The 144,179-nt window shown below is 40.9% G+C and overlaps 5 protein-coding genes and 1 long non-coding RNA gene across 16 annotated transcripts; 4 read left to right on the top strand and 2 right to left on the bottom strand.

Moving 5' to 3' along the window:
- The first annotated feature begins 47,842 nt into the window (after positions 1 to 47,842).
- Positions 47,843 to 71,954, top strand: LOC125747265 (immunoglobulin-like and fibronectin type III domain-containing protein 1). 8 transcript variants are annotated; one of them, XM_049022264.1, is made up of 18 exons: positions 47,845 to 48,013; positions 54,237 to 54,321; positions 56,283 to 56,312; positions 59,152 to 59,271; positions 62,701 to 63,060; positions 63,187 to 63,372; positions 63,951 to 64,075; positions 64,165 to 64,306; positions 64,564 to 64,857; positions 65,378 to 65,677; positions 65,760 to 65,939; positions 67,040 to 67,168; positions 68,107 to 68,415; positions 69,443 to 69,528; positions 69,849 to 70,041; positions 70,563 to 70,859; positions 71,078 to 71,404; positions 71,520 to 71,954. In XM_049022264.1, exons 2-18 carry the CDS (start codon positions 54,276 to 54,278, stop codon positions 71,522 to 71,524), a joined length of 3,129 nt encoding a protein of 1,042 aa, XP_048878221.1. In that variant the 5' UTR covers positions 47,845 to 48,013; positions 54,237 to 54,275; the 3' UTR covers positions 71,525 to 71,954. The 8 variants fall into 8 exon arrangements, 7 of the variants coding, with proteins under 7 accessions (XP_048878222.1, XP_048878221.1, XP_048878217.1 ...); XM_049022260.1 differs by having other exon boundaries at positions 63,124 to 63,372; XM_049022262.1 differs by having other exon boundaries at positions 62,701 to 63,069; positions 63,160 to 63,372.
- LOC125747289 (uncharacterized) lies at positions 48,859 to 53,252 on the bottom strand. Its single transcript, XR_007399279.1, has 3 exons — positions 53,016 to 53,252; positions 49,726 to 49,881; positions 48,859 to 49,431 (listed from the first exon to the last, which is right to left on the bottom strand). It is a non-coding gene; the product is annotated as an uncharacterized LOC125747289 (long non-coding RNA).
- Positions 71,955 to 77,410: 5,456 nt separating the features above from the next.
- igfn1.3 (immunoglobulin like and fibronectin type III domain containing 1, tandem duplicate 3) lies at positions 77,411 to 93,337 on the top strand. The gene is made up of 23 exons (XM_049022257.1): positions 77,411 to 77,438; positions 78,043 to 78,165; positions 78,985 to 79,124; positions 79,818 to 79,917; positions 80,189 to 80,230; positions 80,327 to 80,372; positions 81,196 to 81,379; positions 81,613 to 81,726; positions 81,904 to 82,066; positions 82,276 to 82,548; positions 82,774 to 83,622; positions 83,816 to 83,940; positions 84,261 to 84,402; positions 85,374 to 85,667; positions 85,775 to 86,071; positions 87,088 to 87,267; positions 87,593 to 87,721; positions 88,068 to 88,376; positions 88,601 to 88,686; positions 89,100 to 89,292; positions 90,691 to 90,987; positions 91,793 to 92,119; positions 92,792 to 93,337. Exons 2-23 carry the CDS (start codon positions 78,078 to 78,080, stop codon positions 92,794 to 92,796), a joined length of 4,383 nt encoding a protein of 1,460 aa, XP_048878214.1. The 5' UTR covers positions 77,411 to 77,438; positions 78,043 to 78,077; the 3' UTR covers positions 92,797 to 93,337.
- Positions 93,338 to 102,549: 9,212 nt separating this feature from the next.
- On the top strand, positions 102,550 to 127,142 carry LOC125747262 (immunoglobulin-like and fibronectin type III domain-containing protein 1). Of its 4 annotated transcripts, XM_049022255.1 has the most exons (25): positions 102,550 to 102,628; positions 106,804 to 106,864; positions 107,166 to 107,192; positions 107,921 to 108,043; positions 109,132 to 109,271; positions 110,065 to 110,164; positions 112,910 to 112,952; positions 113,183 to 113,372; positions 114,274 to 114,387; positions 114,642 to 114,819; positions 114,945 to 115,217; positions 116,340 to 116,588; positions 116,676 to 116,888; positions 117,726 to 117,850; positions 117,958 to 118,099; positions 119,346 to 119,639; positions 120,896 to 121,195; positions 121,839 to 122,018; positions 122,501 to 122,629; positions 122,763 to 123,071; positions 123,204 to 123,289; positions 123,487 to 123,679; positions 123,869 to 124,165; positions 125,594 to 125,920; positions 126,569 to 127,142. In XM_049022255.1, the coding sequence occupies exons 2-25, from the start codon at positions 106,831 to 106,833 to the stop codon at positions 126,625 to 126,627; spliced, it is 4,125 nt and encodes a 1,374-aa protein (XP_048878212.1). In that variant the 5' UTR covers positions 102,550 to 102,628; positions 106,804 to 106,830; the 3' UTR covers positions 126,628 to 127,142. The 4 variants fall into 4 exon arrangements, with proteins under 4 accessions (XP_048878212.1, XP_048878210.1, XP_048878211.1 ...); XM_049022253.1 differs by having other exon boundaries at positions 116,340 to 116,888; XM_049022254.1 differs by having other exon boundaries at positions 116,340 to 116,888; positions 126,565 to 127,142.
- A 591-nt stretch (positions 127,143 to 127,733) lies between these two features.
- LOC125747274 (pepsin A-like) lies at positions 127,734 to 133,809 on the bottom strand. Its single transcript, XM_049022280.1, has 9 exons — positions 133,745 to 133,809; positions 133,350 to 133,497; positions 132,329 to 132,446; positions 131,785 to 131,903; positions 129,637 to 129,833; positions 129,446 to 129,562; positions 128,713 to 128,857; positions 128,533 to 128,631; positions 127,734 to 127,871 (listed from the first exon to the last, which is right to left on the bottom strand). Exons 1-9 carry the CDS (start codon positions 133,801 to 133,803, stop codon positions 127,734 to 127,736), a joined length of 1,140 nt encoding a protein of 379 aa, XP_048878237.1. The 5' UTR covers positions 133,804 to 133,809.
- A 3,644-nt stretch (positions 133,810 to 137,453) lies between these two features.
- LOC125747280 (pepsin A-like) lies at positions 137,454 to 143,272 on the top strand. The gene is made up of 9 exons (XM_049022287.1): positions 137,454 to 137,512; positions 137,759 to 137,906; positions 138,815 to 138,932; positions 139,358 to 139,476; positions 141,426 to 141,622; positions 141,697 to 141,813; positions 142,386 to 142,530; positions 142,612 to 142,710; positions 143,135 to 143,272. The coding sequence occupies exons 1-9, from the start codon at positions 137,454 to 137,456 to the stop codon at positions 143,270 to 143,272; spliced, it is 1,140 nt and encodes a 379-aa protein (XP_048878244.1).
- Positions 143,273 to 144,179: the final 907 nt, after the last annotated feature.

Raw genomic sequence — 144,179 nt, 5'->3', positions numbered from 1 at the left:
AGTAGCGATCGATTTTTTTTTTTACAGGCTAGTAGAATGATTAAGACAGCAAAGGTGGTTTCCATAAAAGAGATGTTGAGAGACACGTCAATGTCTTAAATAAAAATGACGGATTCTCTAATGGGCCGGCTCGAGCTTCATACAGCAGCCCCTGGGCTTTTCCAGTGAAGTGGTGTCAGAAGTGCAGTGTGATGAGTTGCTGTTTCCCAGGTGCATATGAGACTTTGAGGCAACTAGCAATGCGGAGCCCAGCCTCCCTGAAGGCAGAAAGAAACATCTGAACTGGATGCTACTTCCCAGGCAAGGTCCTCCCTGTGTGGAGGGGCACGAATAGCCCTAATTGGTGGATTATGAAGTCACACTTCAGCTGCAGGCACACAGATACCAGGATGCATTCCAATTAATGTCTGTTTGTGACCATAAGGTGACCTGATTTGTGTTACAAACAGTTTTAAGAATGAAGCAATTAAGGGCAGGTTAGTGTGAAAATTCCGACACATGATTTTCTAGACTTCAGTTATGAGATACATAAAGGTCAGTCCGTAATTCACTTTTATGTGTGCGCCTTCGCGCTGCAGATATTGTGCTGGGCAGCTTGTGTTCATACTACATATGGCTGTAGATGGATGGTTGCGGTCGATGCATGCATACAGCAGTGATATTCCACAAACCAGGAGAAGGCGGATGTAGTGTAGTGAAACTGGTAAACTTACCAACTTTACCAACAGTTTGAAGTTGCAGGTTTGGGATTGGGCATTGTTAGTAGCATACCATGGTATTTTGAAATCCTTTTCACAAAAAATACCCCCCAACCCCCCCGCTCTTCATATTTTATTGCCAAGATCTCAAAATTCCACCTTATACAGTCTAGTCAATATGAAAAATTATATGCAGGTAGTTCTGACCCTCCTCATACAGTGCTGACCATAATTACAACCACAACAACAACTATACTTCCTCTGCTCCTTCGCTGTTGACCACCGATCTATGAATGTCCACGCTGCCACCTGCTGGAAATACCTAATCAATTATCTTGCACATGCGCAGTCGATACGTACGGACGTGCATGGTTTCCGTTTCTGGGCTTCTTGTGCACCGACGGCTGCCGTCCACAGCCTCAGATCACTTACCCTCATCCATAACCAAAAGCACACGCGGAAAAGTGAAGTATGAACTCGTCTTAATAAGCAAAACGCCTACAGATGAATGAGGCCAGCAAGGTGTTGTGTTCGATTTCCACTCCCCGTATGTCTTTAGTTGGCATATGTTCCCAGCACCCTCTCATAAACCAAAAGCATGTTTTTAGCTGCTGATATCTGAGTCTCGTGACAAAATGTCATCCCATCCAGGGACCTCCTCTCTGCCTCTTGAGATAGACCTCAGGCTTACTGTGACCCTGCATGTCGGATGAACTGCGGGAAGTATGTCGCATGAACTAGATCAGCATAAATCATCTGGCACGACTCGGGAAAGCCTTATACGATGAACATAGTTATACCGTGAAAAAAATTATTGGCTTCTTTGACTTATAGAGCTCAATATCAATGCAGATAATTCATGAAAGTTCATGGCCAGAAACAGCTGGTGTGGCGCAGCAAGTGGAATGGACCATCAGGAAATGTAGCATTATGAAATAAGCATCATTCATGTAGAATGCTGTCAAAAGCTGCAGTATTTCAATAAGTATTTACATATCTTAATGGCAAATTATTTAAATGATTGTACCAAAATGTTACATAATTATTTTGAGGAGCTACGTGAAGCACATGCCTGCAAGTATATTACGTCCATATTTTTGTGCTTATTTAGAGGAAGGATTGATATCTAATGTTACACTGCTTTACTTCCGCATTTAAATTTAGGATTTTAAAAACATCAACTTGCTATCATTGGCCTTTTTACAGCCCATTCCAGACCTTTTTACAAACTCTACATAAGATACATGAAGTGAAACAAAGTCTAGTCAGGGTTAGAAAGGATGTGATCTTTGGCTAATCTGCTTGCCCCTGACTCATGATCTGCTCCAAAAAACATACTGTATGAGCACAGAACCAGGACAACTTCAGCTTTTTAAATATGCTTGTTTTCCGTGCTTAATATTCTGTCAATGGGCCATATTTGATTTTCTTTATTTCTTCATTTTTAACTTTTATCATAGATTTTCATTATGGTAGAAAATTATCTATGGCAGTGTGACTCACAAGGCCCAGATATTTGCATTTGCTTGTACTGGTTGAATCATTGTGCTTGACTTTCTCCTGAGAATGTCTGCTGTTCTCCAGTTAAGGACGCCCTTGCAGCCTAATCTTATTAGCTTCAACTTATCGAGTTGGGTATTTAAATATTTTGAATCAAAAATTGTCCCAATAGAACAATTACATGTTTCCCCTGCTAAAAGTTCTAGTGAAGTTGCCATAAAACAAGATTAAGTCGGTAATCCTCCTATCCACTAAAACAATGACAATTATCTTTCAGGAGTGACAATTCAGGCAGGCTCGGCAATTTAGTTCTTAAAGTAATTAACATCTCACTGTAATAAGATCTGCTGGAATGGAAACTGTCATCCCATCCAAGGGGTCCTTCCGCTTCACACCCCGGCAGTAGGCTTCACGCCCTCTATAAGCCTGTTCAGGATAAGCGGCTGGGACATGGATGGATGGATGGATTAATAAAGCCGTGCATCTGATGACATCCCATCCAAGGTGCTATCCTGGCCTTTTGCTTCGTGCTTCCTGGGATGGGATCCAAGGTATTCATGGCACATACATTGGACAGGCACCTTGCAGCCCACATGTGCTGAAAGGTCACATGTGCCAGGAGCCATGACGGCTCGAGTCGCACTCTTCAACCAATCAGGGATCTACCTCACTAGTTTAGCAATAAATTACCCATGAACATAGCAAAAGTCCTCTGAAATATTAAAGCAGCTCCCGCCTGTAATGGTGCAGGCAGAATGAAATAAACCGCACCACAATTTCGCTGACTGCATCATTTTATCCTTTGAGATGGAAAGCAGAGACGGTATTTCATTGCATTACATGACTATATCATACATTTCCTCATAATTAGTCCATGGATCCTCACCAGTTTATATTACTTGCATAACTGAGATATAAAAATACTCATAATATGTTCTTTTCTGTAATATTTGTGTTTCTTCTCATTTCAGGAATTGGCATATTAAAAATGATGCCTGATAAGATGAAGATTGGATTCATAAATGCAGATTATGAAGCGGGAAGGATGTTAAGATTACAGGTTGCTATTTATTATACTGTTCGGCAGTCCAACTTGAAGGAAACATTACAAATATACAGTTTCTTAAAAAAACTTTGTATATTATATATAATAATAATGCACCTTGGCCCTAAAAACTCGAATTTAACCATTTACAGAATAACTATTGCATTATGTGTGTAAAGGCTCCTGTTAAGCGTGTTATCTGGAGCGGATAGAAAAACAAATCAGGACATATTTAATGGTGCTTGAATTCTAAAGACTTGCTCCAGGCCAAGAGAGTCGCATGACACTGAGATGAACTGGGCTGAATTTCTGGAAAAGAAGATCCCACAAATATGCTCTTGCATCTCTGTGCAGGAGACACTACTGCTCTCTAAGTCGCCGTACCCTGATAGCGAATTCCTAAAGTCATGGATAGGATCTGGTGGAACTGAGGTTACATTTAATCATTGTTACCTCAAGTTTTTTTTTTTTCAGGCAATTTCCCGTTATAATGATGATAACAATGGCAGTGTCATAATGGAGCATCCACCGTGAAATCAACAATAACCCATTAGCTCACAAAAATGACTCCCCATTTTAAATCCACTGGAAATGTCTATGCGCTAAGCCTGGCCTGCCTAGCTACAACATACGGCAGGCTTTAGGATTACTTCAGAGTTTCCAGTGACAGATTGAGGGTTGGTCGATATTAAAAACCTCTCCACCCCACCAAGACTCCATTATATTGCACCCCCAAGAAGCAGTGAGCAGAATACTAATAACATATTCATATCAATAGCAGATCAATGTTATTTTTAATAATATTAATAACAGATGAATGGCACTTTGCAACGTGTAGGTTTATCATACTGCTCAAGTGACCATGAGATGGAGGACTTTGGGGAGAAAATGTATGGGTGGGCGTGGGGGGGGGGAGGTTTCTCCTCCTGGAGGTCAGTACTGCCAGCCCCCCTGAGCAGCCTTGGGATAAATACCAGAACTTTACAGCTGCCCTTGTTTCCGATGGTGTAATGATGCACAGCCAGGTGCACCATGGTAACAGTGCAAGCTCATTGCTATGTTCGCCTTTACCGTAAATTTTTATGCATTCTTTATGCATCCATAGGACATTCAGTGCACCTTCATAATGCATTCATAGAACATTTATAAGCAGCATGTAAGTATACCTTAACATCCTAACATATCTTAACAGCTTTGATATACAGTAATGACAAACACTATGCGATTATATGATATTAATGCTTGTTAGTTGTTTATTAGTATCATATAATATTTGTTATTGATTGTTTAATATTGTATATTAAAGCTGATAAGGCATGTTAACAGGAATGGGGTACTGGGGCCTGGTGGGGACTAGGGGGGACCTCGTCAGCGAGCACCTGCTAGTCGGGCCGTTCCATGGGTCCAGTCAGGCACAGCCCAAATGAGCCATGTGGTATTGTTCTCTTGTAAGTCTAGCACCTGCAGCAGGAGCCATAAGGGTCTTGTGCATTGTGAATTGGGTAACAGTTCAAGGCAGAAGCCATGGTGGACTGATCCCTGGCTATGGAAACTGACTTGGAACATGTGAACATGGAATGTGACTACTCTGGTGGAAAAGGAGCCAGGGCTGCTGCGGGAAGTAGAGAGTTACCATCTATATATAGTTAGGCTCATCTCAACGCACAGCACAGACTCTGGAACCAAACTCCTGGAGAGGAGCTGAACTCTATTCCGCTCTGGAGAGGCCCTGGTTAAGAAGTATCAAGCAAATATGGGTTTACTCATAGCCATACTCATTGGTGCTTGTACATTGGGGTTCAGCCCAGTGAACAAGAAGGTTGTCTCCCTTTCACTTTGAGTTGGGGGACGGACTCTGACTGTTGTCTGCTCTTATGCATGGAACACCAGTTCAGAGTATCTGGCCTTCCTGGTGGCCCTGGATGGGTGTTGCGGGGAGCCTACTCTGGGGATTCCTTTGTTCTGCCGTGGAACTTTAATGATCTAGTGGGTAATGGCAGTGGAATCTGCAAGTGTGTGATTGTGAGGAACAGCCTGCCTGATTTGAATCCATTCACTTGGGCTAATGGGCTTCTCTGCTAACCACAATTTGTCCATAAAGAATGACATGTTTGAGAATGAAGGTTTTCAGTCATCTTTCATCATCTTGAGGCTGTCTCACCAACTGAGAAGCTCCAGTAGAGAAAAAAAATAGACAATCACCTTAGACAATCATCTCCAATCTACACAAAGGCTGCTCCCTACAAATATTCAGCATTATGTGTTCTTGGGAGAGACTTGCCTTCTACCATCAAAGTCTAAGAAGTTCTGACATTATCTGACACTCTGAAATCAGAAGCATATAAAGCTAATGAATCCTACAGTTTTCATATCTGCCCTAACAGCAAATCGGTTTTTGTGGGTTCTGGTAAACCATTCATGTTTAGGTCCTGCTGCACATCCAGGATGGCAGTAAATTTTGAAATCAAACAAATAAAAAATGATTGGTTACATTTAAATGTGTTTAGTGACACTTTGATCCGCAATTCATCGGCATGCTTGTCCAGTGCAAGGTTGGGATGAGAATGGGGGACAACTGGGGATGCCAGTCTACTGCAGAGCAACATATGGCGTCGCAAATAATGAATTTAGAGACACCCAATGTTTTTGGGTAGGAGGCAAGTGCAACTTCAGGGTTAGCGGTTTGACTCCTGACATCTGTGTGTGGAGTTTGCCTTTGACTGTTCTTTTAGTGGCGTATGGCGTTCTGCTGTGAATGACAGTTTCTTCCCAGAGACATGCAGTTAGGTCAATAGGTGGCACTAAATTGCCAAAAATGCAGCCCATTCAAGGTGCTCCTGCCTTGTGTCAAGTGATCCAGGCCCTTCGTACTCTGCATAAGTATTATGAAAATGGGTTTAATGTTGTCCGTAACCACAAGGGCCATAGTTTTAGCGCATTTAGCCATGTTGCTCTCTTCAGAATCAATTTCTTTTTTATTTTAAAAAACCTTTGAATTCAGCTCTTTCAAGGCAGGTAAGAGGCCACTAGCAGTGCGGGACTGATTCTGTAGCTACCATATGGACCAAATGTAGACCGTGACGGCTCTTGCGTCGCGCTGACATTTCTTCACCCCCTTCGTTTTTTCGCACCAATGCCTCGGCAAGAATTACCACTTTGCCTAAAGCGAGGCGCGGTTCGCCAAAATGTAATGAATCACTTTGCTGGAACTGATATGCCACCAACATGGACACTCCTTTCGATTTCCTCCCGAGTCCAATGAGACACTATTATTTATATTCTCCATTCTCACAATTGAAATGTATTGATTGGTTGGTTGCTGCTTAACCAATAGCTGTATTGTATATAATATGATTGCACCTTCAGGAAGACAGTGCTGCAGCAGACAGGCTGATTTTATGAACTTTGACAGCCAACAGATTTGCAGCTAGAAAATAATCACAATTACAGGTGCTGCACTCATTACTAACACCTTCTCCCCAATAACTATGTTATTTTCTAAGATATATGGAGACTGTAAATAGAAATCAATACGTTAATTACTGAAACTGATGGATTTAAAAATCAGGTCTGAAAGGGAAAAAGAGATGAATATCTCTTAATTTTGTAACATGCAGACCTTGCAGTCCATGCATTTTCCATAACCCCTTAACTGACAAAAGGTTAATAATCACTCAATGAAAAAAGTAAAGAGCCCAAAAAGAAGTCACATGTCCTTAGAAATCCCTGCAAACATAGAGAGCCCATGCAGATTCGGCACATTTAGAGGAAGTGTACCCATAAGCCCCTAGGGCTGAGGCCTAGTATGAGACATAATGTTCTTTCCACCAATGTACATTTTAATGCTTTTGGGAGTTATCTAACAGGATCAACAGGATCAATTATTATGTATTACCACAAACTGTATTACTGATTACATATTATATACTCATAATACTATAATAAAAGGTGACCTGCTCACACTGTTCCTAACTGGTAGCTGAGTTCTCCAGATGTTTATATATATATTTGTTATTTTCCTATTATTGCTGTCATGCTGTTACAGTATATCATTCAAACTGACTTCACATATTGCAGTGTACTTTATTCCTTACCAGTCACAGAATCGTGCTTAATTAAAGAATGAAGCTGTTTGACTCCATTTAACAGCAGGAAAATCAGCGGGGTGATAGAGAAGATGGTTGCTTTGGGGGAGTACGTCACATACTGTAGCAGTCGCAGTTATAAACTTTGTACCCATTGTTGGCTCAGGTCCCTGAAATGCCCTTGTCTAGTATCACTTACTTAGGGTATGGAAATTTCAGATCGCTTTGTATCAGACAAGCATGCAAATGTAATACATGAACAAACATTACCATGCTGGTTTGCTTTAAATGTACACAAGTCTACTCATGCATTTGTTTGATATTTTGGCCTATAATATATAGCATTATATCTGTATTGTATAAGCAGTTATGGCAGGTGGGTGGATGGATAGATGGATGGCACGGTTCTGTTTTGGCAAATTCACAGATGATAGAAGTATATGGTGGACAGAGTGAAGATTAAATGCATTACAGAGACAAAGACAGCAGATCAGCAGTTAAGAGGCTTCTGCGATGCTCCAGTATAGGATTTCCAGATAAATCACACTGTGGCCTGAACAGGACCAGACAGCAGGGAGTCCTGAGCTGCCTTCATGCCAGCTGGAAGGCCTTGTCTCCGCCGGGAGGTTGCCCAAACCTCACTCCCTCTGCCTGGTCCGATTACCAAACTTCTTGGGTCCCTGACCTCCATCAAACCTTCCCTTTTCCAAGAAATAGATTTCTGCCAACAGGACTGATGTGGTACATTACACTGATGGGGATATGTTCTGCAGTCTCTCTACGGAAAGTGTAACTTTAATGGGTAGCGGCGCGTGGGCGTTTCTAGTAGACGTGCGTTTAGAAAAACAAGGCAGGCAATCTTAGGAGTGATTGCCGATTGAAGTGAATTTCCTGCCCCATCTTGCTGCTGCCTCTGCCACGTGAGAGTCGAAGCTCCACTTTCCAGGAAAGAACCCAGGACTGTAAGCGGGGCCAAAAAAACATGCATCTAAAACCAACAGCCAGTGCTGTTCTGGGCTTGTGTGGCACGTCGCAGGAGACTTTAATCATCCATAACCCTTCTGAATGAATGGAGGTTCAGTGAAGCGCACTAGCTGAAATGTCATGCTTCCGTCATGTCCGCTGCTGGACTCCCACATCTCTGTCTGTGCTTTTAAGCATGTGAGACCCAGCGTCACCATCAGGTTGGCTGGACACCCTTTTCTGCAAACATGTATGTCATAGACGAATACTTCTGAGCCTCCCTGACAGCTGTATCCCTGTGGATTTTTATAAACTTCATATTTATCATTTTTTGCTTCTCCCTGAGACTCCATTTTCCCACTTTCCTCGGTTACTTCTTCTACATAAAAAATCCATTTTTAAACTGCACGACTGTCTCAACCTTCCATAATAATGCGCAGCGAGTCTATTATATCTATATAAGCTGATAACAGAACACCAAGCACTGTCATGCTCAGCAAGGAGGGTGTTGTGCTGACACTGCAAAGGTCACGGGTTCAAATCCTTCAATATGCACATGAATTGTAACCTTCTCTCCATGGCAGCTTCCTTTGAACTAAGAACACCTGCTAAATGAATTAAATGGCAGTGTCACTCGTCACATCCTTAACACCCACACCATGCTCTTTATTGCTATGTTTGTAACTAAAAGTAAAAATCTGTCTTTATCGGCAGTTCCCATTATTTTGTTCACTTCCTGTAGTATATTCAATACATTGAATTACCAACATTTTCCTCATCTAAAGCTGTTAAAGCAAAACATTTCAAAAGTCATAGAGATTAAAAATGTATAGTTTTTGATGATTTTAGGTGTTGTAATTACAGACAAGAAAGTACAATTAACTGATTTACAAATTACAACCCTAGTTTAATATTTCTACCTGTAAATGACTAGAGCAGCAGCTTTTGTTGGATAGCCAGCTGAAATTAATTTTTCTCAAATATTATTCCCGAGGTCTGAATTGACCAAAGCTGAGTATAGTAACATTTTCTATGTAACTTCTGTGACATTCATTTTCGGTTCATTCACCTTGACTGACTAACAGTGAACTACAGTGCAAATATCCATTTGTGAACCAAGCAAATGTTTTCTTTTTTTTTAAAGGCACAGGGGATGAAATTAAACAGCTGACTGACCCTCAACTGTATCATAAAGACAGTGTCTTGTCCTGTGAGTATTCAGTCATCAGCATGTTATTGCTGGTGAATTCTAATGATCACTGAAGGGTCATTAGCATCCTAAGCCTTTTCGGCTGGGGCTGACATTGAAGTTATTTGTCATTTGCCAGGAATCTCCTTACCTGAAACTGCGACTGCAGACAAGAAGTTCACATGTCGACTGATGTTTTTTTCGCAGCCTGAAATGTAACAGTGCCTGTATTTCAGGATCCAATGGAATTTTCAATTTTAGTCTAAACGTGTTCTGATCAAACAAATCATGTCTGAAATGTTTGCTTGTTTACAGCTTCTATTTCTCCTACCCGTTAACCAAGCTTGTTGGAAAATAAGAACAAAGGAACCTATAGTCTATCGATTGTACAGTCAATTCACTCCTTACTAAGCAATCTTGGTCCATATATTAATATTGCATGGGTTAGAGCATGTAGTAGAATTTTAAGAGGGAACGAACACAGTGTCCTACACAGTGACCTGCAGAGAAAAGCTTAATGTTTGCCCAGATCGCACCATATTATCATAGGCCAAAGAGCTGGGTGGTATTGGAGGTTGGAGGTTGATGCTCTTGTTGAAACCTGATGCAAAGCAAATCAAATCCTTAGTGTGCTTCAGTGGATCAAGACCGTGCGTCTTCATGAGCCGAAGGCCCAGGGTCCAATCCGTGGGCGTCAGAGTGTTCCACTGCTGGGCCCCCGAACGGCACCCTTCACATGAGTCGCTCCAGTGGCACTGCACACTGGCCAGCTTTCTGCAGTGAACCCCAGACCTGGTCTCACCTGTCTGTGTGTCTGTGGAGAGATAGATGGACAGTTAATTGCCACAGGGGGGTGAATCAGGTCTCATTTTTCTGGTTCCTCGTACATTTGTTTTACTCAGTCCAAGCTGCTTTTTGTTAGTATACAAAATTACATACAGAATTAATATTTTTACGATGATTAAAAGAGAGAAGAGTGCAGGAAAGCACGACAAGTTTTCATTGACTCAACATGAACTTGTCAACTGTTTCTACATAGAACAGATTCAGCTTTTCTATGCTTATTATATATCTATGCTGCATCCGAAATGATACTTACTAGACATGGAATTATTACTGTACTAAAACCAACTTTGATCCATCTGCTGCAACATTGTATGTCGAAATTCTTGTACCTGACTTGTATTCGGAATGATAATGTGGACACAGAAGGATAAAAACAATTGAAGGATTAACAGATTTACATCCCCGACTGAAAAGTATGATACTGCATGTCACATGATTCAGTCTTTTTTTCTTACTTTTTTTGTGCCAAGATAAGCCATGTGTATTAATATTGTCTAAAGTGACATCCTGACTTCACATCCTAATCGATATGTCAGGAATTTAAGCCGACTGGATAAATGCTATTATTACTGTTCACTTTTTATTTACTTTTGTGCATGTTTTTGAGCTCTCCAAGCTGCATTCCTCACTACAGGTCTTGAATGCACAGTGACATAAAGCTTTCGGAGCACAGCGAGGGAAATTGGGATGTACGGCCATGACAGGCACGATGCCACCGTCTTTACAGCGGAAAGCCATCAACTAACTGCAGCAATGGGGTGGAAACGTTCTATTTGCTCTTCGACATCTTTCACCAGGCACCACAAAGGTGCAAAAAAGCCTGTTACTGACTAAGAGGCAAGACCACTCATGTGTCATCAGCAGATTCCTGAATGCCTGTGCTTTGGCTGTGAGGCTGAATGCGGTTTAATACGTCGTCCTCCTTCCGGTTGTCTTTTTCTTGTCACGAGCGATATATCCTCGGGGTGATGGCGGGAGGCGATTCAGGAGATAATGATTTATTTACAGGCATTTGTCTTCCTAGCTACACCGTCCCGTTATGCCAGTATATGAAGAGCTAAACACGCTATATGAGGCGAGATCATCCATCTGAGATCGGTCGCTGATAGGGGGTTAACTCATTTTACAAGGTATGGCAGCCATTTTCAATAGGTTGTAGCACAGTAACCCCCACATGATGTGAAAGGCAAGAACACTCCAGAGTATTTAAACACACTTAAAGAAGCATAAATTACTTAGATGAATACCTTTCAAATATGCCCAATAAATGGTTGTTATTCTAATTGGCTCTTTAAATAAATTAACTTAACGTTGCATTGTACTTCTTAGAAGGAATCCTTGAATGTTTGGAGGGGGTTGAAGCACGTGCAGTGCCATATCAGAGCCTGAGCACACTGTGGCCCTGGGTGATTAGGGAGCAGAGGGGGAGGTTGGGGTGTGGGGGGGGGGGGGGGGGGAGGGGGGGTGTGTGGTAACCGGCGCTTGCTCACTCATTGGTGAGGACTGAAGCATGCGGCTTTGTTAAAACATAATGACCTTCTCTGTTTCTCTGCCGTCCCTCCGGGGGTCCAGTTAGGCAGGCTCTGCGCAGCTAATAAAGAAACCATTGGCCAGTATAATTACCGTTTTTAAGAAATATGTTTTATTTTTTTTCACAACCCGGCCTCTTTAATCACGGCTATGGTGTACTGGCCAATTATTACACATGACTTATGTCTACCAGCTTAAGATAGGCAGGCTATGGAGCTGGGAGAGGGAGGGTTAGAGCAACTGGGGGGGTGGCCTTAGCAGGGGGGTGTCCTGATCAATTAGGGCTCCAGCCTGGTTTCTCTGTGGTTCCTCATGGCCGAACGTGATAGATGAAGGGTGACGTGCGGGATAGAAATGGGTTTGCTGTATGACAAAATTGGGAGGGGGGGGGCTGTGGTACGGTCGCAGGAATAATCATGAAGTGGCGTAAGGAGACGTTGGGTACATACAGCGCTCACGGAAAATCTTCAGAGGATTGCTTAATTCCATAAAACGTGGTAAAACATAGAACCAGAAAGAGTGCATCTAGACCACCAGCGTCTCGTGATTAGAAGTCAAGACGGTCAAGTCGGAAGGAAATCAGGACCTTGTCAACAAAGAGCAGTGCAGTGAAGTAAACAGCAGGTGTGCCAGTATGTTCACTCTAGCAGCGTGTTTCACTTTGAATGGTGCGATCACAACTGAAACTCTGAAAGTGTGTTGGCCATTTTGGTTCTGAATGGGCAGTTGGCATGTTCTGTCAGAATTCCCTCTGGGTACTTTTATTTCCACCCACAGTGCAAAAAACATGCACTGAGTGAATTGGAAAGTTGTCCATTGTATGAGTATGTGCCATCCAGGCTGTCCTCTAGAATGGTCTCCATGTATTGGAAAATCAGACTGGGAATATGGATGGATCAGTCACCTGGGAGTAAGGAATACCACACGATGACTATAATACCCTGAAAGCATTTGACTGAGCATCTTGGAGGAAAAAAAAACAGATGGTTGCAGTTCGATACCATGTTTTACTCAATGTGGGTGGGGCAATACTCATTTGCCTACTCACAAAGTCATTTTAGAGTCTGAATGCTGCATGATTTGAAAACAACTCTCTCTCAGGTCATGTGCATGCATTAGTAATTTACTCCTAAGCGCCGTTTCTCTGTGTGAAGGAACTTGTCTATGCAGAGAGGGAGGCTGTCTGCATTATTCATGGACATTTACACTATAAGCAGCTCGTTCACAAGTAATATGCTAACATTTTTTGCCATAACCAAAAGGAGGCAAACCTCGGCCAGGCTGCTAATCAGGCAGCCAGAAGCTGTTGTCTCCTGACGTTCTTCAGAGGGGATCCAAGCTGGCCAAACGTGTAGTGGACAGGAGATGGACACGTTCTTCAGAGGGGATCCAAGCTGGCCAAACGTGTAGTGGACAGGAGATGGACACGTTCTTCAGAGGGGATCCAAGCTGGCCAAATGTGTAGTGGACAGGAGATGGACATGTTCTTCAGAGGGGATCCAAGCTGGCCAAACGTGTAGTGGACAGGAGATGGACACGTTCTTCAGAGGGGATCCAAGCTGGCCAAACGTGTAGTGGACAGGAGATGGACACATTCTTCAGAGGGGATCCAAGCTGGCCAAACGTGTGGTGGACAGAAGGGAATCTTTTCTTTTTCTTCACACACTGTTAACCATTGGATCTCCACCATTGTAGTGATGAGATGTTGTGTGAATGGTGAGAGAACAATGTTGGGCACTGCTTTGCAATAAGGCTCCCTTTTGCCATGTGGTAGCAACTCATTAAGAAAAAGAAGTGATACTGTATGTTGCAAAATACTAATAGTAATTGCATCTTTTTTCCATTGCAGTTTATATATTTATCAGATATTTTTTATCCAAAATCTCAAAACAGAGTCAGACATTTCTGGAAACCCCTGGGGTTAAGGGCTGTGTACAGGGGCCCAACAGTAAAGTCAGTCACCCAGGCTGGTGGAGCAACTCACAGGACCACTCACCAGCCCGAACCAGCTGCAGCTTTAGTCCGCAATGAAGACACTGAGTGTTTATCTTTCAGAAAGACTTCTTGTAATTACTAGTTAACTCTTTTGTGACTCATGCTGCACTCATGTGTCTATAAGATTGTTTTCCAAGCAACTTTGTGGCTGCCAGTTCAGAGACTGGATGGTCAGGCAGCGTGCTTGGAGTCCCACAGATAGTCCACATTTTTGTTCCCTCCCACCACCCTGGTCCCCAGGACCATCTGGGGGTCCCTGAGGACCAAGTAGAGAAATGCTGCCTTATGAAATATGACTGACGTCCTCATCTTCCCAGGATGTATGTGCCTGTACCCATCCAGTAGGGGGTGCTCATGCACACACACACACACACACACACACAAAGAGAGAACACACTGGAGAACGTCCCTGCATCTCCATACACATTGTAGGGAGGTGGGGTTGTATGTAAATGCTTGCATTTGTCGTTCATTTCCTGTGTGTCCCTTACATTCCAGGCCTCCATTTGCAATACTTGTTACCCTCCCGGGGTTGTGCTGTATACACATGCAAGCTTTTAATATCTCATAGTGCCATGACTGATTATTTGCAACTGCTGTATTTCCTTATGTCTCCCAGAATAACAAAAAAGATGTACCCTCCCCCCAAATGAAATACATATTTAAAATGAATTAATGCCACATATAACTGATTTCCTGCATAAGAATAACGGCGAATCCCGAGGCAGCCTGAGAATATTATACATTCATAGTAATCACTGGAGTGTAGTGTTACGCCCCACTCACAATAGCTCATATGACACGGGGGGGGGGGGGGGGGGTCACCAGCAGCCGTAGTACGGAGCGTGAGCAGACCCCATTTACTCATATTGATTTGCTGTAAATTCTCTTCATTCCCAACAATATGTATATTCTTGCGTGTTCCAATTGGTTTCGCCCACAGTAGCTCCCCAGACCCCAGGCTGACCGTTAGACCCAAGATCCATAATCTCTTCCCTTTCAAGTGAATCCCCATAAGGCTTAGACACCTCTGACTTGATTCTCCTTTTGGTGAAGCCCGCTCCTTGATCCAGCTGGCCTTTACCACAGCCCATTTAATTCCATCCATCTCATTTTCTCAATAAACTTGCATCCAAGTTCCTGTGCTGCATGCTTGTGTTCTCCATCATGACCACAAATCTCATGGAGACCCCAGAGTAATTAGACCGTGTCAGACATTGGTATTGGGCTTTGTATTATTTCTTTGTTCCCTTGTTTGTTTGTTTTTGTCAGAACTATGCAGGAATGACTCAAACTTGCCATTTGTTGAGTCAAGGACACAAAAGGACCAAGACGGAATAAAGGTTTGGAGACTTAATTATCATGAGAATGACAGCGTTCCTCATGTTTATGACAGTCTTTTATGTGAAAGTCACAGAAAACCCACAGTGAATCAGGCCAAGGAGCCCTCTTTGCGGTGATGTTCTGTGCTCCGTGCAAAGGACAGATTGCAAAGAAATGTGCTTCAGGATTGTAAGCTCTTATCTCTTGGTGATAACATGGACTCTCGCATTTTGGGAAACATCAAGTTGGTTTCTCTCATTATAAAAACCACAGCAGAATCTGCAGACCGCAAAGCTGCTCTAACCTTTCACACTGCCAGGAATAAAAAAACATCATGTTTGAGGTGACAGCTTAAATAGTGGGGGCTCATCAGCCCCAGAACAGTGTGCGGGGAACCTAAAACATGCATTTCCAAGAAGAACACTTTTAGGTTACTAAGCCAGCCGATGGAAGGCAGAATAGGAATAAGTGTGTAAATCGTGCAACATTTTCCCTGCTTTTTCACCTTTGCAAATGCACTACATAGAAAGAAAATGGATATTTAGTTGTTGGTGTTGCATGGTTGTCATTAGCTAGGCCCATACACACATTAACAGTGATTTTTAAAATACCTTAGTAATGACATATTTGACCACAGGAGCTGCCATTCAGTTAAATATAAGCTGTACACCTCATGGGTTAATGGTTAAATGCACAAGCTTTTGGGATGCAGTCCCAGGATGGACCGTTCGGTTGTACCTTCGATGAAGGTGCATAAGCTTATTAAATTCAGAAAAATGCATGTAATGGTAAATATGCCTTGAAATTAGATGTTGGAATCTCTTTAAAATCTAAACCCCCAGATCTCTCTCTTTTTATTTTTTCAGGCTTCTTATGTGTTGTAATAACTGAGCTGCTGGCACAGAGAGCTTTATGAATACATTTTCTGCTTGTATTTGAAATAAAAAGGCTTTGCGTTTCAGCCGATTGCCCTTAATCCACGAACCCCCAGCACACAGGCTGAGCTGCTGGTCTTAACGAGCTAAATGAAATCACTGAATTACAGAGGGGCCCCAAAGACGGATTCATGGGTCCATTGGAACAGGAACGTAGAGCTTAATAATCCCTCTGCCAATGAGTGATTGCCTGTGACATGAAGTGCATCCTTTTTGATGTTGATTTAGCCTGCTAATTACAAACCCGTATATATATCCATTTTCCTTACTTTTCCAGCAATCTGGTGCATATCCCAGAAAGCACTGGGCAAGGGGCAATCCTTCACATGGCACACACACACACACACACACACAGACACACACACGCAGGTTTGCAATTACATCTTTGTGGGGACTCTCCATTCATTTCTATGGGTAAAACCCCAACCCCAACATGATGCCCCTAACTCCCACCCAGCCCAAACCTTCACCATAAGTAACAAAAAAAAAACACAAGAATTGTGGCATTTTTACTTTTTTGATTCTATTCACAGATCTTTGTGGGGACCTGAAAGATGGTCCCGACAACACAAAAAACAGGTTTTTATTACATTGTGGGGGACATTTGGTCCCCCACAATGTAATATAAGCCTAATCCACACACACACATGCACACAGAGCAAGCGGTTTATGAACTGCATGGGAGAATCACCAAAACCCAAAACTGCAGCCATGCAGGGCTGTAGTAGCGACCCGTGGGCAAACGCTGGGGCACAAGTATAAGATATGCAGTTTGACTCAAATACTGAACATGTCCTGCTGTTATAAAAATGAAATGAACTGAAAAGACCCTCAGCTGTGGCCAAACAAAGTACAGACCAATATTTTAGTGCATTTGCTCAGTCTTGTCGACTGAATGGGAAACTAGTGACAGTGATGACACCTAGTGAGCACTGATCAAACTGCCGCCTTGTAGTCACAGGCAATGAGAAGTTACACTTAATTCAAATAATAATCATAATAATAATAATAATCAAAGAAGAATCATAGTAATAAAAATACAATTCAAATAAGGTATGTCATATCTGAAAATTTAGTTGCTATAATCTATCTATTTATCTAAACATTTTCCAACATTCAGCCCAGTACAGGGACACAGAGAGCATAAAACATAAGATTTTAATAATTTCCACCAACACAGCAAACAGAGACTTTGTTGGGGGGGGCGGGGGGGGTGACAGAAGTGACCAGGGTATCTAATTTGCTCTGTTTACTAAAACAATAAGCCACACATCTGGCTGCTAAAGACTTACACAGAGTGAGGAGTTTAAGTGTCAGCAGCATGGTGTTACCGTACAGCGGACTTGGGATTCTGAGCCGGGGGTGTGAATCACAGCCCTGTGGCTACGAGGCTAAGACGTTAAAATAAAAAGTGTGAGTTAATAAATATGGCGACTGACAGTGTCTCTCACAAGGCAATTCTTGGGGTAGGTGACATTTTTATGGGATAGTGGGACACTCAAGAGAGACTCTCAGGAAGGGAAAGATCCCATGAAGGGTTAGACATAACAGAAAAGAGCAGGGACCACTTACTGTACTCCGATTCTTTTTATCTGAAAAGCCATCTGATTAAGAAACGCATTAAGAAACTGCTCTGTCACGACGACACATATGGTTCAAAGGCAGAGGATACATTTTGTTGTTGTGCAATGTGTGCTGTGGTGTGTCAATAATCACTAAATTCTTAAAAAAAAATTCTAATATGATTTTATAATCATTTGACCTTTTCTTTCACATTCATTCCTTATGATGGATTTTTTATAACAAGGAGTTTATGGATATGTTCACAACATCAATTAATGACGTCCAGCTCTGAAGACATATCAAAATACAGTAGATTGAGATAAGCTTTTATTCTGAAGGTTTTGAGGGGTAAGAAAATGAACATAAAATCCAGAATAAAGGGGCATGACGACGTACAGGGGCACCGCCAAGCAGTAATGTCACCAAACAGTTCCTGCTTCAGGGCTTTGGGTCCTGCCACTGCTCTGAGTGCTTGGAGGTTCCTCCTACTATTCAAACCCATACTGTTAGGCTTTGCAAAAAACTGGGGCAGCACTATGGCATACTGGTGCCTCACACCTCCAGGCCCAGTGTTTAGGTCTTCGCCATGATTCGATGTGTATGGAGTTTGCATGTTCCTTGTGGGGTTTCGTGCGATGGACTGGCATCGTGTCCAGGGTCTGCCATGCGATGGACTGGCATCCTGTCCAGGGTCTCCCCTGCGATGGACTGGCATCCTGTCCAGGGTCTGCCCTGCGATGGACTGGCATCCTGTCCAGGGTCTCCCCTGCGATGGACTGGCATCCTGTCCAGGGTCTCCCCTGCGATGGACTGGCATCCTGTCCAGGGTCTCCCCTGCGATGGACTGGCATCGTGTCCAGGGTCTCCCCTGCGATGGACTGGCATCCTGTCCAGGGTCTCCCCTGCGATGGACTGGCATCCTGTCCAGGGTCTCCCCTGCGATGGACTGGCATCCTGTCCAGGGTCTCCCCTGCGATGGACTGGCATCCTGTCCAGGTACTCCCCTGTGATGATGCTCTACACCAACTTCATATGAAGGTAATATGTGTAAAGCTACTGCCACTAAAGCCACCTGCTGCTTCTCAGTTAATCTGGGAGTTCATAAAACTGAAAGAAGTTATTACTTGTTAGTCAAAGCATTTACATTTGTGAATATTCTGTCGATTTCTTTGACTGACATGATTTTAGTTTTATAACCCAAACCTAACTTAAGGGATCTGAGTAATGCTCCATACATATTTTAAATATGTTAATCCTTAAATAATGAAAGAAAAACGTTAATATGGGAATTTAGAGAGACAAAAAAAAATAAAAAATCTCAGAGACGTTGTGTAAAGACAAATTGAGATGCATTAAGCTGTCACTTGGGGCTCCGTTACATGCGGTTGCCATGGAAATGCGAGTCTGGCTTGTGAGCTCTTAGCTGATCTCTTCTTTAAAAATCATGAAAAAATAATTACACTTTATGCACACCATTTGTGTCTGCAGGCATGTGCGTGTATTCAGCTACATTCCATATTTGCGTGCGGTGAACGGACAAATAAATACACAGACAGGTCAAATCATCCCACTGTCTCAAAGATATAAACTATGTTGTTAAATTATTAACTTACATTTCTATGCCTAATGTCAAGAAATTGGAAACCAAAATTGACAAAATGATCATTAATTTATTTAATGCCTTAATAAGAAGGAGAGTATGGATCATACAGTTTAATTCTGATTTTACACATACTTCAGTTCACCTTGTAGCATTTTGTACATTTCAGGCGTAAATCGTAAAAAAGCTGCAACGGAACACTTGAGGGCACACAAATACCTGTTTGTAACTCAGTTACTACTGAGGTACAAATCAGGGACAAATATAGTGGCTACATAGGATAAAAGATGCGTCATGATTCATTAATGAACAAACATAACAGTATTTCACTTGTTATTCATTATTTGTTCCTTCAATAGTTCCTTAGTAATTCCTTAAATAATTCACTATGATTACAGAATTAACAGATAGGTAACAAATATAGTACTTGCTTGAGATAAAAGATAACGAACAAACATAAGATAAATTTGTAACTAACCCTTCTTTTATGGTTAATTAATACATAGGTAAGGGCGGCATGGTGGTGTAGTGGTTAGCACTGTTGCCTCACACCTCTGGGACCCAGGTTCAAGTCTCCACCTGGGTCACATGTTTGTGGAGTTTGCATGTTCTCCCCATGTCGTCGTGGGGTTTCCTCCGGGTACTCCGGTTTCCCCCCACAGCCCAAAAACATGCTGAGGCTAATTGGAGTTGCTAAATTGCCTGTGGAGTGATGATGATAACTGCAAGCAAATTTTTGAAGTGGGAAAACTGTTAAAAAACTTTTTAATCGTAAGTATCTACCCAGAACTGTTAATCCGGTACAGGGACCACAGAGCTGATATGTAAACCACAGGAAATGAGACAGGAGAACACTGGATGAGATTCCAGTCTATCACACATACAGTCACACAATATGGGGGATTCAAAGAAATCAGTTCACCTAACCACATGTTTTTGGCCTGTGGTGGGAGGGGCAACCGGAATCAGTAAACATTCAGCGCTGAAAATGTGTAACTGCATCATTTTCTGTAATCAGTTGTGTGAATAGCAGGACATATGCAGAGTAAAAACTCTATCATGTAAAGGTCATTTGGAGATACATGACAGATATTGTGATGATTATAATATTTACTGAAAATGATAACTATTGCCAGATATCAGTCTACGGGGACTAACAAGTGACAACTGTGAATCTAATGCAAGGTATAAATCAAGGAGGACGTTGCCAGAAAGCCATCAGCCAGTGGTGGCAGTGGTGGCTTAATGGTTAGGGAAGCACACTTGTAATTGAAAGATTGCTGGTTTGAATCGCTGCACCACTGAGGTACACTGAACAAGGTACTACCCCCAAGCACTGCTCCCCCAGCACTGAAATAGCTGCCCCCCTCTGCTATGTCATAATGCCACATATGGGTTAAATGCAAAGAACACATTTCATTGTTGTCTGACCACTGATCACCTAAACATACAGAATGATAACAACTGTAAAGCTGCAAGCCCATTGCAGTGTATCTCAACCCTGTGCTTGGGCACCTGCAGAAGGTCCCCTGTTGTAGACCCTCCCAGCTCCTTGTCAGACTGTCCACATCCAAACTCCCTACTGGGAGCAGGGAGGGAACAAATCATGGACTGTCTGGGGGTCACTGAGGCCCGGGTTGAGAAACTTCCATATAGATTGACCATTTCATCCAATAAAAAAATTTTGGGACCCAGAGGAAATCCACAGGACTGCAAGAGGATCATGTGGGGGTGAGATTACCCACAGTGATATGTACTGTGCCATCGTCCCACTTCATGGAAAATATTTCACACTGAATAATCCACAAAAACACTCTATAATCATAATGTACAACCAGTGTGCACCACCAGGAAACATAATACACAGGAATCCCCTTAATTGTTAATAAATGTGGAGTCCAGCATTCACATGTTGGGAAAGACAGATTCTCAATATGCAGAAGCCTTAGCAAACCTCCTTATGTCATGGACACAACTGTGACGGTGAGAAGTGAGTAATCGCACACAGCCCCAACTCAACAGCTATGCAGACACAGCCATGTCTCTCCCTCCCTCTGCCAAGTCCTCCACCAGTCTGAAGCAAAGGGGCCCGGATTCATTATTTTTATTTGTCTCTGAGAAAATGACATAGTCACAGAACGTATCAGGATCAAAACCATGCTCTGGGTAAAAGCGTAGCCAGCGAAAGGGTCTGCAGAGGGTCCACAGATATCTGCAGCTGACAGGGAACAGAAAATATAAACTACAAAACCTTGGTGGAGACAAAGAAAAACAAAGTGTTGCAATTTTGATGAAAAATTACTTTTTGTTCAATTGTTCATTTGTGTGAGTATGGTAGTCCTGCATAGAAAAACATCTGTAGGCTTATATTGTCCATAATTAAAGGCTTTAGTTCTGGGGGGGGCATATACACAGTTTTTTGTCACATATTTCTGAAGTTCCTACATGATTTTGTGTTTTATCCCCAGCACAGGAGTTAATGAGTAGGACAGCAAGTTCTTAACTGGATTCTATTACTGACAAATTAGAAGGATTGGGTCTCAGATCAGGTCAGGTTGGGGAGCATGAGCTGGTGCAGCGTGTCACCGCACCCATCACGTGGATCCCAGCTGACTACCCCCCAGGCAGACATATGGTCCAGTCCCACCCTCTGGAAATGGCCATCGATCTGCCACAGCCAGGTGTTACATGGGTGTCCCCTTGGCCTGGTCCAGCCACTCAGGCCCTCAGCAATGAGGATCCTGTGAGCCGGATCATCCTCAGGGAAACATGCCACATGGCCGTACTGCCGTAACTGATGCTCCCTCACAATGCAGGTCATGTGCCACATTTGGGCTCCTCTAGCAACCACTCATTCGACACAAAGTCAAACCAGCGGTACCCAAAAATTCTCTGAAGAGACACAGTACCGAAGGAATCCAGTCTTCATCTCAGCTCACAGGATAGTGTCCATGTCTCACAGACATACAGCAAGACAGAGAGAATAAGGACTCTAAAAACTTGAACCTTTGTCGTCTCGCAAAAATAGCAGGAGCGCCACACACCTCTTTCCAGTGACCTCATGACCCCCCCATACTCTCCCAATCCACCTACTGACTTCAGAGGACGAGTTACCAGAGACATGAATGTCGCTGTCAAGGTAAGTGAATCTCTTGATGAGGTCGACATTCTCCCCACAGACAGACACACTACTGACGTCAGTGCCTAAGAAGTTATTAAAGGTCTGGATCTTGGTCTTTTTCCAGGAGACTCACAATCCCAGACACTCAGACTCCAAGCTCAGTCTCTCGAGAGCCCTGATAAGGACTACAACCCCATTTACCAGTCATTTGGGATGATGCCTGACTCCCAAATTGAAGCAAAGATTGTCTGCAATGCCAGGAGGACAGCCTTACCATCAGTCTAGAGAAGTTCACCCCGGATTCCACAGATCCCTGCGGCCTACCCTACCCCCAGCTGATTCACCACCCGTGTGAAAGGGTGTATCACCACCTCAGTGAGATAGGGTGGTTCACAACTGATTGGAGGATCAGCCTCGAGAACTGTGGACCCAGAGATGTTCAACGTCCTAGCCGAAGGATCAACTTTAAACAACTGCTCAATCTAGCCAGCCCCACAGGTCACAACTGCAATGTCATCCGTAAGGACTGATCCATCACCCTCCCTGACTGCAAGTCTCCGAGGAGCAGATTCAGATATGCGTAATGCTTCGATTCCTCTGTAAGCAGGACATGGGTCACTAGACCACAGATGGTGTGTCACCTGCTCACAGATTCATCTAACAAATGCCTCCTTATCTGCCCTCAGAGCCTCACAGCCAACCTCCTCGGCTTCCAGAACAGATTGGAGTTGCCACCAAGTCGGGTGCTGCGACCCCTCTCGATAATATCTAGGGTGAAACACCTGCAAGATGAAACACCTCCTTCTGAGAACACTGGCAATACCAACACAACCTTCAGGGTCTTATAACAGAAGGTCTCCCACATCACATTAGAGTCAGCAGTCGCACCGAAGTCCATCCATCCATCCATTTTCCAAACCTCTTATCCTACTGGGTCGCGGGGGGTCCGGAGCCTATCCTGGAAGCAATGGGCACGAGGCAGGGAACAACCCTGGATAGGGGGCCAGCCCATCGCAGGGCACACTCACGCACCAGTCACTCACACATACACACCCATGGGCAATTTAGCAACTCCAATTAGCCTCAGCATGTTTTTGGACTGTGGGGGGAAACCGGAGTACCCGGAGGAAACCCCACGACGACACGGGGAGAACATGCAAACTCGCACCGAAGTCTGCAAGTTAAAATAATTTTTAACTCACACAAACTGCGTGCAAACTCTTCAGAAATACTTTGATCTCGGAGTCTGGCTAAGTACCACCACATTCTCCTAGTAGGTGGTAGCCTACTGGATCTAAGCTGAATCTTCAGCAACAAGAAGTATGTGGTCAGAATTCACAAACTGGGCACTTTTGTTCACCCTGCATTTCTGCAGGAGCTTCCAGCTTCTGCCCATGAGGATGAGAACAACCTCAAATATTGGAGTTCAATGATGTGGCTCAGGGTGTCAGAACCAGGAACCAGTGACTCACAACCCCTGACCTTTCTTACAGTCAGGGAACATCGAGCCACTCTCACCCTGGTCTTCAGACCCATGGGGACAGGCACAATCCTCATAGCCAGACCTGTCAGTACCAGTGGTCACACTGAAGTCACCCATGACCAAAGGAGTGTCACCTCGTGGGCACCCATCAACCACCGAGCAAAGTTGCGATTAAAATGTTTCCCTCAACAAGACATCACTCAGTCCAAGCATACACTGAAACAACAGACAAGACACTTAAGGAGTGCTTTAGCCAGAGGTTCATAATACGCTCATTGAAAGGAGTGACATCAGACACTATCGGAAGGAGATGAAGCAGAACAGCAACAGCTACTCCCTGAGTATGGGAGCCATCAGACTAACCAGACCAAAAGTAAGTATACCCACCTACAGAGATCTGGCCACTCCCTGGTCTGCATACCTCAGAGAGTGCTGGCACTGAAATGCGGAGTTTACAAAGCTCACCCAACAGCAGAGGAAGACAGTCATCTTGCCAGAGAGACAAGACATTCCACGCACCTACCCGGATGGGCCGCCTCAAACTGAGACCCAAGTGTTGCCATGCAGCAGGCGACGCCTCAGTACCACACCAGCCCCAATCCAAAATGGCCCTGACCCTATTAGCTCTCTGACCGTTTCTACTCTTCTGAGGATGAGGCTCTCAAAGGCATTCCCCCATCGCCTTCATGGTGCGTGCAGCCTTCCTGTGGGTGGCTGCAGCAGAGCGGCTCCATCAGAAAGCAGCAGGCTATCGTGTTTGTTTAGATCAAGCTCTTCCCTGCAAGTTGGAGTCTGTGAAAGATATATAAGTAACTTCCTGCCCAACCTGAGCCAAGCTTCTTGTTTCCTTGAGGCATAGACACCCACGAGTTAAACAGTTATTCAGTTCCACCTATGCTGATTTAAGCTTCTGTTAACTATTTGTAGCTTAGCTGGCAATAGCCGCACAGTCCTTGCTTATTACTTCCATAAAACATGTAACATAATGTTATAGTTCTGGAATTCCCGTGCTTCTGTTTGCAACATTCAGAGAAAAGTTTGTCCTTTCAAAAAAAAAAAAACACCTGTCTAATTTAGGGGTGTGTTTCCAGGGAAAGGAAATATACATTTTGATAGAACATAAAGATTTCTGTTCTCATAAATTCTCATAAAATATTCATAAAATGAAGCAAGAAAGGCAGCTTTAACTTCGTAGTTTTGCACTGCGTGTTTGTTTCATCTTTTATGGTTTTCACCATAAATATCTTTACATCTGCATTAGTCATTAACAAATACTGGTAATATAAATGAATCCCGTTGATGTGTATCTTATTTTCTCCTTCCATTCTGCTTTCCCACGGAAGGACAGATGTGAGAGGCGATCCCAGGAAGCACCCTGGACGCAACATCTGTCTGCGCTGTGGGAGTCATTTAGTGCTATGAACTAGGGTGAAGTGAGCACAGGGAACATATCCAAATTCCACCCACAGCGCTACTGGTAGGACTTAAACCCCCAATGAGAGGGGGGTGAAACTGCACTGCTGTCTGCTAAGCCCCCTCTCTGTGTACATAGTCCTTTCAGATTTAGTCAGTTTCAGATCTCCGATATTCAATGGAATTATTCTCAAACACCTTACATTTCAGTTGTAGTTTTATGTCTGGTCACACTTCAGCTTGGGTTTAATCTGCGTTGCAACGGAAACAGACGTGAGCAGGTATGGGTGTCCTTGACTATACGGATCCATGTGGGGAAAAAAGTAAATGAATAAATAAACAGGCTTTTATTGACTCCCAGGGTCAAGAATTGAGTCTGTTGAGCAGTGAGCTAATTGTGTCTCTAGGATATAAATCCAGACCCCTATCAGTCCACCCAGACAACAGTATTGTCATGAGAATTAAGCTCAGGCACCATGTTAACATTAACTCTACCTCTGACTTAAGCCTACACTTCTTAAATTTTCTTTGTTTTAACAATTTCGGATTTCCATTTAGTTTTATTTACAAGTGATTAAGTTGCCCAGTAGTAATACCCTCAGCTTTTCTTCAAACATATGGTCAAATAACTAGCAAAATTCTCCAGTTGGCCATTATAGTTAACTTCTGTTAGTTGGTATATAACAAAAATATGTGTATAATTCCAGTATGCATAATTACACTACTGTAATTAACTCTTTATCATATGCTTATGTCTTGCCTAAAATACACGAAGTATTAAGTTATATACTGTTATGAATAATTATATACTATTCATTAGTGATGTACAAAATGACGCCTCATACTTGAGCCCACTAGATAGTGCTCTTGGTTTGCTTTGGAGCACGTTTTGTGCCTTTTTTTTGAACCGACAGCACCATCTAGTGGGGTCAAAAAGTACAGCAAATGGTTCATGAGGTGTCATTTTGACCGGCATAGTATTCATACACCTCACTAACATACCATTTCTCTTGTAAGGTGTTTGTAGGTTTTCATTTCATTCCTGCATTGTCAAATATTTCTAGCACCGTACCCTGCAGTAGCTTTATGTGTTATGATTTGTTATTTACATGAAAAAACTTTTATATTATTTATTGCCAGGTGGAATAATCCTTAGTCTAAGGTGGGAAGGATAGGACAGAAGCTGGGCTAGACTTAGAGCAGTACTCCAGCCTATCTAGCTCTCTGACTGACGGACTCCGTGCATGATGGGATAGGGCCAAGGTCAAAATGATAAACTGCTGCGCCCCCAAACTGCCCTTACTATCACTGCAGTTTCATTATAAATTCTTTTCTACTAATTGAGGAACAGACCTAAAGAGATATTTCAGCTTTATTTCCAAAAACCCATAATGCTATTATTAAGACACAGAAATGCAGGCAAATGCCCTCTAGCCAAAAAAAAAAAAAAAACCAAGATAAACGCAGACTAAGCAGAAACTGGTTCACTGGCCCAATTCAACACCAACCTGGGTCATCTACGGCATAAAGCCAAGGTGCTGAAGATACTGTACTGACAAAGAGGCCATAAGGATGTGATGACGCATACTGTAACCACCTGACACAGTATGCCCCTGCAATGTGCTGGACGTACTGTACGCAAGAGCTCAATAACATGTACTTTTTCAGTACAGTAATCAGCGGCCCTTGCAGTACTTGCTGTGAGATACACAAACAAACAAACAAGCAAACTGTCATGCCCGGCTCGTCCGCTCCTCGTGTGTGACACGCCCCCTGCTTACCTACGTGTGCTTCCCTGATCGTACCCAGCTGTGTCCATTTACTTTCAATCAGTCCTGTCTATTTTAGTCCTTGTCTTACCAGAGTTCAATGTCTGTCATTGATGTTAGTCAGCGTCAGATGTTTTCAGTCCTGAGTCTCCCCATTAAACCCCCGTATTCCCTGAATCCTGCCTGTTTGCCTGCTTTCCGCTTGCTTGCCGACCTGTGCGATTACCCGCGTCCAGCGAGATCGTGACACAAACAAACAAACAAGTAAATTGATAAATGGTAACACTTTATTTCAGGGAGGCACAATTGCTTAGTAGTAACTCAATTACTACTGAAGTACAAATCATGAACAAATATAGTAGCTACCTGAGATAAGATATGATTCATTACACGTTATTCATTGTTGTCATCATTAGCTCCTTTAGTAGTTCACAAAGGTTTACAGAATTAACAGATGTAGTAATAAATATAGTGATTGCTAGAGATACGAGAAGATGGCACAATTCATTAATGATGAATTAACATTAGATCATTATGTAACAAACTTAGTTTGTGGCTAATTAATACATAAGCAATAGCATAACAGTACATTAAAAGTACACATTTACCAGATGGATATATAAATAATATAGCAGGTCCCTGAGATTCTGTACTCAGCACTTTCCAATGTAAAATACTCTACAGACTTGTTTCGAGTTGATGACCAAGCTCTGTCAAGCTCTGAGACAACCTCAGATATCAACTAACTGTGTATTTGTGGTCACGCCATGCTGGGTGAGAGGACTGGTTTGCAGTTTGACACAGACTCTTCAAGACCGTCAGACAAGTCTAGGAAATTGCACGTAATAAATAGAAAAATGTATCGGCAATACTCCAAATTAGAGATATTGCAACAGCACAGACCAAGAGCATGCAAACTAAAACAGGTTTTGTACTGTACATACAATAAAGCAAAACTCAACAGCAATTTTTCTTTCGGCAGAAACTACACCTTAAATGTAATCTTGGGGGGCCTGCTTGGAATCTGAACATCACCCCCTACCCCTGTTGTATGTGCGTAGATAACGTAGTGTGCGTAGATTACTTAATGTATTAATTAACCAGAAACTGTAATAGGTACGTACTGATCCCATGTTCATTTATCACCAATTAATTAATTAATCATTAATGAAACGGTTTATTTCATGCACTTTATTTGTTCATGATTTATAATTGAGTAGTAACTGAGTTACTAAGTTACTTGTGCCCCCTCAAGTGTTACCAAAAAATCTTTTCACTTCAACTCACACAACACGTACATACATGCTGCCCTACTGACCTTATCATTCCATATTACCTGTAGCCTGGGAGCTGATGATGATGTCAGTCTGAGTGCTCTGTGATGGGCTACCATGCTGGGAATCTTGTCCTGATCCCCATTGTGTGAAATACGCCCTGGATACCTGCACCCCTAAATGGATCAGCAGTCAAAAACAGATACATATAGTGGATTCTAGAGCTCAAATGCCAAACAACATCAGATGCCTTTAACTTCCTGTCTGATGACAAACATAGGAAATATGTTTCATAAGTGAGAGTTCAATTATTTTAACTGAAATTGTATTAGCAAGCAGCAAGCCAATATTCAAAGAGGTCCGATCTGTAATCTTGCAGATTCCGCTATGCTTCCCTATCCCCCATATATATGTGTTTTCCTGAAAGAGATTCATAGCTAATGCACCTCTGCAGTAAGCACAGGAATCATAGCTAAACACAGAACGTTTTTGTTTTAACATTTTCCTGAATATAAATGAGACGTAGGGCTTTACAGGTGTTGCAAAGTGGCCCCTTAACATAAATCGAAAAGGACCACAGCACCACCTTTTGGCAAATGCAGAAAAAAACTATAATAAAAAAAAAACATTAGACAAATCCTTATTAGAAGGATCATAACATTGCTGATCCAATCATAATCCCCAGTGGGGGGGCCTTCATGTACCTGATAGAGGTCTCACTCTAAATATAAAAAGCTTCATGGATATTTTACAAGCCCAACATTTGCCAGAATGAGATCAGCTGTTAAGGAGATAACTGGAGGAGAGATATCACAGCCCTTGGCAGGCCGCAGCTGTCAGAAATGTACCCCACCCCACAGCTTGGACCACCACCTGAAGCAGTGTGTGACAGCTGCTGCACTTTCAGCAGGAGGAGTGTTACTCTGGCAAATATAACTCAGAGAGGAACAATGCTGAGGAGGAACGCCAGCTTTGTGTGCTTGATATGCTTCTGGTACAGCCAGAGAAGTCGTTGACCTCATGATGGACTGGGATCAGTTTAGCTTTCTGCACAAAATTTGTTCTCGAACAAAAGGACACGGCCGTGGAGGACATTTTGGCATGTTTGAGAGCTCCCCAGTAACACTGCTCTCAGCGCATCATGCACATTATGTTTTCATGAAACAGCCATCTTAGTTTGTCCCGCTGTTAGAGTCACAGAGCTTCAGACCCATTCTCAATAAAATTCCTGTCCTGTCTCCCTAATCCACATTATGTGGTTCTCACCACCATCTTGGCCAGGCGTGTTACAATCAGACAGAATATATCTCACAGCTTGCAAGCACAGAACTCTTCAAATTTCGGTAAAATGGTATTTAGTGAGTTTAATGCCAACTATTTTGAAAAGGAACTTGGCGGCAAAGCTGTTTTTCCTGATTATGAGTCGTTAACAAAAGCTCAAATAAATGCGCAATTCCTGTGCTACCAAGTATAACAATTCATGAACCGTTTGCAGTATTTTTTGACCCCTCTAGATGGTGCTGTCTCTTCAATTAAGGGCTCTAAGCATGTCCCAAAGCAAGCAAAGAGTGTCATCAAATGGGATTAAAAATTATTGCAAATGGTTCATGAGGCATCGTTTCGGCCATCACTACTTATTTCTATGCGATCTGAGACAAAGCAGCAGCAATCAGCTGAAACGCACATGAGCCTCACAGACACATGTCAGCGCACCCAACTACCCGCCCTGGCCCCTTAGCTAATTCTGTGGTCCGCCCAACATGCACAGGGCCAAGGGTACCTACCCTCTGTGTCACTGTATATGTTCTCACTGTGTTGATGCAGGTACTCCAGATTCCTCCTCCGGTCCAGTAACATGGAACTAAGCTAACTGACATGTCTGAATTGCCTGTAGTGTTTACGTGCCTATGGATCTCAGAGAAAAAACATCTATTTGTCTTCCATAAGTGCTTAGGTTTGCAGTGAGCCGGGAGAGTATTCCAGAAAGCACCAAGCAGGGGATGCCCTAGACGGCATGCCAGTCCATCACAGCGCGTAAACACAAAGCGGCTAATTAAGGAATGCCAATTAACCTAATTGCCCGTCTATGGACTGCTGGAAACGGCCCATTCAAACAGAGGGAGAGTATTCAAGCAAGACACACGGAGAAGAGGGGTCGGAATTGAACCCCAGCCTTGGAGGTGCGAGGTTGCAGCACTACCCAATTCACCTACAGTAATAATTACGCTCATCTTCTTCTGCTCTTTGGGTGAACAATCCCATTCTTTACAGCTAAAATAACAGAAATAATATTATCCTACCAATATAATACCAAGGTTGGAGTCTGACTGTTTCAAGGTGTGGACAGGTGTCTTTCACACAGATAACGAGTTCAAACAGGTGCCGTTAATACAGGTAACGAGTGGAGGATAGAAGAGCTTCTTAAAGAAGACGTAACAGGTCTGTGAGAGCCGGAATTCTTGCTTGTTCGTAGGTGCTAAATACTTATCTTCTGCACCATTATACAAATAAATACTTTAAAAATCAAAAAATGTGATTGCCTGGATTTTTTTACATTCCGTCTCTCACAGTTGCAGTGTACCTGTGATGAAAATTACAGACCCCTCTCATCTTTTTAAGTGGGACAACTGGCATAATATTAAGCCAAATACGTTTTTGCCCCACTGTATGTATTAATTAACCACAAACGTCAACCACAAATAAAAGTCTTAGTTACATACTGATCTCATGTTTGTTCATCATTAAAGGGATGTGAAGCAGCGTTTATCTCAACTAGTGTCTATATTTTTTTATGATTTGTACTTAAGTAGTAGTGGTTACAACTAAGTATTTGTTCCTCTTCAAGTAAACTGTTGCTTTATATTATATTACATTATGTTTTAAAAATACCAGCCAAACAGAGGATGATGGCGATATGCACGCTTATCATTGACACAGCCTTTGAAAACCACGATTCCTTGCTGGCCCGTCTTTCTTCTCGGAGAGCTACGTGCCAGTATCTCCTTCAAACCTTGGCTGCTGGGCAGAGGAGCCCTGCTGCCGACTGATTGATTGCCCGTGTGATACAGCCAGATCGACATCATGCTATCTGTCTGACACTGAAATGCCATCTCCAATTTCACACTATTACATATTAGCAGATTCCAAAGGGTATAATTAAGGCCAGTATGGTTTTAATTAAACCTTCTAAGCAATACATGTCATTAAGTATAGAATTCAGACGAACTCAGCTGCTTGCCTTTCATTGTAAAATATGCATTGAAGGTGAGGATAAAACATGGTTGATACTAGTTGATCATTGGTAAAATTATAGAAAATTATACAAAAATGACCTCAGGGTATTTTCAAAGCCTACATATTCAGCTGTTTTTTTCTTTAAAGTTAATAGAAAAAAGATGGGACAGCAAACCAAAGATGCTCACATCCATATGGTACATGAAAGGAGATCCTACTGCCTTTATTTGCATAATGTATTTGCTCTTGCAAGTAAACGGCACTTAAGCATTTGATATGACAATAACATACAATGCTCTCTAGCCACATTTAACATGCTGTCATGGCGTCTGCTTGCTGACTTATTGTGAGTTTGGCTGGGCCTGGAGTATAGGCTCCTTCATCGCTTTTGTCATTTTCAGCAGTCGATGGTACGCCTAAGGCCAACACCCACTGGGCACTGGGCAATAGACGTTCCTGCAACAGCAATGCATTCTGGGATTTTCGGAATGCACACTGACAGAGATGCATGCACTCCTGATTTTTCTTTCAGGTGCAAAGATGCCATACTGTATCTGCAGCAAACCAATACAGATATTTTCCGTCATGGAAGGCAATTCTTGGTATATGACAAACTGAGAAACATGCTCTGATATGTTTCTGGGGGGAGGGAGCTGGGTGAGATTTTGAGGCAACAATGAAGTGCTAAGGAGGGACGCCAAACACACGGCTCTCATGTCAGGGTAGTGGAGAAGCCCCCCGGGTTAATGGCAGTGGGTGGCGTGACAGGGCAAAGGATGGGGGGGGGGTATTACTGGGCATTCTGACAGGCAGGCTGTTCCCCTGCTGATTCAGCCCAAATTTTAAAGAATGAGCAGCCAATCCATCAGTCTCTACAATCCTTCACTGCTTGTAATCAAATTATTCCCGAATTAGCATGGGGCCAAGTGGTATGAATTGGACAAAGGTCATGAGAATAAAATGAAGGAGGTCAAGCTGTGTGCCTCAGCTTTAGGCTGCAATTTTGGCCGAAGAGCTCGAAGAGATTAAATGTCACTGAAGGCATGTAGGGGGCATTGGGGGCGCGATTAATAAAACTGTAGTTTAGAAAGGCATCAGAGAGGGAAATATCTGTCAAAAAGAAGAGGACATGGCACTATTCCCATCTCCTGTTGCAGGACCTCGACAGAAAATGAAACCGACCGACTAAGGCTGTAAATAGATTTGTTTCCCTGCCACATGCTGTTCACAGCTTCGCTCTGACCAACCATGTGAGGCCAAATACCAGAGAGGGCACCCACACCCCCAACCCCCCCCCCCCCCCGATCCCCTGATCACTCCACCATCTGGAGATCTGACTCCGAAGAATCTGGATTGTCATTTTTTGAAGTGGGAATCGAAGGTGACTTCATTCCAAAATACCAGCCATAGCTGTAGCAAATGTGCAAGCATGAAATAATTACTGTAGCATAGAGGTTCAACACTTATATTTAATATTTTCATCCTCAAAACCAACATTATTATTTTCATCTTTCACAGTTTAATTATCACCATCGGATATATTACTGCAAACTTAGCCCTTAATCTAGTACGGAGTCACAGTAAGCCTGTCACGGAGTACACAAACATACTTTGTGTAAGTTGGATACGTTAACTTATCTGAAAATATTGAGCTATGGAGGAAAAGCAATAAACATATGAGGAAAACATGGGACACTAACACCTAAGGTGAAGCTCCACAAATCCGCCCAGCCACCATGCACATTCCTTGCTTTTTAATGCTGTGTATCTACAGTTTAAGGTTATTGTCAGACTCAGTAAGTCTTTTGTTATCTTTTATGAAGCCTAATTCTTAAGTTTCGAGGTTGCAAGATGTGACTCTGAAGGCTTTAACCAGAAGGTTGCTGGTTCAAATCCTCTGCCTGGCACGGTAATTTCAATGCCCTTTTCCCCAATTTTTCCAGGGGCCTTTTAAGGTACTGAAAAACAGACATAATCGGCATCTATTTTAAACTTTAATGCTTTTTTGAGACTTTGTTGGTAAGTCCTGGTTCTTCAGAGGCAGCAGGGATGAGGCACAATATTTCAGGTTTAAGAGCTTTATTTATTCAATACAATCCTAAATCTAATCTCTTCCTCCTCACAGGAGTCCTTCCCCATTTCCCTTATCGTCCAGGTGTCATCCTGGCCTAGACCCTCATTAATCGTCTCATAAGCTATTCTGATTGTTAGCATTCCAAGCTAAGAGCAGAAGGCTAACAGCCTGGACGTCATGACCCAGGTTTACACAAATGAAGCCGCTTCAGGAAAAGTAAGAGTATATAAGTTATAAAACTGTAAGTCACAAAATAGATTATATACCATTATAAACCATACATTCCAGGGTGTTACAGAGCAAATGAACCCTATAAGAGCAATACTAGCAACGACTCTCACTCATTCTCTTACATCTACTTATTACTTTCATAAGTGACACTGTAAGCAACATCCTTTGAGACCTGCTGCTTGACATGGCTATTTTGCATTTGTTTTCCTTTCATTTGCAAGGTTTTTTTTCCTAAAACAATTCGCTGAGAACACCTGTCTAATATCATGGTTTGTAGGCTCCCTTCTGTCATGTCTTGCCATGCTAAGAACAATAAGCCTGACTCATTAAAGCATTCCCTTGCAGTGCAGCTTATTCTGAAATGAATAACATGCTTAATTGAGCTGAGGGACGAGTGCATCGCTTCATGTCACATCTGCTACTGTAGCCGCCTGGGCGGTACCTGACAAAACTCAGATGATAACCCACAAAATAATTAGCATATGCATTGTTGTCAGCACAGCTCACAGGGCATCTGGGCCTCATCCTTTATGGTTGTATTATGTTAAGATACTAAAGGTACTAATATGTAAGGTGGGGATTGTATATCATAAGAATAAGCCATGCTAACAAATGTATGGATTTCTCAAAATTATAAATAAGGATAAAATAAAAACAATAGCGTGCATTCATCCAAACATCCATAGCTACTTATGCAGGATGGGGTCTTAGTGTGCATGGAAGCCATCTTAAGAAGCACAGGGCACAAGGCAGAGCACTCCTGGAACCTAACTCCAGACAGAACAGATAGATAGATAGATAGATAGATAGATAGATAGATAGATAGATAGATAGATAGATAGATAGATAGATAGATAGATAGATAGATGGATGGATGGATGGATGGATGGATGGATGGATGGATGATGGATGGATGAATGTGCGGTAATGTGAAAATAATGGTGCATAGTTCTAGAAGCAAAAAATGTTGCAGAAGTGACAGATCATTCATCCATTATGCTATGGAGGCCAGCTACATAAATCACTGCTGAAAATGTCAAAATGCCAGAACGAGGTGCTTGATAATAATGGTAATCTTTCACCTTCTTTTCATTCATTGCATGGGATGAACACAGAATGCACTTGGCCAAAAATATCATGCATTCAACAACTGTCCATTCATCTGTCTTCCAAAGCTGCTTACCCAGTTCAGCATCGCCGTGAGCTTGAAGCCTACCACAGGAAACAGTGGGTGCAATCAGCAGGCACACTCAGCTAATAATGAAGTGACGCTTCTACATCATATGAATTAAAATCTTAGTTTTTAATGTGCAAGCAGTAGAGAAATGGTTAGGCAGTTTTGAAAGACTAAGTGTTTTTTTTCCTACCGGGGAGGCACTTATAAACGATGTAAAGAGCCTTTGTTGCTTGGATGTCAAAGACCAGGCTTCAGCCTTGACTGCAGCTGCATGTAGGAGCCAGTAGAGATTAATGAAAAATAACTAATCTGTGTTTTCAGGAAGGTAGCAATCATGCAGCTAGTATGTGCAGCATGAAAGGGTCTAGAACAGGGCTTCTCAAAGTGTGCAAATTAAGCCAGACACAGTTGGAAATGCACTTTATGAATCAATGTGATTAATGTAGTAAAGAAGCTATGAAACTGCAGTCTCAACTGATTTTCCAATGAAACAAAAATTATTTTAAAACAATCACTCAAAATGATATAATGCATCCAACTTAAAGTGGTCAAAAAATTGTATACAACCACACTTTCCGTTTCTGACATTTGCCCTCCCATATTCATATCTTCCGCCTCCCTTTCAGCCATGACATGTATCATTTACGCCCACTCAGCCCATCCCATAAGCTTAAAGAAGATATAAAGAAGTTAATTACGTAATAACCTTATCTAAATTATAGAATATTTACATTCAGATATTTACTTTGTCATTTATATCGATCCTGTGTGAAAAATACCACGGATATGCCTACGACACCCTGTCAGGCGTAAATGCCCTGCAGTCGCCACTTACAAGCTCATTTCCTCTAAACATGGAGGAGCAGAGAAGCTCAGACTGCAGCCTTTGTTTTGTCTGACAAGCAGCACGATGCCAACACGCACCTGCACACCAGTAACAGACGCCACTTGCTCACGTTCTCTTCCTCTGTTGCCTCCTTCTTGTCATTTCTTCAGCTTCTCCTGTCATTCCAAATAAACTGCGGCACATGAAGTTAAAAGACATCCCGTACAACCTTTCATATTTACTGCGTATAATATCATTGTATCTAAAAGCTTAATTCTTCACTAGAGCAAATGGTGTCTGTACAAAGCGTACAGCTCCAGAAATCCACACCAAGTTGCTTTTTATGCATGCAAGTAAGTGCCAAACAAATCAAGATTCAAGATTCTTTAACTGTCACATACACATACATAGTTATACAAAGTAAAATAGGTAGTGAAAAGCATCCTGAAACGCTCTTTTGTAGCCTGTGCAAGTTAAAAATCCAATTATGCTACAGTTAAAGTGCATAAAGCTAAAACGCAAGCAGAGAAGTATGTTCAAAATAAACGGTAACACAGACATAAGAAAGTGACCAGTGTGACAGTGCGGATATGGTGAGGGGTACGAGAGCACAGTGTACATCAGGGTGTGAGGTGCAGTGGCATGTCCAGGTTCAGAAGCTTTATGGCCTGGGGGTACAAGAGCACAGTGTATATCAGGGTGTGAGGTGCAGTGGCATGTCCAGGTTCAGAAGCCTTATGGCCTGGGGGTACAAGAGCACAGTGTACATCAGGGTGTAAGGTGCAGTGTCATGTCCAGGTTCAGAAGCCTTATGGCCTGGGGGTACAAGAGTACAGTGTACATCAGGGTGTGAGGTGCAGTGGCATGTCCAGGTTCAGAACCCTTATGGCCTGGGGGTACAAGAGCACAGTGTACATCAGGGTGTGCGGTGCAGTGGCATGTCCAGGTTCAGAAGCCTTATGGCCTGGGGGCACAAGAGCACAGTGTACATCAGGGTGTGAGGTGCAGTGGCATGTCCAGGTTCAGAAGCCTTATGGCCTGGGGGTACAAGAGCACAGTGTACATCAGGGTGTGCGGTGCAGTGGCATGTCCAGGTTCAGAAGCCTTATGGCCTGGGGGTACAAGAGCACAATGTACATCAGGGTGTGCGGTGCAGTGGCATGTCCAGGTTCAGAAGCCTTATGGCCTGGGGGTACAAGAGCACAATGTACATCAGGGTGTGCGGTGCAGTGGCATGTCCAGGTTCAGAAGCCTTATGGCCTGGGGGTACAAGAGCACAATGTACATCAGGGTGTGCTGTGCAGTGGCATGTCCAGGTTCAGAAGCCTTATGGCCTGGGGGTAGAAACTCCTCCTAAGCCTCTCAGTCCTGACCATGTCTTCCCGAGTCTCTTTCCTGATTTCAGAAGCTGAAACAGGCTGTTGTTGGGCTCGGATGTGTCCTTCATGATCCTGAAGGCCCTGCTCCTAAATCTCTCATGTAGTACATGGCAGAAAAATTTGAGTAACTACACAGTGGTCGCAGTCGAGGACGGTTTTCAGTAAGCAGCTGTATGAGGGGTGGAATACTCTATACAGCACCAATCAAATGTATGGACATACCTGCTGAAAATCATTTGTTCTTAAACAAAATAATGACCCTCCGTATCCCTCTTATATTAATATTAATTAGTGTATATTAATTCATGTTTTTATTATATAACTTTATTTATTATATATTTATAACTATATTATATATAGTTATAAAATGTTCAGGTGGACTGTGGATGTATTCCATCAATGCAGGGGTGTAGATGTGCGTAAAGCCAAATTCTGTAACTTTGAGTATAAAGATGAAGCCTTATGAAGAGATAAACATGCAGCAACGGGAACACCAGTTGTAGGTGTAAAAAGAAAAAAAAATGTTCAGTAAATACAACCATCCTTCTGTATATCTTTTTTTTTTACTTCCTATGCTCCCAATTTATAAAAGTTGCTTATTCCGTGCTGTTTAGCCAATCATGGAATATTCCTTTGTTGGCTTTATTTGGGAAATTCAATCTAAATGTCTCCTACAAAATACTGCTGAAGACAGGACAGCCATACACTGGTAATTGCAGCTACAATTGTAGCAAATAGTGTGTCCATCAACAGAGGTGAGGGGTAGGGTTAAAGGCAGGCAGTGTGTGGCTGAGATGAGCTCAGCTGTTGGGGGGGGGGGGGGGTCAGCGGTGGGGGTAATGGGCTTCTGGGGACAGCTGTGTCATCCACCCATGCCTAAGAGTTTTGCACAGTTACATACATACATACATACATACATACATACATACATACATACATACAGGCAATTTAGCAAGTCCAATTAGCCTCAGAACGCCTTTGGACTGTGGGGGGAAACCGGAGAACATGCAAACTGTGACCCAGGCTCGAACCCCAGTCCCAGAGGTGTGAGGTAACAGTGCTAACCACTGCACCACCATGCTGCCCCCCAGCTATATCTTATTATAGCTATTATTATTATACATTTTATGCAGCTCCTTTCAAAGACTGAAATGTCCCCTAGGCACCCAGAGACTTGAAATGAGGAGTGTTGATTATCATAAATGGTGCAATATGTGGATAAGGCATGTAAGATGGGATGCAGAATAGAATGTTAAATTAAAATAATATATCCCACTTGACAAAATACATGTGGTTTGGTTGATTATACCATTTATATATTGTTGAAATTGATGTTCCTTTGACAAATGAATACCTCATTAATCAATTAAAAGTCTAATTGACTAATGGCTTGCTATTTGTTCCCAGCCTGGAAAAAGAAATTAACTGAAATATTAATAATATGATTTATGTTATACATTAAGTTTAGCTTGTTCAGGGAGCGTAAATCAACCAAATAACTTAATAGGATATAAAAAATGGAAAATGAAAATGTACTGAAGTACATTAAAGTATATATATATATATATATATATATATATATATATATATATATATATATATATATATATATACACACACACACACACACACGCACACACGCACGCACGCACACACACACACACACACAGTACTGTGCAAGTCTTAGGCAGGCAAAGAAAATGTTTAGATTATCCTCGTGTTGGTGTAAATCTATGATATTATGCCTGTCAAAGTGTGTCAGCTTAGCCATTTCAGAACCTCTGCTAAAATCATCCTAGTATGTGCAGTGACCATCCAGTGCAGCCATGTATTTTTTGACTTGGCCACTAGCACACCTTATACAGCTAGTCAATCTGTCACTGACGTTTTAAACCAATATATTTAATTATTTAACTGAGCTGATGGTGAAATTTAACAAAATCATGGAACGGCTGAGGTGCCCCTGAGGAGAAGTTTGGGAACTGAAGCGGTGTTCATCTAGCCATCCAACTAGATATCAGTAACTTTTTAGAAAACAGAAGAAATTATTGCTAATTTTTATTACTCTTAATTTGCAAATGTTCTAATGTTAAATTGTGTTTTTTTGTTCTACACTTGCTACCCAGATAAACAGTTTTAAACATTTCTTTGGACTGCCTACATACATACATACATGCATAAACACCTGTACACTGTATACCAACTCATGAGTTCTCCAGTTTGCAGTGTCTCTCACACACAGGAGGGGAGAAGTTCAAAGAGGTTTTAGTCTGTAAGGATTTTCCCAGCCAGTTTCCTGACTTGGGATGAGCATAGGTCCTGGGGGGTCGGCAGGTAAACACCAATGATATTTTTTGCAGACCTGATATCTAATCAGCCAATTATGTAACGACAGCTCATTGTGGGATTCTGGAGGTCAGGTCACTTGTGTTCGGAGGGTCATCGGTTACAGTCCCAGGGTCCGCAGAGTGATTTCATCATTAGGGTCTTTGCAGGGCCCTTAACAGCGAATTGCTCGAGGGACTAACTAACCGTTCTTTGTCAAAAAAAATGTGTGTTACCTTGAATTAACAGTCAGGTTATCAGCCTAATGATCAGAATGTCATCTACGGTGCTGAAAGTCTTGGGACACTTCCTTAATTCAGAGATAATGCTGAAAAAACTACTGGTTTCATAACAAAAGCCCATTGACAAGCAATTCTTAACATACTTGCACATCCCTTTCGCACAGATGTTTTCTTTTTATTAAGTGTCAAAAAAATTTTGATTCATTCATTTCTTGCCAAATTTATTGCCGTATTTGATGTTTTAGTAATTAATGTTTTAGTTTAAAACATCCGGTTGTTTCAAATGTGACATGTACTGTACAGTATATAAACAAATGAATAAAGTAATGATTTTTGTTAGAAAACGAACAGCATTGAGTAAGACTTTCTGTGAGCACTGTAAGTGTCTGTGATATGGTCGTTGTTGCTGCCAAATGGGGGGAGGGGATTCCTGGAATTTTCACAAACAATCTGTGTGCAAAAAACAAAAAACATCAAGTGAGTGGCAGTTCTGTGGGCAGAATCACCTTGGTGATGAGATCACTCAGAGGAGAACAGCTGGCCAGTACAGGAAAGCTACAGTAACTGAAATAGCCACGTTTCACAGTAGCGGTGAGCAGAAGAGCATCTCAGAAGGAGCGACATGCCGATTCCTCAGGTGGGTGGGCCAAAACAAGAAGACCACATCATGTTCCACTCCTGTCAGCTAAGAGCTCGGCCTGGAAGCTACAGTGGACACAGGCTCAGTGAAACTGGACAGCTGAAGACTGGAAAAATATCAACCTGGTCTGACAAATCTCAAATACTGCTGTGGCAGGTAGATTGTAGGGTCAGAATATGGCTGAGACAGCATGGATCCAACGTTCATTGTGTCAACAGTTCTGGCTGCTTTTGTTATAATGATGGGGGAATGTTTTCTTGGTACAAATGCCCCCCCCCATAACAACAACGGATTATTTAAATGGCACGGCTTATATATGCGCCTCTTCTGTGTCCATTGTCAAATGGGTATTATTGCAGGATTATGTGCCTTATCACAAAGCACTCAAGTCATCTCAAGCTGGTTCCATGAACATGACGATGAGTTCAGCGCGTTCCAGTGGCCTCCCCAGTCACCAGATCCAGTAGAGCACCTTTGGGATCTGGGGGAACTGGAGAATCACAGCAGGAATGTCAATGTCATGTCAATATGCACCAGCCTGTCTAAGGAACGTTTCCAGCATCTAGTGGTCAATGCCAGTGAGAATCTGGGCCGTTCTGAGAACAAAGGGGGTTTGATAAACTACAGTACAAGAAAAAATATATCTGTCCAGCTCAGGATATTATGCTCTGATTAGTTTGACAAAATTCTTTACATGTGACCAGATCTTAGCAGGCACATTTGAGTGCATATTTTTCTGCCTGGCTAAGACAAGTTACTGTATGTTCTGGTATTTAATTTTCCCTCTAGTGACACTTGTGATTTGCTGGATTTTCATTGTTCCTTTGACACACACAAACGGGAGCATCCATCATTTCCAACACTGCATTTCAGCATCTTCTCCTCCCTCAAAAAATGTTCCACCATGATGCCCATGTTCCCCAGCTGGTGGAACATGGCCTCTGTGTTGGGAATGTCTCCTCCATGGTGGACGATTATGTCAGTTAATCTTCTTAGGATATCCCAAACACCATCTGGACCCCCGTTTCCATTTTTATTAGTTACATTTATAACTGAATAATAATAATAATAATCAATAATAATAATAATAAATAGAGATAAATGGAGAGTGGGACTGTATCACGTGTTGTGGTGGGGCGGTTTATTATGGTGTTCCTAATACAATGCCCCGTCAGTGTAGATACCCATATCCCCCCCCCCCCCTTTCTAATGTAAACATTCTACATAAAAATTATGTTCCAGTGGTAAAGAACATCGTGGAAAGCATGCTTTACCAGTGTGTCGTATAATTTACAATCTGAAGCAGCAGATGGCAGCAAAGAGCTTTTGATTAAACATTTCAATAGTCATAATCCTTCATGTTTAAGAAAAAAAGCCTCGATATAGTATATTTCATCTATCTAGAAGCAAAATTATATTTGACAATCAGAGATGATGTCAAAAGATTGACTAGGGTGACACCATTTTTACACCATTTTATGCTAGGTCACCAGCTAAGAATCTGTCGCTATTTTATACAAGAAGATGGGGAGAATGTGCAAACTCTGCCCACAGAGGCATGGACCCTGGACTCCAGGGGTGTGAGGCCCATGCTGACCATGGTACCATCACCTCAGGTGCAACCCAAGAATTTAGCAAGTGCAGTTAACAGGAGAAGGTACTGTGTTTTATTGTTAGGGAAACTGTGGAACATATTAAAAATGCTTTATTGCTGCGTAACATTCTGCAATCTCTGTAAGCGTGTTTATTTGGGAGAAGATATTGGCTAAAGTGGTGCACAAGCAAGGATCGAGAGCGGAGTCATCCAGAGTTCACAGGTGAGAATGTTCACCACTATGGTGAGGCAGACGGGGATAAGCCTCTACTCACTGTCCAGACTCATCACTCCAGGTGAACCAGATGAAGAATGACTTTTTTGGCCATTCAACGTTTTCCAGTATTCAACAGACACCTGCCTCTGCAGTAATAATACAGGGTTTAATCACTGCATCCTGACAGATAATCCATCGCTATGAAGTTCTCACGGGCAGCTCGTCTTACGGGCCTGTTTTGACTTTTTCTTATACACATTCATAAATAGATTAACCACCACAGGTTGTGTAAAACGACCAAACCAGGCAGCCTTCATCAGTCATCCCTGAGATCCCATCTGCTTGCAGTGGCAGACAAAGTTACGGGGAACACTGGATCTACCCATGTTTGTTATACCTAATTCACAATGGGACCGACTGTTTAATTCTTACCTTCAGAACATTCTTTCAGTATTCCAATACGCTAATATATATATATATATATATATATATATATATATATATATATATATATATATATATATATATATATATACACACACACATAAAATCTGAGGGATGTTCCACAAAGCAGGATTTCTCAGTTAGCTTGGTTAACTTAAGCTAGAAGTCATAATAGTCCAATAACAGTTTAGGTAAGGAGCATTCCTATTAGACAGTCATGACTTCTATCTTAAGTTAACCAAGCTAACTGAGAAATCCTGGAACACCCCCAGGATCACCATGACAACTAAAAACACATTAACAAAGTGATTCACAGGGTTACCAAATGGCAAGTATTACGTTTAACAAACAGCTGCTTTTGTCAGGAAAGTTAATCATCTTTAAGGAGTGAAATTTACTAGTGGCTAAAATTGTGGAAATACTTCCAATTTCTAGAGATTTTATTCCATTTACTCCAGCCACCTATGTAATCATCCAGTGTATGATAATTGTAAATATTCTTTCATTGTTTACAAACCAGATAAACAGCTTTAAACATTTCTTTGGACTGCCTAAGACTTTTGCACCGTACTGTATATGCTCAGGAATGAACCGTTTTAATGACAATATTGGGTTCACGATTCCATTTGTTTCATTGTCTTAATTAATTGCCTTCAATTATCAATTATTCAACTATACCCTTCTTTAAGAGGGCATGATGGAGGAGACACAAACATCTGAAATTAGGTGATGTTTTAATACTTCAGTTTACTTGTGCATCATCAATCACACTAAACTCACTTTTGTTGTTACACTCATGCCCAATCCTGCATCCTTTTGTCACCTTTCCCAAAATCCGATGACCATTTTTATTTTTCTCTGTTTCAATGGTTCTGAAGTCAAAATGGCTGCATTCCATTTTAAATCCCAGTACATAAATATAGCCTGTCTTCCTTGCACCCATTCCTGTGTCATGTGGTTCTGTTCGCTGCTAATAAAGTGGGCTTTGGGTCGAAAATAACTGTTGATTTATACACTGTCATGGGCAATATTCAGGAAAGGCTCTCTCAGTATGGCTATCTAATGAGATAATAAATTAAGGGGAGAGATCTCATGCAGTACCGCTGCTCTAAAATAGTGTTTCCCAACCCAGTCCTCGGGGAACCCCAGACAGTCCATGTTTTTGGTTCCTCTCAGCGCACCTGTACCAGGTATTCAGTGTTCCTGATTGGCTGGGAACTGGAAGGGAGCAAAAACGTGGACTGTCCAGAGTTCCCTGAGGACTGGGTTGGGAAACACTGCTCTAAAATGACTTGGGACAGAATTTCATATTGACTATCTGCAATGGCCTGGCATCCCATCCAGGCTGTTCACCAGCATTGTGCACTCTGCTGCCTGGGGTAGCCTCTGGACCTCTCCCCCCAAAAACGCTGACCAGGATAAGTGGTTATAAGAGGTCTGGATGGACCTATTAGCTGTATTTTGCTGTTTACAGGGCCCCATTTACACCAACAAAATTCAAACATTTCCATTCTTTCCCAATGAGTAAATATTGCATTCCTACTCCACTTTTTCAAATTCACATTTTCTCCCAAAAAGAAATCACCTAATGCTTATATATTACTGCCTATTTATAAATTGAGAGACTGCCGTGTGCAATTCAAGCAATTTTATAATGATCATAATATGATTCATAATTGTAATTTAAAACTTATTATTAATTTGACAGCTGTGCAATGCAATGTGCGCCACGGACGCTGATTAGAGCAATTTTGAGAGACATCCTATCAGTGTGGTGCTTGTTGTTAATTGTGTGTGATGATGAACATGGCTGATGATAAAGGACAGAAGTGGATGGTGTAGATGGCTGCAGATTGCAAAGTCAAGCTCAATAAACAGGCACATGGTCATTTTGCACAAGTCTGACTGACCTGGGGCAAAAAGTCAATGCGCAAAGGTGGGGGGGGTCACAAGTTTCAGCTGGTTGGTATATAAGCATTTATTTGGAGTAAAGCAGAGCTGTTAAAGAAACAATAGGAAGATATGGAGAACTTGGGGATTGATTGAAGAACCTGAACAGAAACCAAAGGATGGATGGCAAAGTAAATAGGAATGTATGAGTACTGGACTCCAGAGGGACACGCAGGAAAAGGGGAACAATAGTGACTTATAATCAGCTACATTACATAGTCAAAAGTATGTGGACACCAGCTTCTCCAACATCTCATTCCAAAAACAAAGGTATTAATATTAAGTTGGCCTGCCCTTTACTGTAATAAAGGCTTCATTCCGTTAGATGTTGGAACATTGCTGGAGTTGCTGCCATTCAGGTTGGGTATTGATGCTGCATGATCATGAGCCCTACAGGCATCCATATATGAATCATATAAAACATCTCAATCACTTCTCCGGAGACATGCTGTTATGTCAAATACTTAGTGCTGCTTCTCTTATGTGCTGTAATGATTTAAGGGGAAATAAATTGTACAACAAAGAGATTTCACTGAATTGCATATGAGAGAAAGCAGTTTGGCTATTTGTTTTGGGCTGAGGGCCTGCTGACGAGACTGACGCAGGACAGCAGTGAAAAACATTCATTCATCCACAGAGCCATGGAAGTATGAGGCTCCAATGATACAATGAACAGTATAACTGAAATCATGATAAAAAGCTTCATAAAAAAAATTATATTTAAATATCCAAAGATAACAGTTAGATTATGGTGGCAGGCAAAGTTTTATAATACAATCTACTTCTATAATTTTTATAATTCCATAAAAAAAATTCTATAATTTACAAAATGCGCAATTTCTATCGATGCAAACACACAATTGACATTATTGTAATTGGGGACTATTAGAGCATCACTGTCTGATGGGGAAGAAATGAGAAAAGATTACATAACCACTATTTCATTTAAACTATGACGAATTATAATAATATATAAATAATATAGGGGGCGGCATGGTGGTGCAGTGGTTAGCACTGTTGCCTCACACCTCTGGGACCTGGGTTCAAGTCTCTGCCTGGGTCACATGTGTGTGTGGAGTTTGCATGTTCTCCCCATGTCATTGTGGGGTTTCCTCCAGGTACTCCGGTTTCCCCCCAGAGTCCAAAGACATGCTGAGGCTAATCAGAGTTCCTAAATTGCCCGTAGGAGTGCATGCGTGAGTGAATGGTGTGTGAGTGTGCCCTGCGATGGGCTGCCCCCCCCATCCTGGGTTGTTCCCTGCCTCGTGCCCATTGCTTCCAGGATAGGCTCTGGACCCCCCGTACCCCAGTAGGATAAGCAGTTTGGAAAATGGATGGATGGATGAAGCACATAGTATTTGAAGTCTATATCTCATAGGCAGCACTCAGTCTTTTGATTTTGGCAGTTGGCGCAGATGCCTATGAGTTGCGTTGGTGCATGTGATTCACTTTCCATCAGGATCTGCACGTCTGCTTCCTGACGTGACACTGTCATCCCCTCTACAGCAGTCCTCACTCATTTTTAATTAAAATACAAGATTGTGCCTTTCAAATGCCAGTTTAAAAAACTGCCATAATTCAAGAATTATCCTTCAAGAATAAAAAAATAATGCGTGAAATATTGTCAGGAAAGAAAGATTTTAACCAAGGATTACAATGATGGATTGTTTAATTCCTTGTTCTGACTGTTAAATATGAATATGTATAGCATGTTCAAAGTAAAGAAATATGCTGTAGTGTATGTATGATTTTGTGTATTTCCTAAGTACCATCATGAAACACAAGCTACTATACTTGTTACATCATTTTTCACCTGGAAGACTTACGTCTCACCGAGTAACGTCCAATGGTAAGATCCGAAACAAACAGACTGCGCATGCCAGCACAGAGGTTTAACTAAATGTGTGTGAGATTGTATCTTACATTATACTATATATTTGACCTCAGTCCTATAATGATCGTATTACATCCAGACTGACTTACGTTCTCACTTCCAGAATGTGACCCAGATGCAAGTCAATGGATTCCTGTATTACCAAACAGTAGGAAGATTTATGTGTCATTAATAGCACCTGTTCTAAAACAAAACATGTTTATTCATCTAAGGTAAGCTGTAAAACACAAAAGACACAAATAGACGCAAAAAAACTCCTTGTTTACAGGAACAACACCTAGGCCCTACAGGAACTAGAAATGGAATATTTTGTTTGGAGTCCCCACATTGGATATCCTGTTTATTATGCATATGTAAATTGCCGTTTGATACCTTAAGTTTTTGTCATTTGGGAACAATGCAGATCTTTATAATAACATTCATTCTTGCAAACAGAAATCTACCAGGAAGCTTTGTGGGTCTCACTGCTGCTTCACACGTCCAGGGTGGAGGTTCAAATCCTCCGCCCTTGGTGCTGCGTTATCTCAGCCTTACGCCCTATGGTGTCTACGATGCCCTCCGTAAACAGAATGAGCAGCTGGAAGACGGATTAACACCAGTCTATCCCTTGTCTGTGCAGGAAAATCAGCTGTCTAAGGCGTTATTAATAGACTCTGTTGTAGAATTTAGCTCACCATTCAAACCAACATTTATCTTCAAATGAATATAATTCGGGGCGGCATGGTGGTGCAGTGGTTAGCACTGTTGCCTCACACCTCTGGGACCCGGGTTCAAGTCTCCACCTGGGTTACATGTGTGTAGAGTTTGCATGTTCTCCCCATGTCGTCGTGGGGTTTCCTCCGGGTACTCCGGTTTCCCTCCACAGTCCACAAACATGGCTAATTGGAGTTGCTAAATTGCCCGTAGGTGTACATGTGTGAGTGAATGGTGTGTGAGTGTGCCCTGCGATGGGCTGGCCCCCCATCCTGGGTTGTTCCCTGCCTCGTGCTCATTGCTTCCGGGATAGACTCCGGACTCCCCACGACCCAGTAGGATAAGCGGTTTGGAAAATGGATGGATGGATGGATGAATATAATTCTAAAAAAACATACAGTAGGTAGAGGAAAACATGAAACCCTGCCCATTTTTCTCTGAGTCAGCCATAGTTCAGCACCTGGATATCCACATTTAGGTGACGTCATTATTCTGCAGCCACCTGTACACAGTTGCCGTATCTGAGGTGATGTAACAAAGAGGATCCCTCAATAGTTTCACTGCTGAGTTCCGTGACCCAAATCAGAAGCATCCAAAACTCCTTGGCAGTCGCCACATCTGAGCATGAGGGAACAGCCTCCAGCACAAGGACGCAGGTCACTGCACGTATTTATTACTGGCAGATAACGGAGGCAGCACTCGCATATCAGAGTGGGCTACCACACTGCTACAGGGGAACTCAGCTGAAAACACTGAGCACAGTAAGTTATCCTGTGTTCTCTGTCAAACACAAATTTATGGGAGAGGGCTTGCTTCAGCTTAAAAATACCTACTTAGATATTTTTAGGTATAAGGGCCTCCACATCAGTGTTATCGGTTATCGGTTTTATTTCTTGGCTAACCTTTGTGTGTCACTGGTTTTAGAATGTCTCCATGTTCTTGCCTGTCTGTGGCTGCTATTCTTCCTCCTATGCTTGCTTCTGAGTGTCTGTGGGTATTTACCCGAATCAGCAGCTACTCTACGCATTTTACAAGCGAGGGATCGTTTTCTCTTGTCATGCACGCAGCCTAAGCGGTTGTCAGCACCATCCCATTACAGCAGTCTGAACAGCAGTGGAAAGGAAATATTATTACACATACCTCTGAACCAAGATCAACCGAGTTGTAGAATATGCCCCAATGGCATTTCAGGCTGACATGTGAGTGGTATAAATGGTGTTTTGTTACTCTGGAGTTAGTAGTTGCATGTAAAATCGGCTTAAAAGAATATTTGGTTCCCAAGGTTGAATTTCAAGTCTTCAAAGACACCACAGTGAACGGGGGCAGGCAGTCGAGTGTCATGAAGTTACTGGAGTTAGGAGAAGGTGACATTTAGCTATACTTAAAGGCATCCGGATGGAATTTAAGACGGTCCAAAGGAAAACAAAAAAGATTTATCTTCAACTAAATGTGGAATGAGGAATCCAGACTGCATGTGCTTCTAATTATTTGACCTGCTCTGCACAGGTTTTTTTTAACCAAATCCAATGTTAATTTTTTTAAAAAAGCTGTTTATAAACATAATAATTAAAATAAAAATGAATTTTGAAAGTGGACATAATTCTTTATTTCTTCTGAATGTTAAAAACCCTGCTAACAATATGAAAGGTGTGAGACTCTTTTCTATTAATAAAGACCAAAGAATTTGCATTGATCTCATATTAATATACAATAAAAACACACTACGTATTATTAAGCATGTGATGGTGCATTTTAGAAACGTCTATGAAATAACGTATCTGAATCCCACTACTTATAAATGCAGAAAAGCTAAACTGAATTAATGCGAAACACATGTACACTTAATTATCAGAGATGTTCAGTGACTCTTAATCGCAAATGATTATTTTTTAGATGTATGTCTTCACATCTCTGAAATGATTTGAAAGAGAAGATGCAACAATCTGGAAGTGACTCTATTGGTACCACTGACACAGGTTACATGCATTGAGAACACATTGGAATGTTTAAGACTTATCCATGGATAGTATGTCAGCTCCTTAGGCAGAATGTCCTTACAGAAGTGTTACAGAAGTCCCTCTGCCACCTGCCAAGTGCTGGATCTGACCTTGTCCCAGTCGACAAACGTCAACATGCATGCAGAATTAATTCCCAGTGTCTTCTCTTCTGCGGGAGATTTCTGCAACTCAGATAAATGAGACATTAAACTGGGGCAAAATTGGGGAACAGGAAGTATTGTAATGTGACATGTAAAGTCTATTCAGATATTCAGCGCTACATTGAATTGATATTTGGCTTTTACTGTGCTCCATTCAAGTACACCACAGTATTTATACATAATACTCGATTTTTATTTTGAAAACGTTTGAGAATCGGAATGATACTGAAAAATGATCCTCTTAATAACTTAAACCTATCAACTAACATTCTCTTCAATACGTCAGTTACATTATGTCATAGTCCAGATATTTACTTCAGAAAAAATATGTTTCCATTTGAGCTTTAACAAATGTCCGCATGGTCCTCACGTCAAGACGGAGCTGGCATTAGTATGCTGTGATGGAATGCAGTGTGATCCAGTTTCCCGGGGACACTTCAGTGTTTACTTTTCTGCAGCTTTGGTGCTGATCTGAAAAACACATGTAGAAAATGTATGGCGGTACCATGATACGAGCTGCCAGCTGACTACTAAACTGGGAATTGCTCTGCTTGACGGCGTCCTGGGCTTCAAGTAACGTTTAACCAAATTTAGCTGAGGGTTCAAAACTCACACGGTGCACATTTTCATCCGTAACATCAAAGAGTGTAACAAAGTGGTTTTCACAGGATCTCGGGATCTCTGGTGGTACGGGCTTCACATTGTCCAAACCTAGGCCATGGTCCCAGGGAAGCTGGGGAAACCAAACCTGAAATGCCTCAAGGTCCATCTGTTCTGGGAACATTTCAACAAGTCCTCGAGCCTCGACCCTGTTCTGTCATCGTCGCTGATCCCTTAGCTGGCCCCCTGCATATCATAAATGCCTTCTGCCCTTATCTGTCATTTGAATAGCTCCTTTATTAGGTTCTTGCTCCAATGCTAACGTGCAAATTGTTACTGGTCATTCATTGGAATCTCTTTTGCGCCTAGTTGGCTCCTTACCAGCTGCATGCTTGTAATGTAGTATCTGCCTCATCTGTACGTCACTTAGGACAAAAGTGTCTGCTAAACAGGGGCGCCGTAAAGGGGGCGAAGTTAGCACAAGTGACAGGGGCCCTAAAAATAGGCACATAACTGGATTGGTCAGAGTTGAGTTGCCAATTTGATAACCTGTAATTTTGGGGGCCCAAAATCTGTGCTGGAACTCTGCTGCTACATAAATAAATGTCACTATCTAATGAGCTATAAATAAACAAATTAGCATTGCTTAATGAGGTCAGAGGTCAAGAGGCAGCTTATTATAAACAGGCCTGCTTCAGAACAGATCTTTTGCTAATTATTACTGCAGCCTAAATACAGTTTTTCATGTTACTGTAGGTGTCTGAAATAATTGAATAAATTAAATTCTTTTTTTTTTACTTTGCTTCAAATATGATTCAAAGTTAATTATGGTGGTGCATCATTTAATGATATGTGGGTCCCAATTATGCTTAAAAAAGAAAAACAATATGCATAATTCCAGTATTGAATGTGTTGACAAAATTTGACTGAATCCTTAAGGTAAATAGATAGCAGAATTTATGAAGGAAAATACATAGATAAAAAATACTCAAAAGAAGTAGCAAAAATATCCTTCAAAAAATGTAAGGTATTACTGTAACATGACGGAACATATTTTAGCCTAAGACCAACTGTTGTGGTGGCGAGTCATACTGTACATTTCCACACCGTGTTTGTCAAATTCTGCAGGGGTGAGTTTCCAGCAGCCTTCTTAACGCTACGTGGTTCATAAAGTCATATGTTAAAAGATAGATATTCCGAATGACAGCGTTAAGAAGACGTCGGGAAATTCACATAAATATATAAAATAAAAATATATTGTAATCAAGGAAGTCACTGTTGATGCTTGGTAAAGCACCTCAATGCTGACTGTGTTTATAATTTATTTGTACATTTTTCACTTGACCCTATTTTCCCTTCAAGCCCAGACTTAATCCGAGGCTTTAAGGGAACTGCATGTCATAGTATTTTTATCCTTTAAGAGAAAATTTATACTGGATATTGCACTGAAACCAGCATCTCCCGCAACTGCTTATGGAAGGCAGGGCTGTGCTGGGCCTGGGGGGCTACCCCTGTATCCCCCATGGTACAACACAGCAAGCCCTAACTGAGGTATTACGGGGGCTCCGCGGGTATCGCTCATGGCACATTTACATTTACATTTACATTTACAGGATTTGGCAGACGCCCTTAGCCAGAGCGACTTACATAAGTGCTTTGAGACTCTGCAATGAATTTCCGATGCTAGCTCAATAAGGACCCAAGCTATGAATACTATCTCTGAGAACTCCATTGAGTAGTGCAGAATTTTTTTTTTTTTTTTTTTTTTTAAACACACCACACAACACAGCAAACCCTAACTGAGGTTCTACGGGGGCTCAGTGGGTATCGCTCATGGCACAACACAGCAAACCCTAACTGAGGTTCTACGGGGGCTCAGCGGGTATCGCTCATGGCACAACACAGCAAACCCTAACTGAGGTTCTACGGGGGCTCAGCGGGTATCGCTCATGGCACAACACAGCAAACCCTAACTGAGGTTCTACGGGGGCTCAGTGGGTATCGCTGTTTCCTCACACCACCAGCTTCGAGAAGGATCCTTTGCTCTGTGTGAGCAGTTTGCATGTTCTCCTCATGTTGCAGGGTTTTCCTCCACTGGTTTTCAAAGACATGCAGTTAGATTGACTGGTGTCTCTAAATTGCCCATGGAGCATGATTGTGTGTATGTGCCATCTGACTGGCATCCTGCGCTGTTAGAGAAAAGAGTACAGCCCTGGTACAAACAACATTAATGTAGCCCCAATACAAAAATATTCCTTATTGTCCATTTATGTACCTTAAAAGGTACATTTACCTTATAGTTGGGGTATAACTTGCAGACCCGTAAGGGCACTGTCCTAGTAACAAGTAATTGTAGATGAAAAGTGGAAATTAGCACTTTTTTCTGAGTGTGTATCCCAGCCTTGTGCGCTAAGCTGTCCGGGATAGGCTCCAGACACCCTGTGATCCCGACCAGAATAAAGCGATACAATGTACATAGATAGAATTCACAAAACTGCATTTTTTTACGGTATGACACAAGTTCATACAAAGAAAACACAAAGACCAAGCAAACTCCACACAAGCAAGGCCGGGAGTCAAAGTGCCCCACAGGGCAATAGAACAATTACAACAAGCAAGACAGATATAAAGTGATTTATCCAAAAGGGTAGAATCTTAGGTAACTGTAAAACATACAATATTAGTGCAACTGAGTGTCAGTGATAGAGCTATAATCTTAAAAAAATGCATATTTGTATCATATACAAAAACATACTAAAACAGCAATCTGGAGTTACTGTAATAGGCACCATGTTATCAAATGAATGACAAAAAATAACAAAAACTAGTACAGAATAATGTAATACACGTGCAGAAAATCAACAGCTGTATGTATGACTAATATATAAAAATAGAGAACTAGAAAGTACAGTATGACATAAAAAGACATCATTTGCACAAGTAAAGGCTACTAAAAGTACAATTAAATTAAATTTAAGAAACATGCAAAACTGTTTTGTACTCACTTTAGTGTGTCCATATTATTTAAGTCCCTGGTGCGCCTTGACAGAAGCGTTTCCCAGAATACACCTTGGGTTCCGCCTTCCTCTGCTGTCAGCCAATACCAATGGCGGGGCTGTTAAATACTATATACATAAAATAGGCATGGGGCTATTGTTAGGTCAAAATTCATCATGGGAAGTAGACGATGGGTTTTGCAAGGTCCATGACTTTAGTTGTGCAGAAAACTAAAAACAGTAGCCACCGCTGATTTGCTAAGCAGCTACTCAGCTTTCTAATGCATGGAATTCCAAAACCCACAAGCAGCTTCGAGTCACACCAGCTGAAGCTGTGCGTCAGAGCATTGATTTGTCTATTTTTTGTTCAGCAGGAAACTCTTAGGGATTGATCATTGCTGTATTTATGCTATCTTTTGAATGACAACAAATGCTATTACAATTACACTTGATCTTGACATTTAATACTACACTTTATGGTGCTAGTTGCTCAATTGTCATCACACTAAATACATTAGCAAGCAGTTTTATAGGGATCACAAAAAATAAATACTAAGGACTGGTTAGGTTTTTTTAGCAACATGAAACTTCCACCAAGGTGACCCCATCTCAAGCATCTCCATTGGTGCGTAAAGCACTTCGCAACTTATTCATTCATCCCACACCTCAAAAACCACAAGGTTTACCAAAAAAAATGTCTGCTTCAGATTCCTTGGAGGGATATATAGCCTTCATCCAGACCTCAGGAAAATGGTCAACAGAAAAATGACACCTCATGTTGAATTTTTATAAGCTATTTATGCAGTGTGAGATGAGAGTAAGTCTGCAGCCTCTCCCAGGAAGCAGAGGGCATGAGGGAGGACACCCCCCAGATATGTGTCTATTTCCAGGAGGCAGTTACACACCCTGGGGAGTTTTATGCCAATTTGCCAAAGGGCGGAATCTACCCTGGGGTACGAGTCACTGAGGGACTGGCCCTTATACAAATGAAACTGGCAACAAATTAGTCAGTTACACAAAAAACAATCCTGTCATATACAATCATGACAAAATAAATGGCTATCCAACAGTTATTCTATGGGCGCATGTGAGTGGTCAGTTCAACTTTGATTCTTTGAGTCACATATAATAATCAATGTGCCTCGTTTCCCATCATGCCCAGTTTCTGCCCCAAGCTTCTAAGCCTCCCCACTCAGAGGTTTTACCTTGTTCCATGGTTCTCATTTGCAGACTCATCATTGAAAGTGCAGAGCTTGCGGAACCGCCAAGATGATGAGGAAAGCAAGGATGGCAGACGAAACTGCCACGGGGCAGGGTAAGCACGACGTAATCCAGAAACTCTCTCAACAGGGCCGTATCACCGGATCCTCACTGCAAAAAGGGGAATCACAGACAAGCAAAGTAACAAGGCAAATACGTAAAGGATGTCAGGCACTCCATTATGAAAAACCTTGCTATGATGAAAATATATTACATGAGGTTAAGTACTATGTATGGTGGTGTATTTAATTTTTTTCAGCGACAGGCGGTCATTGTTTGGTGATAAATTACTAAAGACGAATCAGTTTGTTTGGACATACACTGTAATATAGGCGATGAAACAAAAAATAAATGGAAGGGCTAATGAGGGGCAGGGCACTGCAAGAGGAAATGCAGTTTGGAAACAAATCAATTCAAAGCCACTTCAGAAAACAGCGGAAAAAAAACACTAATTTCAAAGGCAGTTCAGAAGTTCTGAAAAGCAAAGAACAGCTGGGTAAGGCTTAAGCGAATTGTGAAAAATTCAACCGAAAGAAAATAAGTCAGCCCAATGAGGCTGTCATCATCAAGCAAGTACTGCGGGTGCTATCATGCAGTATAATAGCACAAAAAGACTCTAAATGAATGAATAAAGAGCATTCTGCCCAGGGAAGTATGTGACTGATTACTCAAAGACACAGAGGCGAGTGGCCTTCAAGATGTTGTAACATATTTAAACTGGTTCTAACACCAGACACCAAATGACTGACATGGGCGTTAGTCTTTGGGTGGTCTGTCCATAAATAACACAAGATAGCCCAATACTCACTTGCCTACAGAAGTACTGTAAAATCAATACACAAAAAGTGGTACTCGGAATCCATCCATCCATTTTCCAAACCGCTTATCCTATTGGGTCACGGGGGGTCCGGAGCCTATCCTGGAAGCAATGGGCACGAGGCAGGGAACAACCCAGGATGGGGGGCTAGCCCATCGCAGGGCACACTCACACACCATTTTACTCACACATGCACACCTATGGGCAATTTAGAGACTCCGATTGGCCTCAGCATGTTTTTGGGCCGTGGTGGGAAACCGGAGTACCTGGAGGAAACCCCACGACGACATGGGAAGAACATGCAAACTTCACACACATGTGACCCAGGCGGAGACTCGAACCCGGGTCCCAGAGGTGTGAGGCAACAGTGCTAACCACTGCACCACCATGCCGCCCCCAGTACTTGGAATATGAGAGGTTATAATGATGCCAAAACGAGAAGAGCGAGAAGGGGAGGAGAAGAACACTCATAATATTGCAACAATTAATATATCAAATGGATACAATGAGAGGGGCGGCATGATGGTGCAGTGGTTAGCACTGTTGCCTCACACCTCTGGGACCCGGGTTCGAGTCTCCGCCTGGGTCACATGTGTGTGAAGTTTGCATGTTCTCCCCATGTCGTTGTGGGGTTTCCTTCGGGTACTCCGGTTTCCCCCCACAGTCTAAAAACATGCTGAGGCTAATTGGAGTTGCTAAATTGCCCGTGGGTGAATGGTGTGTGTGTGAGTGTGCCCTGCAATAGGCTGGCCCCCCATCCTGGGTTGTTCCCTGCCTCGTGCCCATTGCTTCTGGAATAAGCTCCAGAGCTGCTGTGAAGGTGGTTTTCCAAGCAGACACACCACACATGCTACCACTTTAGTGGGAGACAGCGGAGGAATCATGTGATCACACCTAGCTAGGGCCTTCAGTACTCTATAAAAAGACACATTTGCCTACGTTTTGCTGCTCCTTTGCCCACATACTAATGCTTTCCGATATACAGTATTGCTCCATGATCTGGCTCAGACTGTTCATGTTCACTTACTTGTTCGGTTTGGGGGTAATTAGGAGTAAGAATCTCTCTCTGTTTTTCCCGTCCCTCATATGCCATGAGAAACCCCGTTGGTGTGGTCTGCCACATCCATCCTTTTGCTGGAATTAACTCTCTCACCTGCTTCCCTCCACGTCCTGTGTGTCCCGCCCTCGTAAACGGCCAGGTTTCGTTAGACTGCCCATCACCGAAGAAGGTAGGTGAGAGATACTCATCATCAAAAGCATGACCCAGAACATTACAGTACCAGAACTCTTCTATTTGATCTCCGTTACTCGAATACATATTAATATCCCTGTCACAGATTGCATGCAGATAATCTTTGTTGTTTTTGGTTTGTATTGAAATATGTTTTTCTTTTTCATATTACTGTGCTGAAGTCAAAGAAAATGACGTCTAAATGACCTTCATGTCGTTGTAAAACTATGATGCCTGTCAATGTGTGTCCACTTAGCCATTCCAGAACCTCCAACAAAATCACCCCAATATTTTAGCAACCATCCAATACACCCACGTATTTTTTACCTCGTATGGCTAATCAATATTTCACCGACTTTTTTTTAGCTAATCAGATTAATTAATTAATTGAGCTGGTGGTGAAATTTAACAAACACATGGATTTGCTAATGTGCTCCAGAGGAGAGTTTTAAAGTGAGGCAGTGTTCTGCTAGCAATCAAGCATGATATGACTTTTGGGAGAACAGAAGTAGTTCTTGTTAGTTTCAATTGAGTGACTCTATATTTCCATTGGTTTCAATGGTAAATTATACAGTTCTATATGTATACTATCTTGTTGGTTCACCTCCTGCAAGATGAAAGGTGAGGGTTAGGTGTAGTGCCATTTGGACAACAAAAGTTATAGGAAAGGACCCAGACGGATTTTGGCAATGGACTCCAGCTTTGGGAATCTTACCTTTAGCAGGGAAGCTTGTGCAGGAGAATGACAAGTATTAGCTAGCTGAGATTTTCAATTTGAGACCAGTCTGCACACGCATTTTCATGTATGTGAGAGATTTTTTACTTTGTGAACAGTCTGTAGTGTTTGTAAATTATGCCAACGCTTTTGATGTAGCTAATTTTAGGTTTATAATGGAAAAATATCGATTTGCTGTAAGATTACTTGTGTGAGCCTGAATGCCAGATGCATGAGAGCTGGCACCTCTGTAGCTGGTGCCAGTACAGTAATGGTCATGGTGAAAAGCCCAGGGCCCCCTGGTGGACACTTGTGGTTAGGGTAGCTGTAAAGCTGAATAAGGAGGCTTCAGGTTAGTGCATTTCCTGCGGGCTTCATGAAAAGCTGGAGTGCCTGGAAGGCTGCCTGATATGGAGGACGAGAGCTGACAGACACAGTGTTTGCATGATGTTGCGCTTCTGGCGTTATATAACCAGGGCCTCCAGGTTTAATGTGGAGCAGGGATGAGAACCTGCACCCCGAAATCTATGGTGGGCTCTCAGAAAAGTGTCGATCGCTCCTTTAAATTTGGGGGGGAGTCTTCCTTTCGTGAAGGAGTTTAAATGGCTTGAGATCTTCTTCACGAGTGATAGTAATAGGGCTGATTAGTTTGGTGGCTGCAGTTTTGAGGGTTACTGTACAGGTCCCGGGTCAGATCCATACCTATCATGATGAGGTGCAGGGCTCACTCTCAGAAACAGGGTCCAGAGGAACCTTGAAATAGAATCGCTCCTTCTGATGGAGAGCAGCCAGTGGAGGAGGTTTGGGGATCTTATAAGGATGCAACTTGGTCAGTTCCCAAGGGAGTCGTTTCAGACATATGCCACTCTGCACACCCTGCACGTCCGCTGACAGCTTGCTGTTATTTTTTTGGGTCAAGTCATACAGTACCAAGCTATGCAAATCGTGCAATACCTAGTCGAAATATAAGGATGTTTTGTATTATAGTCACTATCATTATTATTGTTAATGTGAACTAAACACATTTTGTATTTCATTTATTGAAATTATTATCCATTCAAATCGTTATAGGTATTTATAATAAAGTGGTTCCCTGGGTAATGTTCCAGACTAGTGTTTCCCAGTCCGATCCTTGGGCACCCACAGACGGTCCACATTTTTGCTCACTCCTAGCTCCCGGCAAACGCTGACTGTCTGCGGTCTAAACTCACATCTCCAGGGTCCCTGGTTTACATCCTGCCTCAGCTCTGCATATGAGAAGTTTGCTTATTCATACCATGTTTATGAGGCAGTTCCTGCTATTAGGTGAATCCGTGTCCCTGAATTGCTATTAGTGAGACTGTAACCCCTGAAGGCTCCTGCCTTCCTGCAGAAAAATAAAATTCTTTACATTTACAGTAGGGTTATGATATTTTAACCATTAAGGCAAATCCTTTGCTAACATGTTAAGTGCAATGTAATTTGAATTTACAATACTTACAATTACAGTTTTCAATGTAATTTGAATTTACAATACTTACAATTACAATTTTCAATGTAATTAGAATTTAAATACTTGACAATAAAGCCACAGAAATAGCACGACACACCACCATGCCTTCTAGCCTACAAATATAGAAGTTTCTCATACCTCGTTTATACAATAGCTATTCATCGTACAAACAGAGTTTGACATTATGGAAGATATGAAAGGTGAAACAGAACAGTCAGAATATATACAGTACTGTGCAAAAGTCTTACGCAGCCATAGAAAATGATGTTTAAATGATTTTTTACTTGTTTAACTACAGTATTATACCTGTAACAATGTGTTAGTTTAGCCATTTCAAAGCCTCTGTAAAAACCACTCCAGTGTTTTCAGCGACCATCCAACGCACCCATATGTTTGTTGACTTGACCATTAGCATACCTCATATAGCTAATCAATATCTCATTGAATTTTTTTAAACTAATTAAGGGCTGTTCATCTCGCCGTCCAACTAGGCATCAGTAACTTTTTGGAGAACAGAAGAAATTATTGCTAGTTTTTATTGTATTACTCTTAATTTCCACATATTCTAATGCTAAACTGTGTTATTTACTCTGGTTCACTTACTACCCAGAAAAATAACTTTGTCATCAGGCATCAAAAGGACATCAATAGTCCCCGGGGTGATGTTCACTCAATACATGGAAGAACATCTGGAGGGGAAGAGTACACCTGACTTCAGCTGTAAACCCATCCCTTTAATCGTCCAGGAAGGTATGCCCCCCACCCCTGGTACCACGTCCTTGCGAATGATACACCTACCACTTGATTGGAGAGTATTTTTGACTCATCCAGTGTTACATTTTAAGATGTCATATGCAACCATAAAATATTATTCCAGAAAATATTATTCCAACTAAATAAAGGGAAATATGTTTAAAACTAGTTTTAAAATTGTTAAAATGTCATCTGGGAACTTCCGAGTGCCACTTACAAACATCATTAAAAGTGAACTAGAGCACAAAATTCAGCACGAAAGTTATTCCAATCCCTACAATAAGCAGCTAATTGTCTATGACCTTATTGAGTTAATCACACCAATGGCTACAGAGAGTGTGCATAACCGTAAGGCCATCCTCAGAGCAGAACCACATTTCAGTAAATCAGTTGCCTAATTAATACAAACAAAATGCATGGCCCTTTGCCTTGGTGTGCTTTTGAAACGTGGGTTTGTTTAGTAAACAATGCCCATTAAGTTAACAGACTTAAAAACAGTTCAAGGTGACAGAAAACAAAACACAGGGAAAATAAATGCTATCTTATTATTTGTAATCATAAATGGTATCAAAAAGGCTTTAAGAGCAGTCACCAGTGAATGCACAAACATTCACCCGTATCTCACCTCAAAAGCACGGTACCAGGTAATATCCTGAGTAAGATAAGGATGTGACTGATATTTACACCCCGGTGAAGTGATTTACTAACCTTAACAGAACAGGTGATCACTGTCGTAAACCAAGGAGCGTGGAGAGACCTCGCATATCGCCAGGGATCGCTTTTCCGACAGGATATTAAATGAAGCACATAATTTATAATTATGACAGCTAACCCCGACCAGGACACGCGGTTAGAATATGGATGGATGTATCGGAGGATGGATGGATTGACATGTGCCTGTGTTCAGCCATCGTGCCATATTTGGGCTTGGAGAAAGATGAGGAACCTCATGGCGAGTCAAAAGAGCTCCACAGACAGACCAGCGGCATGAAATAGCTCTGATTAAAAGGACCTTTCAAATATTTTTAAAGCCAGTATTCTTATGAACCTATTTTAATTACTCATATCACTACATTCACTTTCTGCTGAATTAGGATGTCATATGTCATGTCGTCGGACTGCTAATCGCATGCAAACACACAAAAAAGTCACAAATACACAAATGGATTTTCATTAAGAAATGACTTGTTACTCACATTAATACAGACAATGAATCTAAAGGCAGTGAAAAACATTTTCACACAAATTAGTATCAGGTGTTGTTTTCTTAATCATGTATTGACAACCAGGCTACATTTGTTATCCTAAAAAAGAGGTAAACTGGATGCCTACAAAACAGTTGTGATTGCCAGTAGGTGGGCTGTTGACGGTACTACGACAATACAAAGGGGGAAAAAAAGATGTATCTAAATCAAACAAAGTAAAATAGAAGAACCTTGGAACTTGATCAACTCCGACATCGGATGGGTTGGTTGATTTTTTTTCAGCTTCTACTAGACCGACATCTCCTGCTAAAACTTATACGGATCGAGACGCGTGATCCTACAGTATATATTTCTGGGCATAAAAGAAAGTGAAGTATTTATGTTTTCATGGACAAAATATAACTGGAGTTTGTCTCCCGGTAGACAAAATGCAACAAGGCATTACTTGATTTCGTTATTAAATAATGCGTTTTACGGCATACAATGTATTCTCTGCACGAAAACGAGCGCTTGACACATGGCGCCCCAAGAGCAGCAAAAATTTCATTGCAGGACATTCCAACGTGAGAATAAAACGCGATTAGCTAAATTCTATGTGTATCCGAAGTACCTGCGAGACGCTTACGAATTTATAGTAAGTCTTAAGCATATTTAGCATATTTAACCTGATCCCACAAGATGAATAACTTACAGTATGCGCACAAGATAAAAAATAAAATCACCTTATGGAACTTCAGGGCTTCCGTATTACAGTACAGTGTATATACAGTAATCATGGCTGCTAAGAAAGTGAGCAGTGATAGCAGCAAACCAAAGAGCAAAGCAGTGAGAGTAACTGTAGAAATTAAAAAGGAAATTATAACGAGAATTTAAGGCGTGTGTCTGCTCTCGCTTCGGAATGTGGGATTGTTATTTATGTTTATTGCTTTTGTATGTATGCTTTTTATGTGTATATTAGTTTTATATTGATCTTTAATGTTTTTTATCATTAGTTAGGTAGATCAAATACTATGATCAAATACTATAGGTAATCATTTAGGGGTCTGGACCGGATTAAATTCATTTACATTATTTTTTATGGGGCAATTAGACTTGGATGTTGACCAAATCGCAACTCTACAAGCCTTCAGGAAAAAATTAAGTTTATGTTCCAAGGTAGAACTGTAATTATTTAAACTATATTCCAAAGTGTTTTTAAAACTGTACCAAGTGCTATGAAAAAAGTGCTGTTTAAACATTGAAAAAATACAAATAAATTTTGGAAATTGATGTAATTCTTAGTTATTTGTTGAAATCGTTTAAAACCATCCATCCGTCCATTTTCCAGACTGCTTATCCTACTGGGTAGTGGGGGGCCTGGAGCCTATCCTGGAAACTATGGGCATGAGGCAGGGAACAACCCAGGACGGGGGGCCAGCCTATCACAGGGCACACTCATTTAATCACGCAGGCAATTTAGTAACTCCAATTAGCCTCAGCATGTCTTTGTACTGTGGGGGTAAACCGGAGTACCCGGAAGAAACCCCACGACGACATGGAGAGAACATGCAAACTCCACACACATATAACCCAGGCAGAGACTCAAACCCAGGTCCCTCTGGGGTGAGACAACAGTGCTAACCATTGCACCACCATGTCACTTGTTTAAAACCCTGCTAAGAATATCAAAGGTGAAAGGCTGCTATCCATTAATATGCCCAAATGAATTTGCATTGAGTTAATTTTAATATCCATCCATTAATTTTCCAGACCGCTTATCCTACTGGGTCGGGGTTAATTTTTATATATAATAATACAAATATGTATCACTTTGCACATTATGATGCACTCAATCTTTCGAGATCTCTATAAAATGCATTATTAATGTATCTCATTCCTATGGTTTATAAATGCAACAGAACTATTTTTTTAACAAACACTTGAAAAATAAACATATACAGTTAAATATACTCTGAACAGCAAATTCCACTATCTGGGACTGTTTGCTTACTAAAAATGGTGAAAGTTATTCACCGGAAATCTGACTGTATCTGAACTTTATTATTAGAGCCGTCATAATAAAACGTTTGGAAGCTTATAACCTCACAATAGAGCTACGTTTTTGTTTCTTGGCATCACGTTTAAGGGGCATGATACTGGTATATTTCAAGAACACATTAACTTAAACCTTCACGCGAAGTGTAACGAAATACTCTTCTCCTGTTTATTTACTCTGCTTCAGCTGATAAAGATGCGAGTTCTGGAAAGAAGACTCCTAGGGAAGGCAAATGGTTTGCTGGGAGCGGAATGGACTTAGAGAAAATCCCAAATGAAGAGCAAGAAAAACTGATAAGGGACATGGAAGGGATGAAGGATATGGCTCAGAAGGCCCAATCGGAATGGGAGGAAGGATTCGGTCCTAGTCCGGGTGGGGCTTTAATGAGTGGTAAAGTCGGTGGGATTATTGTCGCAGCAGGTGGTGCTGGTGGAGTCAAAGGGGGGAAAGGAGGTAAAGGTGGAGGTACTGGTGGAGCTGGAAAGGCTGGTGGAAAGGGTGGAGGGGCTGCTGGAGCAGGTGGGGCTAGTGGTGCTGGTGGAGCAGGTGGTGCTGGTGGAGCAGGTGGGGCTGGTGGAGCCGGTGATGCTGGTGGGGCTGGTGGAGCAGGTGGGGCTGGTGGAGCCGGTGATGCTAGTGGAGCAGGTGGGGCTGGTGATGCTGGTGGAGCAGGTGGGGCTGGTGGAGCCGGTGATGCTGGTGGAGCAGGTGGGGCTGGAGGAGGCGATGGGGGTGATGCAGGAAAGGACACTCCTGGAGAGGGAACTGGTGGACAGGGCTCGGGAGAAGGTGGGGCTGGAGATGATGCTGCAGGTGACCAAGAAAAGAAGAAAAGCAAAGAACCAGAGAAACCTGCAGGTAAGATGACGGCTTTAGAGAGTCTTTAAGTTCTTCACATTACTAGAGGCTGCATTCCTCATACTCCTAGAATTTCCATGTTATTATGCCAATGTAAACTCCGGCACTGGCCTCTAAGATTCATCTTATTCCCAAATAACTGGCATAGGAACGATTTCCAATGTAGGAGGGATAGATGACAATAGTAATATTTTCAAAGGTAAACTGCAACTCAAATGAACATACATGGAGGCAGAAATTTCTATCTCACGCTAAAGACGACGGAGCAGAATAAAGTGAGAGAATATCGTGTGGATCAAGGTGTTTCGCTGTCACAGCTGTACTTAGACACAGACGCACAGCGAGTACATCCACACATATGGCTCCAAATGGCTCTGAATACTAAATTCTTCTTTGATATTTGTGCTTCATTCATCTATAAATGGCAGTTGGTTCACAGAATACAAAAATGCAACATGAAAATGCCACGTAAAAAATTATACATTTTATATAATCTGGGTCGGTAATTCAAGTTGAATGTACTAACAAATTGGAAACATTTACGGGGTTGTTACTAACAGTGGTGACGTCCCCCACAGAACCTGAACTGCATATCACCACTGGCCTGGAGGACGTGCGAGCCGTCCTGGGAGAATCAGCAAAAATGGTCTGCAAAGTGAACCTTGAGGCCTGCAAAGGAGTCTGGTACAAAGACGGAAAAGAGGTAAGGGGTCAGGGAATCCAGTAGATTCTCTGTATAGTTTGAACAAAGCTTAAGTGCTACATTTCCCATGTCTCTGTGCTCCTGGCCAGATCACTTCCTCAGCGGGGGTGACCATTTCTAAGGACGGCACTTCCCACGTGCTGAAAATCCAGAAGGTCACAGAAGAATTGGGTGGAAAGTATCGCTTTGAGGCTGAAGGGCGGAAAACGGAGGCCACGCTTATTGTGGAAGGTCTGAAAAAGTTTTTGGAAAAGTTTTCACATTTATCCTTAAAAAGTTTTGTTTCAAAAATGTAATATGACTTTGATACAAATATTGAAATTATTTAGCTAGTTTGCAATAAAAAGGAATGTAGGTTAACACAGTATCTTCAGAAGAAGGTGATAGATCCTGGAGGCCTCAATCCTGTTGTACTAGGGGGTCAAGAGTCTTAGCATACATGGTTATAAACCTTACACCAGCTTAGCCTTTTCCTCCTTGTGGTTTAGACCCACCCAAGTTTGACATGAAAGAACTGGCTACGTTCACCACGCCGGTCACAGTGAAAAGCGGCCAACATGCCACATTCAAGGTCCCTTTCACGGGCCGTGAGCCATTTAAAATTAAGTGGTACAAGGAGGGAGAAGAGCTGAGCAATGACATCAACGTCAAGATCGAGACGGCACCTGGGCACTCCCGGCTGCTCCTCAGCAAACTGCACCGTAAAGACACTGGGGAAATCAAGATAAAGGTCAAGAACGACTGTGGTGCCGTAGAAGCCTATAGCAAGCTCACTGTCCTTGGTAAGCAGGAATGCTTCCTCCTGAGCATACACAAGCATACAAAAACACACCACACCAACAATGGAGCAGGTTGTTTAACTAGTTTTCTTCATTCTTCCAGTATATTTTTTGTGTTATATAACAACCACATAACTAATAATATTCCTAAAGTAATTTTCATAACACTTTACTTAAAGCTCTCATCTATAATACAATATAGATTTCTGCATAATGCATTATAATGCCCGGTATATGGTATAAAGAGGGCATTATAGAAGAGTGCTTCATAAAGCATTCATAATGCGTGATGAGTATGGCCATAATGGGATATGCCTTTTTATAAATATGTGTAGATATGTTTATGATGCTTAATGAATGCATTATAATGTGTTATGAACGTGTTCATAATTTCTTATAGACATGGCATTCATAGAAAGTATTACTGTAATTTCTTCAAACAGGGCAGTGATACATACAGTACACCACACCCTATTTTGCAGATATATAGTGATATATACACCAAACCTGGCCTCTGTTGCAGATAAGCCTACTCAACCTCAAGGACCCCTGGAGGTTATCGAAAGTTCTGCCAAATGCATTGAAATCAAGTGGAGACCCCCAAAGGACGATGGCGGCTCTCCAATTATCAATTACAACATGGAGCGGCAGCAGTTGGGACGCAACACCTGGAAGAAAATTGGAAACGTCCCGGCCAACCCCCCAGTGTACAAGGACAATGATGTGGACCATGGCAGGAAATACTGCTACCGCATCAGGGCGATATCATCGGAGGGTACCAGTGACGATTATGAGACAGAGGATGTCCAGGCAGGCACCAAGGGTGAGTTAAATTCATGGAAGCAGGCAAGCTATAGAAAGCAACTAAATATGTAAGAATAATTCTAAATATATGTGTATTTTAGCATATCCTGGTTCACCTGTAACACCCAAGGTGGTCAGCGCTTTTAAGGACTGCATCAATCTGACCTGGGCTCCCCCTTCCAACACTGGTGGAAGCACCATTCTGGGTTACAACCTGGAGAAACGCAAGAAGGGCAGCAACCTGTGGATCCAGGTTAACCCCGAAGGAGAGCCGATTCAAGGTGTGACTTTCACTTGACTGACTTGACACAGTTACTACTTGGCTTTCGTTGGTATTACGTGGCATTGTTTTCTTATGAACGTCACTGTAAGCAGAGAAACGCATGAGTAGTTAAGATGCTGCCCTCTTGTACTATTCTTACCTGAAATCATGTAGGAGCTACTGCTCTGTAGAACTTGGCAGACACAGCCATCACAGAGAGACGAGGCAGCTTTGCTCAAATGGGGGCGCTCTTTCATTCTGAGCCCTTAAACGGACCGAACACAACCATCAAGAACTGACTCACCTACACCCCAGTGTGCTGGCTCTCCCCACTGTTCCAACAACACACTATGGGAACACACACATGCTACATACAACACATACTACTAAACACTACACAAGACAATAACAACACAATATGCACTAATTATACACAACTATTTACATTATTTACATGGCTGGCACCGGCCCAGCATGCTGCACTGGCTGATGGGTACCCCTAGTGCTAAAATATGTTTATTCCGATCTATGTAATACCGAGTAGTGATGATGATGTCAGGCTTGGGCAGGTCATGTGACAAATACCATATGCTTATTTGTTTCACCAATGCCCTGCTCTTTATCAGTACTCCTTTATTTTCTCCCACCCCCAATACATGCACCCAAAACCTGCAGCCATTTTTTGTCACACGCCAACCTGTTTGGTTTTCTTGCCCAAGTTTGTTTACCTGTTTTTGTTTTCTTGCCAAAATATGTCTGAATTGGGTTCCCATCCCCCTTAGGCTATATCACTAGTAACCTTGTTCATTCTACTGCCTAGAGAAGCTACTCATACATAAACATATATATAGTGCTAATTGTGGTTAATGTCCCTCTTTGACAGATGGTGGTAACAGGCTAAGCATGTAATCTATTAATATTTTAATTTTACACAGGAAATGTATACATTCACAAGTTTGAAAGAAAGATTAGACATAGCATTGCGTTTATGAGTAGTTTTTAATTTAATCTGAGTACAGATATGCGGTGTGAATTCTCATTAGTGCAGTAAGCTATGTGAAGTTAAATTAAAATGATGGCTTTCGCGTGACCATGTTTCCTGTCCCTTTTTACCCTCAGCAAGAAAGTACGCGGTGACAGACGTAGTTGTAGGGATTGCGTATGAATTCCGGGTATCAGCAGTCAATGTTTCCGGGTCGGGTGAACCAAGTACCCCAACTGAGTGGGTGATTGCAAGAGACCCCAAAAGTAAGTCACACAGCGATGAAAACGGAACGACTGTATTTACACACTGCATAATAAATTTGAAAAATGTTTTGTGATGAATTCAAGAAATTGAATGGATGGAACTATGACAATATTTTGTGACGCTTTACATTAAGTGCACCTTCATAATGCATTCATAAAACATTCACTGGAGCTTCATAATGCATTCATAAACAGCATGCAAGTACATCTTAACATCCTTTAACAGCTTTAATATGTGTTAATAGCAAACATTACATGATTATACAATTGTAATGTTTGTTATTATTATATCCATCCATCCCATCCATTTTCCAAACCGCTTATCCTATTGGGTCGCGGGGGGTCCGGAGCCTATCCCGGAATCAATGGGCACGAGGCAGGGAACAACCCAGGATGGGGGGCCAGCCCATCGCAGGGCACACTCACACACCATTCACTCACACATGCACACCTATGGGCAATTCAGCAACTCCAATTAGCCTCAGCATGTTTTTGGACTGTGGGGGGAAACCGGAGTACCCGGAGGAAACCCCACGACGACACGGGGAGAACATGCAAACTCCGCACACATGTGACCCAGGCGGAGACTCGAACCCGGGTCCCAGAGGTGTGAGGCGACAGTGCTAACCACTGCACCACCATGCCGCCCCATGTTATTATTATATAATGTTTGTTATTCATGTATACTGTATTAGAGCTGCTAAGGGATGTTAGGATGTTAAGGTATACATACATGATGTTTATGAATGTTTTATGAATACATAATGAATATATTATGAAGGTGTACTGAACAATTTATGAATGCAATATAAAAGCATTATGAAGGTGCAGTTAATGTAAAGCGTTACCCAATAATAAAAGAGTTTAGTACAGCGAGACCTTATATCAAGCACTCATTCTGTGACGAAACAGTCTTTAACACTGCAATGTTTGTCCAGAGCCCCCAGGGAAAGTTGTTGACCTGAAGGTGATCGACTCGACATACAACAGTCTGTCCCTTGCTTGGAATAAACCCAAGGTGGAACCCGGGATGAATGATGAGGCCAAGGGATACTTTGTGGAGATCAGGCCCGCGGAGAGCATGGAGTGGGCTCGCTGTAACACCAATCCCATCACCGCAGTCACGTTCACCGTGAAAGGCATGAAGTCCATGGCCATGTACTGGGTGAGGGTGATCGCCACCAACGAAGGGGGGTTGGGTGAGCCCCAAGAACTGAACAACTACATCCTGGCCATGCCCCCACCTGGTGAGTGAAATGTGTACATGGTAACATTGTTTAATGTATGAATAACAGTATTATATCACGTCATAAATAATTTAAATAGATTCTGCAAATTTCAATATAATCTGCACTTTGCAGAGAGACGAGGTTGCAATCATTTCACACGTCCCTTTTCCGGAGAAGATGCATAGATGGAAGACAGAAACCAGGGTTGCCCACTGTCCGCCTCTAGCTGATAATGGGGGTGGCAGAAGTGGCATACAGTGTTATTTTGTTTTTAAACAAAATAATACATTTTGTTAATGAACTCCGCAGAGGCGACAGTCCATATGCAAAAGATGCTACAAGGGAAAAACACGTCTAACTAGGCGAGGCAGCAGTCTCTCCCTGATTTATATAATGCCGTGTTTCCGCAATCCGGTCCTCAAAGACATTCCATGGTTTTGCTTCTTCCTGGCTCCCAGTAGGGAAGGAAAACATGGACTGTCTGGGAGTCCCCAGGGACCGGGCTGGGAAACACTGACATAAGGAGTTTACAGATCATCACGTGCATGATGACAGATATAGGAAAGATGACAGTGATGTCATTTAGTGGTTATTACGTTCCATGTTTCTGCTTATCTGTCTGCCCCCCTCACAAGAGTTCATTCATATTTCGTTCCCATAAAAGAGAAGTAGACCAGGCTAAATGACAAACAGAGGTTTTGCTACAGCTGAAGCAAAATGAATATCAAAGTCCACATGTAAAATGGATTTTAATTAATCTCATGCATATTTCACTGACAATGTTGTAAATTAAATGGGAATGTTCTACAGTATTGATTTGGGATTTATATCGAGGTACTGAAGCTGGTATCACAGTTAAAATTTTTCATATTTATCCAATTTTAGTGCATTGTAGATTTAGTCTGGTTGTACCATTACTGCTTTAATAAGAGCCAGTACCATTGTCAGGTATCATTTTAGCTGGAGCATGAGCTTTTCAATGGGGTTAATTAAAATATGCCAAATCCAAATGGATGCATCCCAAACTGAAAAATCTGTTTCCCAGTGAGGCCACGATTCATAGATTCCAAACTGAAAAGCTTCTGGATTGTCCGAGCTGGGAATTCTGCACGGATCAACATTAATTTTGAGGTAAGAGTTTACCTCAGATATCTAAACCAATATCTAGATGTAGATCAGCATATATTCACTGTAGGTGTGCCATTCCACCGTAGGCCACACACTCATACTCTTCATATTTAAGCTAAATCCACCTATTTTCCGTAACCTCATACCCAATACACGGCCATGATGACTTAAGTTGTATATTTTAAGCTGAAGAGTGAATGAAACCTTCATCAAAGTTTTAAAACTTTAAAAATGATATAATGCCACTATATTCACTTTGTTTTTGAATTTTCTCTTTTGCCATTGGTTATCGCTCCTCGCTTGTGGTTGGATGTGCTCTTCAGGCCTCTCCATGGCCGGAAATAACTTGGCTGAAGGATGGCTTTCCCATTCCCAAACGGGTGACGGTGACCAACGCAGAGGGGGCGTCCCAGCTCCTCATTCCCTCCTCAGAGCGCTCCGACTCTGGAGTGTACGCCATCATAGTCAAGAATCTGGTCGGCCAGGAAACCTTCAGCGTAGAGATCAGAGTTACAGGTAATACCAACACCTTGTGCTACCTTTGAGTCATAAAAAATGCAAAGTATTCCTGAGAGCTTTTCTCTGATTCGGCTGAGATTTGAAGTCAGTTCGGCTGCTCAATGATTTCAAAATGACCAAATGATGACTTTTGTATTTGATCATAAACATCCATCCATGCATCTATCCATCCATCCATCATCTATAGCTTCATCATCCAACAAAGGGCTGCACTGATGCAGGAATCTATCCCAGGAACCACAGGGCATGATGCAAGGGACAGCCTGGACAGGATGCCAGTCCATACCAGGGCACAAACTCAAGCACACAATCACAGACTAGGTAGAAACACATTTCACCTCTTTTGGGTGAAGCCATTGCAAACACAGGGAAACTATGCAAACTCCATGCACACAAAGAGACGGCTGGAATTCAAACCTCATCTCTGCTGATATGAGACCCCACTTCTACATCCACAGACACTGTGCTGCCCTCATAATTTTTCAACATTGCTGCGTCTATACTGTATGTATTTTCAGATGAACCAAAGCCACCTGGTCCTGTGGAACTAGAAGAAAATGTCCCCAGCACGGTGACCTTGTCCTGGGAACCCTCTCCAGATGAGAAGCGCGATGACCGGCTGCACTACGTGGTGAACCAACGAGACTCCATCAAGCGGACCTGGCACACAGTGGGCGACCGCATATTCAACAACAAGTTCACCGCCTGCAACATTCTGCCCGGGAGAGAGTACCACTTCCGTGTATACGCCAAGAACGACATGGGGATGTCCGACCCTGTCGAATCAGTAGCTTGGGAGATCTTCCGGAAGAAAGGTGCATGAACGAGTCTACTTTCTTAAGAAGAACTGTCCATTCCAAGACACTCTGAATCACCTTGTGAAACACATTTAGAAGTAGAACTGTTGAAAAGTTCAAATTTTTTTATTGGACAATACTGTCCAATAAATTTTATGTAAAAAATACACAAAGTATAAAAATACATTAGAACTGGAGCTAAATATTCCTTCTTATGTTTTCCTTCATTCCCCCAGAAAAGTTTACAATTAATATCCCAGAGTCTAAGCAATGTAACTTAGAGAAGGCGCCCAAATTCCTGGTTCCGCTGAAGATGCACTCGGCTCCCCAAGGCTACGAGTGCTACATGAGCTGCGCGGTGAAGGGTAACCCGGAGCCTCGGGTCATCTGGTACCGTGACAACGTGAGCATCAACAGCAACGCCAACTATTACATCACCAACACCTGCGGCGTCTGCTCCATGCTGATCATCAGGGTCGAGGCCAAGGACACTGGCGAGTACAAGATCATCGCAGATAATAAACTGGGCAGGGCCGAGAGCTCCACCATCCTCAATGTTAGAGGTACGGTTGGTGACCTTGTTTTAAAAATCTCGTGACACAACCGCAACTCAGAAGTCTAGATTTTTTATTCGGAGAATGGAAAACTGTTTGCTAACGGTAATTACTTTTTTTACAGAATGAAGCAGGGGAAGGTCAGGCTGATGAAGCAATCACATGACATTGGTCTTACCTTCTAGAATTCCTCTCATGTTTTATTAAAATTTACTTTAAAATTGCTAATGTGTGCTTATAAATGTGAACTAATTTACTTTTAGGTGTCCACTAAAATGCCTGTTGACCAGTGTCTAATTTCAGCATGTCTTCTCTGTGAAACAGTGCGAAGCCTCTATTCACTAAACTTTCAATTAGAAAATTCTGCCTATTGTACTATTGCTGAGGCATTAGCACTAGGTGTGAAAGGTGGTAGCATCCTGATATTCTCAGTGTCAAAAACAGCTCACACAGGCCCAACGACAGTGTGCAACAAAAATGGACATAATCAAAAATTTTTTAATGCATTAAAAACATTATACTACCTAGAATCATTTATGCTATAACTAATGACATGCATGTTTGTGTCGCAGCGCTGGGCTCAGAGTTCAGGGGAACCACCCCTTAAGACACCGACTACGCCACCCTGGGAATTGCGCCCAGGGAAATAGTTCCTAAGCTAAATGAAACTCCAAGAGAAAGGTACTCAGGTCCGTTATACACGGCAGCAAGAGACGTGGCTCCACTTACAATCTTTTATTATAACAAAATTAAAAACACCATCCACACGACGAGATAAAACCTCGGGGCTGGTCCACACAGGGTAGGAGGTTAAACAGACAAAACAGCAGATGGCATCCTGAAACAAAACACTACAACTCCCATGCATACACACAATACAACATGCCACCACAAAGTTCCCCTCCTCCCTAATGGCATCCCAACCCCAAAGAATCTTAAAACACACAAGATAAAAATCCCTCACATTCAATACAAAAAAAAAAGGAGAGAAAACAAGAGCAGAGGCAAAGAGGCAAAGCAGCAGCAACTGCAGGACAGGCAATCCAGACCGCAGCTGTAAAAGCAGGCAGAGCAGCAATGCTTAATGGCGTAGTGATCTCCAACCAGCCGGATAAACTCCCTCCACGTTGCCTGCAAAGGATGGCGCCAGGCAAAACAATTTTAACAAATTAAAACCCACAATCACGAACCTAGATCGAACTTACGGGCGATTTTACACAAGCCCATTACAAGTCGCCAGCCCCACCATTTACCCGCAGCAACGTGCACCCACCGGTTGAGTACAAGTGAGCCGAAACAGAATGGAATAAAACGTACCCGCTGCCACCTACCAAACAGCCGCCTCCAATAAATCCGTCGTATGCAGATCTTTACCACGAAGTCAGGTAACCGGAAGAACCTTGCCAGCGCTCGACCCCCAGCCAACCACCGCCACTTTTATAGGGCGCTACCACGAATCACAACACAAATCGGCCCGCCCACCCAAAGGCACAGGTACTTAAAATAGTCATACTGCCACAATCGAAAGATTTTTTTTGGTGTATTGGAGCTAAAATGCATGAAAGTTTTTGACAACAGATATATGGACGAAGAAGCTCAGAGCTCTGCAAAAGAGCTGTGAAAAATGACTGCTTCTACATTGTTGACTAAATAAATAACATTTTGATATGAAACAGTCTGTGATTTAAAAATGGATATGTAGTGTAATGCTGACGGGTGTTCTTGTGTTTACAAAGAAAGCAACTGATAATTGTTTTGGCAATTTTGTGCTATTCAAAATGTATTTTTTTCTTTATGTGCCAGGCATTGAAGACTGAAACATAATATATTAATTTTGAAAAGGACTTTTGATTGTCAAGTATGTGTTAAGCACTTCTGCTTTGTACAAATAAATATAAATGCATGTGATACTGAACAGTAATGCATGGAAAATAAGTGTTGTTATATAAATGTTTAAATCAAGACGATTGTACATTAACATATACATGTTAATTTTCACAATTGTCAAGATCTGTCAACGAAATTTATCGTCAACAACATTTATTTCTGCAATTGTCACAACTGTCGCAAAAATATTTGTAGTATCAAAAAGACAACTCTGTATTTGTTTAGTTTTATACATTATGCATTATACTTTATTACATTATACTGAAAAAGCATGTGGTGTGCATGCTATGTTTTAAAATTGTGGAAGCTCTTATTAAATGTTGCACAATTGCACTTTTTTCAGTGCATTTCCAATGAGATATTTTCATGAATTCTGAGAATGCAGAAGAACATAATCCCAGGCTGAGTGAGAAGCTGCCAGCGAGATAATGGTCCATTACCCCAACAAGAACCCGTCACATCTGCATGTAACACCTCCTTCAGCTGACCAGGGTCCATTTTGATATTTCCCAATATATGTTTTATTAACATTGTGTAAATATTAAGGTGAATTTAACATGATACAGTTCTCACATGCCAAAGATTAATATGGGTGTGGATCACCATGTCCGTTCATCATGATCAAACAGTGATGCATATATCATATATACCTTTTACATAATACATGTCCGTCCTTAACAGCAGTGAAGACATGGGGAGGAGTCAAAGCCTCCTAACCAACAGAGTCTCTCTGGTCACTGTGCTCCAACTCAGCAGGAGGTCTAACATTAACAGAAGTCTGGTCTGAGTGCAAGAACTGTGCAAAAACAAGATAAGGCGCTATATTGCTGCTCGATTGCGATTACATACAGTTCTGATACCACAGCCAACACAGGAGCTACTGGACGGGAGGCTGGGAAGTGTGTGAAAGTAAGTAAATCTCTTACATCCTTCTTCACATCCAGGGCAATGGAAGGACTCCTCTGTTGGTTTTTGCGGAAAAGTTCATTCTTTTGATCTGTGATTCCATTGATCTTTGTGTGTTATTCACATGGGGTCGTCCAGTGTGGGTATAGGAAAATAATTATGACAAGGAGAAAAAATTAAAAGAATATCTTCTGAATGCAAAAGAGCAGTTCTTGTGGAGAGAAACACAGCTTATGAATTATGTGGGAAAAGTAACAAACTTCCAGTGATGTTGTCCTCCCAAACCAGACGCCCTTTTCTTGAACTTTGGATAAACACACCTGCTGCTTTTCAATAATTTATAATCAGCTCAAAATACTACATTAAAAAACAGCATTGGATTATGCTTAGCAGCTGAATGCAGTAAGAATTTTTCATAAAATGAAAGTGTGTTAACTGCTCATACAATGCAAAATTATATTAAATTGCTTTATTATTTCACATAAATAATTATCTGAAATATAGGTTATAATGGTACATAATAAGTCAAGGTCAAGATGGTAAGTAACCAGGATTTCAGACCCCATGTCCATACAGACAGCTAGCTAATTCAGACAGCTAACTAATTCCTCATGGAAGAATAAGAAAAACATGACCCACAACATTGTGTTTTTGTGATCCTGCATTTAAATATGCTACTATTGAAAACCTACTGAAAGTCATTTCTTTTTCAAAAAAGGTTTTCAACCCTAAACACACCTTGAAGTTATGTAGGCAGTATTATTTTGTAAACATGGGAAGAGATCGACCCCTTGAAGTTATGTAGTAAGTATTATCTTGTGAAAAAGGACACAAAATAGAGTGCTGTGACAGGCGATCTGGTCCCCACAATCCCCCCACCTAGTGCTGTGACAGATGATCTGGTTCCCACAATCCCCCCACCTAGACCATAAAGACGGTGTTTGAAATGGGCAAAGATCAGTACTCTTGTTTTTCTGTGTTGGTACATAAGAAATATTCCCGGTATTCAGAAGATAAAGACAAAGAGGTGTTTAGAGTACCGGCCCACTTAAAGCACCATTTGTACAGCTGGTACGGGATGAGTTGGATCAAAGAGTAAAAGTAAGGTAGCCAACTAGTGCCCAAAACTTTTGGAAACACCTTCAGGACTATTGGAGAAGCTACATCTGGAAGCCGGTTGAAAGAATGGCAAGAGTCTGCAATGCTGTCATCAAAGCAAAAGGGGGCTGTTTTGAGGGTCTAAAATTTGAGAAAAACTTGAGATGTTGACCATTCTCTTGTTGTTGCAGTATTTAATATGCATTGCTTCATAGTTTGAACCCCAACCCTAAGCACACCTTGAAGTTATCTTGAAGTAAGATGAATAACAGGTGAAAGAGAGACAGATACATTGAGAGCAGATGTGTCTGGGCTCTTCAGTGGTACTGTGTGTAACAGATGACTTACATACCATCCATCCATCTTTAGACTGCTTTTGCTGGATGAGGTCATGGAGACCTGGAATCTACTCCATGTTGAACGATGCAGGGGTAGACCCCCGGATTGCATGCAAGTCCATCACTGGGAACATGCAGTCATACCCTAATATGGGCGAACTTGAGATACCATTGAGTCTAAGTGCATGTCTTTGGACTATGGCAGCAAAGCAGGACCCCCCAAACCTGGAGATGTGAGGCAAAAGTGCTGCCTACTGATCCACTGCACCTCCCTGCTTACATAGCAGTGTGCCTTTAAATCTACTAACATCATCAAGTTTTGCGGTCACTTAAGAGTCATCACAGTATGTGTAACTGGAGGACCAAAGGAGTGATAAAAAACCTAAACATAAAATGCTACAGAGCTAAAAAGAGCCCAAGTAGCAGCAGGATATTCACACGACACGTCTCAAATCTCACAGGGCCATCCGGCCACGCTGTGCGTCAGCTTACAGCGCGTGATTTCGCAATCAAGTAAACAGCATCGTTAGCAGCTTCAGTTCAATTCGCATTAATATACATTTCTCCCAGATCTTGAAAATATTAAAACTGCGTGTTTAATTGCTGCTTTTCAGTTGCTTATAAATCAGCCACACCTCCCTCCACAAACGCACACTCACATGCCATAATTCATGATTTGTAGCTCAACCCCTGTGACATGTAGATCGCATACCATGCGTTGCATGTGAGACACTGAGAAGGCCTGTCACATTCTGCTGCATTCTGTTACAAATGCTCAGTGAGCATTAGTCAGACCTCATAACTGCAACATTACCACACATCTCCAGGATTTTGAAGACAATTTTTTTAAATATCACAAAATGTGCTGGTCCACTTGGTATATGTCCAACAAACGTCACGGAGTTAGCATGACAAAAGAAACTAGACTGGTTCTTAAAAATCTGTGTTCATAAAGCATGTGTAATATATCCATATACAAATCTGCTCCGAATTATAGAGAAACATTATAAAACTGGAAAAAAAAATTTTGATGCACATATTTGAACTACACTTAGATTATTCCAGAAATCACTGAAATGACCACACTTCTCATTCAGCTGTTAAAGGCGTAATTCAAATGGGAGCCAAGATTCTGAGCTTGCAGTGGAGACCTTACTTTCTTTTGAAAACCTTAACACAGTCATTTATTCCTGGTGAAAAATAGCAGTGATTTTGTGGCTGTTATACCAAGGGAAGCCTTTAATCGGGTTGGCATTTTCACACTCTTGAAAACTCAATCCAGGAAGTTTGACAAGAGACCTGTGACCCCTAACACTGACAGGGGCTAGTGTGAGAAGTTGTACAGAAGAGTTTTTCCTTGTTGGTAGTCATACATCTATTAGGTTGTTAAACCTCAAACTCACACACAATGGTCAGTGTTCATATACTTTCGATATTCAATAAATGTATTCATATTTAACACCATAATTTTATTCATATGAAATGGTCATATAAAATGAACAGAGCAATTTTTATGTTTTCAATGTTAATCTAAAAGTAAAAACTCTATATATTGTAAACTCCGAATATACAGAGGAAATATATATAGTCATAAATTTATTTAGTATTTAGTAACATATGTTGTGTAACTGAAGCATGCTAACCAGCTGGGCCAATTTTACATAGATATTTTAGCGGTGGTAAATAAACTGGCAGATATTTCATAATGTTTTTTTTTTTTTATGTACAGGTAACTGCCTGAATCTGCAGAGCTTCTAAATATATCAAGATGATAAAGGCATCAAAAGTGACTGACAGAAGTGCCTCAGGGCAGGGTAAGCATTATGAAAGCCTGACCTCCTCTTTTGCTTTCTTTACCCTGTGAGGAAGTCTGCTATCAGTCACCCATTTAGGTTACGATGCATGACACTTCCTGCTGTTAATTTAACATGATGAAAGTGAAATAGCTTTTTGCCACAATAATTGTGCTTTGCAACTAGCTGTATCAGTAATTTAATTTCACCCTCCTTATCATAAATTGACTCTGTCTTAAATTATTGCATTTTGTTGATTTCAAACAACATTATCGAGTTTTAAGAAAGCGCAAAGCTCTCAATACACTTAGACATTATGCAGAAAAAGTATCACAAACCTTTTCTTTTTTGTGCTACTGGTAGGGTGTAACGTAAATGAAAGTCCCACATTAACTCATATTTGCTGGAAAAATAACTGGAGGACATCTAGATATTGAATAGGTGACATCGGACAATAGTCATGGATTAAATGAGCTTATACACTAGCCATGCTCATGAAGCCCACTGCGAACTCCAGCATAGCTAGATAAGTGCTAATAGGCTAAGCTAGGTTGTTGGTCCATGGTCATGTTCAGTCTTACATGTTCAGTCCGCACATTCGTTCTCTTTCTCCTGGCTTCTACAGTGGCCATTAAAAAGCGATCCAGTGTCCCAGGGGTCATGATCACTCAGTTTGTGGAGGAACTTCCCAAGGGATCGAGCACGCCTGACTTCATCCGCAAACCGATTGCTTTGACTATACAAGAAGGTACATTTTCAAAAGCGTCTGCTAGTTTGAAAACACCAGACTATGCGAAGAGCTTAAGGGATTTATGTAAAATAATACAGAAGAGAAAACGTTTAAATATTGAAATTCTAAGCAACATCATCGATCCACCAGCTTCCCCAAGTACAAGGATGGTGTGGGAGTTACTTAGCATATTGGCACTGGCATCAAAATTCAAGATATTATTGGTCCGATGCAGCCATCGGCGTGGGGGGGGATTTCATGTAGTCTGAACATTTGGGATAAGTTGTGCCCCCCTATTGGTTCTAAACGGAACACAGTATTTTATTTTATGATACACGACGACCCCATGAAAAACGAGATGGCGGCCAACTCTACTTAGAACAGGTCTCAGAGTACCACCCATATGTAATTTATAAAATGTATTCTGCAAGATTTCAGGTTTTATTTTGATACATCAGTTCCATCACTTACTGTACAGGAGATTCTGCTGCAGGCCACAAGGTTGACAGGGTGCCAGTCTCTTATATAATGTGCTATCTGTACTGTATGTTCTTTGACTATAAAACAGCCAACAGCCTTTCATCTTCAATCACTTCTTATCTAGTACAGAGTCACAGTGAGCCTATTCCATGAAGCACTGAATACATGTCAGGGCCACTAGTTGGGACGCCAGTCTGTTGCACAGCTCACCCACACACATATTATGAGAAATTCAGAGACATGACTGTTCCCATGTTATTATAACCCCTAGTTTAGCAGTATGAGCCAACGGTGCTAACTAATGCATCCAAGCCAAAGTGCTACCCTTAAAACAACACAATGTTGACATATTTTAAGGTAAACTGGCCATCTTCAAGGCAATTGTGACAGGGATTCCAACACCAACGGTCACATGGGCAAGAAACAATGGAGATATCAGCGATCCTGGGAGATATCAGATGAAATACTGTCCCATTTCTGGTGAACACAAACTAGAGGTAAATGCAACCTGTTTGAAACGTGCATATCAAACCATATCACTAAAACTGCAAGTGTAATCTTGGTCTTTAGTTTCTGGTACTTTGATGACTTTTTTAAGCAGCCGTTCCTCTTTCGATCTCTTATCCGGGCCTCCCCAACAGAGCACAGCACAAAGCAGGGATATTCTAGCATGTGATACACTTCCTTCTCTAAAAGGGGCAATTCACCCCAAAACTGAAAAAAGATACGTTTTAGAAAAGAAAATAGTTCCTACATTAAACTGCTCACCTCAAAGTCTGCGGATGATCTTGAGGTACCAGGTCATGATTTCAGGTAGGATACATGCTGCTGAATTTTTCACATGTATTTTTTGTGCTTTAATCACCACAGAAAGAATGCCATTCATTTCTTTTCCGGTATCTTCAAAACTAGGCAACTCCAAGCAGAACAATTTATATAGATAGCTAACTCTCGAGTCCTCCAAAACATACCTTATTTCAGTTTTGGAATGAACTGCCCCTTTAATTAAATATAAAGCTAAATAACTAACTCAGACATATTGCTAAACATTGTGACATTAAAGCCGAACATGATCTGTCGATAAATCTGCTGGTTTATAACCAGAACCAAACTAGCATTTCTAAAGCATAAGAGGAAGCAGACGAACAATGTAAAGAAAAATGAAGTGAAATTCTTCTCTGTCTCTCCAGATGCCCAACGTATCAGCACTGGAAGAAGACGTCTACAAATGCTTTGCCTGTAATGAGTTTGGAAAGGCTGTCGTCACGGCCACTCTGAACGTCATTGAAGGTAATGAAGAAACGAGAGCCACTGGCCAAGGGTCATTCTGCAGAAGCAAATCAAAGCAGACTGGAATAATGTTACTGCTGCAAAATCATGTATCAGTGATACATATTACTGAATGAGAAATGCATGTAGATCACTGCAGGGAAGAGACTCATACACTGTAGGTGATACAGAGACACCGATTAATCTGTTTTCAGCTACACTGGCGTCAAATATTTCAATTATTTTATGCAATCAATGATAAGGTATCACTGTCATGTACATTTTCTTTCAGTTGGATTCAACAAGAGTAAGGCACTGCAGCAGTCAAGAACTGGTCAGTACATAAGAGGACAGACAGACATACATACATAAGAACCATATTATGCATTAGAAAGTGAAAGTGATTAATACGCATAGTTGTATTTCTCAGCTTTAAGGGAGAAAACACTGGATTTCAAGAACCTCCTGAAAACCCGGTAAGCAGGGCCGTCGGTGGGGGTGCCACTGCTCCGATATAAAGACTTTTTGCAGCTGATGTCTATAAGAAAATTTGCCTGGCCTGATGTTGAAGCCATTACTCTTAACGTTAATTGTCAGATGTGTAAGCAGTAATTCACTGTCTGGCTCTGGGGATCCGCAACATTGTTGTTCAAAGAAATGCTGGAGCTTTTTCACAGTTCATATTTAGCATAATTTGAAACTGAAGCTCATGTTTGCCACCCAAATGGCATTCAGTTGTGGCCATGGAACGAGAAGCCTGGTCTGACCTGCTGGCCCTGTGATCCTCCCTGGAGAAGTGTCTGAGAATGGATGGATGGATGGATGGATGGTGTCATTGCAAAATTACCATTTAGATGGCTGACTGCCATATGTCATTTTGCTACAGTGACAGCCCATAATGTTAGTTTTCATTACTATTAATGTTGGAAACAATAGGCAGTGGTGGCTTGATGGTTAGGGAAGTGGACGTGTAATTGAAAGATTGCAGGTATGAATCCCCGACCAGCAAGGCACCACTGAGGTACACTGAGCAAGGCACCGCCCCCAAGCACTGCTCCCCGGGCGCTGAATTAGCTGCCCCCTGCTATGTCACGATGTCACATATGGGTTAAATGCAGAGGACACATTTCATTGTTGTGCACTGTGTGCTGTGGTGTGTCAACAATGACCACTGATCACTTATAGTTATAATAATACATTACCTATGTCTAAGATATAGATCTAAAGTAAATATTATAATAGGGGGAGAGCAGGAAGAAGTGGAGAGATGTAACTTAAAGCTTTCTGCTTTTTTTCTAGTACTGAACGAGAAAAACCAGAAAGGAAACAGGGAGAGCCAGATGAAAAGGTCTGGGAAATTTTACTGAGTGCGGACAAGAAAGACTACGAACGTATCTGCATAGAATACGGCATTACGGACTTCCGGGGCATGCTGAAAAGGCTGAATGAGCTGAAGAGGGAGAGGGAAGAGGAGCAGGCCCAGGTATGCAAGCTGGTCATGGCCTTTCTTTACATCATTTACATACAAACAATCGTTTTTGACTTTGACAGTTTCCTGGGAGAGACTATGAATTCATAATAGCACTGAAAGGAAGGAGGAGTGACAGACAGAGGGTAAGAGAGGGAGATATCATAAAACACTGCTTCTAACCCCTGTTTCTTGTTCTCCTTCTCATTGACTACTTCTTCTGCTAACCTGGGACCGGCCCCTGCCAGTTTGTTGAGCACCTGAGCAACCTAAAGCATATTGAAGTTAAAGCTAATGGCTGTGCAGAGTTTGAAATAACAATGGACATGAAGGACCCCAACAGCCGGATTTTCTTATATAAGGTGCCAGATTCTGTATACGACATACATTACAATTTGCTATATAACCACTATCACAATCTTATTGTGGCATTATAATATGACATCGTGTCAATGGCAGGGAAAAGCAGCAATAAGGCACAGTCATCTTCAGATGTTTGTGTGCTGTGCTGTAATACGACGGTTTGTCACATTCTTTAGAATGGAGAGATGATGGAGTTCGGCGATGACACAAGCTCGAAACACAGTCTAAAAAAAGTGGGAAAGAAGTATGTGTTCAGTGTTAAAGATCTTGACCCAGATGATGCTGGCTTATACCAGGTGGATGTTGAGGGTGTCAATATATTTTCAACCGAATTCAAAGGTGAGATCAATAAAAACCTACATACCTTAGTTTAACGCAATTACTTGAATTATATTCCATAGGGAGCCTTACATTTCCTTCAAACCTTTTGTGCATAAACATAGAAACCCTATTGTTTATTAAATTTACAAATTGTATGTAATCTCAAGATTAAAATGACTTAGTACTATATCTACTATTCAGTAACATGCCCTATGCTATTATTTCAGCACCCCCGGTGGAATTCCTGGTTAAAATTCAGGAAGTAACGGCCCTGGAGAGAGAGGATGCTGTGTTTGAATGTCTTTTATCCCAACCCTTTCCAAAGATTACATGGGTAGGAAAGAATGCAACGCTGCAATCTGGAGATAAGTATGACATCACTGTGTCTGAGGACATGCTCATCCACAGACTGGTGGTGAAGGACTGCATGCAGGTGGACAAAGGGATCTATGCAGCCATTGCTGGCATTAAATCCTGCAATGCTTGGCTTATAGTTGAAGGTAAGCTAAAACATCAAGACCTCCCTCAAGTTTGCCTTCAGTCATCAGTGCTCTATCCGCGTCCGTCTTTCCTAACAGACTAATGGTCTAATTTTTAGCCAAGACTATGTTGAAATATATGCTGAATTAAACCTTTGCCAGCACGCGTGCATGATTTTCTTTGTAAGTCGAGTGAAGTTCTATTCTTGATATCTTTGCTCTCTGTTAATCATATTGCTGATGCAGCGGAAAAGGATGCAGGCGCGCAGGGAAGAAAGAAAGCCCGAAAGTCAACCCAAGCCGGAGGTGCTGGCGTTGACCTGGAGAAGATGGCCAGGAAGCAGCAGGCCAAGCTGCAAACGGGAAGAGAAGAGATCTTAGGGTCACTGCAAAAAGCCAAAGAGGAGAAGGAGGCATCTGCTCAGGAAGGTGAAGGCGATGGGGTGGTTGGTTTGGCTGGGCGTAAGGAGTCCACGGTGAAAACGTCATCACCTTCAGCTCCAACTGGACAAACAGGACAAAGTGGAGAAACAGGACAAACTGGGAAATTAGGACAAACTGGAGAAACAGGACAAACTGGAACAACAGGACGAAGTGGAGCAACAGGAGAAACTGGGAAATTAGGACAAACTGGAGAAACAGGACAAACTGGAACAACAGGACAAAGTGGAGCAATGGGACAAACTGGACAAACTGGAAAAACAGGACAAAGTGGAGCAATGGGACAAACTGGACAAACTGGAACAACAGGACAAAGTGGAAAAACAGGTCAAACTAGAGTAACAAGTCAAAGTGAAGAAACAGGACAAAGAGATTCTTCATCTCTTAAAAGCCAAAGTCAACTATCTTCACCTCTAGAAGGCCATATTCAAGTCACTGCTGTGGATGAGTCTAGTGGGATCAGTTCTCCTGCTTGTGAAGCTGACGTTGTTGATAAGTCTGCTGGGAGTAAGCAGGACACAAAATCCACTGGGCAGAAGCCTGCGGAAGCAGTCGAGGCTGAGCTTGTTGGAGACGCACTTGATGCAGAGACACTGCTCAGCCAAAATACGAAGCGTAGCAGAGCGGGCCCACTTGTTCCAGAGACACTCGTAGGTATGTAAGCCAAAAAAAGCTAAAATTATAACTAACAATTATTTAATGGATGGTATGAGATTAAGGACATGAAAAGGTGTTCCATCTGTGACTCATCATTTAACAATTTTAGCATTTCATTATTTTACAGGATATATTTGCAAACCAGAGCCAAGAAATACAGTAATGACAGTTAATATCTTTCATTCTTCAGAAAAAGGAGTTCACTTCATCTGTGGTCTGTCAGACGTCAGTGCCATTCTAGGCCAGTCTGCAGAGATGGTCTGTAAGCTGAGCAATGAAAACTATGATGGTGTCTGGTACAAAGATGGAAAACAGGTGAATAATTCCAGACAGGTCACATGTACGCAGATTTTACTCAATCACACTTTTATATTGCTATTGTTAACTTAATAACAATAATAATAATAATAATAATAATAGGTGAGTATAATTATCAATTTATTAGGCTAATAATGATGGATTGGAATGAATACTTGTAAATATGTGCCAACTCTTATTCAGACATTATTAACGTAGATGCTGCCAGATAGAGTAGAAGGTAAGTTTGCACTTTTTGAAAGGCCAAAATAACATGAACATTTCCTGTGCTTTCTTTTGATGAAGCCTTCTTTCTATGATTTTCTGTGCCTCATTAGTTGACGTCCAATGATGCCATGACCATTACTAAAGAAAAGACGTGGCACAAGTTAACAATAAAGAACTGCCAAGAGGAATGCAATGGAAAATACCGCTTTGAAGCCGATGGACATAAGACAGAAGCACAGCTTGTTGTAAAAGGTTCCAAGCCGAAATCCACAAAAGACATCCAATAATCAATACTCTTTATTTATAAACTGAAAATGGCCTTAAAATAGAGAAACAAAAAATGCATCAGTGCATTGTGATAAATCAATAAATCAATGCATCAAACGTCAGAATCGATGTTGGGGGAAAAATAAACATCCTACTTCTGGACGGTGTTCTCTCATGCTCACGTACTGCAGGTAGACAAGCAAACCAGCAGTGCCAACACGCAAATTTCCGAAACGTCTGGGTCAAGTGAAGGCTCAGTAATATTCCTAAAGGAAGTGATACCTAATGACCTTTGACCTACAATGCTTTTGTAAAACTCACTGAACACTTTCTCTTAACTCTGTAATTATAGAGTTAGCACTAGAGCTAAAGACACAAGTACTGAAATAAATTATATGGTTGCATTGGACAATCAACCATTTTCTATAGTGGAAGACAACAGATTTCATTGAGTCATTTACCACTTAGAAGAGGTCGGTCTGAAAGTACAGTAAAGATTAACATTCTAAGATTCTATTTTCTTGTATTGCATTAAGAGCACGTAATTAAGCTCCCACGTTAGCATTTGTTACATTTTTTCAGTGAAGTTAAAAAAAGGCTTGAATTTTGGAAATCAAGATAATCGAATAATCAATTAATCAAAGGGAATTGTGATAGGAAATTAAAGATTTCCAATGCATCAAATCATTCCCTTAATAATTGCAATCAAATTGAAGCGCCTTGTGGCTGATGATTTCATTTTGTAATTACATTTTGAGAAATATTATTAAAAATGTTTCAACTGATGCCAGATATTTACAGTGTAAAGAGAAAAAACAGTGAGGAGTCTGGATTACAGTGAGGATTACTGTGTACGTAATGGACAATGCGTGATTAGTTAATCTACACCGTGGATACAGATCAGAACATTTAAAAATGTAAAGTTCTACTAATTACATGGCTTGTTTATATTCCAGACCCACCCAGGTTTGACCTGGATGAACTGGGTAACTTCTCAGAGCCGGTAGTTATAAAAGTTGGCCAAAACGCAACCTTCAAGATTGCTTTTGTGGGCCGGGAACCAATGAAGGTGCAATGGTACAAAGATGGCGAAGAACTTGTGGACGACACCAGCATCAAAGTGGAAAAGGCTTCTGATCACAGCCGCCTACTACTCGGAAGGTGCCAGCGTAAGGACTCTGGAGAAATCAAGATCAAGGTCAGAAATGAGTTTGGAACTGCCGAGGCTTGCACCAGTCTCATTGTTCTGGGTATGTTTCATGATGAAACTACATTGTCATCTCATAACTGAATAATTGCAACCTAACAAGTCCATAACGAAAACGTCTTACTCATAATTCCACATGTGCCATGTCAGACAAGCCAAAACCACCTCAAGCTCCAGTGGAGATTATTGAAAGTTCAGCGAAATGCATTGAAATCAAGTGGAGGCATCCAAAGGACGATGGCGGCTCTCCAGTGACTAACTACGTCTTGGAACGGCAGCAGTTGGGACGCAACTCCTGGAAAAAACTTGGAGAGATACCGAGAAACCCGACGTACAGAGACACTGACGTGACCCACGGGAGAAAATACTGCTACCGTATCTGGGCCCAGACAGCAGAAGGCCTCAGTGACATGTTAGAGACTGACGACATCATGGCTGGAAACAAGGGTGAGCTAGAGTCTTGTGTGTGTGGACTAATTCTGACTTTACTATATAAGGTAGTGTGTATGCAGTACAATTGTTTATCAGAATTTGTTTTTTGACTATTAGAGTCTTGTTAAATAATGCTACATATACATTTCTTGTTAAGGAAGACAGGAATATATCCTTATTGTAAAATTCAGATGACTATGCACTTGTAGTGGGCAATATGGCGATATATTATCGTAACCAGTCGCAGCTGTATCCACAATACATATTTCAGGTGATACATTTACATTTACTTTTATTAGGAAATGCGTTTGTCTAAAGCAACGTACAAGTAAGGCAAATAGTACACTATAAACCCATGTGCTGTCGAGGAGTTGACTAAGCATAAGTGCAGCTGAGTTTCCAATAAATGCCCAGTAACAATTACACTACTTAACACTGGCAGAACAAACCCTATCACGCAATGCCTGTGTGTTTGGAGGCTACAACATCACAATAACAAAACAAAAACAGACTTATATGAAAGATGGCTGGATACGCTGTCGCACAAACAGAGTGCAGCATGGTTGATGATGAACAACTGGCTATAAAAAGGTTCTACTTTGATTGTGTGGAAATGGTTTGCATTTGCAAAACTTGACATGGACCAATAAACAGGAATTCAAAAATACTGTATTGCAAAGCTACAATTCATAGAACAGGCGGCAATATAACCAATCTGAAACAGTAGCATTGCAAACACGCAGTGTCTATTCCCAACTGTTTTAGCGTTGATCCATTTCTAGAGCATATCACAAATTCAATTCTAATTAGTCAGAATGCAAATTCTTAACATCAGAAATACAACTCTAACTAGTTATAATGCCAGTTCTTGATATTGTAAATTATTTAGCTAGCGAGATTCAAAACTCATATCAATGGGAATTGGAATTGGAACTATTCAAAATTCCCATTTCTTATATCAGAAATTCAAATGTAACAAGTTATAGCTAATTATAGCTGTTAGTTATTAATCTGTTTTTCATATGTTTTAGCATATCCTGGGCCTCCAGCTGCACCCAAAGTAGTCAGCGCTTTTAAAGACTGCATTAGTCTCTCCTGGGCTCCCCCTGCCAACACTGGAGATAGCAGCATTTTGGGTTACAACCTGGAGAAACGCAAGAAAGGCAGCAACCTGTGGACCCAGGTTAACCCTGGAGGAGAGCCAATTCAAGGTCTGACCTTCTCATGGTCGGCAAACTGGATGCAACTAAAGCTGATCACTTATATTTCTATTATTATTATTCTATTATTATTCCGCTGAATCTATTATTATTATACTTCTACTACTTCATATATGTTTGTTTTGTTTCAAAAATGCATTCTGAAACCATTCACAAGTTTCATTTTAGATCATGTTTGGGTTCATAACTCTTACGATATATAAATATTTTTCTGTTTGCGAGAGATCAATTGTTACCTACCAGAATCACAGTGGCAAATGAATATTAATATGCAAAAAGTGATTGCAAATACTGTTTGTACTTTATTTTCTCACAGCAAAAAAATATGCAGTAAAAGATGTTGTAGAAGGATTGGAGTATGAATTTCGTGTCGCTGCAATGAACATGTCTGGAACAGGAGAACCAAGTTCTCCATCTGAGTTTGTATTTGCGAGGGACCCCATTAGTAAGTTGTATAATGATGATTAAGATGTAAAATGCCATATGTTTTTTTTTTCCAAGAATAACTATTATAACTTCAAAAACCCTCATAACAAGTATTTCGTGGTTAATTCTTTGAAATATTTGCTAAGCAGAGGTGGACAACTGAGGTCCAGAGAGTAAAAGTCCAGACCAAGATTTGGTCCAACCAACCAGTTGACTACAAAGAGTCACAGTCAGAGAGGACTCAACTGGTTGGTTGAAACAAAATCTTGGTCTGGACTTTTACTCTCTGGACCTGAACTACCCACCTCTGTTGCTAGCTTTGACAGTGTACAACCCCTTAATCTCTTTTACTCGTCTCTCTTCAGAGCCGCCTGGTAAAGTTGTTGACATGAAAGTCACTGATTCAACATACAACACTTTATCGCTGGCATGGACGAAGCCGCCAGTGGTAGCAGAGGTCCACGGGGAAGCCAAGGGGTACTTTGTGGAGATTCGTCCAGCAGAGAGTATTGCATGGACCCGTTGTAAAAGCAGTCCTGTCACTATGACATCATTTGTGGTTATTGGCCTGAGGTCCATGGCCATGTACTGGGTGAGGGTGATCGCCACCAACGAGGGGGGGTCGGGCGATCCCCAAGAGCTGGACAACTACATCCTGGCCATGCCCCCACCCGGTAAACAGCAAAGACATCCAGAACCTTTTCATACATTCCTATATATAAAAAACATATTTAATAGAACACAGGTCACTACATAAAATGCCCCCCCCAAAAAAAATAAATATGGGTTTCTCTTATAACACAGTGATAATATGAGTATGTGAGGAGGATGGTAAACAAGTAAATACATGTAAGCAACCCAAATATCTGTTTAAACCCTGTAATTGTTTTTATATTAGTAAAGCCACGGTTTACAGATGCCAAAATGAAGAACTTCATAGTGATCAGGGAAGGCAATTCTGCACGAGTAACCATAAACTTTGAGGTGAGTCGGTGATTTTGAGTGTTTTCATCATTTTTTCTGTGGCAGAAAAACACCACAGTGCTGAGTGGTGTGAAACTTTGCTGGTTAGACCAGTGACCGGAAGGCGACTAGATTAAATCCCGTGCTCGCTAGCGATCTTACTGATGGGCACTTCAGAAAGGCCCGTAACCCCCGTTGCTCCAGGGACACTATCTGACCTTGCTCAATGATCCGTGTTTTCGTTTTGAACAAAAAGCATCTAAGTACGTCTAACACCGAACTACACTAAAGTCCGACTGTAATGTTATTATTGTGATTCCAATGTACGATATTGACATACAAGAACAGGAGTGGAAAAGTCCCTGTGTTTACCAAGCCTCCTATAATCTGCTTATGGCCCTTATCAATTGAGTATAACGTACTGCTGTTTGCAGGCCTCCCCTTTGCCAGATATAATGTGGATGAAGGATGGCATGCCCCTGGCTAAGCGGGTGACGGTGAGCAACACAGAGGGGGCGTCCCAGCTCCTCATCCCCTCCTCAGAGCGCTCTGACACTGGAGTGTACGCCATCATAGTCAAGAATCTGGTCGGCCAGGAAACGTGCAGCGTCGAGCTGAGAGTGACCGGTAACAGACGGGGCCAATACAAGCAGCTACGACAACACTAACAAATTTTAAATAGACAGTAGACAATTAACTCTAGTAACACTATGAATGCCGTGTATATAAGAATCTAAAACCTCATTCATAACACAATATAAAGCATTCAAAACATAACATACATGGGTACAAATATTTATAAAAAGACATAATAGGTTACAGCCATATTTATTATGCATTATAAATGCTTTATGAAGCTCTCATTTATATTGCACTATACAGACACTAATCTGTAAGTGTAAGTACAGAACGTAGAAGATTTTATGAAATAAAGGCAAATGAACCAATTTTGTATAATTTAATTTAATAAAATGTCCAAAGTTACTGAACAAAAAGCTTTCATATAATAATAAAAATAATATAAACACAACCACTGGCACTATTTTTTATTTAAAATTATTTCCAAAAAAATAGGAATCAAATACGAAAATGCAAGACATCTAAAAATGTTCAGGCTGACCTGGAGCACCCTGGAGTGGTGGATTCTGCACGTACAAGAGAAAGAAGGAAATGGAAAAGATAGACTGTTTTAAACTGGCCAGCAATGTATCCTGACCTAAATCTCCTTGAGAACCTATGCAGAGAGCTGAGATCTGCCACTGCAAGACTGACTCTGGCAAAATTAAGAGCTTAAGAATGCATACAGTAGCAATGGAAGAGGGGCAGAAACTACCAGCAGATGGATGCAGGAAGCTTAGAGATGGCTACAAGAAACATTTAGAAGATGCCCTTGTTGCCAAAGGTTCTTTAGCCAAAAAATTAGTGAAGGGTGCCAATAATTGTGTCCAGCATACATTTTATGTATATATTACTTATTTCACTATACAGTATAACAGATTTTTGTTGTTTTTAAATAACTTTGGAATTTTACTAAATATTCCGATTATACAAAACTGGTTCATTTGCATTTATTTATGAAGATATTCTACATTCTGTACTTACAATTGAGGGGTGCCAATAATTCTGACCGGGACTGTACATACCTTTATAATGCAGTACAAAGCATCTTTAATTCTTATACTGTTATAATGCATTATGAAGGTATCTAGTGTGCAATACAGATGAGATCTTCATTGGAGCTTATGAAGTATTATAATCAACACTATAATGCCACACACTATAATGACTGCCAATTGAAGGTGCTGTAATGCTTGATTCATTCTTTACCTGGCCATTATAATGCATTATAAGCATAGGTATCTATCTAGCGTGATCCCAGCCCACTCCAGGGCATACACATCCTCACACTTCTGCGTGCCTTTCTCAACATCCATTAATCCATTTAAATATATATCTCCTATTTTATCTGCCACACAACTATACATTTTTTAAGTAAGACATTCTTATGTTCCGCGCTTGATTTAGATGACCCTAAACCACCTGGTACAGTGGAGGTTCAGCAGAATGTCCCTGGAACACTGACTGTGTCCTGGGCACCATCTCCAGACGAGAAGCGTGATGACCGGCTGCACTATATGGTGTCTGAGCACGACTCCAGCAAACGGACCTGGCACACAGTGGGCGACCGGATCTTCAACAATAGCTACACAGCTGTCAGCATCCTGCCTGGACGAGAATACAGCTTCCGCGTCTTTGCCAAAAATGACATGGGCGTCTCAGAAGCCTCTGTGTCAGCCAAGTGGGGGATTACCAAGAAAAAGGGTTTGTCAAATGATTCAACAAATGATTTAACAAATCTAAGTGCAAGTGTACTATCAAATATTATTCAGAACAGAATTACAAGAAATGAAATTGCATTTTACTAGCTGTTCGATGGAAAATGGGAGAAAAAAAACAGTATTTTTCTGACCTTTGCGGTTTTCTGTCCAGTGAAGATTATTTATGTAGTTTGCACTTATATACTGGTTTCAAGCTAAGTTTGTAAAAATATTTCACTTGATTTTGGAGATTTCAGAATCATCTGTATTGCTACAATAATTAACATGACAGGAAGTAAATTTAGAGACTCAGAACTAAGCCCTGTGGAACTACATACCAAACCACTGGAAATTCCAGCGATAACCTACTCAAGTGGTTTGACAAATAAGCTGCAAACCAGTAAAGTACCTTTTTCTGTACCAGTAAAGTACCTGTTTCTATATTTAAACTGTTTTTTTTTTTTGGTTTTCTGAGAAAAAAATTGAGATATATGATGTTAAAAACAGCACTAATCTAGAAACATTACCTCAAGTAGGGAACGGAATGAAGAAAATCCGTTTATAGTCTGCAATTCTTATATCCTTGCAGTTGGTTTCTTGTAATGGGAACATACAAAACAGTACTATAATAACTGATTAACTTTTTTTATTATTAAAAAAGGGACTTACTTTTAGTTTAGGCAAATCATAACCCTTTCTGATATTTTAAAAGTTTCTTATCCTTGCTGCGTTATTTTGTCCAGGTGTTTGCTGCACCTCTGAAAACATAAAGACCTTTTCTCTTATCTTCTCATTTTCTTGTTTTTCAGATAAGTTTGTAGTGAACATGCCCGAGGCAGAAAGCTGTAACTTCCAGACGCCACCCAAGTTCCTGGTGCCGCTGAAGATGCACTCGGCCCCTGAAGGCTACGAGTGCTACATGAGCTGTGCAGTGAGGGGTAACCCGGAGCCTCGCATCACGTGGTACCGCAACAACGTGAGCCTTAGCACCGACCCCGACTACCATATCACCAGCACCTGCGGCGTCTGCTCCCTGCTGATCCTCAGGGTTGGCCCTAAGAGCAATGGGGAGTACAAGGTCATGGCGGAGAACAGGCTCGGTCGGGCCGAGAGCTCCACTACGCTCACCGTGAGAGGTACTGGCTTTAACTCATACTACATATCTTATCCATCCATCCATGCATCCACCAACACTTATCCAATACAGGTCCTGTTTCAGGAAACATAGGGCAAGTGGCAGGAGTACATCTTGGCCTGGAATCCCTCGCTGGTCACACACATACAGCCCCATGCTTTGGGCATTTTAGAAGCCAATTTGTATATAATAATTTCCTGGTTAATATTTCTAAAACAGAGTAACAACACTGCAGCTAAACACCTCCAGAACTGGGGGTTCAATTGCCACCCTCGCCCATGTGTGTGTGGAGTTGATATGATCTCCCTGTCTGTAAGGATCTCTCAGGTACTCTGGGCCCCTCCCACAATCCAAAAGCAGTTAGTTGTTTCCGAACTTCCCAAAGTCTGTGACTGTCGGTGTGTGATGAACTTGCCTGGCAGCCTTGTACTGGAACATGCAACAGAAGTTATATAAAATATACAAAATTGCCTAGAAATGTATGCACATACGATGTCGGCGTAGATGGTGCATGCTTCCATCTCTGAAGATGAGATCATGTTTACTACTATATACAGTAGCCTGGTGAAGCATCATGTGACCCCTGTTTGATATCAGTTCTGATGTAAAATATTGCCTATTTTACCAATCCATCTCATTTCTGATCTGTTTCATTCAACTGCTTGCTTTTCAGAATGAAAGAGTGCAGAAGAGAGCAGAAGGCTAATGAGGATGATGTTCCTATTATGGCGACAGTTTGTATTTTCATACTCTGTGTGTGTTTTATTCAAATATTTCCATGATGGGCTCTATAATTCAATATTGCTATTTGCAGGTACAATTAAAAAGTAAGGAAAATGAAAGCTGTTCATTGGTTTAACAGTCCAGTGGTTTACTTCACCACTGTTTCACCTGCCCATTGGCTGTTGCTATGGTTTTACAGGAAGAGAACCAATTGCACTGTTCTCGGATTGTCAGAGATCACTACACTGTTTGTTCTAAGCTTAAGAACCAACACATTCTGTAACATATGGACAAATGTATAGGTACATTGTGGAATTAGAACTGGAGAGTATTGCTCTACATGGGGCATCTCAAGAGAAGGACTATATATTATTGGTAAAGTTATTCAAAAGTTTAAGTAATGAGTGGCATGTAGTGTACGTTTCCCTGAAGATTATCTGCTAATAAACAAAAAAGAAGGGTTTGATACATAGAGTAAATCCCTTCATACATTCAATTTCTTGTTTGTTTTTTATCAGGGGTGATAGGCTCAGTTTTCTTGTTGTTTAAAACTCCAGATGCATTGCAGAAGACAAGACTGGCTGTTGTTTTAATTCAGTTTTATAAATGAAATAATTCATCCATCCATCCATCCATCCTTCTAACCACTTATGCAGGACAGGGGTGCATGGGGCCCAGAGCCAAACCCACAAAAGCACTGGAACAACGTGGAAAGAATGCCAGTCCAATCACAAGTTACACACGCACAGATTATGGCCAATGGCCAGTTTTATGCATCTATTTTAAACATATTATGAACCACCTATGAACAAAGAAGAAAACACACCAACATGAACCTTGGGCAATCAATAAAGACTGCAGCGATAGCTCAGCAAACCAGCTGAAGTGGCACATAATTCAATGAGGCTTTCACCCCAAAGCCACACCCCAAATCCTCCTGACACCAATACATCACAGATCACAGTTTGCTGTCTATGGCATTTCTTGACCCCCACCTCTATCGGACACACAGGGATTGAATTATGGGCTAAAGAATCAGTGTAGTGGGTTGCTTGACACCACTTAAGAGGTCAGAAGAGTCTGTGATTTGAGTATTACCATGAGGCACTGACCTCACATGCCATAGCAGAATCTATAATGGAAAATTACAGCACTGAGTCACAAGCGCAGAATAGAGAGGAGACATGAGAAGGACCAGGACCTATTCAGAACATTAAGGATGATACTGATGACTCATTTGCTCTATAAAGCTGCCATACGTGACAGTTTGCCTTGCGAAGGGTCTCCAGGCTGGAGCAGGTTCCACTTCTATGATAGTTTATGTCCTATTTTATGTAACTTTGTGTTTCTTGCAAATTTGCACATATAAAAACACTTTTTGACGATTTATTTTTCTGCACGCACTGCAATATTTTTCCGATTTAATTTTCATGATACATATGAACCTCTAACGCCGATAGGAATGGCGACTGTAATGTGACTGCACTGGGCATCACAGCATACATGCTGCACTGGCTCTCAGCGTATGTGCCGCACTGGGCATCAAAGCGTACATACTGCACTGGCTCTCAGCGTACGTGCCGCACTGGGCATCAAAGCGTACATGCTGCACTGGCTCTCAGCGTACGTGTCGCACTGGGCATCAAAGCGGACATGCTGCACTGGCTCTCAGCGTACGTGCCGCACTGGGCATCAAAGCGTACATGCTGCACTGGCTCTCAGCGTACTTGCCGCACTGGGCATCACAGAGTACATGCTGCACTCACTCAGCACACATGTCAGGCATAAACTTTTATTGCCCAGCTGAAAATAACTGTCTCTGCCATGCAATCGTGTCACAGCCTCATCAGCGCTTCGCGCATTTGCACCGGTAATTTAACACTCACATTTATGAGACTGTAACTGTGCTGGGCATCAGAAAACATACTTTGCATGGTTTACCGAAAGCCTGCTCATTTCAGGTGCCTGTGCAGCTGTAGTTCTTGGTGTCCAGTTCTCAGTTCCCAGCACTAAGAAACACATAAATTATATGAATTCCCAAAGCCGTAATTTTTTTAAAGTATGGCAAATCTCAGCACCAAAAGGGCAGGGTTCTAAAAAGTTCTAATCTCCTCAGTAAATGTAATTATAATATTGCTTAATTTGTTTTCCTTGACCAGTCATTCTACTTTTCACGCCTCATATTTTTAAATTTGACTGAGTTTTTATGCTTCTCCCTCTGCTTTTTGACTGTGCCAAGCCTCTTTTCGAATGTTATCTTTTCTACATTTTTAACTCTCTTCTTGCATTTCCATTGTGTTCTTTCCCAAATATGGTTGTCCTAGGCAACAGAGAGAAAGAATTTTTATGCTCTGTACTTCCCATAGCAACAAAGACTTGACAGGATAAAATGACCTTAATTACAAGTTTAAAACTAAATAAGCATACATTAAATAATGTTGTTTGACATGATGCAGAATCCATGAAACTAAAAAGCTACCAGAGCATGAACACCAGAGAATATTTTATGATTTATGTTTGTTGAAGCACATTTCGCCTGATTAATGAGAATTTTTACACACCTCCCTGTCCCTCAAAGCATGTGACTGTGGATCGCATGTTCTGAGTTCATCACTGCCTGGTTTTTGCTAAACCTGCATTTGGCTAAAGCACTTGACAATGGTAAGAGGCCTAGATGCTCACGCCCCCTTGCGTATGCTTGCCTGACAGTGCCCTCTTATCTCAGCTGCGCTGCTTTCACACTGATGTAAGGCCTAAATTTGCCATTGAATAACTTCTGTACGAATGAAATTATGATTGGTATGGACGTTTGAGCCCATTATCCATGCCTATCTCACACTCAACTTGCAACACTGCAAGTTTTACAGGCCATGGCAGAAGAATCATATAATGGTTGCTATACCTTAGATATAAAAAGAGATCCCAGCTTCAGTTAATTCTCCCAAATAGGCTTAAAGTAAGTGTTAAAGTAAACATTATATATGGGTGACCAGTGATTCATTTAGCTTGAAAAAACAAAAATTTGAAGGTTAAAGCTATAGTTTTTATAGTCAGTACTAATACATCCATCCACCTATCCATTTTCCAAACCGCTTATCCTACTGGGTCGCGGGGGGCAGTACTAATGCAAAAAACATAAATATTCACTTCAGGACAAAAGCCAAATTAAAGAACATTATATAACCTACTGATGATTTTCCGAAAACTGTGCTTCAGTAAAATGGAAGTTGCCAAAAATCAAATGTAGATCTGAGAAAATAAAAATCTGTCCCTATCGTTAAATTTAATAAACGCTTTTGCACCTGATACTCTGTCGCTGGTGCCAGGATTATATAAAGCCTCATGTAACCGTTTATCCATTAGAAGGTCACACTGAGCCTGGAGCCAATCCCAGGAAGCAAAGGGCATAAGTTAGGGGACACCCTGCATGGGATGCCAGTACATTGGCGATCTCAAGACTCCAGCTGACCTAAGTGAATGCAGACTGCAGGAGAAAACCAGTTCAAGCATGGTGAGAATATGCAAATGTACGAGGTCATGGGTAAGGAACTCACATCCCTAGACACGTGTGACCACTGTTTTCGGTGTTGAGTGTAAATGTCCTGCACACAAGCAACTTATTTCTTACTTTTAACAATGTGCATATACTTCATAAACATGTTTGGCACCGCCTTTACCACCAATGAATCACCACCTCAATCCAGCAAAATCAACAGACTAAATTTGTCCATAGAAGTTTCAGTTTCGACTGAGTTCAGTAATGTCAGAATGCTCGCGTCATTAGTGTGACTTTAGTGACATCTACAGTTTAGACAAAGTACTACAGCATAGATGATTTTCTCACCCTCTCAGAAAATGGCTGGTGAAGATGCCCATCAGAGGTTGCTCACACATACCTACCCGGTATTTTGTAAAGTGCACCTACAGTACAACTAAACCACCATGCATTTTTACCATGCATAAGAGGAAATCAGAACATCAAGTATGAACATGCAAATTATATAAGTTAAATCAACAGACATGCTTATTTTTTATACAACTATATACAACTAATTACACAACCAATTTATCGCCAACAGTGTGGTAATACTTTACCCCAGGTCTCTCATGCTCATAACCATCCACTCAACATTATCACCTAGCACTCAACATTATATCTTGAGTGAAAGACAAGATTTTCATAAAGTGAAGAAAAATAAGAAATAATTAAAGGTGAAAACAATCCATACAAGAATGGATGACTTCTGGCAATGAAAAGGTTAATGGGGGTTTCCTCCCAAAAAGGTTAAAAACTGAAGCCTGTAAATCCACTCAGATCACTGAAAGTATAACAGGAAGTGAAGAAGAGCAGAGTAGTATGTCCACTGAGAGAAAGCTGACGAGGCAAAGACAGAGGCCATGTAAAAGGCAGCAGAAATGGAGGCGGCGGAGGGGGGCACTAGGGTTACCCCCATCAAGTTTTTTTTTGCCCCCGATATCAATCCGAGTCATTTAATATTGAGTATCTGCTTATACCGAATCCTGATCCAATATTAGATATATATAATACTGTACTGTTGCACAGTGTACATTTTAAATAAAGTTATTATGAATAACCTCATAAATAAAATTTTCTGTTTACAAAATAAACAAGACCATTGAATTTCTTTCATTTGTCAATTAAAAATGTCTTCACATTGCAGACATTTTAGCCTCCGCACGTCCTCTCTCCATTCACCACGCCGTTCGCTCTCCGTTTACGATACCTGTATGACTAACTTAAAACAGAGGATCAGGCTTAGGTTTGTACTCAATAAAGCCGATACCGATCTGTTAAGAAATACCGAGACTGGCTCCCGATCCGATCCTGGACGTTTGATTTGGATATTTGGTGCTGACTATAAGTAAAGAGCAAATCACATTCCAAATAATATTTCACATTTTGCACCTGTGTTACATAAAGAGCAAAGCATACATTCACCATGTCAGGAATCTGTTTCTCTGGGACAGCCAAGTCTAGTCCTCCATCTGTAAGTCTGCCAAAAATCCTAGCTGCTTGCTGCTCTGTGGAAACAGAGGTGTAAATATTATATTAATACAAAACAAGTCTTTTGATCTAACCACTGAGAAACATGAAAGCTTGGCATAACCAGGAATTAAACCCTGGCCCATTTCCTTCCTACAGTTTCTGGGTGAATATTCATGTCTGTTCATTTATTTAGCAGTATACTGTGCAAAAAATAGTTCTGCTCCCAGAAAGGATGCGGGGTTGTAGAATCTGTGCAACTAACGATGAACTCACTAAATGTGGTGAACATCCATCCATCCATTTTCCAAACCGCTTATCCTACTGGATCGCAGGGGGTCCGGAGCCTATCCCGGAAGCAATGGGCACGAGGCATGTGGTGAACATGTTACTGCTTAAAGTTGTGAGAATTACTTTTGTAATTACTTGGGTTTCTGTATGACTGGTGCCTAAAATGTCACCCGATCTCCATCTAAGGGCATTACTGGGAAAAACTATGTGAACCCATACAGTATATTTAATAATTCGCGGAAGTTCTGATTGCTGATGATGCATCATTGTATTACCTCCTATTTGCTTCACATTAGGGATGAGGTCTCAGAGTCGCTATGCATTGTGGGATATTTTCTGTAAACATAACACTGTGTGGGACATTATTGCTGCAGTGTGGTGGATCATGGTGGTCTTTAGCAACACAGCAGTGAAATCCCCCTAGTCTCCTTCCATGAATACCCCGTTTGTTCAATGTTTTTCTTATGCATGATTTATGAACACAGATGCTGGCAAATATCTAAGATGCCTGCTGACTCCCAGCCGTCACCTTCTGCTTCCTGGTCACTGATTCTCCACTGATTCTTGCCCTTGTACAGGATTATGTTGTGAGGAACAAATAACCAAATTGTGATTGTAACACGTAACTCTAATTACCCTCATGAGATCGTTATTTGAAAGGTTTACATTAACAATATTCTTTAATTTGTCAACTATGCTGTAATAAAGATATGACAGTGTTATGCCGGTAGGACCGTCTTTATGCATCATTCGATGGATATCAGATCACATTTTAAAAGCCATTCATGCAAGAAATCCAAATAATATAAAGACAACCCTTTTTTTCCGTGTAAATAATACAAAACGTTTCATCGCATGTCCATAGACAGGTTACATCTTGATACACAATTAGAATCATGAGCATAGACCTTATTAAAAACAATTGTATCAAATACGATATAAAAACAAAAGTATCTTATCACTAAGCATTTCATTATTTCATATCATTCTCTCAGATTCCAATGGGTAAAAAACACATCATTATGATTGGGTTAAAACATGAAGCAGGGGAAAGGTACCATACAAAGATCACAAGATCACAAACTCATCCAGAAAAGTGTAACAAGGAACCTTACAAGAAATCAGAATCAACATATTAGCAAGGTAACTGAGTAAAGCACAGTCCTGAAAGGTGTATCTCAGAGGAATGGTAATTGATAGCCAATGTGTCATCTCATTGACAGGAGACATGACTGAGTATTGTTTGAGAATGGGGTCTTTCTGCTGCCATCTGGTGGATAAGTTTGACCATGATCTTAAAGAGGAGTAAAGATTTTCACAAAGAAACCTAGCAGCCGTAATGCTCGTGCTGTGACTTCAAAGACCTTACACATTTTGGTCAGTACTGCAGACGAGTTGACCTCAGTTAGAGGGCACAGACGCATACATACTATGGCCGATTTAGAGACACCTCACTGTGTTTGACTGGACTTTGGGATGAAACCCAAGCTTTCAAAAAAAGTAAGAATGGTCGAATTAAAATTTCAAAAACCTGTTTAATGTAGATTTTAGTTCCCTACTCAGTCATGCTCTGCTCTGAACTTTGTCCAGATACTGTAACACCACACAATAAATAGTACCTAGTACAGGTGTTACTGTATGTAGCGTGGATTTTGATCCAATGGTTTTCTCATTTCTAATTTATGGAATTTAACAAATAATACACTGCTTGGAACCAGGGACGGATTATGGGTTGTGTGGGCCCCTGGGCAAAACGTTCGCGAGGGCCCCCCCCCCCCACCAGCACCACCACCACCACCACCACCAGCACCACCATCACCACCACAATTCAAGGGCCCTTGGCAGCCAAACGCCCTCCCTATAGGTTCAGGGGCCCTTGTAGGCAGAGGATCAAAGAATGTAGGCCCTCTAAAATAGACAAACGAAAATACATTGTTGATAAGCGTTGCAAATTGTTTTGTGCTAGGGGCCCCATGGGCCCCCTGCACCTCAAGGGCCCCTGGGCAGCGGCCCCGCTGGCCCAGTCCGTAATCCATCCCTGCTTTTACAGTTTAAAATTTTAAGATGACTTACAATCAAGCTTGATTGTGGCATTTAATCGATGCACAGCGTCTTGCTTGCATAACTCCCTCATCACGTGTTCCAAAGCAACACACTGTCATATCACTTGTTATCTTCTCTCTTTCATTGTAATCTGGTGTCTTTCTAGCTGAAACAAATATCGTCTATAAGATTTTTTGCTGTTATTTATGAGGTATTTATGATGCTGAAATCGTCTGGACGCATTAAACTTGATCTGCTTCTGTCGGCAATATAATCCTCAGTGCGTTAAGGCAAAGGTTTCTCACACATGGGGATTGAACCAGTATATGTACCCACTTTGTCTATGCTTGCATTTAAAGAGGAACTGTAAGGAAATCCCATCTAAGAATACATCATATCTCAGAGGATAGCGATGTTTTTAAAGACACTGTGAAGGGAAGTATATAGCTTAACAGACCACAAATACTTTTCCTGACTTTTGATGTGCTGAGATGGTCTAGATGTCATGCAGTGGGACAAACCAAGTAAGCAATTTAGTTCATTAACAACCAACCTTCCCACCTTATTTTATGACAATTTTCCTGATCGTATTTTTAACATTACATTTGCAGGATGTCTTGCATGGTGATCATGAACGACACTGGTCCCTTACAACAAATGCAGAACTTTCACTTTTGAACTACATAAACAAACAAACAAATAAAATTGACTCGGCCGAGGATGCAGAAGTACATTTCCAGGGAACAGGGGGTAGGAAACAGCCCAGTAGTGTTTTTGACGATGGTCCTGGGATTTATATGAGACTCACAGTCAGTAAATATGCCAGTGAGTAAAATTTAATATCTAAACTAATGACATCCATTTCCTTCATACTTAGTATATAGTATGGTAAGAATTAGTAGAAATTTAGTATGTAAGTACAGTATAAGAATCATAACAATAGAGTAGATAAAAAGCAAGATTCTGTAGAGGAACACTTTCTACATTGTCACCAGGGATTGAATTTGACCTGGCAGTGCATGATAATAATAATAATAATAATAATAATATTAAAAAATATATAAGAATTTTTTCATGTTTTCATCAGTGCTTTCTATTAAGAGATAAATTCAACAATAACATTCTTTTTTAAATCCAACTGGACTTATATTAACAAATTACTATATTTATTCTATTAAGCCACATGCTACTGAAGTAAACCTTTCCCTTTGTGAATCATTAATTGAACACATACAGTATGAAGGACAATGAACTGATGCTGAATAATATCCCACATTTAAACTGACTGAATTGTGCCATTGGGTTCCTGCATCTTAAGTATTGTTGTAATATGTATTATCCTTTTGACATTAAAGTATGAAAAAGGGAACGATTGTTCCCAGACAGTTACTCACCCTCCGGTTTAAGATGCTGGAATAAAGTTAGAGACCATTCTTGAGTCGTGACTCTAAGTCCAAAGCGGCACTTCTGCAGCTGTGAGGTATCACACGACTATGCATGGCAGTCCCTGTCTACGTGGTGAGTGAGTTATGAAGTGCTACAAGCAAGACACCGTGCATCGATTAAATGCCACAAACAAGCTAGAAAAAAACAGGTTTCATTTTCACCGAATGCTCAAAGCTGCGCCTCAATTACAATCTTTGCACCAAGTTCATTTCTGCGGTTCTTACCTCGAAATGAGAAAATTCCAAATCTCTTTACAAACTTTAGCTACATAAAATTTTAATACAAACTTGTGCGAGAATTTAAATTAATTAGGTTGGGTATTTTGCAAACCAAATAAATACAAAAAGATTCAGCCAAAAATAAAAGTACTTGCTGGCACAGTACCGAGTTCGTAGACGCTAAATCCCGTAAACCAATAAAGAGTGTAAGGTTTCAAATAAAAAAATATTTTCCACGGTTTGCATGGGTAGAATTCTATCCAGCTGTCTCATTATGTGAATATGATACATGTCTGCGGTTTAAATTCTCTGAACCAGAAATGTTCTTAAGATCCATTGATAAAAAAGTGAGACCTTTATTCTTGTAGTTTGCACAATGAAGGCAAAAAATTCCCATACATCGAAATGGAGGTATAAATTGAATTTCTCTCATGATGACGAACAAATGAGTCTATTTTTATTTTTATTTATTTTTAGAGATTACTATACAATAAATATGTGTTTCCTGCAGGTTAATGAATTTGACCCACATAGGATGGGTACGCATAGAGAGGCAAGCCCTGTTGTAGAGGCTGGGGGTTCCTGAACTGGCCGTTTTTGTCCGTTAAATGCTCGTCAGGCCTAAGAGTGAAACGCCATTAAAAATCGACATGCGTAAGCACCAGGTGGCAGAAGCGCACATTTTATAGCCTGGCAGATCCGAGAGGCAACACTCCGATCCCAGCGTGAGCAACAGCACTGCTAAAGAGGAGCTGAACTGTTAACACCGAAGAAGTCAAAGATCGTGAGTATACTGGGGAAACGTGGTCGCTATTCGGGTAACAACTGCTGTACCATTCCGCTGCCACTTGTTTTTCTCATCTGTTTAACTGATTTAGCATATTGATCATCTGTTCATAAACTGTAATTGCTCACCCCTGTAATTGATGCTAATAATAAGAACTAACAATAGAATAGTAGGTTATGTATAAAGACAAAATGCCAGTTGGGATGAGTGACAGGTGCACCTTTATGAGGACAAAGGACTGAAGATGCTTTTTTGCTTCTCTCTGATCACATTTAAAAATATTTTGGATCATTTACACGGTAGGGGTTTATTATAACTTTTAAAACCATAGAGATTTTCTATAATAATTATACGATATCAGCAAGAAACAGCTTATGCTTGACCACTGCTGAATTTTTATTCGATTCGTACTAGTTGCAACCTCTTCCACTCTAAACAAATAGGTTTTAATAGCATAATCATAAAGACATCTTAAAGCATACATATACCAATACAGACCACAAGCTCATAGACAAACACAGACGCAACAGGGACAATTTCTTAATACGTCTTGTTTATGCATCCGGTTGCATATAACCCACCTTATCAGAGTAACTGTCTTCCCCTATCTAACACATAATCTGCAGTTGGTGGGATGGTCTTGGGACCAGTTATTCAATGATGCACTGATAAGTGCACTTACACAGTAAAAGCTAGCTGCTAATGTCTATTTGAACAGTAATTCCCCATCTTATTCTTGACAATCTACTCTGTATAGCGGTTTTATCTTCAGTCTAAGTAACTGACTTTAACAGGGATGTTTGTTCGGTTCTCACAAGGGTATGTTATCAAACAACATAAATTGTTTATCAGATGAACTGGAATTTGTACTGAAACCCATGAAAATCGGGGTACATCTTTAAAGTTAATCTAAAGCTTAAAACACCAAACTCATGATGATTACATTTACCTCCTGTTGCTCGACAAGTACAGCATTGTGCTGATGCCACAAAGAGGTAGAGGTCAAATCCCTGGAAGAGCTAATAAATTGTAACTCTTCCCTACACTGCAAGTCACTTTGTAAAAAGCATCAGATAAATTAATGCAAATGTACTTCAATATTTATGACTAATTAACAGTCCTTAAACTTCCACACCATCTTAAAACACCATTAAGGTATCTGGATGTGTCATTAATCAGAAGTGTCATACAAAACTACTTTACAGAGATCAACCTTATTAAGGAAACCACGGATACTACCCTTTAAATACATTTAATAGTAACATACTTCCCATAAGAATTTCTCATAAGATAAGTAGCTTGTACTTTATAAAGGATGTGATATCATCAAATTGATCACACTTATGTGACCCTTTAAAATTTTTCTCCGTTATACTGTGTAAGATTGTGTAACATCGGGGCTAGTAAGTATTGCACTACGTAACCTGAAAGCTATCGTGGGGCATTTAGCGAATCGTATTACCATTTATGAGTGTCATCACTTTTGACACCCTACCAAATTACCCATCTGCAATTTCTGCTTCTTACAAGAATAGCTGAATATGTAAGTATCTGTTAAAACCAGACTTTTATATGATTTTACCTTTATGCACAGAAACAGGGGCGTTTTAAAATGAGACATTACATATAAAGTTCATTTATGGGTTTAATTAAAAATGTCACATTCAATAATTAATGAATTCATATGAATTAAAAAAAAAATGTTTTTAACTTTTTAGATGTTGTGGTGCTTCAGTATTAGTTCCCCAACAGTAACACATGCTTGTTGTATATTCATGTTGATTCTCATCTTGCTCTTCCTTGGAGAAAAAAAATTTGGTCTCTCAAAAAAATCAGCAAAATAAAGGACCCCCAGATATGTGCAGCTTTTCTTGTGATCATACATTTTTGCCAAATTGATATATTGACTAATTAATGAATAACGTGAGATGCACCGGAAATAACATAATGTTATGTAAGCAATGTACTGAGTCATATTTGCATTCATACCATGTTCTGCATTTCTATGTTTCACACTACAAAATTGTGATTTAAGTAATTTGAACAGTTTCGAGATGTACAACAATAGCTATGGGGTCCCCCTCAGCTGATTTTGTCGATCAACAGGGGCTGGTGGGGGGGTCGAATTCACTCAACAGATTTCAGAAAAAGGGTATTCCAAAATGGTAGTCTGTTAAAGTTTTATTAAATTCAAAAGTCAGTTAATACGGATTTAGAAATGTACTCATTCAAAATAGGGCACTAAGCAAGCAGTTAACTTACGGCAAAAATAAGCACGAAGACAGCCTACCGTGATACCGGGGTTTCCAAAGTGGGGACACTGGCAGCGGGGGTCGCAGGAATTTCCAGAATAAGTAACAAAAAACTGAGAAAACGACTGGAAAAATGTACCTCCCCTCTCCCATCAGTAAAGCCCACTGCCCACAGCAACAACAACAAGGTGGTCACAAGTCTCTAGCACTGTTTGTTTGGGCATCGTACTGTAAGTAAGTAAAGCTTATTTTTAAAGCGCTTTTCACAGACGCGAAGTCACAAAGTGCTGTACAGAAAACAATAAGAAAATAAATAAACATAACATAAAAACAACACAACTGCATAAAATAGAATAAAATCAGAACAATTAATAACATGAAACAGAACCAAAGGCCTGGTTGAATAAGTAAGTTTCCAACCGTGTTTTAAAACAGTCTAAAGAAGCAGCATTTCGAAGCTCATTCCAAAGCTTCCGTGCTACAGACTGAAAAGCTCCGTCTCCCCGAGGCTTTAGTCTCATGCGGGGAGTAACTATCCGGTTCTGAGCCTGGGAGCGAAGAGCACGAGCAGCTGTATATTAACGGAGAAGCTGGATCACATATCCAGGAGCCTGTCCATATAGCGCTCTAAATGTAATAACCAGGATTTTAAAGTGAAACATAAAATCTGTTGGGAGCCAAAGTATAATGGGAGTAATGTGGGCCCGCTTTCTGGAGCATGTTAGTGTCCTGGCAGCAGCATTTTGTACAGTTTGTAAACGCATGAGAGACGATATATCCAAACCTGTAAACAAAGCATTACAATAATCTAAGTGCGATGAAAGAAATGCATGCAACAAACGCATCAAACAAATGCGTCGTGGCTTGAAAAGTTCGGGAAACCATGGTGCAGTATACATGTGCATTTGCACACAGAAACACACACGCATACAGGTTTGTAATCATATCTCAGTAGGCCCTCTTAATTCCCTTTTATGGGGAAAACTCTAATCCCAACGTGGCGACCTTAACCCCCACCCAGCCCAAACCTTCGCCATCAGTAACCAAACAAAGTATGATACTTTTTGAATTTTTACTTCTTTGATTGCATTCACATACCTTTGGGGGAACCAGAAAAATGGTTCCCACAACATCAAAAAAATGGTTTTTATCATATTGTGGGGGACATTTTATAAACCTAATTCACACATGTAGACACACACACACACATACTGTACACATATACACACACACGCACACAGTGAAGATGAAATAAATATTTTATTTTTATTTAAAACTTGCTGGCTATGGTACTGTGCATTGTTTGTATTTGTCTTTTTGTGTAGCTGTGTATTGTGCAATATTAATAATAAACATAATAATAAATTCTTCTGATTCTGATTCTTTGGACAGACTGTTGTAAACATGCCCCCTGCCCCCTATTCCAGCTTTTTTGAAACATGCTGCTGGCATCACATTCAAATCGAGCAAATGCAGCACATATCAGAGAAGCAGGGCTCTTCAAAGCTGGACCTCGAGTCCAAATCCAGGCCTTGTTTTCAGTTCTCCCAGGTAGTTAGTTTAATAATGACTGATTCTGATTGGTCAGAGGCTTCACACCCGGCTCACAGGTAAAGGAAGGCTGGAGAACCAGCAGGGCTCGGACCTCGAGGACCGTGATTTGAATAACCCTGTCATAAAGGGATAACATTTCTCAGTTTCAACACAGGAAAAGTGCAATAAAGATGAAAACATCAAATGCAGTCAAAACGCAACACACGTTTGATAGTCAATTTATGTCAAAGCATACACCTGCCACATTTTGAAGTAATATTAATTTGTTTTATTAAATATCCATGTTCATGCTTATGTTCAGTTTTTGCATCAAACCAAACTGGCAAAATATTTCAATATCTGAGTTTGTATTTTGTTGTATTTCAGCTGTACAGCACTCAAGGGGTAACCAAGATGTGGAGGACAGGAAAAGCTGCCACTGGACAAGGTAAGCACAAAACACTGGTTACTATCTACTGTACAACAACCATTAGCCAGTGATCCTCATAATCACTGCATTATTCCATATCTTTGTAAGACTCATATATGCACAGCATTCTGAAAACCTATTTACGTGTTGCATAGCAATCCCTGCCCATCTACTAAAATGTGATGGTTTTTAAGCTACTGCGTATGGTTTGCAGATGATAAAAAAGCTTCCCGAAATTAAATGCTTAGTATCACCTAGGAATTGCACCTCCATCCATTGCTTCTTTTCCATAAGCTTTATCTTATTCCTGCCCTGCCAGGCATTGATGGACCTCCGGCCAAGAAAGGTAGGAATTTTACTCATGCTTGTGTAAGATCTTCCTATTACTGAGTTTGTTAAACTAACACAAAACCTGGTTTATCAGAGCAAGTTCATCATGTCTTGTAATCCTGTTATTGTGACAATCAAGATTTCAGATTCCCACATTTTTAATGCTACGATATTTAAAAGCATATCTCTACCAACCAGTCTAGCAAAAATCCATCACTTTTCCTAAACGATGATTTCTGCAGTCATAAAGACCTCGTTTTCGAAGACATCCATAAAGACCAGTAACCCGAAGTTCTGAGTCCTGAGAGGAAAAGCATCAGTCCATTCTTCAGAGTCATGCAGTTCCCTCTAGTTTCGATCTTTGTGGTGTAGGATTCATACTGCAGCAGGATAACGACGCAAATCAAACCCCAAAGAGGAGCCATAGGTTTTCAGAAGCAGTCACCTGACCTAACTTCTGTGAATATTAGTTTGTGTGAAAAATCAGACTGCAGAAGAATTAAATAAATCTGTAACTCTGTTACAAATTATTTAAAACCTTTATTCACGCAGAAATTCCTACTTGGCTGATAAAAACAAATCGGATACTAATACAGAGGAATTATTGTATTTGTGATGAAAAGCATGAACAACTGCTAACTATTGTGAAGCAGTATAATTTTAGGGCTTTCAAAGATCTCCCATAAGAGATGTCTTAATATAAAATCACATATCATATGTGTAACCATCATATATCTGGTACAGTGATGATAAGAAAAAGATCCACAGTGCCTGGAGTAATGATTAATCAGTACGTGGAGAAGTTACCCGAAGGAAAGACCACTCCAGACTTCATTCGCAAACCCACAGCAATGACTGTCAACGAAGGTATGGTTCATAAGCATTTTATCACCTGTTATCTCTAGCTACAGGGTTGTCAGTTCTGCCGCAGTGAACGCTAGACTCCAACAACTGGGTGCAATATCACACTCTCATGCTCAGCTTGTAATTTCTCCTACAAATTTCACATTTCCATCCAACTACTACATTAACTAGGGGTGAGCCGAATATCTGGTTGAAAAAAGTATCTCATATGAAAATACCGTGGTACAGAAAATATGGGGTTATATCATAATATTGGCCAAGCCTAATCTCCACTCATACAGAAAAAAAATATGATTCATATATGGATGATACATACATGTATAATTATGGCCACTTTCCTTTATGATTCATGCAGGAATGATATATGATCTTTCATGATACTGGTGGTCACACAGTAATAGATACAGAAAACATTTAATCTGGGGCAATTCTAAGATTTGAGCTAAACTAAAATACTCCAACGATGCTCCTGTATAAAATGAAACACAAGTCGAACAATATACCTTTCATGTATACATTAGTTACGTAAAATTTACATCTATAATGACAATTTAGTGTACTCCTGCAAAAATAAAAGTCATGTGGAAGTCATGAAAGCTGCAACGTTTATGCCGATATTTACAAAATACAATCATATATAAAAAAAAATACCTTGTTCACAGCTTGTTTTCCAAAGTTTTTAATAATTCATATGACTGTTTTGGTAAAACATGAACGTACACTGTAACCGTTATGCTGTAAGACAGAAATGGTATAACCTTAAGGTTTATGAAGTTTATGAAGTATTGTATGAAGCGTGAATAGTCTCTCATGTTCAAGTGTGATCTAGGTGTAAGCATAATTAAGTAAATCAAAATTATTTAACTTGTAAATTATGTATCCATGCACCTTCCTTGGTTGGGGGGGTTGGAACTTGACAATAATAACCTATTATAGAACTACAGAATCAGTACAATTAACAATAACTTTTGAGTTACTAGTTCCAGTGCAATTGTCTTAAAATATTCATATTTATTGCCAAAGGCGTAAAGGGGGACTGGGCATCCTAATGCTGCTTTTGGGGTTGATGCTGCATGTGTCTCATGTCACAGGAAAAGTGGCTGTATTCAGAGCAGCTGTGACTGGGAATCCGGCCCCGACAGTCACATGGGGAAGGAGCAAAGGCAACGTCACAGATCCAGAAAAGTACCAAAAGAAGTACGATGACACTAATGAGGAATATGTGCTGGAGGTGAAACCCAGGGCCCTTGTTTCAGCAAACCGGGGGGCTATTTAGTGAGCTTTAATAAACTTTTGGCAACCATATTTAAAAGCAGCCTAGTGACTAAACTTTTTGCATGGACTGAAAGTGGTTTCCCAAGTTTGAGTCATAATGAAAAACTCTTTATACACCTTGCTGCACATACTCACCACCATTTTAGTTATTTGTCCTCTTACATACCGCATATTTTATCTTATTTTTCTTAATACTTGTATTCCTTATTTCTTATTTGCTATTTGTACGTAAAAATTTGTGCGCAAATATTTTGCATCGTACTTTGTTTCTCTTCGTCTTGCACTGTGAGAGCTCTCTCTTGGCATAATATTTTCCCTTGGGTGAATGAAGTTTTATCTCATCTTAAGATATAAAAGTTGATTTGAGCTGCACACCCAACCAACCCCTCCCTCTGCTCCGCTTAGGTAATTCTTTTCAAAGCCTGAGCTGCCCATGATTGGGTCTCACACTAATTCGGGGTTTCCCACCCCAGTCCTGTGTGTCCATGTTTTTTGCTAACTGCTCCCAGCTCCCTGCCAGATAGTCCACATTTTTCCAGGAGCTGGGAAGGAGCAAAGACGTGGACTGTCTGGGGGGCCCTGAGGACTGGGTTGGAAAATGGTGCCCTAATTGATTTAGCGTTTATATGGCTGAATAAGAAAAGAAATACAGTAATGTGATGTTTTTTTGCACTGCCTCAGTGGTGAGGAAGCATCTGTACACAAGTGCATTAAAAACAGCTGAAATGTTCTCCTTTCTTTTACCTTAGATTCCCAATGTGTCTGTAGACCAAGCAGACGTCTACAAATGTTTTGCTACTAATGAGTTCGGAAAGGCCATCTGTACTGCTGCCATGAAGGTCATTGCAGGTACATTTGCAGTCAAAGTTTGTCTAATCTGTTTAGGCAAATGAAGAACATAAGGTATCAAAGAGAGTATATGTAACTAAAAGTGGATTTTTGTGGTGTATTGACTTACAGTAATTGTACGTTAAATTATGTATGCTTGTGCTGATGGAATGGACGAGAACATGTGAGGTGCAAATGGAATATCCAGTTCAGATAATGCATGATTTCAAATCACTTCCCGAGCCTGGCTGACTCCACACTGCAACATGGACAATACAGGTGCAACAGGTCCATTGTATGCTTCATCACTTAAGCCAAAGTGATTTGATTGTGTAAATTGAATAGTGACAAGATTGAAATAAGATGAGTTTCCTAATTGGATCCATGAATAGCCAGGTGTTGATATAGGACATCCACTGAAAAACCCAATGAATGTCCTGTCAGGTGGAAAGTGATGACATGGCCTGCAGTCCCACACAACCTTAACCCCTTTGACTTTAATTGGGATGAAATGGATAGAAAGACTATGGAGCCAACTAGTACAGAAAATTAATATTGGACACTTTATGACACCATTGGAGTGAACTTTCAGCAAAATACCTTGAGTAAACATTAGAGTCTCTTAAGTTCGTTCAGCTGTCATCACAGTAAAACGTGTCTCTTTCAGTGTGTGTAAGATTTAGCTTCTTTTTTAACTACATAGTGTCAGTCACGTTATTTGCATTCTGTACCTTTTTTTTGTATACAGCACTGAACTCATACAGCACCGAACTCATACTGCACTGAACTCATACAGCACTGAACTCATACAGCACTGAACTCATACAGCACTCAATCAACATTCAGACAGAGGTTACAGACCTTTTTATGGACTTTCTATGAGATCTGTTTGGGCCCATGTACCTTTTTAGGCATGTAATCCCACTTGCATCTTTTCAGACCGTATAAGGGATCGGTTTGCTAATTTGCTCTCTCAGGATCTCCTTTCTGTGATGGTTAATGCACCACAGGGAGTGATATAGCCTCATTCCTATGGTAGGGTACAGCTCACTGGGAAATACTGATTTTCCCGTCAATAGAACATAAAATTGACCATTTTATTTGAATCTGAGATGAGGAATTTGGGATATTTATCGCATCAAAGGTGGAAAAGCAGATTTTAATAAAGTTGGGTTGACCATACCATTGATGTATGGGAGGGTGTAGCTCCGCAGGTTGGGACTCTGTGATGATCGGAGGGCGGCTGGTTCCAGTCCTTTGGTCTTTCATCAGTGAGTCCTTGACTAAGGCCCTTAACCCCAATTTTGCACCTTAAGTTAAGATGCTCCTTAAAGTTCGAGTTAAGGTCTCCTTAAAATAAAGTCAGTTGCACAAAATACCCTTAAGTCTCCTCCTTAAGATTTCCTTAAAATTTTCTCTTAAGTATTTAAGCTTTTCTCCTCATCTTGGTCTTATACTGTACGTAAGGAATCCCTTAACGGTTGCACAAAAGACCGTAGCAACCAAACTAAAGGTACCTCTAACCGTACCTTAACTGGAACGTGGCCGAGTTTATGATGTTAAATAACGAAAATGAACACATTCCAATAAGAGTGTTCTGCAACCGGGAGAACCCCTTAGATGCGCTTAATGATGAGCAATTGATTTTGCTTTATAAATTTGACCGGTAATCAATTTACTGTATGATTTGTCCGACCAACTACAGTTGGATCGCCCCACAATCCGAACCTGTGCTCCCCCAGCTGCGTTGCAGTTAATGTTTGCTTTGCGGGTTCGTGCTACGGGCTCCTTCCAGGCTGTAACAGGCGATGTATTTCATGTCCATAAGTCACTGGTGTGCCGCGTTATTCATGTCCGCTACCATCCCTGCCTCATTTGAAAGAGGTTTTGGAGGTGGACCTCCACCTTGAAAATGGCATTTTGTATAGAATAAATTCTGGTAATGAATTATTTATTTTCTAGCACATTAGGTTGCAGTCTAAACGTGAGTGTCATAGAATGTTAAGCCTGTTTCACGTTCAGCCGAGCTCGCTAACTAACCACAGCCTAACGCTACCCACCCTTACAGTCTACTTTATATCGATACCTTAAATACTCTAATGTGTAATAATAACTTGTTGAAAGAAGATGATCAACTTATGTATAAAGATCTATTTCACTGTCAGCAACATAGACTAACATTAACAGTTCCCTCAAGTCATGTTAGTCATTTAACCTATCTGAAGTTGTAAGTTAACATCAATCTTTTCTCCCATTTTTTTACTTTGTGACTAACTTTGTGAGGCGATCACAGGAATCACAAGCAGGCGTGAGTGCAAGCATATGAACGGTTTCCATGGAAACGGGACAATTTTACTGCCGTAAAACGTCTTTCAATGTTGTAAATTCCTTAATGTTTTTCCTTAACTAAGGAAACCTTTTAAGGGGTTCTGTGCAACACCCTTAAATAAATCCCTTAGCTAATGAGAAATTAAACCTTAAGTGTCGTACTTAGGGGGAAAACTTAAGGTGTTTTGTGAAACCGGCCCGAGGTTTTTTGAAGTTCTGGAAGAGATGCCACACTCAGGCTGCTACCATTGCTCAACCTCATCAGTCTCCCGATTAACCCACTGCTATAGTCATTGACGCTGTCCTTGAACTCCTCATGCTGAAATTCTTTTACTGCAACTCCCAGTACACATCTACACAAAGCAAAGTATTACTGATTGGGAAAAAATGTGTAGCTTTAAACATTTCCCTTGCATTGCTTTCTATATCACCATTCAGGTCAAGGAAAAGAGATGGATTTCAGAAAAATGCTCAAGAGAACGTATGGCAAAACCGTCTTATGTCTACATACAGTATATTCACTTGATCCTTAAAACCATTTTGAATTGTATATTTTTTAATGATGTTGTCAGAAATAAAAATTGTACACTTTTATGAAAACTTTTTGAGCACTTTTAATTGCAATTAAAATTGGATTTTTATAATGGCAATCCTGCATAGGCATGACTTGGGTGAAGTTACCCAAAATGTCATTTGATTCTCCATGCCCAGGAATGTGGAAAAGAAAAAGCCTCCCGCCAAGAAGGAAGGTGACATCGATCCGCAGTTCTGGGAAGTCCTGCTGTCGGCGGACAGGAAGAACTACGAGCGCATCTGTGCAGAGTACGGCTACACAGACTTCCGATTCATCCTGAAGAAAATCAGTCAAATGAAAAAAGAGAGGGAAGAGGAGCAAGCAAAGGTGTGTCCGTCTGAGATGTAAACTCAACGTGGGAGCGGCCAGGATTATGCTGATTATACGCAGATTAAGGGGGGCAGAGAGGAGAGGCACGTTTGAGGGGATTATTCCACGCTGTGAGTCACCAGCTGGTTTAACAGTCTGTCGGTTACTGAACTGGTTTCTAGTTAGCATTTCCAGTGGCATTTATAAATAAAGGAGCAGCGTTGTGGCTTAATGGTTAGCAGAGGGCTTCAATGAATGCTGCTTCTGGCCCTGTATGTAAGTCGACGTGTGGTACTTAGGCCTGAGGTCATCTTTCCGCGACCTAGGACTGGGCGATATATCAATAAAATATCGTATCGAACATTCATATCATCATCAATTTGAATGAAGTATTGTGATATAACCTAATTAGGAGTTAAAATACACTATTTTAATTGAATTCCATAACTCTATGACACCGTAGCTGGCATTATTTACCATTATACCTGTCACAGGCTCTATAACTGTTAGTAAAACAATTTATTCATAATAATCTCAAAAAAAAACTCAAAACCTGTCATATTATACGGTTCTACATCTTAATGTTAGAATATCGTGAAAATCTCAGAAAATGTCATTTTTAGGGCATATCATCCTGTTGACATTATCTAGTGAGACGCCCTATGACAAAAAGGGAAACTTTTGTATAATTTCAGCTTGCAGTCCATTCAATTCGTCAACATCATGATGATTACTGATATCAATTCATATGAATGAAAATTAATATGATAAAATATGTTGACATATTGCTTAGCGCTAATGCAACACTTTATGGATGAGCAGCTATGGATCGATTAGCACAATTACAAATGCAAAGGTATTTTAATGGCTCCAGTTTTGGTTTTCTCTCATTTCTTTTTTCTGTCCTCTTTCTCTTTAGTATGTGAAGAGCATCAGCAATCCGAAACCTATTGAAGTTAAGGGAGATGGTACAGCCAAGTTTGAGTTTGATATGGAACTCAAGGACCCCAACAGTAATCTTTTTCTCTTCAAGGTCAGGTGTTTCTTAAATGTAGTTTGTTTGTATTGCGTATGGTAGTGCTCACCAGGATGGGTTAACCCTTATTTTATATTACTGTAATTCAAATCACAGATCACTATACTTCATTGTAAAAACACAGTGATTTAACTTTACATTATAGTGTTTTTAATTTTGATTTTATGCCGTGTGGCCAAAGCTTCCAAAAAGCAATTGTAGCTGTGTGACGTTTGGCAAAGTATTGTCGTTTTCAATTTCGTATCTTACAGGATGGAGAAATACTCAACTATGGCAGAGACAATGATGACAGTGACAATTATATGAAGTACAATTTGAAACAATCAGGGAAAAACTATATGTTCAGCATAAAAGACATCGTGCCAGAGGATGCAGGCTTGTATCAAGTGGATGTTGAGGACACTAATGTCTTTTCAACAGAACTGAAGAGTAAGACTTAATAGTTACCCTTTCATATTTTTACACCAGATCAATGTTCTCTGAATAAATAGGAAATTTGCTTAGCCAATGTAACTTGTGAAAATACCTAATGAGTCTCCTTGACAATCTTCCAGTTCCTTCAGGCGAGTTTCTTGTCAACATTAAGGAGGTGAAAGCAGAGGAAGGACAGGACGCCATTTTTGAATGTGTCTTATCCAACCCTTTGCCTTCAATTACTTGGATGGGTGGTGACGCACGCCTGGACTCTGGGGGAAAATATCATATCTCTGTGTCTGAAGATCAGCTGATCCACAGATTAGTGGTGAAAGGCTGCGAGCCAGGAGATAAGGGTGTCTACAAAGCCATTGCTGACAGTCAATCAAGTAGCGCCTCACTCATAGTCCAAGGTGAGACCAATCGTTAATGTCAGACGTGGCTGTTGACAGTTTGGAACATCTAAACACCAAACACCATGCCAACTCAGGCTTTGAACTGGTACAAGCTTAATATGATGACATTTATTAAAATGTCTGCCATCCCTTATTCATACTGCAGCATCATTAAATACCATTAATGTAATAGTCATTGTGTAAATATTTATGGATAATTTATTTAGAATTATATGTGTGTTCTCTGTAAATTTACCATAAATAGATGTTGTCATTTTTGACCTCAGTTTGGGGCCTTTTTATTGAGAGGGTGGGAATTTGGCAAATTTTTTGATGAAATTTAACTGGAACTCCCGTGCCATACACATTCTGCTAAGCTATTTATTCTGAGCAAGGCTGTGTAGATGTGCTATCACTAGGGCTGGGCAATATCTGGAAAAGTAATACATGAAATTTATATTTTTTCCTGAAGGAAAAAATACTGAGATAAACAATACTATTGAGATGTCTAACCATCCCCACCAACAACCACAGATGCACAAACAGTCAATAGTCACTTTAGGTTGATAGTTCTACATGAACAGAAAATGGAGTGAGGGGTCCCCCACAATAAACTTTGCTGAGCTTGGGGGTGGGGGGGGGCAGTACAAAAATACAGCTTAGGCTAGTTGGATCAAGTGGAAAGTCAAATCATAAGTCGGCCTGTTATATTGGCATTTGTGTAGCCTAAGCCTACTTCCCCCGACAACGATGACAATCACCGGATTATCCTTCAGATCTTGACATCTGGTTGCTTGACTGATATATCATCAATTACTGGTAATATTATTATATTACCTGGGCTTAGTTGTCACCTGACTGGCTTGGGATGACCCAGCTTATCTTATCATGTGCTTCGACCCCCCTTCTGGTCAGCACAACAAAGATATTCCCATGTCCAAAGTCTGTTATCACTGCTAGAAAACCCTTCTCCCTGCAAGCTCTACATGCTAAAATATGTGATCTACCCATTACTAAATATGACAATTAACAAGAATTATTTCCGCAACATCCCAATGTTTCGTACAAGGTGATTTTGCTATATATAATCTCACAATTTTCATATTGTACCTTTGTGTGATCTTTTTGATAAAACCAAAGGAGGGAGTACAACTCAAGGTGGAAGCTCTGGTCTGGACAAAACAACCCAGGATCAGCAAGCTAAACTACAGAAGGAAAGAGGCAAGATGGAGGATGAAAAAGGAGCAAGACAGAAGAATGCATCAGCATCTGGGGGAGCTGATGGTGGGATTGCTGGAGATGGGATGGGAGACAGCAGTGCCGGACTCGGCTCTGGGTCAGCATCTGCAATGGGTGATGGTTCGGGAGAAGATGGCAAGGGACTGGGAGGTATGAGAAGTAGGGGAAATGGGTCAGGAGGTGATGATAGAGGACTTTCTGGCAGAGTGACTGATGGTACAGATACTGGTTTGGCAGGTCTTAGTGGGTCAGGGGATGGTGGGAGACGACTTGATGATGAAGGCCTTAGTGGAACAAGGCTTGATGATGATGGCCTTGGTGGAGCAGGAGATGGAGGTGCAGGTCTTGGAGGAGATGCCTCTGCTGTTGATGGGTCTGGGGAAGATGGACCCGATGGTCAGGGCATGCAGCGCGTCAGAGCGGGACTGGCAGTTCCTGAAACACACAAAGGTGAGCCAAACATGTTCGCTCACAAAAATCTAAGAAAAATTTAATTTGTATGTTTGTTAGGAAGACATGAGGGAGATGGCCAGGTATGGCAGAGTGAAAACAGAAAGGAGGAGGTACAATGAAGGGTAGAAAGAAAGGAAACAGGCATTCAGTGGGACTTCACTCTAGAATGATGTGAGGACCTATAATTTGGTGGAACCACAAAACAGAACAAAGAGAGCACAAAACCATAATACCAAAACTGAGGACAAGATTTCTCCATACAGGAAACTCATATTTAGAGATGGAGTTAAGACATACAGAAAACATGTATCTTGAGAGGATTCCAGGAGATAGGAAAGGAAAGGAGAGTCTTACACTCTGAAATTGTGCAAAGTTCTCGTGTAGATTAAGGTCTGAGGGACGACCCCATCATCTCTTGGGTGACAAAACAACAAGGATATACCCCAGTAACTTATGGACTACTGATGTTAGCACTTTTAGAATTACTCTTGCCTTTAGCAGCCTCGGACTTTGCCAGAGATATAACGTGATATCATGGGGTTTTGGTAACAGTGGTCTGCTTATTGGTAATTGCAGTGAGGATTGTCTATAATCTTCTAGACTACTGATGCATATGAAGCTTTAAGGTTCTGTCAATGTGGTACCTCAAATAACTTAAATAAGCAAATAGAAATTAGCTTCACTCTCTTCATTTCATATATCTTTACATCCTACAGTGATTTCAGGTTTCAGTGATTTTTCATTAAAACTTGCTCATAACAGTAGCCTTACAAGGTTTCCATATGTCTTGCAGAAAGCATCGCCCCAAGTAGCTGTTATTTCACTGTCTTACAGATCCTGGAGTTTACTTCAGCAGTGGGCTGTCTGATGTCCATGCCATCATCGGAGAGGCTGCAGAGATGTTCTGCAAGCTGAGCAGTGGTAGATCTGATGGAGTCTGGTATAAAGATGGTAAAAAAGTGAGTCACGCCAGAATCTACATCTTAATGTATCTTGCTTGAAACTTTGCGTTTCATTTTGATAATTGGTTGATCACAACATTGCCCTTGTTTCTATGCACTCTCAGCTGAAATCCACAGACAGAGTAAAGCTTACCAAAGATGGGGTCATCCACAAGCTATGCATCAAGAATTGCCAGGAAGCCGACTCAGGAAAATACCGCTTTGAAGCAGATGGACGTAAAACAGAAGCCATGCTTAATGTACAAGGTTGGAATACCAGACACAATAAGCTCTGCACCTCAAAATCACTGCTTAACACAGAGTGTGCATGAACAGTGCTTTGGGGTTCTTGCCCCTGGCTTGCTCTCTCTCTCTCTCTCTCTCTCTCTCTCGTTTTATCAGAGACCAAAAATATGAAGTTATGACAGTTAGTGTTTACAAGCTAACCACAGTACATGAGTATGTGCCTTTGGGTTGAATGGCATCTTATCCACGTCTGTTAGAACAGAGACAAAATAATCTCCTATCTAATATTAATACCTGAAGCTGTCCTGCTATATGGTTGATGTAAAGATAATAGCTGTATTTACAGGTAAATAATTATAATTAATTCCAGAAATTATCACAGGTAAGCCTAGAAACTACCTAATTTAACACCAGTCCTTATGAAGTGAAAGGAAGTATCCATCCAAGATTACAGACTAACACATCGGCATGATACGCTGCAGAGACGATTAACTGAAAAAGTAGTGTCACAGGACGCGGTCGGGCGAAGCGGCGATCGTGCGGATCGGCAGGCAGGAACGAGTAGACAAGCCGAATTCAGGGCTGACAAGGGGTTTATTAAGAGATCCGGGGCAGGGAACATAGAACGGCAACTGACATCATTGACAGACAAGGCTAACAGGTAAGACCAGGACTTAAATAAGACAGGACCAAGCAAAGTAAATGGACAAAGCTGGAGACGATCAGGGAAGCACACGTGGGTAAACAGGGGGCGTGGCACACACGAGGAGTGGACGGAGCGGGCGTCACAAGTAGCAGATACATAATGAGGAGGAACATTTTTAAGGGATAGTCAGTATGAGTTTAGAGAAGGTAGATCTTGCCTAAAGACCAACTGGTTTCCTATGGGCAGGCAGCAAAGGTGCGAGATTCTTCTGGTTTAATACGAGGAAGTTGAGGCAGATTTGTTTCATGAGTAATAAGAGTTGAGTGTACAAGTTTTTGTATGTTGGGGGATACTACCATCCTACCATCCTACCTAATCATTTCATTTTGCAATATAAAAAGGTGGGCTGACCTTTATACCTAATTATTCTATAATTTCAGAATTACAGAGATTAACAATATAATTGTCGTCGTCAATTATTATTATTATTTTCATTATTATTAATAATAATAATTATTATTGTAATAATAATAGTAATAATAATGATAATAATAATAGTATTATGTGGATGCAAATCTCTTCACCAACTACTTACTTTCACTTACGTACTTTTCAACCCAGATCCTCCCAGGTTCAGCTCTGATGACCTGAGTCAGTTCTCTGAGCCTGTAATCGTGAGAGCCGGGGAAACCGCAACATTCAAGATGCCCTTTGTGGGTCGGGAGCCAATGAAGGTGCAGTGGTATAAAGAAGGAGAGGAGCTACTGGACGACAGAAATGTCACTGTGGAGAAGGCCGCCAATCAGAGCCGCGTGCTCCTTAGAAAGTGTCAACGTAAAGACTCTGGAGAAATCAAGGTCAAGATCAGGAACGAGTTTGGAACCACTGAAGCCATTTCCAAGCTCAAAGTTCTGGGTAATTTGGGAAGGATATGCTTAACACTTAATTTGTTTCTGTAATACACAATAACCATAAATGACATCTTACTAGAAATGAAAAAGTGAATAAGTCATTACCAGTTCAACTGAAAGAGCTTTGCAGAATGTTAAATACAATTTTTAAATACTGTTGATTTCAGTGATTAAATCAATGAACAATTAACACTCTTTCTAATTCATTGAAGAAAGTTGTTTCTACAAAACCTTTGAGAAATTCAGAAAAGTTTTTGTGGCTGATACTAGCCAGTGTCTCTAAATGTTGAGAAATTTTCCAGTCACCAAACACAAACACATGACTCGGGGGTGAGGAATGGGATTATTGACAATATTTCTCTTTTCAGAGTAGATTGGAATGAAATTAATGCAAATTTCGATTCAAGGAGCTGAGTTTCCATAAAACACATGCATGAATGATGTGTCTGGACTGAAACAGGAATAAATTGAATGGGATGAGACCACAGCTCTTGGAAGTGTGTTATAATGCAATTGCAGGTTACTGGGGTTGAAAAAATAAGACGCCAATATGTTGACATTTGTTACCAATGAGGGGCAGATGACATAAATTACTATGAGTGAATGCAAGGTGGTTCTTCCTCCAAAGACAACTGAAGGCCACACCCACAAAATACTTTAATAGGCTACAATTTTTTTAAAAAGCAATAATATTTTTCTATTGTGAATATACTTTAAAGTACTGTAAATGATATTTCAGATGATATATCAAACCATGAGGCGGCATGGTGGTGCAGTGGTTAGCACTGTTGCCTCACGTCTCTGCGGCGCGGGTTCGAGTCTCCACCTGGTTCACATGTGTGTGGAGTTTGCACGTTCTCCCCATGTCGTCGTGGGGTTTCCTCTGGGTACTCCAGTTTCCCCCCACAGTCCAAAAACATGCTGAGGCTAAATGGACTTGCTAAATTGCCCATTGGTGTGCTTGTGTGAGTGAATGGTGTGTGAGTGTGCCCTGCGATGGGCTGGACCCCCATCCTGGGTTGTTCCCTGCCTCGTGCCCATTGATTCCGGGATAGGCTCCGGACCCCCCACGACCCAGTAGGATAAGTGGTTTGGAAAATGTATGGATGGATGGATATCAAACCATGATAAAAGTCAGTTTCAAAGGTGTTCCTGTTTACTGACTTCAGCAAGCAATATTCTTGAGTACAACAATACGTGTGTAGATATGAAATGATTTATCTTGTAAAGACTTTGAAAATGAATTATTTTATCTTCAAGACAAACCCACCCCGCCTCAAGGCCCGGTTGATGTGGTTGAAAGTACATCGAATTGTATTCATTTCAAGTGGAGGCCCCCAAAGGACGATGGTGGCAGTCCGCTGACAACTTACATCCTAGAACGTCAGCAAGTGGGACGCAACACCTGGAAGAAGCTGGGGGAGATCCCTGGGGGAGATGCCACCTACCGGGATGCCGATGTAGACCTTGGAAGAAAATACTGTTACCGCATTTGGGCCAAGTCAGCAGAAGGTGTCAGTGAGATGATGGAGAGCGATGACATCATGGCTGGTGCAAAGGGTGAGTGAAATGTTTTCTTTTGCTATCAGTCACTGTTTCACTTAGTATTTTATGTAACCAAACCTCAGTGTATGTTCTAATTCACCGATATGTTCTCGATTACATAAAACAATTTCCACAGTTTACAAGTAAAGAATAATCTGTAATCCATACTACCATATACATATACATAGAGCACATATCACACTAATCATCAGAATAACTGTACAGTATTTGTAATAATTCTGCAATCTATCCGTCCATCTTCTAACCATTGATTCTGGTCAGGGTGGCTGAATATGGAATTTGTGATATCTGTAAAAATATATACTGCCACATCTGTACGAATCCAAAATGATAAATTATGAAAATCAGGCTTAGTTTAAGGTCCATGAATTCTCAAGCTATTACATCAAATTCTCTTCATATGCTGACTGTGCAGTTTTATATATAAGAGATGATTTGCCAGCTACTGTAGAACTGAACCACACTGGGAATGGACTGAACAGAAAAGTTTATATATTTATGAAGGATGTAAAACCAACATATATTTCCACAGAACACTACTTTTAACATTCTTAATTAATATTTCCCTTTTGTCATCAGTTGTATTGAAATTTGCAAATAGCTGCCATGAAAAGTTGTTTCTGCTATAATTCTTCAGCATTCCCAAATGCACCAGCTGCTCCTAAGGTAGTGAGCGCGTTCAAGAACTGCATCACTCTGCAATGGCTGGCTCCTACCAACACTGGAGGAACCAGAATCTCAGGTTACCACCTGGAGAAACGCAAGAAGGGGAGTAACCTGTGGACACCGGTCAATCCCGTGGATGAACCTATTCAAGGTCTGAGCTATTCAAGTAGCAAACCCGTAAAATATTTATACGGAGGATTTAAATTAATAACCAGCGGTCATTGTTGACACACCACTGTGACAAAATGTGTCTTCAGCATTTAACCCATATGTGACGTCGTGACATAGCAGGGGGCAGCTAATCCAGCACCCGGGGAGCAGTGCTTTGGAGCGGTACCTTGCTCAGGGTACCTCAGTGGTGCCTTGCTGGTCAGGGATTTGAACCCTCAATCTTTCAATTACAAGTGTGCTTACGTAACCATTAAACCACCGCTTCCCACAATTTAACTAACTTATTTTATTTTATTTTTTCTTTAATTTAGTGATCATTGTTAGTTGTACTGGTTTCACTTAAATGAGATAACAGGGAATTTACACACCATAGAACTGTATTCATTTATTGGAAACATTGACAACAATTCTCACCTGATGTTCTTCTTGCCAAATGAAACTGCTGCTGTTTTTTACTCTTAGAAAAAAGGTACGCAGTGACAGAAGTTGTGGCCGGAACAGAGTACGAGTTCCGCGTCATGGCGGTAAACATTTCAGGATTCGGTGAGCCCAGTGCCCCGTCGGAATCTGTGATGGCCAGAGACCCAAAGAGTAAGTCTAATTGAGGTCATGATTTATCAGCTTTGAAACATAAATTTCATGTGACATAGTTTGGTATTATATAGGCAATTAACAGGGACTATAATCTTCCAATTGATAAATAATTCCTAAATCATAATTTCAGAGTTGCCTGGGAAGGTTATGGGCCTGAAGGTAACTGACACCACATACAATAGCTTGTCCCTTGCTTGGAATAAACCAAAAGTGGACAGTGGGGTGCAAGATGAGGCCAAGGGCTACTTTGTGGAGATCAGGCCTGCCGACAGCACAGAGTGGGTTCGCTGTAACATCAATCTCATCACCACAACATTCTTCACTGTGATTGGCCTGAGGTCCATGGCCATGTACTGGGTGAGGGTGATTGCCACCAATGAGGGAGGGGAGGGCGAGCCCCAGCAACTGGATAACTATATCCTTGCCATGCCCCCACCTGGTAAGAAGAAACAGTAGCAGGTCTGCTTTGCTGCTGATTTATGGTAGAGTAGAGCCCAAACTGTGTTGTGTTAGTTTTGGGCAATACAATGAAAAGTGTTATTTTTTTCTAAGGAATGTTTCTACTTTGCAGTGAGACCAACATTTAAGAACATAAAAGGCACTAAGTTGATGTTAGTTAGGGCAGGCAATTCTGCCCGGGTCAACATCAACTATGAGGTAAGAGGAAACCATTTCCTTCTGGAAGTAGCCTCTAAGAGGTTCAGTGTTTACGGCATATTTAAAAACTGAGTGTTAAGAATTGCTGTGATTACCGTGATTATGGATGTCCAGCGTTTTTGATTCTTTTTAAATTGCTTTGTATACAATCCTGTGATGGAATTTAGAAATTCATTGTGATGTACACATCTCTTCAGGCCTCCCCTTTGCCCGAAGTAACTTGGCAGAAGGATGGCTTGCCCATTCCCAAACGGGTGACGGTGACCAACGCAGAGGGGGCGTCCCAGCTCCTCATTCCCTCCTCAGAACGCTCCGACACTGGAGTGTACGCCATCTTAGTCAAGAATCTGGTCGGCCAGGAAACCCTTAGCATAGAGATCAGAGTTACAGGTAACTCCAGATGTCTTTGGAGGTCATAAACCGAACGTGGGTGTTGCAAGGCAGAGATGGGCACATGGACAAAACACTGATGTTACTGATGGCAGAACTGTATAACTGAAGATAGCATAGTTTGTTAGAGCAATGTACATTGTGCAGATGTGGTTTCAGAAGATCTTTATGACTTTCGGATGCATCCAGATGATCCTAAATCGCCTGGACTGATGCATCTGGAGGAGAACGTTCCCGGCACAGTGACCGTGTCCTGGGCACCATCTCCAGATGAGAACCTCGATGACCGCCTATACTACACGGTGTCCAAACATGACTCCGTCAAGCGAAGATGGCAGACTGTGGCTCACCGGCTCTTCAACAACAAGTTCACTGTGGTAAACATCATGGCCGGACGCGAGTACCGATTCCGCGTGTATGCCAACAACGACATGGGGGTCTCTGAACCATCTGAGTCACCCACCTGGGCTACCGAGAAAAAGAAAGGTTTGTTAACTGTTCCTGAATGTGGCTCACAGAGAGTTTAACATAAGTGTAAAAAATACATTACGAAACAGCAATGCAAATGTATACTGCATAGTAAAATGCGGAGAACTGCTACATACTGTTAAAGAAAATATAAAGTGCATCATACAGTGATCAATAGCTTAATATCATACTTTAAATTTCTTCTGAAAGTGGCTGGGCGGTTGGGGGGGGAATCCCACCTCCGCCCTGTATGTGGAGGGATGTACATATTACATTGTGGGGGCATTTGGTCCTCACAATGTGATAATAGCCGGTTATTTTGATGTTGTGGGGACCATGTCCCCGCAGGGGGAAACTCATTTTATTAAAATCTGTGACTGCAATCAAAAAACTAAAAATGCCGGAAATTTTACATTTGGTTTGGTTACTTCTGGTTAAGGTTTGGGTTGGGTAGGGGTTAAGGTCGTTGTTTTTGGAATTCATAGACAAAGATATGAATACAGGTCTGTGTGAGTGTGTGTGTGTCCTTTTAATATCGTAATGTAGAGGCTGTGCTCCAGCCTTGTATCGCATGTTGGCTACAGTAACATAGGCTCCTACCCATTATTCTAAAGAGCCCAAAACATAATGTTAAGAACTTACAATCCATGTTTAGTACAGAATTGAATTCTTAACTATACAACTGCCTGCATTAAAAAACACATAACCAAGATATGACCCCCCACAAGGCACCTTTGCATTCCATCACTTCCACTTTTATTCAACAAGTATATCTTCAATAAAAATCAGCAGCATATTTCATACTGTGTGTAAAAAGAAACGTTTGGAAACAAAGAGCAGTTTCTTTTTCGTTTTACTTCAAATCACTATATATGAAATGAATTGTAAAAAAGGGGACATAACCAAATAAAGCAAAGTATGAAGACACAGGGCAATAAGTAATACTTGCTTTCTTTTACTTCAAATCAAGTAAATTTGTTTCTATATAGCGTCACTCGAAGGTGCTTTACAAGGGTGTTTTGTGATACATTACAATATTATTAAAATAGATTAACACAAAAATAGGGAAAATGAAAAAGAAAAAAGGAAAGAAAGAAAGAAAGAAAGAAAGAAAGAAAGAAAGAAAGAAAGAAAGAAAGAAATTAAAATAGAAAGAAATTAAAATGACAATGGAGGAGAGGAACCAAAAAAAAACCTCAGGGGGTCCAAGGTGAACTGGCTGCTGAGCCCCCCCCGGGCATACTAACATTATAGAAAAAGAAAGAGTGAGCTTGCTTGCTAAAGGCAAGGCGTAAACTGTGCTCAAGGTCACAGCCAAAGTCGATCAGTGAGTCTGTCGCCTGTGTAGGGAGGCAGATTAAAGTCGGCATCCACAGTTTCACGCTTCACCATATCCACAATGTCACCCTTTCATTTTTTTTCATTTTCCTGTTTTATTTTATTCAGATAAGTTTGTGTGGAACGTGCCCAAATCAAAGAGCTGTAACTTCCAGACGCCACCCAAGTTCCTGGTTCCGCTGAAGATGCACTCGGCCCCTGAAGGCTACGAGTGCTACATGAGCTGCGCGGTGACGGGAAATCCGGCACCTCGGATTACCTGGTACCATGACAGCGTGAGCCTGTCAACCGACCCTGACTACCACATCACCAACACCTGCGGCGTCTGCTCCCTGCTGATCCTCAGGGTCGGCCCTAAGAGCAGCGGGGAGTACAAGGTCATGGCGGAGAACAGGCTCGGTCGGGCCGAGAGCTCCACCACGCTCACCGTGAGAGGTGTGCATCTCATACTCACATAGCCTTTGGGTTCAGATCAGAGGCAGCTGGTCCACATAGAGACTAAATTATGGATGAACTCATTACTAAAAATAACTTATTTTCTCTCTTCATTGGAAAATGTCACTATTGCAGTATGGTAAAGGTAAAATGTATTACTTTTTACTGCCTCAGCGTTTTGCGCCACTGAAATAGATAACAATACATCACTTCAGTCTGAAAACGATGTTTAAATGATCGCGATCATGAAGTTGGCGTTAGCTCAGCCATTTCAAAATCCTACCTAAGCTCATCACAGTATTTGCAGTAACCATCAAACATGTGTTTGTTAACTCCACCACAAGAGTGCCTTGTGTGGCTAATGAATACCTCACTGAGTTACATAAAAAGATGGCGCTGAAATTCAGTTCATACATGGGCTTCCCCTGAGGAGTGGTCTGGAAGCTAACGTGGTAGTCTAGCCATCCAACAAGTTTTTTTTGGAGAACAGAAAAATTTCTTGTCATTTTTTATTTTACTTATTACACATTACTGTATTTTAACGATCATAAATGACACTTGGTGTTATTTGCTTTAAAACCCGTTAGACACGATAATAAATGCAGAATCTCTCTAGTCTTTCACTCTTTTCTTCTTTTTCTCAGAAAGACTGTGATCAAGATGACGGGATTCATCAGTTAGCTTCATATATGAAATTTGATTTCTGAAAATTCTGAAAATCTGAATGGTCTGAAAGTTCTTTTTGCCACAGTTGATCTACTTTTTATTGGTAGAACAGAGAATTAGTAAAATGTGCTTTGTAGTTAATCAGAATAATTGTTCAGTAGGGATACAAAGAGAAAAGGAAAAATGTCAGTATTGGAGGAGCTGGAAATCATTGATCCTTTAAAATATGGGAATTAGGGAATAACACTGGGAATTTCGGAATTCCACCAATCCATAAATAACATATGCAATAAAACCTTGCTGGGTGTGCATGCGAATGGGGGGGGGGGGGTTTCTAGCACTACATCATTTGTCAGAATATATAACTTCCCCCACTATTGTATAAGTGCTTATATTTTGCCAGTAAGTATATCTTTTGTTTTAAATTTATTGCACATAAGGGTGGTCTTTGCTATAAGCTATGTGTAATATTTCAATAAATTACTAGTAGTTTTTAGCAGAAATCTAAATGTACTATGCAGTGTTACTCAATAAAAGATTTTTAAGCCATGGCTGACTGGTATACTGTACATAATATAATGTCTTGCTTGGTGACTATAAATGTGTTGTGACTGGATGGTTTTCGAATGTTGCTGAATGACAAATGATCCACATCACACTTCTGGTGTGTGCGTCTTGGCTGGCAGGACACATACAGACTCCAAATGCATGGCTAGAAGTAGGAACTCAAGCCCACATCCCAGGAGGTATAAGGGCACATAATAATAGTGATGTAGGAGCAATCATGGTCTATAGAAACAATCCTTCCAACATGCATGTTTAATTAAAATATTGAATTTGAATGCCATTTTCATATCTGAGTAATATAAACAGAATTCTTTGTGGACAGTAATGAATATATCATAGTTGTTGTTACTTATGCTTGTGCTAATTGGTCGTCTTAATTTTATCTCATACTGAATGCTGAAACCCAGCCAGGCTGCAGTGTTGTAAACAAAACAGAAAGTATTCAATGAATTTGAGGTCCAATTGAAAACATTAAAATTAATCATTATTTGATTAATCATTATTATTTATTGAATAACATCTTATGCATTGTAGACAATCAATACATTTCTTATGCTGTTTCCACACGTCTCCATGTGCATCACACAGCTTTAGCAAGACCCACTCGATTGTTGCCCCTATCAAAGATGCTGTAGAACTCTCTGATGAAGACGTCACCCAGGATCCAGAGCTGGCCAAAGCCACCGGTACTAATGCGAAGCATGCATCCACTGCTGGTCTATAATGGAAAAGTAAAACAAATTTTAATTAATACTTTTATTGATCCCTCTGTGGGGAAATTGTCTTTACGCCTCCCTCAGCTTGCTCCATGTAGAGTAAGCTGTCCGCGAAGGGCTGCCACCCGCAATGGCGCCCAGGGAGCTGGGGGTTACAGGCCTTGCTCAAGTACCCACAGACATGCTGTGGCTGGGTTTGAACTTGTGACCTGCTGCTTACAGACACACAGGCTTAGCCCACTGCACCACACACTGTCCCCTGTTAATAACATAAACAACAGTTGACTAGATTAATGACTATGGCTTGTAGCCATTAATATTCTGAAAGGGACAGACAAGGCAGCAATGTAGTTTATTCTCTAGTGGTAACATATCATTGGAGTAATGATATAACAGAAAGAAAGATAATCAGAAAGGTAGCAGGAAATAGATGAAGAGTAAATGTTTCCTATGTATACTTTTCTGATCTCGATTTCATATGCTTATTCTTGAAGGTGACATAAGACTTAAGAGTTAAAAGTCATCTGACAGATTTCTGTCTGCAACCCTGTCAATCATGTAATCTGCCAGAGCTCTCATTAGAGTTCAAGGGTTTTTGTAGCCATTGAATCTTCTTTTAGGATCTAATAGAGTGAAGCTTAATTTTGGTTGTGCAAATCATACCTGAGAAACATAAGCAGAGGGAGGGATACTGAAGGCATATCCACCAAGGGTAAAGGTCAGGTCAGGCATAGATCCCACGCTGTTGCAGTTCACGAATGCCTACGGGACACAGTCCTTCATTTTATTTTTTGTTCCTGCAGCATTACAGCAGGTCAAAGTAGAGCAGGCTGAGCCTCTTACGTCTCCATTTTGATCCACAGAAGCCCTCAAAGAGTTCAGGAGGTTTTGCACGTCACTGCTTGGTCCAACGATGTAGGAGGTGCCGGTATCCACAATAGCTTGGCAGCCACCATTGCAAGCAACAGCTTTTTTGTTGATAGTCACACTGCAATGGACCAAAGATTAGTTGACCACTGATGAACAGATAGCAGCTAAATCTGTCCCTTACACTCCTATAGACATTGTTTCCCAGGAAATTACATGATTGTCTTTCAGAGGAACAGGGTCATGAGCTTTTTCTGTTATTGGCATTTCGTTTTTAATTTACTCTCAGTCAAAGCACAACAATACTTAAATTCCTGGAAAAAAACTGATAAATTCTATGAAGGTACTGGGGTACAACTTGAAAACTGTGCTCTACCAATTACATTTGGTTGGAATGAATTTTGATTTGCAAGATTTTTCTGCGAGCTTAGTTTACAATTTTAAAGCTCCCCCACACTTAACAAATTGTTGTACAAATAATTTAAAATGTTTGAATGGCTTGTAGACTAGAGGTGCTGATAGATGATGACTGGCTAACAGCATAGATCAGTATATCAATTTGGCATGAGAGTAATTTTAGATCGGGATGTAAATGATCCAGCATGTAGCAAAGACAGGTTACAATAACATTCGGTCCCTTCACTTTTGCCATATTACCAATATATTTGAAATGCTGCACAAAGGTTGTCAGCGTTTGGTAGACACTGACCTTTTCATGGTGATCTGCCAGTAGGATTGAGAAGACAGTGGGATCCAGTAAATGGAACCTGTGTAATATGAAGAGTCGATCCCACCAAAGATCACCACACTGCCATCGTTACTATCGCTGAAAAAGAAACACTATGTTAGGTGACATGGCTGTATAATTTCCTGCTTATGTGACCAATGGTCTGGCCCCACCTGCTCAGGTAGACGGAAAACAGGTCCTGAGAAAGCAGCCTCTGGCTCATCATATTATCGAAGACTGGGGTGGCACCAGAAGAAGAAAGTGAAGGGAAGGCAAGTCCCAGGATCCCATCAGGTTTCATGTAATACATGAATTGAGCCTCCGTCTGACTCAGACCAAAGATCTGGTTGCGAACGATGATCCCAGCAACCTTAGACAGTAAAGAACAGATTATTAAGACTGTGGATAAATAGGTTTCCCATGTAACATCAGTATGGAGATCAGTGAAGCTCCATGCATGTGCTGTTATGAAAGGCCAGTTTGAATTTGATCCTTAGGGACCACAGTCAAGTTGCAGATGATTGATTTGTTTTAATTAGTCTCCCAAAATGTAAAACTTAACTGAAGTGCCAATAGGAAACAGATGCATTTGTCAAAGGTGCCACAGAAGGATAATCTGACTTTACCTTGGCATAGTTGAAAAAGGAGAGTTCAGTACGTGGAAATGACATAACGTGAATCTCAAAGATTGTTGTTCCCTTTTTAAAATATAATTCCTGAATATGTGACAGATGGAAATTATATGGGCTGTTTCGAAATTTCAAGACTGTATGTAATAGTCTTAATAATGCCCCCAAACGTAACATAGTTTTGCTGTATTGAGGGATGAAATAATTCATTCATTAATTCATTCAGTGGCACTTCCTGTTTGCATGAAAAAGATCTCAAACATCTGTGTTCCGATATGTCAAAAATAGCCTATTATTTAGTCTAAATGGTACTAAGATGTAACCGAAATACCACCAATAGTTCATCCATCTATCCATGCATTTTCTGCAAACGCTTGTCCTAGTGAGGGTTTGCGGAGGGTTCAGAGCCTGTATCACCAATAGTCATCGTTCTAAATCGTGAATATGTTGCATCTCTAAAATCTCTAAAACGCACTGAATATGTAGGCTGTACACTGCACCAGTAGATCATGTACTTCAGTCACATCTGAGATTCAGTTTTCTTGTTCAGTAGCCTATCTGAGTGTCTCGTGCACTGACTTTGTTCAGCAACTTGTTGACTCCTTTGAGTCTCTCATTGAGAATGAGACTGAGAGACCTGGAGGAGTGGAGAGACTCTCATTCATCGACTCACTGACTCATTCACTCCTTTGGGTCTCTTCTTCTCAAACGAGAGAAGAGAACAAGAGACCCAAAAGAGTGGAGAGACTCTTGTTCATTGACTCACCCTCCAAATCGTTCACTCTTTGGGTCTCTCATTCACAAATAAACTAGACCCCCTGTTGTTTGTTCATTATAGGTGCATATATTCAGTTCCAGCTTTAGTTTCCAGCTAACTGTATGCTCGCTTACAGCACATCCTTACATGCCTCACTGGCTATAGTTGAGGAGGGAAGCAGCATTCATGACATATTTCTGAGGAAAACTGGAAGGTAGAAAATAACGACTCATTGCAGGGAAGTGAGCGTGAGTGATTACTGGAAGGGACTCATTCCCAATAAACGAATCATTTGTCAGTTTCACACCATTATTCTGTAGGTGTTGCAAAAAAGCAGAGGACAACAGTGAAAATGGCCGGTTGTATGCGTACGTTTCCCAAAACCTCCCGTTTGCAACTTACATAGCTGGAACTGTTCTACCTATTTAAGTTACTAACGTTGCTAGCAGCCCGTTTCATTCTAGAGCCTAATTAAACGGTTGTAACTCGGCCAGTAAAACCACTTCTGGACATTTTATAACCGATCCCAGTTCATATACCATAAACAACGGAGAACAAATTGAGAAAAAAACATTCTATGGCACCTTTAAGGTGGTGAAAAAGGCAATACACTGATCTGTGAAACATGGAAAAAGAAAATATAATGATAAGTCCTTTATGGTACATAATTTGCAGATGATGCCTCATGTAGATGTAGTATGTAGATTTAGTACTGTATGTAGATGTAGTAAGCCTGTGTCAACATGAAGTCAGTTACCAGGGAGTTTGATGGCTCAGGATATACAGGATAACAGAATTTACATTTCATGCATTCCATACAAATATTTGACATTGAGCAAAGATACTAATTGCATACAGTAAAGTAATATCTGCATGTAAATCTGGTCACCATGTGTAGCCAGCACAATGCTGTGAATCTTAGCACATCGGTTTACCTCAACGGTGTCGTATCCCAGCACTCCAGTCATGCTCCCAGTCCCATACTGGATGGACACCGAATTAGATGTCGACTTGAAAGTTTTGGAGCCTTTTGGGTTGAATTTAGCATGGTTACCTAGAAAAGAAAAAAAGATTTATGATTGAAGGATTTTTTTACTTTTCATTTTTAATCTTGTAAATGATAAAGTTAATAATAAACTAATAAAATTGATGGACAGATAAAATTGTGATTGGGGATTTGAATGTTTGAAAAAAGACCCAGGAGCAATGTATTTGTACCTTTGGGGTGATACTTGAAATACTGGTTTGCGAGGTCACTAAGTACACAGATCCTACTCTTGCTGCTCTCGTATTGCGTAAAATTCAACAGCTGCCAGAACTATTAACTAATGTAACTGCTACATTATGGATTACATTCTTGTTTCCTCTGTGACTCTGCTACCTCACTGGGATGGAACAAGTATCATCAGAGCCTTCAGAGTTTAAATATAAACCCAATACAAGACAGTAACCAAGGCAATAATGACAGTCCTCACTCACTGCAAGCAACGCTGGAGCAGTAGACGGATGGTATCCATAGGTTGGAGGAGCCAGTGTCGAACAATACAGTGAAGGACTGTGGTGGGTTTCCAATGGAGATGACACCATAGTATACAAGCTGCCCAGGAAGAAAGATAGCAGAAGTTCAGCACATGAATGAGTTGTATAGTTCAAACAATACCCTGTTATCTCTCTATTACATAAAATCGAATTTGTTATGAAATGATGACAGCTGTTTTAAGCAGACATTTCTCTAAGAAACACACTGATATAGTCCGTTTAATGTTCAAGCTGTGAATTGAAAAAACAAAAGGAACAATCATTTCAGTTACTTAAGACCCAGTCATGTTCTGTTTGTGATCTTAACTTTAACTTAACTTTCATATATATGCTGAAGTAATATTTCTAACTATAGAAAATGTTTCAGTTGTAATTATCAGTCATTTATAATGACCAACATACTATATGAAGTGAACAGCCCCAGACAGTCCCATCTGACTTATGTACAACTCGTACCACAGACTGTCATAACGAATGTTATATAAAAATTTTGGTTAAATACAATGGTTCGTAATAAGGAAGATACTGTATGTACTACTTTGTGATGCTCATGAAAACACTGCTTGGCTACAGCGGTTTCTCAGCTCGAGTTACAATATAGTCCTGCGTGTATTACTATTTTTATTACTCTGTTATTATTATTATTATTATAAGTATTAGTATTATTATTATTCTGTATTATATTTCAGCAAAATTAGACTTTCATATCGTATCCTAGGAACTCCCTGTGTGTCTCATATATAGTACCTGTTGTATAGAATCTGAACTCCTAAATAAACTGCTTAGTACTGTATTCCTCATTTACCTTCTAAATATCTGTCTATTCTGTAATTGTGTCCATGTGTTTTTGTGCCTCTTCAGCTGCACAATTTGTGTTTTCTGCAAATGTAGCTTCCTGTTTAAACAGACCAGAAAGCTGTTCATTCAGTCTGAGATTGTACAATTGGTGGAGGTTACTTACGTCAGCATCGTTGGTCATCTTTTCAGTGTTGGCGAAGTTGCTGGCAAACTTGGCCATAGGTTTGTAGGGGTGTCTCCTCCTAAACTCCTCCCACAGTCCCTGCTCCTGCAGGACCTCCCTCGCCGTCTTTCCCTTTTTCAGGGGAATCCTGCAAGTACATCACAATCATATTAGCCTGGCTCTGCTCCAACACATTATAATGAACCACGTGAAGAATTTCAGGTCTAATCTTACCCTGATCTTTTCATTAAGAAACCTTAAAATCGTTAAATTCACCCTGCTGAACCTTAACACTTCATTAGGTGAAGTTGGAGATAATGGCAAACTATGAACTCACCCAACTACAGTTTCAGCAAGAATGTAAATAATTCACAGAGGTATAATGCAGGTCTTACTTGTGCAGGCACTCGGAGAGGGCCACCAGGGCGAACAGCAGAAAGGCGAGCTTCATCATGACTGTGTCCACTAGTCTCCACTGGACAACTGGGGACTCTGGCTTTGCTCTGGCTTTTATATACTGGGTCACTGTTTACTCACTTCTTTATCTGGGCGGTAAGAAAAACAGCGCAAGCTTTAAGTGAGAAGCAAACATTTTGGGGCAGTAATGACAGCAGGAATCCTCATTGAGCTCGAACAAAGATCAATAGAACATTCTGATACTGATAGTGCATAATAATGCATTGTTAATGTATTATGCGATATGCAGTGCGTCCCTGTGGAAACAGCCTGAGGAAATGAATCTCCAAGGGAAATATCCATTTAAACAATACAGTGAAAACTGCTATGTTTGTTCATTGGGAAAATGGGACCTTTGGAAAACACAGTAGTAGTTGATGGCACACGCCAAGGTACATGCTTACTTAGTCTTGCCGATTTTCCTGGAAGTGAGTTTCAGAAATTGACAGCATCAGCAGTCCCCGTATTCAGCACTTTCTGGGATCGGCCGTACGCTTGCTGTGACCCTGCATCAGATGATTAGTGCATGATTTAATTTTTGGATAATTATGGACTAGAATGGATGGAAGAACAGGAACTATGTAGCTTTACACCTATGGGGGGTGGGGGGTCATGGACCTGTTCTGTGACAAATCTGAGATTTAGCATTAATCAGTCACAATCATTAACAGGACAGGGATGACAAGGTGGTTGCAAAACCTCTGTATTGCCATAAAATAAATCTATCCATCCATCTCCTAGCTGTTTATCCTGGTTGGGTAGGGAGTGTAACGTATCCCAGCTACGTACATACAGACAGTCACAAAGACAGTCATACACTCTAGGCAATCTAGAGACACCAGTTGACCTAAGTGTGTTACTTTGGATAGTGTGACAAGACAACACATGGGGAACCCGAAAACTCTAGGTGGAACCGACTGAGCTAAGTCATCCTATATAATATAAATATATTTTTCAAATAAAATATCAAAACGATTAACATTGGGAGTCTGGAGCACACTTCCGTTTTCTTTGATGTCATGCTTTGCTGGACTGGGATTGGATCTGAGCTGAGAAACATCAGCTTCCTTACCCTGTGTCATCACATGCAGGACGAATGACTCAAGGGCTGGTGTTTGGTGAAACAAAAGGGTTTTTATTTAACTGAAACAAACAGGAACCAGGGATCAAAACATGAGGTCTAGTATGCGGACAGACACGGGCTGAGCGACATTAATGACCGGACTAGTGATGACGAGGTGAACAGGTACTTAAATAGACTAACAAGGAGCAAAAAACACCCGGTGTGGTCCATTAGTGATACATGCGTGAGGAGACAGGAGGGCCAGGTAGAGGAGGTGCGAGGGACCTGACACCTGGAAAATAAGTTATGTTGGTAACGCTTTGCGTTAAGTTCACGTTGTGTTTTTATATTGAATTCATAAAACGTTCGGTGCACCTCATAATGTATTCATTTAGTATTCATAAAACATTCATAAACATCATGTATGTAGGAAAGTTCATTAAATTAGTGTTCACAATCTCCAAGACTTCTTGGAAAAATTTCTCATCTGTAAATTTGAACTGTCAGATTCAACCTGCATAATCGGAATATCAATGGTGAGGCGGCAAGCATTTGTACTCTGATATTGATGTGTGTCACGCTCTCACATACATACAGTATACTGCCACTTTCTCATACATATAAAAGTGACACTCACATACAGTACATGTATTCTGTCTGATCTTCATTGCTATACATTACTTTCACCGACACAGGAAGTTCCCCCTTATAGAGGAAGTCACTCTCAAACCAGGAAATACATGTGTCATAAAATGGGCTGAAAATTGACAAAAATTTACATGCTGACCCCTGTCCACTGCCAAAAGCACTTACGCACCTCACAACTTACAGCACTTTAAGGATCTGCCTTACCCAGTGCAGCTTACCAATAGTTAATATCATTGAGGTTCAATGTGTCTCCTCCGGTATGCTTCTACAGTAATAGATAGCCAGACAGCAAGATTTGGTGACCTCTCATAATTCCGACACAAACAGAAATACCTGCAGCAAATCAAAATATATTTATTGAGTGGTTCATGCAAAATGGAGCCTTAGAGTCAGAACATAAGCAGGCACAAGTTTCAAGTTACAATGACTTCAGTTTGGTGTTAAGATTAGTGGCAATATAATCCTGGCTAAATATACAGAACCAAACCCATTTTAAACTTATGCCACAAGAGGTTTTGGGATTAAAGTGTTTTTCCCTGCCTTCAGTCAACTTTATGAAAGTGTGAACTGTACTTACGAAGATGTCAGCACCTTATTCTCTTAGAAAGGATGCAAAAATGGCATTTTTCAAGAAAGTTCTATGTATTTTCCATACTAAACCCATGTGACAAGAACTGCTTTGGGACTGAATGCTGATTCACATTTATGTATATGAGTGCAAACTTAACCCTTAAGTACCTGACTCGTCATCACTAGTCCGGTCATTAATGTCGCTCCTCCTGTCAGCCCGTGTCTGTCCCCATACTAGACCTCACATTTTGATCCCTGGGTCATTCGTCCTGCATGTCATGACACAGAGTAAGGAAGCTGATATTTCTCAGCTCAGATCCAATCCCTGTCCAGCAAAGCATGACATCAAAGAAAACTGAAGTGTGCTCCAGACTCCCAATGTTAATCGTTTTAATATTTTATAAAATAAGTACATATATGGGGGCGGCATGGTGGTGCAGTGGTTAGCACTGTTGCCTCACACCTCTGGGACCCGGGTTCGAGTCTCTGCCTGGGTCACATGTGTGCGGAGTTTGCATGTTCTCCCCATGTCGTCGTGGGGTTTTCTCCGGGTACTCCGGTTTCCCCCCACAGTCCAAAAACATGCTGAGGCTAATTGGAGTTGCTAAATTGCCCATAGGTGTGAATGTGTGAGTGAATGGTGTGTGAGTGTGCCCTGCGATGGGCTGGCCCCCCATCCTGGGTTGTTCCCTGCCTCGTGCCCATTGCTTCCGGGATAGGCTCCGGACCCCCCGCGACCCAATAGGATAAGCGGTTTGGAAAATGGATGGATGGAAGTACATATATATGGGGGCAGCATGGTGGTGCAGTGGTTAGCACTATATTTATATTTATATTATATAGGATGACTTAGCTCAGTCGGTTCCACCTAGAGTTTTCGGGTTCCCCATGTGTTGTCTTGTCACACTATCAAAAGTAACACACTTAGGTCAACTGGTGTCTCTAAATTGCCTAGAGTGTACGATTGTGTTTGTGACTGTCTGTATGTACGTAGCTGGGATACGTTACACTCCCTACCCAACCAGGATAAACAGCTAGGAGATGGATGGATAGATTTATTTTATGGCAATACAGAGGTTTTGCAACCACCTTCTCATCCCTGTCCTGATAATGAATGTGATATCCCATAATACATTAACAATACATTATTATACACTATCAGTATCAGAATGTTCTATTGATCTTTGTTTGAGCGCAATGAGGATTCCTGCTGTCATTACTGCCCCAAAATGTTTGCTTCTCACTTAAAACTTGCGATGTTTTTCTTACCGCCCAGATAAAGAAGTGAGTAAACAGTGACCCAGTATATAAAAGCCAGAGCAAAGCCAGAGTCCCCAGTTGCCCAGTAGAGACTAGTGGACACAGTCATGATGAAGCTCGCCTTTCTGCTGTTCGCCCTGGTGGCCCTCTCCGAGTGCCTGCACAAGTAAGACCTGCATTATACCTCTATGAATTATTTTTGCAGAAACTGTAGTTGGGTGAGTTCATAATCAAGTTTTCCATTATCTCCAACTTCACCTAATGAAGTGTTAAGGTTCAGCAGGGTGAATTTAACGATTTTAAGGTTTCTTAATGAAAAAATCAGGGTAAAATTAGACCTGAAATTCTTCACGTGGTTCATTATAATGTGTTGGAGCAGAGCCAGGCTAATATGATTGTGATGTACTTGCAGGATTCCCCTGAAAAAGGGAAAGACGGCGAGGGAGGTCCTGCAGGAGCAGGGACTGTGGGAGGAGTTTAGGATTAGACACCCCTACAAACCTATGGTCAAGTTTGCCAGCAACTTCGCCAACACAGAAAAGATGACCAACGATGCTGACGTAAGTGACCTCCACTAATTATATAATCTGAGACTGAATGAACAGCGTTCAGGTCTGTTTAAACAGGGAGCTACATTTACAGAAAACACAAAATGCGCAGCTGAAGAGGCACAAAAACACATGGACACAATGACAGAATAGACAGATATTTAGAAGGTAAATGAGGAATACAGTACTAAGCAGTTTATTCAGGAGTTCAGATTCTATACAACAGGTACTATATATGAAACACACAATGAGTTCCCAGGATACGATACGAAAGTCTAATTTTGCTGAAATATAATACAGAATAATAATAATAACAATACTTATAATAATAATAATAATAATAATAATAGAGTAATAAAAATAGTAATACATGCAGGACTGTATTGTAACTCGAGCTGAGAAACCGCTGAGGCCTAGCAGTGTTTTCATGAGCATCACAAAGTAGTATGTAGAGTATCTTCCTTATTACGAACCATTGTATTTAACCTGAATGTTTATATAACATTCGTTATGACAGTCTGTTGTACGAGTTGTACATAAGTCAGATGGGACTGTCTGGGGCTGTTCACTTCATACAGTATGTTGGTCATTATAAATGACTGATAATTACAACTGAAACGTTTTCTATAGTTAGAAATATAACTTCAGCATATATATGAAAGTTAAGTTAAAGTTAAGATCACAATCAGAACATGACTGGGTCTTACGTAACTGAAATGATTGTTCCTTTTGTTTTTCAATTCACAGCTTGAACATTAAACGGACTTTATCAGTGTGTTTCTTAGAGAAATGTCTGCTTAAAACAGCTGTCATCATTTCATAACAAATTCGATTTTATGTAATAGAGAGATAACAGGGTATTGTTTGAACTATACAACTCATACATGTGCTGAACTTTTGGTATCTTTCTTCTTGTACAGCTTCAATACTATGGTGTCATCTCCATTGGAAATCCACCACAGTCCTTCACTGTTATGTTTGACACTGGCTCCTCCAACCTATGGATACCATCTGTCTACTGCTCCAGCGTTGCTTGCAGTGAGTGAGGACTGTCATTATTGCCTTGGTTACTGTCTTGTATTGGGTTTATATTTAAACTCTGAAGGCTCTGATGATACTTGTTCCATCCCAGTGAGGTAGCAGAGTCACAGAGGAAACAAGAACATAATCCATGACGTAGCAGTTATATTAGTTAATAGTTCTGGCAGCTGTTGAAATTTATGCAATACGAGAGCAGCAAGAGTAGGATCTGTGTATTTAGTGACCTCGCAAACCAGTATTTCAAGTATCACCCCAAAGGTACAATTACATTGTTCCTGGGTCTTTTTTCAAACGTTCAAACCCCCAATCACAATTTTATCTGTCAATCAACTTTATTAGTTTATTATTAACTTTATCATTTACAAGATTAAAAATGAAAAGTAAAAAAATCCTTCAATCATAAATCTTTTTTTCTTTTCTAGGTAACCATGCTAAATTCAACCCAAAAGGCTCCAAAACTTTCAAGTCGACATCTAATTCGGTGTCCATCCAGTATGGGACTGGGAGCATGACTGGAGTGCTGGGATACGACACCGTTGAGGTAAACCGATGTGCTAAGATTCACAGCATTGTGCTGGCTATACATAGTGAACAAATTTACATGCAGATATTACTTTACTGTATGCAATTAGTATCTTTGCTCAATGTGAAATATTTCTATGGAATGCATGAAATGTAAATTCTGTTATCCTGTATATCCTGAGCCATCAAACTCCCTGGTAACTGACTTTATGTTGGCACAGGCTTACTACATCTACATACTACATTTACATACTACAACTACATGAGGCATCATCTGCAAATTATGTACCATAAACCACTGATCATTATATTTTCTTTTTCCATGTTTCACAGAACAGTGTCTTGTGTTTTTCACCACCTTAAAGGTGCCATAGAATGTTTTTTTCTCAATTTGTTCTCCGGTGTTTATGGTATATGACCTGGGATCGGTTATAAAATGTCCAGAAGTGGTTTTACTGCCTGAGTTACAACCGTTTAATTAGGCTCTAGAATGAAACAGGCTGCTAGCAACGTTATTAACTTAAAGTTCCAGCTATGTAAGTTGCAAACGGGAGGTTTTGCAAAACGTACGCATGCAACCGGCCATTTTCACTGTTGTCCTCTGCTTTTTTGCAACACCTACAGAATAATGGTGTGAAATTCACAAATGATTCATTTATTGGGAATGAGTCCCTTCCAGTAATCACTCACGCTCACTTCCCTGCAATGAGTCGTTATTTTCTACCTTCTAGTTTTCCTCAGAAATATGTCATGAATGCTGCTTCCCTCCTCGACTATAGCCAGTGAGAGCCAGTGAGGCATGTAAGGATGTGCTGTAAGCGAGTATATAGTTAGCTGGAAACTAAAGCTGGAACTGAATATATGCACCTATAATGAACAAACAACAGGGGGTCTAGTTTATTTGTGAATGAGAGACCCAAAGAGTGAACGATTTGGAGGGTGAGTCAATGAACAAGAGTCTCTCCACTCTTTTGTGTCTCTTGTTCTCTTCTCTCGTTTGAGAAGAAGAGACCCAAAGGAGTGAATGAGTCAGTGAGTCGATGAATGAGAGTCTCTCCACTCCTCCAGGTCTCTCAGTCTCATTCTCAATGAGAGACTCAAAGGAGTCAACAAGTTGCTGAACAAAGTCAGTGCACGAGACACTCAGATAGGCTACTGAACAAGAAAACTGAATCTCAGATGTGACTGAAGTACATGATCTACTGGTGCAGTGTACAGCCTACATATTCAGTGCGTTTTAGAGATTTTAGAGATGCAACATATTCACGATTTAGAACGATGACTATTGGTGATACAGGCTCTGAACCCTCCGCAAACCCTCACTAGGACAAGCGTTTGCAGAAAATGCATGGATAGATGGATGAACTATTGGTGGTATTTCGGTTACATCTTAGTACCATTTAGACTAAATAATAGGCTATTTTTGACATATCAGAACACAGATGTTTGAGATTTTTTCATGCAAACAGGAAGTGCCACTGAATGAATTAATCAATGAATTATTTCATCCCTCAATACAGCAAAACTATGTTACGTTTGGGGGCATTATTAAGACTATTACATACAGTCTTGAAATTTCAAAACAGCCCATTTAATTTCCATCTGTCACATATTCAGGAATTATATTTTAAAAAGGGAACAACAATCTTCGAGATTCACAGTAGGCCTATGTCATTTCTATGTACTGAACTCTCCTTTTTCAACTATGCCACGGTAAAGTCAGATTATCCTTCTGTGGCACCTTTGACAAATGCATCTGTTTCTTATTGGCACTTCAGCTAAGTTTTACATTTTGGAAACTAATTAAAACAAACCAATCATCTGCAACTTGACTGTGGTCCCTAAGGATCAAATTCAAACTGGCCTTTCATAACAGCACATGCATGGAGCTTCACTGATCTCCATACTGATATTACATGGGAAACCTATTTATCCACAGTGTTAATAATCTGTTCTTTACTGTCTAAGGTTGCTGGGATCATCGTTCGCAACCAGATCTTTGGTATGAGTCAGACGGAGGCTCAATTCATGTATTACATGAAACCTGATGGGATCCTGGGACTTGCCTTCCCTTCACTTTCTTCTTCTGGTGCCACCCCAGTCTTTGATAATATGATGAGCCAGAGGCTGCTTTCTCAGGACCTGTTTTCCGTCTACTTGACCAGGTGGGGCCAGACCATTGGTCACATAAGCAGGAAATTATACAGCCATGTCTCCTAACATAGTGTTTCTTTTTCAGCGATAGTAACGATGGCAGTGTGGTGATCTTTGGTGGGATCGACTCTTCATATTACACAGGTTCCATTTACTGGATCCCACTGTCTTCTCAATCCTACTGGCAGATCACCATGAATAGGTCAGAGTCTGAAAAAAATGACTAGCATCATGCAGCATAACAAATATATTGCTAATATGGCAAAGGTGAAGGGAACTATTGTAACCTGTCTTTGCTACAAGCTGGATCATTTACATCCCGATCTAAAATTACTCTCATGCCAAATTGATATACTGATCTATGTTGTTAGCCAGTCATCATCTATCAGGCCTTCTAGTCTGCAAGCCATTCAAACATTTGAAATGATACATTCAACAATTTGTTGTGGGGAGCTATAAAATTATAAACTTTTCTGCTCACAGAAAAATCTTGTAATTCAAAATTCATTCCTACCTAATGTAATTGGTAAAGCAGACTTTTCATGCAAGTTGTACCCAAGTAACTTACTATAATTTATGATTTTTTTCCCCAGGAATTTAAATTTGACTGAGACTAAATTAAAAATAAAATGCCAGTAAGAGAAAAAGCTCATGACCCTGTTCCTCTGAAAGACATTCGTAATTTTCCTGAGAAACAATGTCTATAGGAGTGTAAGGGACAGATTTAGCTGCTATCTGTTCATTAGTGGTCAACTGATCTTTGGTCCATTGCAGTGTGACTATCAACAAAAAAGCTGTTGCTTGCAATGGTGGCTGCCAGGCTATTGTGGATACCGGCACCTCCTACATCGTTGGACCAAGCAGTGACTTTCAAAACCTCCTGAGCTCTTTGAGGGCTTCTGTGGACCAAAATGGAGACGTAAGAGGCTCAGTCTGCTCTACTTTGACCTGCTGTAATGCTGCAGGAACAAAAAATAAAATGAAGGACTGTGTCCCGTAGGCATTCGTGAACTGCAACAGCGTGGGATCTATGCCTGACCTGACCTTTACCCTTGGTGGATATGCCTTCAGTATCCCTCCCTCTGCTTATGTATCTCAGGTATGATTTGCACAACCAGAATTAAGCTTCACTCTATTATATCCTAAAAGAAGATTCAATGGCTACTGTTTTACAAAAACCCCTGAACTCTAATGAGAGCTCTGACAGATTACATGATTGACAGGGTTGCATGAGATTCAGATCTTAAGTCTTTTGTCAGCTTGAAGAATAAATAAATGAAACTGAGATCAGAAAATTATACATAGGAAACATTTACTCTTCATCTATTTCCTGCTACTCCTCTTCTGATTATCTTTATTTCTGTTATTTCATTACACCAATTACATGTTACTTACCACTAGAGAATAAACTTCATTAGTGCCTTGTCTCTCCCTCTCAGATTACTCATGACTACAAGCCATAATCATTAACTTAGTCAACCATCCTTTGAATTATTAATATTTGTTTTACTTTTCCATTATAGACCAGCAGTGGATGCATGCTTCGCATTGGTACCGGTGGCTTTGGCCAGCTCTGGATCCTGGGTGACGTCTTCATCAGAGAGTTCTACAGCATCTTTGATAGGGGCAACAATCGAGTGGGTCTTGCTACAGCTGTGTGATGCACATGGAGACGTGTGGAAACAGCATAATAAATATAGATTGTCTACAATGGATGAGATATTATTCAATAAATGCAAATGATTCATTTTAATGTTTTCGATTGGACCTCAGATTGATTGGATACTTTGTGTTTTGTTTACAACACTGCAGCCTGGCTGGGTTTCAGCATACAGTATAAGACAAAATTAAGCTCAACCAATTAGCTCAAGCATAAGTAACAGCAGCTATGATATATTCATCACTGTGCACAATGTGTTTGTATTATACAGATATGAAAATGGCATTCACATTTCATATTTTAATTAAACACATGCATGCTTAAATGATTATTTCGAAATATACGACTGTAAACCATGATTGCTCCTAGATCACTATTATTATAGCAACAGCAGTTGTGATGTGAGTTTGAATTCCTGCTTCTAGCCATGCATTTAGAGTCTGTATGCTTCCCTCTGGCTTCTTCCCACAATCTAAATACATGTGGAATAGCTGAAAAAGTCTCTCCAAATTGCCCAATTTACAGTAAGTTGTCATACAAATTAGCTAAATATCGAAATACATGGAAAGAATAAAAATCTGCTGGAAGCAAACAACGTAAATGGGTTTCGATCCAAACTTCACTTTTACCAAGTAAAGTGACCAAAAAAACATGGACATATTTCTGTTAGCCAACAACCCAACATGAAAGAGCAGCTTTTTAATATTCGATCTGATTTTTTTACGGGGGAGAGGTTCAAGTCACATTTCTGTTACAGCAGGGCATGGCACAGATGGAAAAAGGGTGAGGATCCATGGGGTGGCTCAGAAGAAAAAGGGGTCTATTAAGAAGAACTGAGTACCAAGAGATAAACCAGAAAATCAAGGGATCACCAAGGGTTAAGAACTAAATAGGAGAAATGAGAACTA

Source organism: Brienomyrus brachyistius, chromosome 8 (genome assembly GCF_023856365.1).
Source record: "Brienomyrus brachyistius isolate T26 chromosome 8, BBRACH_0.4, whole genome shotgun sequence".
Taxonomy (NCBI): domain Eukaryota; kingdom Metazoa; phylum Chordata; class Actinopteri; order Osteoglossiformes; family Mormyridae; genus Brienomyrus; species Brienomyrus brachyistius.
The sequence above is the reverse complement of the archived record's forward strand: the minus strand, read 5'-3'. Positions and strand labels throughout refer to the sequence as shown.

Excerpts from the sequence above, each read along its gene's own strand:
- LOC125747280 (XM_049022287.1), top strand. The coding sequence starts at position 137,454 with ATGATGAAGCTCGCCTTTCTGCTGTTCGCCCTGGTGGCCCTCTCCGAG. Across the intron at positions 138,933-139,357 it reads CTGCTCCAGCGTTGCTTGCA|GTAACCATGCTAAATTCAAC; the intron begins GTGAGTGAGGAC and ends TTTCTTTTCTAG. Across the intron at positions 142,531-142,611 it reads CTGTGGACCAAAATGGAGAC|GCATTCGTGAACTGCAACAG; the intron begins GTAAGAGGCTCA and ends TGTGTCCCGTAG.
- LOC125747265 (XM_049022258.1), top strand. The coding sequence starts at position 54,276 with ATGATGAGGAAAGCAAGGATGGCAGACGAAACTGCCACGGGGCAGG. Across the intron at positions 56,313-59,151 it reads ACTGCCCATCACCGAAGAAG|GCATCAAAAGGACATCAATA; the intron begins GTAGGTGAGAGA and ends CTTTGTCATCAG. Across the intron at positions 65,940-67,039 it reads CGAAGGAGAGCCGATTCAAG|CAAGAAAGTACGCGGTGACA; the intron begins GTGTGACTTTCA and ends TTTTACCCTCAG.
- LOC125747274 (XM_049022280.1), bottom strand. The coding sequence starts at position 133,803 with ATGATGAAGCTCGCCTTTCTGCTGTTCGCCCTGGTGGCCCTCTCCGAG. Across the intron at positions 128,632-128,712 it reads CTGTGGATCAAAATGGAGAC|GCATTCGTGAACTGCAACAG; the intron begins GTAAGAGGCTCA and ends TGTGTCCCGTAG. Across the intron at positions 127,872-128,532 it reads CCTCTGCTTATGTTTCTCAG|ACCAGCAGTGGATGCATGCT; the intron begins GTATGATTTGCA and ends TTTCCATTATAG.
- LOC125747262 (XM_049022253.1), top strand. The coding sequence starts at position 106,831 with ATGTGGAGGACAGGAAAAGCTGCCACTGGACAAG. Across the intron at positions 121,196-121,838 it reads CATCATGGCTGGTGCAAAGG|CATTCCCAAATGCACCAGCT; the intron begins GTGAGTGAAATG and ends ATAATTCTTCAG. Across the intron at positions 123,290-123,486 it reads GGGTCAACATCAACTATGAG|GCCTCCCCTTTGCCCGAAGT; the intron begins GTAAGAGGAAAC and ends ACATCTCTTCAG.
- igfn1.3 (XM_049022257.1), top strand. The coding sequence starts at position 78,078 with ATGATCACTCAGTTTGTGGAGGAACTTCCCAAGGGATCGAGCACGCCT. Across the intron at positions 80,231-80,326 it reads ACTGCAGCAGTCAAGAACTG|CTTTAAGGGAGAAAACACTG; the intron begins GTCAGTACATAA and ends TGTATTTCTCAG. Across the intron at positions 90,988-91,792 it reads GGGGATTACCAAGAAAAAGG|ATAAGTTTGTAGTGAACATG; the intron begins GTTTGTCAAATG and ends CTTGTTTTTCAG.